Source organism: Lepus europaeus, chromosome 11 (assembly GCF_033115175.1).
Source record: "Lepus europaeus isolate LE1 chromosome 11, mLepTim1.pri, whole genome shotgun sequence".
Lineage (NCBI taxonomy): Eukaryota > Metazoa > Chordata > Mammalia > Lagomorpha > Leporidae > Lepus > Lepus europaeus.
The window spans coordinates 3,924,707-4,068,885 of record NC_084837.1 but is presented as its reverse complement, the minus strand read 5'-3'; positions in this window follow the sequence as shown (position 1 = coordinate 4,068,885).

Sequence of the window (144,179 nt, the reverse complement as noted above, 5' to 3'; positions counted from 1 at the left end):
GAACCTGGACCCACCAGTCCCCCAACACTCTCACATTCCTTCTCACTTTTTAAGCATAGAGAAGAAGAAAATAATATCTGTATAACATGTATAGATGTGAAATACACATATACACATAGAAATTTGAATTAATGCATTTAAATCCAGTGTGTTCCTTCATACTGCATGGTAACACACACAAACATTTAGATCAAAATTGCCAAGATAAAATAATGGTGTCTGGTAAAATGTCTCATAACAGCAGCAATATGTTTTGTAGAATTCTATTCAAGTTTTGTGAGACATGTGGTAGATGCCAAGTTTTCCTATTTTAAGTGCCTTCCAGGAACACACGTTTAATAAACACATTTATCTACTACGTAGCTATTGGGTGTCTGCTGTGCATCAGGTTAAAGCTACTATTTGGTAGTAAAAAATAAAGATGCACAGATGAAACTTCTATTTTCATGGTATTCTCTATACTCTCCTGTAAAAAAAACATGGAAGCGAATGCATCTTAAGTACCTAAAATTCTCCAGTGATTATTGCTAGCTAACTGTCATGTGATCCTTATTTTCCTTAGCTTTTAAATCATCAACCCTGTAAGTGACATTGACCTTGACAATTTCACCAGTACCATTCTCACATCAGAGAGGCAACTGCCTTCATCCCGTACCTATGTCATCCTACAGCTGGGTGACCAGTCTCACAAAAACTCCTGGGTTCATGGCGGGGGGGGGGGGCAATTGGAACTCAAACTCCTTGTGCCCTGGTGACACCATGGGGCCACCTTGAGATCCTACGTCAAGTTGGCAGCACTGATAACCTCCTTCTGGATCTTAGGAGTCCTGTTGGGTCCTCCCAAACACTGCTGCAGGCCTGAGTGGAGAGGAAAACGCCAGGTTGCTCTCTCTAGGATTCTTACGGCTACTTCTTTCTCCACAGCAGCTCCCCGAATTTCAGGCCCATGAAGGCCTGTGGTGGCTGCCGAAGATGAATGTCATTGCAAAGCTGGAGGTGTCTGTCAAAGAGGAGCTGGTGAAGGAACCGGATGTTTTGCTGGATTAACCGGCACCGAGGAGGTAAGAAGAGGAAAAGAAGTTTGCAAAGAGCACAGTTTGGCTTCATGTAGTCAGGATTAAGCAGATGTACCTATGACCTGTGCTGTTGACCAGGCCTGTCACTTCAAACTAAACATATTTCCCAGTGGAAGCCGGCCAACAGCACACATTCTGCCAAAAACTAAACACTGCGGAAGGTCTGCCTAGTTTCAAAGTGTCTGTGCCAACGTCACAATACACAGCACATTAAGGGTGTGATTTTGCAGAACCCCTGGGTGAGCAGGCTGCAGGCTGTGTGTGTGGGGGGGGTGGTGGTGAGGGCACCTCTTACAGCCTCCACTCCCTGGGTTTGGGGGAGAGTTTGGGGATTTTTCTTTATCTCCCTTGGTAATAAACCTGGGAAATGGCTAATGAAAAAAGTCATTGAATTGGGTAGCAGGCCTTGCGACTATCAAAGAAAACACATTTCCTAAAAGCTGCTAGGGCGGTGAGCGGGGAAGGCTGGTGAGGAGGTGCAAGGAGGCTGTGGACCATTCCTCAGGAGAGTGCAGAGCATTTGGTTGTAAGAAGGGTTGGAAGCAAGGACTGGAGTTTGTGTTAGTTGTATTATCTGTTTTAAAACTAGATGAGACTGAAAAATATCTCATGAGAGCGTCAGCCTTGTGGACTGCACATCTCAGGCTAAGAATGGTGCAGTGACATTTGGGAACCACATGGACATACCCAAAGACTTGGGAATGTGAGAAGCCATAAATAAAAGGGCTCGTGTTGCCCAAGAATAAATGCATGTGCATATTTGACGGTCTTTGTTTAGCAAACATTTTGGAGAGATTTCTATGTGCTGGGCGCTGGAAATCAAACAGTGAACTATTTTCTCCAAGCACTTGAAATTTCATGGGCTAGTTAAACAGTCAAAAAGACAGTTACAAAGGATTGGGTGACTGTTAGCAGGACAAGAACAGCCCTGCTGAGTATCTGACTCCATCCCAGGGTCAACGTGCCAGATAAGTCAGAGGACTTTCTGGAAGGATCTGGAGTACTGTGGGGTTAAGTTAATGAGAGGAGGGGAAGGAAAGCCTTCTAAATACAAGCAATAGCACTTTCAGGCAGAAATCACGAAAGGCCTGTTGGATCAGGAGACATTGGAACAACACATGGAAGAGGTGAGACTGATAGCTACTGCCTTGATTCCCGGGGCTGTGTTCTAGGAGAAGGGCCCTGAGAATGGTACACACTCATGCTCAGGGAACCGGGAGGCAGGCGACGTGGTCAAGGTACAAGTGCCCATTGACCGGAGTCCCCCGGGGCCCTGTGTTCCTCCGTTTGTTCTTTGAAGACCTGCCCACTGGAGCTTCTAATCCCTCTCCTCCGTATGGTGCATGAACTTGACAGTTGGAAATTTCTTCAATTCCAGATCAGAATTTTCATTGTTTCACCCATACTAGTGCAGAGCACTCAACTCAGGTCTTCTTCATGCACTGTTAATATGCAGCCTGGATTCGCCACGGCTCCCTTGTAAAATACCAGACCAAGTTTGCGACTTCTGGTTGCCATGGTTTCAACTCCTGCTTTAACTCCAGCGGCCTGGAGGAGTTGGTTTTAGTTCTCTGCTTATCGGAAAAGGCCCTTCTAGGTACCGATTTCTTTCTGGAAAACATTGAGATTGTCACATGTGCTGAACAAGTCCAGAGACTTCTTGCCTTGATCCACACGTTTTTCCTTTCAGTGTCTCTTGGATGCACTCAAGACATGGAGGTGCTTAACAGACTTTGTGGATAAAATTATATCAATTATAAGAGCTTAATTCAATGTTCCAGGTGATATGGGTCAGAGGAGATTGTATGAAAGAAAAAGTTTGGAAATTCTAAGTTGTGACAGTCCCCAGCTAATACCTGTGGACTTACTCTCACTCACTTCCCTGTTAAAATGTCCGGAGGAATACAAGAGGAGGTGTAGAAACGGCAGCTGGGGCTGAGACCATGAACTGTGGGTTCTTGAAGAGTCTCTCCAAAATCTCTCAAGTTGTTAGAAGGACCTAACCCTAGATGCTGTAACCCTGACATTGGAAATCGCCCCAATTTACTTTTTGAAATGAATTTTTTAAAATATACAACTTTCTCTCAAAATGTCAAATAAGTCTGCATGGAAAAAATGTAATATCTGTTTCACCCACTTAGACCCAATTCTTCCTATTTGTTATTTTGAAATATATGAGGGTACTTCAAAAAGGTTTTCCAAAAGTGGAATTAAAAGATACATTTACTTGGGTGCAAACATTTTTAAATGCATGTGCTTTTTAAAATAATACATTTTCCATGAACTTTTTGAAATATCTTTGTATAATTAATTGTCCTACTGTACTGCAGTGTTAGAAGTTCTTGGGGCCAGCACCGTGGTGCAGTAGGTTAATTCTCTGCCTGCAGTGCTGGCATCCCATATGGGTGCCGGTTCTAGCCCTGGCTGCTCCTCTTCCAATCCAGCTCTCTGCTGTGGCCTGGGAAAGCAATAGAAGATGGCCCAAGTCCTTGGGCCCCTGCACCCATGAGGAAGGCCGGGAAGAAGCTCCTGGCTTCGGATCGGCGCAGTGCCTGACGTTGTGGCCATTTGGGGAGTGAACCAAGGGAAGGAAGACCTTTCTCTCTGTCCCTCTCTCTCACTGTCTGTAACTCTACCTCTAAAATAAATAAATAAAATCTTAAAAAAAAAAAAAGTTCTTCCTCCTACCCAATTGCCTACAAGTACCTGTTAATCACCTGTCCAACCTTCCTCCAGACACCTCCTAGTCTCTGGTCACCTCTGTTCTACTCTCTGCTTCTGGGAGATTGACTTTCTAGCTTCCAAACACAGAGCAATCATCTGTCAGTGCCTTGATTTCTTTATTTAACAGGACACCTCCAGCTCTCCTGTCTGGAACAGTAGCTATGGTTACTATACTGAACAGCACTGATCTGGAGCAGGAAGGGCTGATCTCAGGGCCTTCCTTAGAGATCCATCCTGGGGGTGACCCTCTACTCCAGCTACCCCAACCCTGTCTCTTTCTTGGTCTCCTCCTCTCCTTTAGTGAGACATATTCATCCGAGTGTTCCTAAGAACACATGGATGTCAATTCTTTAAGATGCTACATGTCTAATCCCCATGTGATCAATATTTTGAGAAAATAGAATTTGGGGAGAAACGTGTTCTCCTTCATACATGGGAGTTAAGCACACTCAACCTGAGTACAGCATCGTAATGGGGAGGGGCTTGGGGAAGTAGGGGACATAGAGAGAGGTTGGATAATAGAGGGGGCAAAGAAATAACTTCTGGGCTTGAAGATCTGAAGAGGGCAAACTCTGGACATCAATCAGCTCCTCAAGAGCAACTTGCAAGGGTGCATTGGAAAAACCTGTGAGAAGCATGAAACAGGTCTGTCCAAATCAACACAAAAGGTAAAGCTGAATGGGAGTAAACCCATGAGTAAGTCACAGAAGCAGAAATGCAAATAGTAAGTATGAAAAAAAAACCCAGTGATCATCAAAGAAACACAAGTTATAACAATAGTGACAAGTCATATCCACTAACAAATCAGGAGAGACTTTAAAGCTTTGCTTTGGTAATGGTGCAATTATAAACATGCCGAACACTGCTGGTGAGAGTGAAAATTGATATGGCTTTTCTAGAAAGCATTTTAGCAGTGCTTGTAATAGTCTTCAAAAAGTTTATAATTTTTTACCTGGTATTTGAGAATGCAACCAAAGAAGATAGTCAAAAGCATAAAGACTGAGATCCGGGTAGACGTGCAGCCTGGCAGTTAATACGCCGTCATCCCACATCAGAGGCCCGGGTTTGATTCCCAGCTGTCACTCCGGACTCCAGCTTGCAGCTAAGGCTCACCCTGGGAAGCAGAGATGATGGCTCAAGTGGTTGAGTTTCTGCTACCCAGGTGGGAATTCTGGATGGTGTCCTGGTTCCTGGCTTTGGCCCTTACCCAGTCCCATTTTACAGCCATCTGGGAAGTAAACCAGTGGATCAGTGACATCTCTCTCTCTCTCTCTCTCTCTCTCTCTCTCTCTCTGTCATGATCTCAGCACTTCAAAAATGCTTTAAAATGAATTTGTACACATTAAGTATCACATTAGCATGAGATAAAAGATAAATTGAGTGAATGAAGAAGGAGTACTTTCTGCCTCCATTCTGTTCCTAGAGAGGAACGGGGGAGGCAGGCGCCTAGAGTTGTGTTTCTGACATCAGCGTGTCACTTGCACAGAAACTGAGGAATTTTTAAAAGAAAAAAACAGGGTGAATCGGAAAACTTTACAGAATAGTAAAAGGATGCAAAGCAGCTATGCAAATTATAAGCCTGTATCATATTAGTTACATGACTTTTCTGAGACAATGCCCAACACATAGAGAACACACTTTCCCATCAAGCTGGACAGGTGGTTGGAACAGTCAGCTCATGGTGGCATTCCACGGTCAGTGTCTCTGCTTGGCAAGAGGCCATCCTTTCCCCTGCCCAGCGTTGCTTCCCTGTGCCAACATTTTCTCTAATGCTGGTGCTGGTTGTGACTTCTGCTTAGCAGTGGTTTATTCCTTAAAAACAAACAAACCGAAACACTTGTTATTTGAAACCGACATAGAAGCAAATGTATGGTATTATTCATTATTGCTTAGGAAAACGCTGAAGTTTTAGGGTGAATGGAGCAATGGTGATGATTGTAGGATTGCCTCCTTCCAGAAATAAAAATGAATTTAACCACACAGTTGGGAACAATTCACCCGTTTAATTTGGAAAAAAGGAGTGGAGATACAGAGACTTTCTCGGAAGCACAGGTATTTTAAACCTCTCTAACAAGCCCGATCTTGGCTTCCTTACAGCAGCCACAGTGCAGAATAGATCTAAAATCTGAGAGATGTTGCCATAGTCTTTAGGAATAGGCTTCCTTCTTTAAGTCTCCCAGTCCTGCATTCAAATCTATTTCTTTCCAGAGATGTTCCACTGGATAGACTGTCCTTCACTGTTTTGGTGGTTCTACTTGTACGTTTCTCCCTACTCTAGTCCTAATCCTAACAGCTCATCTAGGGTACAGCAGTCTGCTCCGAGCAGGAGTTCTAGGTGGTGCACAAGACTCAGAAACCATAATTTCAGAGCCACAAAAGCAGCATTGACATCGTGGAGGATTTTTGAATTCTAGGGAGTAGGTCGGGACGCCTCGCTGTACTCGTCAGGTTTGTTAGTGGAGCTGCCAGTGAGGCAGAGAGCGCCCCTGGCAGGCATCCCCGCGACGCACAAAGGCCTCTGTCTTTTTGCTGGACCCTACCAGGAAACATTCCGTCTCCGACAAACCGAAGCTTAGAATATTGCCAAGTCTCAGGGCTCAGGAAGCCAGTGACCCTTCCGTTGTCGGCACCAACTCCCTTCTCCGTGCAGCAGCTGGGCCTCCGGTGTCCCCAGGGCAGCAAAGGAACGGCACGCCTTGGCCCTCGGTGGAGCAGGCAGCCACAGGCCGTGTCAGATCCCTGGAGCTCTGCTGCTCAGTCCCTGGTTTTACATCACCAGGCGGGAACTGGGCATCCAGGAACCTGTCTTCGTAACTGTGAAATTTCAAAGAAGACAGATGGTGTCTCCATCTCTATACTCCCAGGAGTCCTCACCACAAAACGCACGCCACACAACCTTATAAATTACAGAAGTCTAGATCCTAAGAAATTCTTTTTTTGGGGGGGGGGCAGGCAGAGTGGACAGTGAGAGAGAGATAGAGAGAAAGGTCTTCCTTTGCCGTTGGTTCACCCTCCAATGGCCACTGCGGCCGGCGCACCGCGCTGATCCAAAGCCAGGAGCCAGGTGCTTCTCCTGGTCTCCCATGGGGTGCAGGGCCCAAGCACTTGGGCCATCCTCCACTGCACTCCTGGGCCACAGCAGAGAGCTGGCCTGGAAGAGGAGCAACCGGGACAGAATCCAGCGCCCCAACCGGGACTAGAACCTGGTGTGCCGGTGCTGCTAGGCGGAGGATTAGCCTATTGAGCCGCGACACCGGCCAGAAATTCATTTTTTATAGCTGTCTGATAATAGTATTCAAAATTGTGTGGAAGTTATTCTAACATCCATGACATCCTTGCATGATAATGCCTGTAGCACAGTTGAGTAGAGTCGCATCTACGAACATTTGAACTTTAACTCATGAGCTTAACAATCTTTCCATTTCATTGGTTGATATAAATTTTTTAATCAATGTTAAGTTCCAGCACTTGGGCGAAGGTACCAGTTTCATCCACGTATGTATGTACATATGAATACATGTGTGTTTGTACATAGGTAGGTACATACATACATTGGCATGGATACAGAAAGATTTTTGTTTTTCCTACACTGTGATACCTCCCATGATTGGCTGGACTGGGACACATGCCACTTGCCTCTGGTTACTGCTCCTCTTCCCTTTTTTTTTTTTTTTAATAGAGATTTATTTATTTACTTGAAAGTCAGAGTTACAGAAAGGCAGAGAGAGAAAGATCTTCCGTCACTTGTTCACTGCAGTGGCTGCAAGGGCTAGAGCTGGGCCTATCTGCAGGCAGGACCTGAAGCTTCTTCCAGGTCTCCCACATGGGTGCAGGGGCCCAAGCACTTAGGCCATCTTCTACTGCTTTCCCAGGCCATCGCAGAGAGCTGGATCAGAAGTGGAGCAGACGGGACTCGAACCGGTGCCCATAAGGGATGCCAGCACTGCAGGCGGTGGCTTTACAACTAAGCCACAGCGTCAGTCCCATGCTCCTCTTTCTTCATCTTCTTTAATAGCCCAGGATCCAGGAAAACACTTTGCTGACGTTACAGTTTGAGTGTCTCGAAGCAGTTGACAGTGACATCAATTCTGTTCCAGTCTGTGAGCTGTGTCCTTGTCAGCCAGGATGACATCAGCGAGTGCTCATGAAGCTATAAGGGAACTTTCACCGAAGGCCTCGCTGCTCCTCTCCACGCATCGGAGGGAACCGTGCCAGCTGCCATCGCGGTCAGCATGCAGCATTCCTGGTTAATCCGTAGTTCCCGGATTTATAAGGCGCAGTCCTGCAGCGCCTGATTGTAGCCTGCAGTCTCCAGGAGAAACTTCAAGGTGTCTTAAGTCTGCGTTTTAAAATGGAAAGTCATTCCCGGTGCCAGGACACACTCTTGAGGGTCAGAGTTGACAGGACAGGAGAGTTGTGCTCTGCCCAATAGACTTTCCAGGTGAGCATGGATTCCATCCTCACAGGCCAAAGTCAGCACGCTGGGGAGTCATCAACAGCAAGCCTGGAACAGTCCCCGAACCCTAGGCAACCGAAGTCTGGCGAGCAGACTCCAGAAAGTGTGCCAGACAGTTCCCCAAACACATCTGTGCGAGTGGAAGGCTTGAGCAGGCCAATGAAACCCAGCAGGGGCCTTCGGGTAGGAGAGGCACACATGCAGAGGCCGGGCTGAACCGGGACGTGTGCAGCTGGGGAGAGGTACACAGGACCCCTGCCCGGTGCCTCCAGAAGTGGACATGTGACTGGGAGAACAAGGGGAAGTGGGTCACATGCGTCAATCGGGACTTCTCCGTCTCTCGGAGTCCCTGTCATTGTATTTCCTCATCGACATTACAAGCTTGACTTCCATTCAGAACTTATCTAATACTAATTGGAAACCCCCACACCCTCGTTGTTCAATAATTCTTGGAGGAAGCTAAGGGCAGTCTCAAAATCAAAAGGCAACAGGAAAAAACTTGGTGACAATTCGAGCTGTTTGAATGATAAGGGGGATGAATCATGGAGAAAGCCAGCGAGAGTGAAAGGGCCCTTGGGTAAAGGGGACTCTAACACCATCTCCAGGCCAGGACGTTAGGGCCAGGAAGACTTCCTTCAGGGCGTACTGGAGCTGGAGCAGATGGCTCAACTTCCAGGAATGTCGTGAGCTGGCTGCTAATCACAGCCATTATTAAACAGAAAAAGACACAAACTTAGTGGTTAAATGATCATAAAACAAAGGTAACAAGTATTCAAATCTCACTACTTCCTACACATTTTACTACACTTGGCCCTTATCCGTGCCCTTGAAGTTACCTGTGTTCTTTGATCTACACGTGTGTGATGGGAATACCAGGCAACGCTGAACTGCTCTGTCACTCCGCCGATTTGCTCTTCCGTGATGTCAGGTTGGCAATGCACGGCCAGCCATGCTGGAGCTATTCACACCATTAAAACCGGCAAAAGATAAGACTCAAACTTGGTTTATTATTTTGATGGTCGTCTACACTTAAGAAACTGATTATGGAGAAGCTATTTTTAAATGTAGATTATGCTTAAACAGTGTCAGGTCTATAGTTGCTACACTGTAAATTGTATAGAAAAAATTAAGGAAATTTTTGCTCAGCTTAGAAAATATTATCTGATTCAGCAAAAGAATGAATAATGGAATTTTGAAATATATATTGGCTATATATTTTGAAATATATATTGAAATATATATTGGCTATATATCATTTGTGTTGAAACTACACTAAGTTCATTAATTCCTATTATAACAGGAATATATAGGTTGGTTACAGACACAAGATTTCAAAAAAATTACCATGAGCATTTTACGAGGATCAATTGACAATTGGCAATATGAAATTTACAATAAAGAATATAGTATGTTTTATCACTATTGATCAGTTTTTGTTATCTATTCTTTATACCAGTATAATTCATCATACATTTATGTATGTATCTACATATACATCCTCATTTTTCCCAGAGAGGTGGTTCTTAAATACTTACCAGTACATCATTAGGAGAATCCATGCGATATTCCAACAGTTAAAATGGTACGGTACAGTAGCAGAAAATAGTGGTGAGGCTGGAAGGATGGAAACTAAAGCCACAACTGCCTTTGCCTCCAGACTGAGCAGCAGATGCAGGGCCCCCATGTGCCTGGTGGCAAAAGTGGAATAAAAGGTGGTGAATGCTGTCCTCAGTGAAATGCAGGCTTTCCATTTTCCCTTGCTGCATCTTTGTCCAAGAAGGACTGAACTGTGATTCAACTAACATGTGAAGAAACGTGTAAGCAATGTTGATGTTTGTAAGTTTGAAAGCATCCTATATGACATAATAAGGGAGTACTCTCTCTTGACCACACATGTGCACTCCCACCCTCTGATTGTCAAAGCACTGCTGCTTATGTTAACCATGGAGGGAACATCTCCAAGGTCCTGATAAGCACATACTCTTCAGGAATGAACTTCAGAATGCTGAAGATATAGGCATGATGCCCTACACTGGGTCTTCCCAATAGGGAGTTTGCTACCAACAGCCTGGATGCTTATCTCCATGGTGACTCCAGAAACACAAAGCTCTAGCACGTATCACTTCCTTCCTGGGAACGCTAGTCACAGAAATCCCATACTCCACTCTCATTCCAAGCTCGGCCTTGTTCTGAGCCAAGTCGAGCTAGAAGGCCAGCTGTCTTCCACACTAAGTTACCTGATTCTCAGGGGAAAAAGCAAGAGTTGCAGATGAAGAAGTTCCTCTTCCTTTAAGACTGTGACACAAGCAGCCTCTCTCACGCACACAGATCTTCACAGGTGTAGAAGCAAGGTTTCCTTGTTGGAGCTAATTTGAAATAAGATCCAAATCCGATACCATAACTCATGGTGCGGCCCACAGCAGATCTACACAGCGATGGGCTGCATGGCACCCTTGTCAATGACAGCACGGCATGCCCCTTCTATCCATGCTAGACCCTAGCTATTGATGAGAATCTACATTTTTAAAACCGTCTGGGAGACTTTAGAATGGCAACCAACCAACAGACTATATAGGATCAGTGCTAAGAGCTCTATCTTCCAATCTACCTACTCATCTATCTGTGGTTTTGTTCACAGAGGTAAGCCAGGGGCGAGGCAGGCACGTCTTTCCTGAGCTGGTTTACCTGGGAATGAAAGGTGCCCACAAGAAGGATGTGTGTGGACACCCAGGGCTGTGGAGAGACTAGTGTGCTGAGTAGGGGCAGTGGGGGGAGAATGAAGAGTGCCGTCCAGTCCATGCTAATTCAAATGTGCAGTTCCTGGGCTGTTCACCCACTTTCAACAGCAAAGCATTGATTATGTGTGTGCTGTATACAGGCACCTTTCTAGAAACTTGAGATATTTCTAAGATCTGCTCTTGAAAAGAGTTTGTGCTCTAGTGATAACGTGGCACTCGCTACACACACACACACACACACAAAGTGGAGCTAGAACCCTAATAAAACCTTTGCCTGAAACATGCCCAATCACTAAAGTTTTGAGTTGCACAGGGCAATAAACTTCCTTGAATATTTCAGCTAATTTCAACTTTTTTTGTTATAACCTGAAATATCTTAATAGATATGCAGCCGTATGGACATTGGGGTTTAGCAAAGTGTATCTGTAGGAAGAGTAAACACATCCTGGCCTCCTGGGCTGTGGGTCTTTCTCCTCTCGGGACCATTCTGGGTCCTGGCCAGCTCTCAGTCATTTTCCAAAAGATGTGAGTAATGTTCTCTGCTTCCTAAATTCCTCTCCTATTGTTCCTTCTTGCCTGCTCACCATGCAGTCCTTATATACAATGTTCAAATAACCATTTCTCTCTGGAGTAGGAGGGACAACACAGGCGGGCATAGGTGAGGGGGTTAGCCAGATGTATTTTTTGACAATTAACAGAAACATCTGAGCAGTTCAAGTATGGCTCTTCCTGTGAAACAACACTGGCCAATGATGAATATTAGTTCTATTTTCTGACATGTGTTTCTAATAATGATGATGATATGAACCCCCCAAAGTTGATAGGGAACAGAAAAATGCTAGTTCTGACCTGGAATTCCCCGCCTCCAGCCAGAGAGTGCATTTTTGGGATGCCCTGGGGTCAATCCCCATCATCAGAATCTTGCTGTGGTGCACATTTCTCTGATGAGATTTCCTTTAGAGAATAGAAAGTCATTCCCCTAACAAAGCCTCTCTTGCTCTCCCCTTCCTATAGGCAACTTAGTTTTTCTTATATATTATACATCCCTTAAAATCATTCCAAATGCTTCTTGGGAACAATAGAGGATAGAGATAAGACTGAAATAAACGATGCCAGCCTAAGGATTCTACCCAAGCCCCCAAAGCAAAAAACTTACCAGACTTTTACTCTGAATTGTAACTCACAATGGAAGAAATGCTTTTGTTTTTGGAACATTCTTCCCACTGTTGACTATGCATCATTCGATGGTGAGCATCCAATTCTGGGTCCCATTACTCTTCACAGGAAGCTGCCGTTACCTGTCAGATCACAAACAGGGCACTGCTAAGACAGAGGCTCCTGGGAGGCTGAAGCTCAGGCCTCAGGAAAGTGCGAATCCTGAACAGTCTTATGCTTGGCGTTGTCTTGGAAGACATGAGCTTGAACCCTTCTCCCAGCTCCTTCCAACACCTCCACCCCTGGCAACACCAGCAGCCCCACCTGAGGATGCTGGTCACTGCGTCCCAGCTTCCTGTCTCAGTTGGATATGTGACACCTGGCCCACTCTATTTCCTACTCTAACGACTTGGGCCCAGCCTGGCTCTCGTTGGAAGTCACCCTCAGTTTGCAACCTGACATGTACCTGCCAGTCACAAGCCACGCTGTGTAGCATAACAGTAACTTAGATTAGCTCAAATGTTTAGAAACTCTGGGTTCCTAAAGATTTATTTATTTATTTAAAGTCAGAGCTGCAGACAAAGAGAGAGGGAAAGACAAGAAGAGATATTCTATCCATTGGTTTGCTCCCCAGATGGCCACCATGGCCAGGGCAGGGCCAAGCCAAAGTCAGAAGCCAGGAGCTTCATTCGGGTCTCTCACATGTGGGGCAGGGGCCCAAACCCTTAGATAATATTCTACTGCATTTCCGAGGCCATCAGCAGGGAGTTGGATCAGAAGTGGAGCAGCCAAGATTCAAACTGGCACTCAGAACACCAGCCCCATCTGTGGGTTCTTTTAAGAATTACGTAATTCATGTTTATTATAGGAACTGTAGATAGTAAAAAGATCCCCAAATTCCACATTCTGAAAATAACAAATATAATATTTGATTATACATTTCCAGATTCCTTTACAAATATTTTATATCACGAAATATGTGTATCTACATCTACAGCTTTGTCATCCATAGCTACATGGATATGGAGTCATGTACAACACAGGAGTCCCCTGTTTAGATGTGAGACCCATTCTCCAGATATCTCCTTATGGGTACTAAAATAGTCCAAAATCCAAAAATAATCCAAAATACTTTTGGTAGCAAGCATTCCAGATAGGGAATAATCAACTTGATTTTTATTTTTTATATTGATTTAATATGGGTATCCAAGGAGTCTTCAAAAAGTTCATGTAAAACAGTATCATAAAACAAACACAAGGATTTCAAACAACTTAGCACCAATATAAACACTTCTTAATTCTATTTTCCACAAACTTTTTTGAAATCCCCCTGTATACTCCAACAAATATTTAAGTAATTAACTATAAATAGCTTTATGAACTACTTTTTCACTTACCCCACCTGTATTAGATTATTCTTTTCAATAAGTACACATGTACTTCATTTTGCTAATCACTGTAGGGTAACTAGTTATTAACAGACTATAACTTACCTACAATAGTGGATATTTTATATGACTCTCCATTGTTTTATTATTTTGAACATTGCTGAAATGATCATGTCATTTTTACCTAATTATGTAATAATGTTCTGGCATACAGTCTTCATTATTTGTTTATTTGAGAAACAAACAGACAAGGAAACAGGTATTGGTTCACTCCCCAGATGTTTACAGTGGCTGGAAGACCAAAGCAGGAACGCTGAGAACTTAATCGAGGTCTCCCACAGGGGTGCAAGAAACTCAATCAGTTAAGCCTCACCACTGCCTCCCAGGGCCTGCCTTGGCGAGAAGTTGCATTGGGAGTCAGAGCCCGGAATGCAGCCCAGGAACTCTGATACGGGACGTGGGCATCTTATCCACCTGGGAGATGCCAGCCTGGGAGAATATTTTCAATGTAAGAGGATGCAGGTACTTTTCAGAGCCTTTGATCAAAGGACATCCATCCATCCATCTCCATATTTCTCTCCAAAGAAATGGCACAGACATGTGCTTCTTCACGTACTGGAAGAGTCAGCTGAAGCCTCCTGTGTTCTTGAGTCGTGCGGCCGGCACACCTGTGTGTGAAGAACCACTGGGCTGTCTTCTCTGTGACCAGTGGGTTACTAGTTGGCCTGTTCGATAGTCGTAATCTTGGGTATGAAACCATGCTCTTGGGCAGAAAACCAACACTAGAATGTTAGCAAGGACTTGAAATTCTTAATAAAATGAAATAAGTTAGTACCAAATAACAGTTCATAATCTATTTGCAGAAAAAAAATCACATTAGCAAAAAGTGAAAATAATATTTCCTTTAGGTGATCTTGTAAAACAGATACATTTACAACCTACGCATTCAGAAGTACGCCTGGCCTGAGTGTCCTTGAGCCCTGGCCTCTCTCCTGGGACAGGACCTCAACCTGGCAATTGTAGGGTCCACTTCCAGCCCCACCTTTCCTAAATGTTTGTCTGGAGTAAGCATGGTCACCCCTCCTATTTTCCAGGTTCAACATCCCTGAGCTATCTTTAATCCATGAAAATAACTGCAATTCTCTCTGCTACTGCTGATTTCCGTTTCCATGAAATAATAGACCGGCTTTAGTCGCTTCCCAGCCTTTTGGCTAAGATCAAGGATAGCAATAGACTGCCTTCCTCCGCTCCTCTGTACGTGAGGCGGTCACTGGTTTCCTTGCACCTGGGCTTCTCCCGTTTCTCATTCGCTTGCTATTTTATGACTAATTGACTTCTCCACGCTATAACCCTGACTCAGCCTGTGCTCATATCAGATGCTGTAAATGACTCCTGACTGCTTACTGGAATGAACCCACATACGCTACCCTGCATCGCATGCCTGGCTACTGGCATCCAACTCAGCTGCCCAGCGATGCTGCCTCACTCCCTCTGACTTCTCCTCCTCGCATGTTCCTCTTTCTGGCTCCGTGTGTTGTTTCCGCTCTGAAGATTGGCTCCTGTTGGTCCTTGTCCAGGATACTCCTCCAGCTCTTCTAGTCCCTCATTTTCAACCCATGGACCACTCTTAGGGGTTTGTTGAGGATTCAATTCAAAAGAGGCAAGAGACCTTCCGCTGGTAATTTCCATTTCAATTCTATTTAGCCCTTTGGGTGTTGTCTCAGTCTGTTTTCCATTGCTATAATAAAGTACCTGAGACCAGGAAATATAAAAAGACGAGGCTCATTGAGCTCAGGATTCTGGTGGCTGAAAAATCCAAACAGCACGGCACCGGCCTCTCGCGAAAGTTGCTGGCTGTGTCACAACGGGGCAGAGAAGTCAACGGGGAGCAGGTGCACCCAGAGGAGGTGCTTACAGCAGGTGCCTATGCTTGCTTGTACGTCACTCCCACAGGTAATAACCCAGCCCCATGAGAGCTGGCACCCCTGTGATACAGCATCAGTCCATCTTAAACCCATTCTCACCTCTTTCACAAACCCCATCCTCTCAATACAAGTCGTTGGAGAATTAAGTACGAACATGACTTTTGATGGGGACAAACCATACTCACACCATAGCAGGCATCATGAATTTTCTTACACCACCCCTGTGGATAATTGGCTCAGTGGTTAGGGATCTTTTCCAGTTATCCAGTATTCAATAGAGAAGTTGCTTTAAAATAGCTGTTGGGTATCATGAAGATAGGAAAATTACACAGGGAATTCAGTAGGCTAGAATTGATTAGTACATGCTTTGATGTTTAAAGATTTTTAAATGACTTTTTTTCACAGTCAGTAAAATTCAAGTCACATTGGATACTCCAAATTATACCATCGAGTATTATATTCCCAGGGCCGGCATTGTGGTATAGCAGGTAAAACCACTGACTGAAGGGTTGGCATCCCATATGGGTGCCAATTCGTGTACCGGCTGCTCCACTTCTGATCTAGCTCCCTGCTAATGGCCTGGGAAAGCAGTGGAAGATGGCCCAAGTGCTTGGGCTCCTTCTACCCACGTGGGAGAACTGGAAGGAGCTCCTGGCTTCAGTCTGGCCCAGCCCCAGCTATTGTGGCCATCTGGGGAGTGAACCATCTGATGAATGATCTCTCTCTGTGTCTCTCCCTCTCTCTGTAGCTCTGACTTTCAAATAAATAAATAAGGGTATTATATACCCTTAGAAGTCCCAGAATCTGGAAAGTGACATTAATTTTTCACCAGACAACTTGACTCTATGATATACACTTATCCTTCCAAATGGCTGTTTTCCAAAGGCTAGTGCCTGTAGCAATTGAGAAGGCTGTTAAAAATGGTACCCTCCACTCCACTAATTGGCTGGCCTCACCCGTGGTGTGAACACTGGCTTTTCTGAAAGAGAGATTTAAAAAAAATCTTATTTAAAAATTTCTTTCAGTATTTTGCCCAAGTCCTCATTTCTTGAGCACTCTAGCTTTCATAAATGGCATCCTCTGAGGTGAGTGGGTCTAAGAGCAAAGTAACGCCTCCTATTGATCAAGCCATTCCTGGGCCACAAGAGGAAAGGTTGATAAGACAATTACAGGGTTTATTTATGATACAGAGTTTCTAGCTCCTGTATTTTACTCTAATTTTAAAGTACCTTAAAAATGCATCTCTTCCTGGTAATTTCAATCTCTACCATTCAGTAGAATTGGCTTCCTCTTTTTTTTAAGATGTATATATTTATTTATTTGAAATGCAGAGTCACAGAAGGAGAGAGAGAGAGAGAGAGAGAGAGAGAGAGAGAGAGAGAGAGAGAAAGCGAGCTTCCATTATCTGGTTCACATTCAAGATGGCTGCAGCAGCCGGAGCTGAGCCCATCGGAAGCCAGGAGCCAGGAGTCAGGATCTTCTGGGTTTCTCACATTGATGAAGGGGCCCAAGCACTTAGACCATCTTCCACTGCTTTCCCAGGTGCATTAGCAGGGAGCTGGATTGGAAATGTAGCAGCTGGGGCTCGAACCAGCGCCCATATGGGATGCAGACACCATAGGCAACAGCCTAACCCACTGCACCACAGCACCAGCCCCTGCTTGCTCCATTTTCAAGGCAGCGAATTGAATAAGAATCTCCAGTCTTGGAATAATTGTGTGCCTATGATGTCACTTTAAACTGAGCCCAAGGCAGACACTCAACTCCACAAAACCTCCAGCAGTTCCCCCCTTTCCCTGAGGTCCAGCCCATGCATAACTGGCCAGCCCCTCTCACAGGCCATCCCAGTAAGCCTTTCCATTCTTACATTTCAACCAAAGAATCCCAACTTGCAATGCCGGACTATGACATCTGGTTGAATCCCGTAAGCAGCTGAGAACCATTGCCAACATTTGACATGGCGAGGAGCTGAGTCAGAGTCATGACCCAGGGGTAAGGGGGTGAGCCTGAGTCTCCAGGAGGGCAGCGTCCCTTCGGGACCCCTTTGTTCCACACTTCCAGAGCACTGATTCCAGTATTCTAAGTCCCACTGGCCCTTCAAGGACCACACTTAGTGCACGAAGCAGTTCCAGGTTGGTTCACCTCAGAGGGACAAATTATTCCCTTTTCAGACATGCTATGACACAGGTTGTCTGAGCCAGCCCTGTAGCATTCAATTCGCTATTGCTTTGCTATAGATCACTGTCTTACATGATCATTTAATGGGTTTTTAGTGCATGTTATCTGTTTTCTCAATTAGATTATAAACTTCTTGAGACATGCGATTAAATTGTACATGTCTTTGGAACTAAGTGACAAATTTACATAACCTGTTTACTGTAGATAGGCTATCAATGTTTGGCAAATATTGTCAATGCATAATGAAGTTGAATTCGGGAGATGAAGGGTGCTCAGGTCCCTCTGGCTCCCTCTAGTGATGTACAAAATATAACACCTAACGGCACATTCTTGTTCTATCCCAAATGTTGAGAATTTTACAGCCTTGTAGAGGTGACACAGAGAATCCAGCTACACACAACGCATGATCTTCATAATTATTACAGCCTGAGTGCACCAATCTCTTGTATTCTAGGGACTGCTAAGGACATTGTGTGATGTCCCAAACTAACCTGCCCAGGAACCAAGGGAGAGGTACCGGCCTCCAGTTACAGGTGAGGAGGCCAAGCACAGCCACGTTGGGTACCTTCTCCCCACTTCAGACTGGCAGTTAGAGCTTGTGGATGTGTATGCTGAGACACCTGAGCATCCGGGCTGCTTGGCTGGTGCACTGTAGCAGGCAGGGAGCTAGGTGGGAAGGAGGAGCTGGCATTTGCCAGCACTGCCCGCAGCCCTGCTTGCACGGCCCCAAACCCAACCCCGTCTTCTCTGCACATGCAAACCCTGCTTCCACGCACCACCCAAGTTCCCGCTACTATGGGCAGCCCAAATGCCTTTTCTGCCCATTGCTCAACATTCCTTCCCCCATTCTTTCTTTCTTTTTTTTTTTTTTTTAAGTTTTCAACCAGAAAGGTTCTTTATAAGAAACAATGACATCAGGTAAAAATACAAAATATTGTGCAATTATGGCAAAATTTTTAAAAATATCTACACATCTCCCCCCCCCCCCCAGAACTACAGTACTTACTACATAGCTGAGCACCCCTCCATTCCTTCTCGTAGTGGAAGACTGCACCTTCTGAAGTTACACTGTTTGGGATCAGAACCACCTACACATATCCAACATGGCTGCAAGCTATGCTCCCACAGTGACTTTTATTTCATTATAATGACCATGAGCAGCACTGCCACTGCCACCCCGTACCTGGTGCCATGACACTGCCAGGATTTCCCAGTGAAGAACAAGGACATGGGTGGTGCTCAATCCCCACCCCAAACTCTGCCTCTTCTGAATATTCAGTGGAGCCCCTTCCAAGACACCACACACTGTGTGCCAGGTCGTAGAAAGGAGCAGCCTGAACCTTGCTGAGTGCAGTCCTTTCTTGAGTTTGCTTGCAGGCCTTCCTGAATGTGCGCTTTTGCTTTGCAAAGAAATGAGCCTTGCTTCTCTGCTAACCCTTATCTAGATTTTCTCCTTGAATTTCTTCTTGCATTGGAGGAAAGAGCAGGGACCAGCCACCACACCATGCTACTGTGTGTCTTAACCCAGAATGTATGGCTTTAACAAATACATAGGCATAGCATGCAGCACTTGGTTTACTTTGAAAAAAAAAGTGGGACAACTGCATATGGCAAAGGAGAAAGGCAGGAAAGAACTCATTCAAAAGGTAAAACTAGGCCCCCATTTCCACAAGAGATAGCTACGTCAGAATCTGTCTTATTTGCAATTACTTTGCATATAAATTGACTTAGTTAATAATTAAATGATTTACATAGTAACAGCATGTGTACTTTCTCATCTGTTAGGATCATAACCTAAATTGAATTCAAATTAAATGGTGCCATTTAAAGTGGGACATAGTATTTAATGATAACATTGATATTGATCCCATATAATGGGGAGAAGAAAACAAAGCATTAAACAGAATAAAGCTCATAAATAAAAATAAATTTTTAGTTCACATTCTTTCATACCTTCTTGCAGGGAAGTAACCTAGGTGGTTGGGCTTTTTGTGAATAATGGAATATTTTCTATATAAAAATGTTTTGGAATACATTGCCCCTAGCTAGACAGCACCAATATTTTTTTTTGACAGGCAGAATGGATAGTGAGAGAGAGAGACAGAGAGAAAGGTCTTCCTTTTTGCCGTTGGTTCACCCTCCAATGGCCACTGCAGCCAGCGCATCGCGCTGATCCGAAGCCAGGAGCCAGGTGCTTCTCCTGGTCTTCCATGCGGGTGCAGGGCCCAAGCACTTGGGCCATCCTCCACTGCACTCCCGGGCCATAGCAGAGAGCTGGCCTGGAAGAGGGGCAACCGGGACAGAATCCGGTGCCCCGACGGGGACTAGAACTCGGTGTGCTGGCGCCGCAAGGCGGAGGATTAGCCTGTTAAGCCACGGCGCCGGCCAGCACCAATATTTTTTAAACACTCTAAAAGACACGCATACTCTCTCTTTCCTGAGGACGCATTAGTATTAACAAGAGGCATATGGTTCCTATTAGCAGTGAGAGAAGAGAACTACCTTAGGAATTACAGGGAAAGTTGACTTGCAGGCCATGCCTCCTGCCTCACAGGCATTTATAGTCACACAAATCTCCAGCAGGTCTCTCTCTCTCTGTCTCTCTCTCTCTCTCTCTCCCTCATCCCCCTTCCTTCCTTCCTGCTCCTCCTTCTCAAGATGAAATCAATAATGTAAAATGTGCTTCACCGTATTCACCGTACTTAGGTCATGTAAGCCATATGGATTGTGAGCTTGAGCGTGGGAGTGTGTGTGTGAGAGAAAGCATGTGTGTGTGCAAATGTGCATGTATGTGAGAGTTTGTGTGCATATGTGTGCACATATGTGAGAGTTGTGCATGTGTGTGAGCATGTGTGTGCATGAGTGTAAGAGAGCATATGGGTACGTGTGTCAGAGAGCATGTGTGTGCATATGTGCATGTGTGTGAGAGTGTGTGCATATGTGTGCACGTATGTGAGGATGTGTGCATGTGTGTGAGCATGTGTATGCATGAGTGTGTGGGAGCATGTGTGTGAGAGAGCATATGGGTACATGTGTGTGTGTGAGAGAGAGCATGTGTGTGCACGTGAGTGTGTGAGAGTGTATGTGTGTGCGTGTGGGTGAGTAGTGTGTGTGTGTGTGATTGAGAGAGAGAGAGAGAGCCGTCCTTGGAAATGGACCCCGTTGCCCCCCACGGCACCATTCCATGTACTGTGAGAAGGAGATTGGTGTTCCAGCTTCTCCATGGAATTGGAAAACTACTCATAGGGATTATCCAGGCACTCAAGGAGCAGGGAAAAAGTAAATGATTTCTCGTTTTAGAAAATAACAAAGTGGAATTTGAAGGGCTGAATGAGAGGTGTGTGTGTTGGGTGTGGGGTGAGGCATGGCCAGTGGCTGCCATGAACTATAACGTGAGTGGAAAGCAGAGTGGTTCAGTGTCCCGAGCCCGGAGGGTGAGCAGAGAGCCAGACACACAGCCCGTTCCTGCCAGTCACTTCTCTGTGGCCCTCCTGAGCCTCCGCTCCCTCACCGTGAACAAGTGCTCTGTTACCCCAGGGCTGGGTGAGGACTCAACTCCCCAAGCCCTCCGGCAGGAAGGGCTCTCTGCGGGGTGTGCTCGCTGCCTGCTTGCACCCTCTTTTGGTACTTTCAGCTGCCTTGGGAAGGCTCCCAGTCTGTCACCTGCTCAAAATATCTGCGTGTAGCCGCCCGTCCTCACACAACGACAGATCCTGTAGTGAAGCCTCAGGTCTGCCTGCGCTAATGAAATAGAGGCTTTGTCAGCTACATTTTGGCACTGGAGCAGGATGGGAGTCAAATATGTCAACCTGACGCTCTCCATGGAGGTGCTGGGTTCCTTTCATTGCCAAAGGGGGAAGATCAAGCTTGGTGACAGATCTTATTTCCTCCTGGTCCTGGATGGTGAAGTGCAAACATCGCCTGCCTAACATGGTTTAGGTTAAGATTTTTAGCCTTTACGGCAATGCAAAAGTCATACCCATTTAGTGGAAACCGTACCTCAAAAAGTGAATTTTGGATATTTTCCTGGACTCGCAGATGTAGTCCAATCCTTTCCATGATGCTTGGCAGCCACAGGGAGCACAGCTCTCCAGTGAGCTCCATGGATGCAGGCGGGGAGTGGGAGCTGCAAGGGGTGTGGAGCAACGGACGCTCCACAGTGCACCGAGCTGCTGAGCGAGGGGGCTCAGGACATTAGGTACATTGCAAAAAATGTGAGATTTATGATATTTTCAACTTACAACAGGATTATTGGGAGGCTAGCCCCTCCTAATTCTGGGATTATCTCCCATTTAAAAAAGAACAAAGAAAATGTCAACGGATCTCACATGTTTGGCAAAATAAGCATATAACTTCAGAAAGGCGGAGTGTTTTGAGAAAATGCCCCGCATGAAGCACCTGTGTTTACCAAGCTGAAGTCTGGAAGAAGTTGATCGTGGCTCAAGGTTAAACAAAGCCAACGACACTAAGGCAGAGGTCTGGTCAAGAGTAAAGACCTCTCAGGGACCCCACAGGAAAGTATCGCTATGGGCCCGTGACTGTACACGGTGGGAACCAGAGGCTGCCAGCAGAGAAATCATGCTGACTGCACACTCCTGCTTCTTCAGCCTTGGGGTCCGGGCGTGGAGGGTTGTGGTAGCAGCCGGATGGGCTAGGCAAGCAGCTGCAAGAATGGAAGAGCCCTCACATCGAGGGCAAGTGTTGCAGGTTAGGGAACTTCTCACAAAGTAGGTGGATAAGCAAGCTGCCAGGGGCCTGGTAAGGAGTTGCCGCTTCTGCCATGGGAGCTGTCACACGCCGAGCTCTGCACCTCGTGCGGGGAGAAGCGCTCTGAGTGACAGTCCTCGGCACTGGTGTTCTTTGCAAGCAGCCTTCAACGCTGCAGCAACACGAAGCCAAGAGTCCAATGGAGCAGTCGGGGAAAGAGCAGTGGTGGTTGTTGGCCGAAGGCCGCCGAGCTCCGTGCGGAGTGCTTTCTGTTGTGTGTGATCCTCAACCGTGGTCCCAAACTTCTAAGACAGCGACTTCCGGTCTTCAGATGAGGCACCCATCCTGGTGCTGTCCTCAGGTGAGAAAACAGGCCTGGTGCCATTAATGACTGCATCCAAGTGAGCACAACCAGTGAGCGATAGAGCCGATTTTAACCCAAATCTGGCTGAGTCCCGAGCTTATTTCTCAGCATCATAGCCAACTTCAAAGGAAATGAGAACTCCCTTCGCAATGACTTTTCTAATGCAATGCTTCCACACCATGCTCTGTGGAATGCTAATCTAAGGATTTATTTCCCCAATTTCATTGTCATTAAGCAGATGTGTGTATCTTTATATCCTTTGGTGCCTTTTCAGAGACTCAAATATACATCACTTAAATATCTCACACTCCTTATAAAAATAAATAAATCTCTTTAATTCCACTTAACTGAGCTTCTGGATGTAATTTTTGAAATTATCTTTTAACCAAGACACCTTTAAGTTTCTGGATCGGCAATCAACCCAATATTCTTTAAGAAACACTGTTCTGAAAACCAATACAACACTTTTGGTAGTGCCCTTGTTGGGTCAATTCTTTTTTTTTTCTTTTTAAAATTTTATTTATTTGATAGGTAAGGTTATAGACAGAGAGAGGGAGAGGCAGAGAGAAAGGTCTTCCATCTGCTGGTTCACTCCTCAAATGGCTGCGACAGCTGGAGCTGGGCCAGACTGAAGCCAGGAGCCAGGAGCTTCTTCTGGGTCTCTCATGTGGGTACAGGGGCTTGAGCACTTGGGCCAACTTCTACTGCTTTCCCAGGCCATAGCAGAGAGCTGGATCAGAAGAGGAGCAGCTGGGACTAGAACTGGCACCCACAGGCATTGCTGGCACTGCAGGTGGAGGCTTAGCCCACTGCACCACAGCCCCGGCCCCTGGGCTGATTCTAACAATGGGTTACCAATACTCAGGACTGTCAACTCACGTCCAGTTGGAGAAGAACTCTTCTCAACTAAAGAAGAGGCTTTGGTTCCGAGGAGAACATTGATGTGATACACGCTTTGTTTTAGGCTTTGATAGATGGATCAGATCCCACCATGGCTTTCTCTAGCAGGCAGCTTGAGCATCACTTCACTGAGAACCGGATTCCCTTTTCTGTAGGCTGAGAATGATGAATCCTACTCAACAGAACGGGGTGACCACTGGACTACTTGATAGCAAGCCGGCTGAAATTCGGCAAACCAGAAGATCTCTGTCCGTGTTTTGACCTTGCTGATCTCAAGCTATCTTAATTTTTGTTACTGTAACTTTGCTTGTGTTTGTATAAAGCAAACTGCAGTAGGAAGACAGGAATGGACTGGGATTTCAAGATCACACTGCTTAGACGAGCAAGTCGCTGTGGTCTCTATGGACTGATACATCATAAGGACAGTAACACAGCACTTTAGTTATAGTTAGTATTTGCCTAAAACCAAGCCTTCTCATCAGGCCTAATGCTCAAACACTAGACTTGAGGAAACCTCACAGTAACAGGGAACGATAGTATTATTATCATCAATTGGTCTTCATTAGAAAATTCTAGATAAGCACTAGTTTGAATTTTGTGCAGTTATCTTTGTGGGTCAAGAATGGAGGAATATCAGCTCTTCCCATGGTTCCTCCTAAAAAACCCTGTCCGGGCCGGCGCCACGGCTCCCTTGGCTAATCCTCCACCTGCGGCGCCAGCACCCCAGGTTCTAGTCCCGGTTGGGGTGCCGGATTCTGTTCTGGTTGCTCCTCTTCCAGTCCAGCTCTCTGCTGTGGCCCTGGAGGGCAGAGGAGGATGGCCCAAGTGCTTGGGCCCTGTAACCGCATGGGAGACCAGGAGAAGCACCTGGCTCCTGCCTTCAGATCAGCGCAGTGCACCAGCCACAGTGCACCAGCCATGGCGGCCATTTGGGGGGTGAACCAATGGAAGGAAGACTTTTCTCTCTCTCTCTCTTTCTCTCTCTCTCACTGTCTAACTCTGCCTGTCAAAAAAAAAAAAAAAGAAAGAAAGAAAAGAAAGAAAGAAACCCTGTCTGAATTTCCTGTGAAGGATGGTGCCCAGGTCCTCCACTGCAACTTTTGGGGTAAGTAGACACTTACCTACTAAAAACCTACAGATTTTCTTTCTTCATGGAATTTTGATAAGGGACATGCGACTGATCGTGAGCTGGCGCTTCGTGGGGGAAATCCCCATGTTTTCTCAAGGAACACGGAAGCAGCTCGAGTTTCTGCTAACAGGGAAGGCTGAGCAGGATGCTGCGTGGATCTGGTCCTGCAGACGATAGGCGCTTAGTACATATTGTCTGGTGAGAACAGCCGGAACACCAGCAAGGGTGCAACAGGCATTCACCAAAAGTCCAAACCTCCTCACGCATTTGATGTTGTCCACACCAATCCTTGTGAGTCAAGATTCCAAGTCCCCACTGCACCTACTGTAATCGAGAGAAAATTGTTTAACCTTTCTGTGTAGGATTCTCATATTTCAAGTGGAAATACAGGCACGGTACCAAATCAAATGAGTTTTGTATGATTTCATACCTAGTACATCGTGGGAATGAAATTTATATTCCGGGCACAATGATACAATTTCAATGACTTTCTTAACCAAAGCAACCAAATTGCAACCTCGTTTTGTTCCCATATACAGTATTCTTCAAACAAAAGGCAAGCATCTTGCAGCGGCCCTATTACTCACTGGCAGTCCAGAATGTGGGAAAATGAAGGAATTGTGGCTTTCTGGTTAGTCATATGCCATGTCTTATTCCATTTTGTGGTTCTCTTACAAAACACCTGAGGCTGGCTGATTTCTGGAGCAAACGAGTGTATTTGGCTCATAGTTTTGGGGGCCAAGACTGATGGTCCTATCTGGCCCCAGGTGAGGGCCTCTTGCTGCATCACATCCTAGCAGATGGCATCACAGGGCAGCAGGGGGTGCAGGACAGAGAGGCCACCCTGCAGAGTGGAAGCAAGAGACAGGAGAGAAGCCAGGCTTGTGCTTTCCTAACAACGCACCCCTTGGGGACCAGTACACACCATCAAGACCAAACTGAATCTGGTGAGATCAGCACTAATCTCTTCATGAGAGCTTCAGTTACTTCTATGGGGCCCTGCCTTGTAAGGTCCCATTGCTTCTCAAAGCCATTACATTGGTGACCAAGCTTCCAGGACAGGAACCTTAAGGAGACAAACCATAGCATGTGGCATTATGCACAGCGTGACCAACACGGCGGTTTGTCAAGTACCTGTTCTCTGCAGATACACAGGCATGGGCGTGTAACGCAGTATGGCATGTCAGAAGAATTGCATCAAGTCCATGGGGCAGTGAGAAAAACAGAAGTGGTAAAGTGGCAGGCTGGGGAGCTGGGCATTAGTTATCACAGGAGTGGGATAGACCCCAGAGAACTCATGGAGGACCAACGTGGGAAGTCACGTGGTCTGATGTTTGCAATGTCTCTGACTAGGGAAGAGCATCCCGGAAGAGCATGGAGACTGGGATTTCTCATTTGTGTGATTGTTTTTATAACGTGAATGGAAGAAAAGAGGATAATGACTAAGACAGAAAGGGAATGTGAGGAGGGGATTCCAGGGCTGTTTAAGAAGTTGAGGCGAGAGGGGTGTTGGAAGAGTGTTATGGCAAAGAGTATTTTCCAAAGATCAAGTAGTATTCCGTAAGCACCTCTGCAATTGGTGCCTCCATCATCATCCACCCACCCCATCACCCTCGACATCCAGCCTACAAGGATGGGTCAGCTTTACCCACAGCCTCCTGGTATCTCTTAGAACCTTGCCCACCATGGTCTTAGAAGCCCAAGACACATGGGACAAACATGCAGACGCCACAGTTAAAAATCCCAGCTGAGCTCAACCTTTTGAGTCATCCTAGCCCATGTTCCCAACCTGGGAGTGAGAAAGCTTCCAGGTGACCCCAGTCTGGCTGCTCTTGTCCCCTGAGTCATTCCACCTTCTCATCAACCAAGCCCCACCCACTGCAGAGCAGGACAAGTCTGTCCTCACAACACTCTGTTTAAATTCCTGATTCACTTGCAAACGGTTATCTATCATTCCTTCCTCCAAGGGCCAGAGTAAAGAAGTCAGAAACAAATAGAAAATGGACTTAATGGGGGAGGAATCCACAGATCCCAGAGTTTATTTTGCTATGAAAATGAACACTGGTGTGGAACCGCTCATCTCAGAGTTGATGGAGTACCTCCTGGGGGTATGTGAGAGATCAGTAGCCAGGGCCAAGGCTGCCACCATCCATCATGAAAGGGAGAGCAGAGCCATCTCCTTACAGTCATCCAGCCAGTAGATGTGAACAAAGAACCAGGAGCCCGGGGCAGGGCCAAGGGTCCCAGAAAGCAAGCGACGTCTGCATTTTGAAACATAGGGAGGCATTTATCCCTCCATCTATTCATTTATAAATTATAAACATTTTGGGAACACTCAGTAGGTTGAAATATTAAGTTCCTTTATTGAGCATCCCTTAACAAAATCTTTGTGAACAGAAAATTGTTTTAGACTTTGCATTTCTTTTTTTTTTTTTAGATTTTTGGAATACTTGCATATAAATAAAAAGGTATCGTGAATATAGGACCCAAATCTAAGCCTGAAATTCACTTCTCATTCATACATACCTATCCACATGATCTGAGGGTAATTTTACACAATATTGCTAGCACACCGGTGTTTTGACAGCCAGCTTGTCTCAGGAAATCAGATGTGGGATTTTCTATTCCTAGCATCATGTAGATATCATATTGATAGTAAAAAGTTGGACTTTGGAGCAGCTTAGATTTCAAAGTTTCAGACCAGGGATGCTCAGCCTGTATATTATACAGTCAGTTCATGAGATTCCTTGACCTGGAATGGCTGGAGTGGTGGGAGGGAAAGCTGCAGGAAGGCAGCTGGCAGCAACTGCACGCTGACCATTCTAGGAGGCTCCACACCCTCCCCCAGTGCAATGGGTGATTCCCAAGCTTTCACATGGGGGCACCTGTCATTGACTAAAGACACAAGTGGGTCCCCTGAGGAAAGCACTCTGAGTGAAAGGTGTTGTCTGTGTGGCTGATATGTAAGGGAAAGACAAAGAAACCTCTGTTAAGGAGAGTGTGTTGGCCAGCGCTGCGGCTCAGTAGGCTAATCCTCCACCTGCAGCGCCAGCACACTGGGTTCTAGTCCCGGTTGGGGCGCGGATTCTGTCCCGGTTGCCCCTCTTCCAGGCCAGCTCTCTGCTATGGCCCGGGAAGGCAGTGGAGGATGGCCCAAGTCCTTGGGCCCTGCACCCGCATGGGAGACCAGGGGAAGCACCTGGCTCCTGCCTTCGGATCAGCGCGGTGCGCCGGCCGCAGCAGCCATTAGAGGATGAACCAACGGCAAAAGGAAGACCTTTCTCTCTGTCTTTCTCTCTCACTGTCCACTCTGCCTGTCCAAAAAAAAAAAGCAGAGCATGTTTAGATCTTTTGGTAAAGCAAAATCTTGTGTCTTCCTCATCCTTTCCCAGAGCCGTGTCCCTGACGTCCCTGGGTGTCCAGCTCAGCCTTAGCTCATTTGTTCCTTCTCTGGGCGTTCATCAAGCGTGAGTGGAAATGAGACATCGTACCTGGTGCTACTTATATACAGTCAGGTGGCACAGTCCCTGCCTTCCAGGAACCCCTCATTTAATGGGAGAGATAGAGGCATTCGACCAAGGCAAGGTGGGCTATTAGGTCTGTGATAAGGACACACAGGCCCAGGGGCCATTGGAAGCACAAAAGATAGTCCAGCCAGGAGAGGGATTCTGCCTGGAGAATGCAGAGGACAGAGCTGGGAAGGCAGTGATAGGAGAGGAGGGCAGTGGGCGACAAGGGATCAGTATATGTGCAGTGCCCCGGAGTGGAGAGGCAGGACAAGAGTGTTCCAGTCCCTGCAGATTCTCCCAGAGCACATCCAGGAGCCTCCATCGTCTGACTGCACTTGGCAGGAGGCCTCCTGTAGCCCCTGCCACCGTCAAGCTTTTCTGGTTCAGCAGTCTGTTTCCTCACCTCGGGGAAAGGTTGTGTCGTTTGCAGCCCCTGGGACCTAGCTCAGTGCATGTATGTTGAATCTGTGCCAGCCTGCTCAGCTCTGCTCGCAGTTACTTCCAGTGCAAAGAAACGAGATTGAGCAACACCAGTGACCCAGCTGTTCAGCACCTTGGTCCCCGAACCTGACTTCCAGCCAGAAGCCATAATTGGAATAAATGTCGATCCCCAGCACGTCAGCATCATGGATCTCTCCTGGAACAATTGTCTCCCTCACAGCAGTGAGGCAGATCTTGACTGGGGCCCTGGATTGAACGTGGCTCTCCCCCTGCCAGCTGAGTGACCTTGAACACTTCCCACCTCTTTGAAGCTTAGTGTTCACAGCTGTGAAACAGAGATGAGTGTGGATGAGATGGAAAGGAAAAACAAGAAGCAGCTGTGTCTAACTGTAATCAACATTTATTCTGGTTAATCTTCAGGCTGGAAATCAAGTTTGGAGACCCCTGCTGTTGGGCCGCTGGATCGCTCGGTGCTGCCCATACCAAACCTTTGCATTAGGGCTGGACTCACTCTTAGTGCTTAGCACAGGTTGGTTGTACCTTGTGGCACATCCCTCCACTTCTTCCCCTGGTGGATTCACCTGGAGGCATAACCGAGGGGAGACTGCTCTCTCACGGCTGAGGGCACCCCTTCCTGAGCCCAGCTCCAGGCTCGCAGTGTGCACCCTCCCTGGTCTTCTCAGAGCAGAGCAGGGCTGGTTCCACGTCCGGTTCGCAGGTGGCAGCTCCGAGACCATGTGCCCCACGCCACATAGCTGGGAAGGACTGAAGCGAGGAAGCAGTTTTGCGTGGGTCTGTGGGAACTGACCGCTTAGATTCAGAAATCCCATGAGCTATCTGGTAAAATGAGCCATTATTCAAAATTAAGTTATAAAGCTTACAATTAAGTATATTAAAGCAAAGTAGAAAATCATGAAAACTCATCACTTCATAACTACAATTCTCCCTTTTGCTGTAATCTATGCCAGGAGCCAGCACTGGTGAAGTCTGGCTCACCACCTCTTGGTGTGAAAAGTGTTTCCCGGGAGCACAGCCGTGCCCATGCATGGAAAAGCCTGTTATGTACCAGGGGCTTTACACGCAGCTAGCTCCCAAAGTTCATGGAAAATGAAATGAAACATAAGTTTATTTTGGTGCAAAGCTTTTGGAAAGCATCCTTGTGAGTGTAAGCAAGCTCCTTCAGTCAGTCTGATGGTGTCATTCATAGGACGGAGGTAGAGCACACGGAGCTGATTGCAGGCCCAGTAACTTGGCAAGTGTGATTTTGGGGAAGTGAGTTTTAACTGCTCTGTGCCTCGGTTTCCCTCTACACAATGGTACCTCATGAGTTGATTGTTGGAGGACCAAACGAGAAATGGCAGTCAGAGATTTAGAAAATTCAAGGCACCAAAACAACACGATAATCATTGGTCATTGTGGGTTGCTTTGCTGCGCAAGTAGGTCAGAGATCATCACAGGGCTGAGAACCTCGTAGAGCACGCAAAGGGCTCACTGAAGTGTTCTGAGTGTGTGGCTCAGATCCAACTCTGTGCCATCTCCCGTAGACTATGCAGGGTCTAAATGACCAAGAATCCACCGCGAGCCAGCACCATTCTCAGTCCAGGTGACTGGGGACTGGGGTTTTGATAGAAAAACAAAGGGAGATTAAAATGAAGGAAGTTATGTGAAACGTATGACGAAGCTTTTAGAGGGTTTTGTTTGTTTTTCCCTTTAACCTCAAGAAGAACTAGTACTCACTTGGGAATATACCTAGGGACTACCATGAAGCGTGGAGCAGCACAGACGTGGTTTATCCGGCCATTTTATGTAGGAATCGGCTCCCTAATCAAGTAAGCCCTGCTATGTGTCTAATCAAACAACCCATCTGTGGGACATTTCCAAATTTTCCATATAAACCCACTGGGCCCCATGGCTGGAACTTGGTTAAGCAGTGCATGCCTGTTTGTGGCAGGCATCTTGGTGTACACATCTTAACAAGCTAGATCCCCTGGTAGCCCCCCTCCCCCTCTCTAATTTTAGAGACTGGGTGAGCTCCCTCCCTCCTGCAATGGCCTGGGCTGGAGCCAGGAGCCATGACTACACCCGGATCTCCCTTGTAGAGGCAGAGGCCCAATTACTTGAGCCATCACCACTGCCCCCAAGGTCTTCGTTGGTAGGAAGCTGGAGCTGGGAGTCAGACCAGGCACTGGGATGTGGATGTGGTGTCTTAACCACCAGGCCAGACACCCCGCCCCTCTGCAGGTACTGTTTACCACCGCATTCCAACCGAGCACCTTAAAGCCAGCCTTCCTCTCAGAACCTACCTTAGTTCCCGGTCCTCACAGCCTCTCGTGGGGGCCAGCTGTTGTTGCATAGTGGTTACAGCTCCGACCTTGTCATCATTGGAATACCTGCTTCTCTGCCAGGTACTAGCTGGGACGCCTTGGACAACTCGAATTTTGTGACTCATGGTGCTGTTGAGAATTAAGAGTTAATAAACCAGTGCCTCTGTTGAAAGTAGCCTCTTGTACACAGGGGAAGCTCCGTTCACGCTGCTGCTGATGACCATGATGGTGGTGATGATAGGGAAGCAGCATGTTGGAACCCAAGCTCTGTGGACTCAGAGTACCCTCACTGTAAATTAACGTCCACAGCGATATTTCTAGAACATCAGCTTCCTCTCCACATCACCCCACACCAGCATACAAACTTTCAATGGTTATACTGATGATCTCGCCTCTAGTACATACATGAATATTGCTAAGTACACACCATAAATACTTCCCATAATATGTAACTCCAGGAGCTTCATGCCTCGCCTTCTTCCTGCTACTCTATGCCTCAACGAGGACTAAATATGGATGGTCCCTGGAACATATCCCATTGTCTGTAAATTCATGCCTCAACAGAAATGTGTGTTTCCTAGAAAGATTATTAGAGACCACCACATTCAGGTCTTCTTCTCCCAAGCTCCACTCTCTCCCCTTCCTAAGCCCTGCTTCTCTTTGCAGAACTTATATGCTATTACCTGTCTATTGGTCGTGAATTTGCATGCCCTACTTGAAAGAATACTGAGCAGACCCTTTGCTGAGCTCATCCCTGTATTCCTAGCACCAAGAATGGCACCTATTTAATAGCATGTGTTAGGCATTTGTTGAAGAAAAGAACGAAGGACAAATGTGAGAACAAATGAAGCCATCTCTCAAACCCTCATGCCTTTCCAGAATGCAGTCTGTTTGATACCTCAGCCTTTCCCACCTTTCTCCTCCTGAGGCCTCTGATGTTTGCATCAGAATCTGTCTCAATCACTGGACCACCCCCTTGATTTTCAAGTTAGGGTGAGGCTTCCAGCCGCTGTTCTCTCTGTGTCTTGGATATACAATTATCACAACATGTGCAAGTATTTAAAAAGTTGTCCCACTTGTAGACCAAAAGACCGACAGGGGAGACCCAGGACTGTGATGGGGTTGAGCTAGACTTGCGTAGGCATTTGTGGGACCCTTGGCTGGCAGTGGCCAGAATGAACCAGGTGTCTCTGGAGGCCTTTTCAGTGCCTCACTTATGACTGACATCGCAGGCACGATGACTGCAGGACTTCTTCTGAGCCTCTAGGCTCATGGCTGCTCATTGGCCTTGGCCTCAGGCACCTCCTGCTTTCTTGCAAAAGGATCACAGAGGGCAGAGGTCAATGGCAGCCAATGCTTCCCAGTAGGTGAGGAACACGTGTGTGCAAAGTCAGTCCAGGGCCCAGCTGGTGCCAGTTTCCCCTTTCCACGCATGAGCCTACCAGGTCCTCCCATTTCTGGATCTTGAAAAGTCAGAGGCTACTTGGAGATCCCAAAATAATTCCCAGGCAGAGCCACTGTGTGCCAGAACTGCTTTCTCTCCCTTCAAGGTAGGCCATGCCTCTTGCTTTTCCTTTGATGCTGTCTGCACACGGTGGGCTGGATAACCGGGGGGAGGAGTCTGGATGTCGAAAGCTGCAGCTGTTCAGGATGTCAGCGGATGAACGTTAGTTATGGAGCTGGGTAAAGAGGGCAGTTGGGGGACGCAGGGAAAGAAATTGATAAAATGCAAACTCTTCACATTCGAGGGTAATTCTCATCAGAGAAACAAACCAGGCATATTTTCTTACCTTAGCTCTTGAGGCCCAGCATGGATTGAAAGTTTCTAAGATTGTCACAGGGAAACCCAGAGCCCCACCAGCCCCCTCCCAAGTCTTCTAATCCCCAATCTCATCCTCATGGATCTCTTCCATCTTTGCTTCTTCTGAAATATAAAGATGGATAGATGGATAGATGGATAGATGTTGGATTGGCTAGATAGATACAAATAGAGATAGAGATAGAGATAGAGATTATTTTATATATTCTTATAGCAGAGACCAAAACTGGCCACATAGGTTCATTTCTTGCAAAAGATAAAACACTAGGATACAATCCCCAAAATGCCACCTCGGCACACACTGCCACTGTCCAGTTTACTGAAAGGAAAAGTACATTTGCAAGGCTCTGCTCAGGACATTATGCTGAAGTCAGTATGTGACTCTGTGGACAGAGGGCTCCGATGAAAAGGCAAGTTCTGGCTCAAGTACCAAGAGCGAAGGAAAGACATTTTCTGCAGACAGAACGGAGGGAAAGTGCCATTCTTCTCTTGCTTTCTGTCCCCTGTGAGCATCAGAGTGAGACTAGAAGCCACAGAACAATAGACACAGCTGCTGGGGCAATCAGGCAATAGATTAAGAAGATGACATTTTTAACAAGAAACACTTGCCGTGGGAGGACCGTTGGGCTTGTCTGGTCAGAAGAGGCTCTTGGATCTCTTCTGAAGAGCATGAAGAAGTAATTTCGTTTACGCGTCACGCCCGAGCGTGGAAGCTCCTCAGGTTCCAGATGTTGTCCGGTGCAGATGCTGCGCAAATGGAACGAGTGTCCTAAGAGTTTTTAGAAAAGAAACTCAAGGGAATTTTCTGAGTTCTGGGGCCAAGAAAATCATTAACAAATAATGAGCTCTAGAAAAAGAGGCTGAGGTTAGCAAAATGTAGGTGCACATATAAAACTATTCCTAATCCTCCAACAGCGAAGGAGGCCGGTTTGCAACTTTGGGGACCAGGGACCTGTGGGTGCAGCTGCTGTACCTCCCATTTCCTCACTGGCCTTCCAAAATGATTTGGTAAACATTGTTTTGGCTTGAGTCCAAAAATGATAAAAAGCGATATATTTAGTTTGGAACTGGAAAATCTAAAACACAAAGACTGTTACCTCATAGTAGGAATGCGAGCATCCCCGAGAAGTGGCAGTGTGGCTGCTTTGGCTTGAATCTCCCTCTGAGGAGCAGCTAACGGAGCTGATGCTTCAGCGACAGCTTCAGGGATGGCAAGGCGTCATCTCGGCACCCCATATGGTTAGGATATGATTTGAGTGTCTCGTTGAAGGGACCCCCACCATGGTGCGGTGTGGAAGTGATGGAACCTTTAAAAGGTGGGGCCTTGAGAAAGGTAATTAGGTCCCTGAAGGTCCACACTCACGGATGGATTAATGGTGTTCTCATGGAGTGGGCTGGGTCCTCAAGGAATGAGTTCCCAGGCAGGAAGATTTTTAATGAAAAGGGTAATCCTGTCCCCACCCCGTCCCCGAGGCTTCTTGCTTCTGTCTCACAAGACATCTGCACCTGCTTCTGCCACTGAGATGCCATCTGCCCCACCAGGGCTGAGCTGGTCCCGGCATGAGCTCTTGAGCCTCCAGAACCAAGAGCTAAGTTAAGCTCTTTTCATTTAAAGGACTCGGGGCAGGTGTTTTGCTACAGCAACACTAACGGACTAAGACAGCGCCTCTCTGACTGCTGGGATGGCAGTGCTTGGACGAGGGGCACACAGAGGTTTTCATGGGCTTTTCAGCCAGCTTTCCCCTCAGCAGCTGTCAAGGGGTCTTATACGCATGGATTCGGAAGACCATGGTGTCACTAGGGGTGTCGTGCCAGACGCCAAGGACTGACCATGTTTGAAAATTAGAACAAAGTAAGCCTCAATGCAAGTGCTAAAATCTTTTCATAGAACCCAAGTCACTCGTGGGACATGAATTAGGAGTGCTCCTGGTAGGAGAGTTAACAAAGCTACAGGCCCATAGGCCATGGGGCAGCTCTGGGCAAGAAGCAAGAGGGAAACAAAGGTTGCGACTATCACCAGCTACCTGCATGCTTTCTTTCCCCTCTAAATTGAGAGCCTAGAGATTTGTATTCTAAGATGCAGATGGTAAATTTTATATTTTTAAAACATTTTTAAGATCAAAGAAGTTGGGCAAGTATGTTGGCTCAGGGTCCACCAGCTCACCACTATCCACTTTGTCTGAAGTCTCCATCCATCTGAATTTAGACCAGTGATTCCAATGTGGAAAGCAGCAGTCACACCAGGATGAAGTCATGTTAAAGCAATATTTTGGATCATAAGTAGAAAGTCTTCAAACATGGAATTTAACAAATCATACAGAGGAAACATCAAATTAAATTTGACTTCTCTTGAATATGATTCTCTGAAATCAATTTGTCACCAATTTAGTAAAGAGAATTTAGGAACTAAACAACTACTACTAAACAACTGAAGAAACAATAACAAATTTGAGTAAAATACCATTGCACACTTTAAATAGATGACTTTTATGGTATGTAAATTATATATCAATAAAGGGATTTTAAAAAGTTGCTCTTTGTGGTCTGGAAGGACCAGGCATCCTCTAAATGTCTGTTGAAACCCTACATAACAGGGCTGCAAGCCCCTCAACATGACCAGCATCATGACCATTGTCACCGTCACAATCAGCACTTACCGTATACTGGTCACCATCGATAGCTATGCCCGGCTTTAGTCCTCACCAACCACTCACATCTACTTCCCATATGAGACACCGAAGTTGTTCCACGTCACACAGCCAGTCTGAGAGGTGGCAGAGAAGGGGATGGATGCACAAGCACCTATGACACCATCACCATCTCTCCTGGCCGTGATCTGCCCATGCATATATCCAAGGGTCTCCCTTGTGACATTGGAGCTCAGCAAGGAAAGACCTGTAAGCTGGTGGGAGCAGCCATGCAGGTCAGAGACCTGTCCAGGGTGTTGCACCGGAGAGCAGCTCTCTCCAGCTCTGGGAAGTGGTTAATAAGTCAACACCTTCAAAGCAATAAGTTAACTTCCACCTCGTGAGCAGATGGGTGACCAATGTCAATGAAGCGATGTCCATACCTGTGTAAACCTAGCACTTGGAACGTGAGCGGTGATCCTGAATCTGTCAGTGAGCCCGAGAAGAACTGCAGTCAGCCAAGGCCCAGGCTCTATTATCCTGTATCCGGACCGCTTTGCTGTTGCCTGGTTGCTGCTATTGTCTGCCGACCACTGGCTCCATAGTGCGGCAGGAGATGATGAGGATCGAGACCGATGAACACATTCCCTGAAGATGTCAATTTCTCTCTGAGTGAAGACAGCATAGAAGGCGCTCCCGGCAGCTGGCAGCCTTGGCGTTCACAAGCAAAAGGCAGCTCTTCCCGGTGCAGAAATCAGGTTGGCTTTGGGCCAACAAGGGTGATAGTGCTTTCAAGAACAGAAGATAATCAGTGCTTTTTATCCTAAAATGACTGAGTGCTGATAAGTGTTTTTGACTATAGGAAATGATCCAAGAAATAAAATTTCATTGGTCTCCGTGGACCCACTGCTTGTGAATGGGTACCGGCACTGATTTTGCAGGACCAAAATCCAGAAAGATCTTTTCAAACCAGAAAAATGAGCTACGGTGTTAATGACTGTTGAGGGCCTTCTGTGCATCAAAGGCAGCACTCTCTGGCCACGTGTGATTCCTTTTATTCTTGTGAACAGCCCTGCTGCTAGGGCTTGAACGTGATTTGACTTCAGAACTCGTGCCAGACTTTAAACCTCAAAGCTGTAAGCTAATGGTACTAAAAGGGTGGAAACTTAACCCGGTTATGGTGTTGAGGAAGTGGGACTAGTGCACTGTGCTGAGGTCTTTGGAGGTGTGCCCTCAGAAGGGGGTTCTCGCAGAAGGGTTGGTTATAAAAGCTGGGATGAGCTGGCCACTCTCTGCTTCCTGGTTCACCAAGTGATCCTTCCTCTGCACATGCTCTGCCCCCGTCATCAGAGGCCAACTGACGGGGTCAGCCTGAACTTGGACTGCAAACTTCCAGACCAATAGCCGCCTTCCTTCTTAAGTCACTGTCTCAGGTATTCTGTTGTAGTGATAAAAAACCAATACGCTCACCAAAGTTAGTTTTGATTGTTTTTTTTCCTTTGAACACATTAGGAAATTCAGGGTCAGAATGGACAATTTGTTCAAGGTTACACTGCTGATAAGAAACTGGAGTCAAATAAAGATCTGTCTGATCTATGGCTAGTACATGCCACCACTTCAGGCACTTTGTTTCTATAATCAAAGTGCCCAAGGTTTTTGGGTGGTGAAAATAAAGATGTTTAGAGAATGCGATATTAAGTTTTGGAAAAGTAACTCAAAATAGCCCAAGGAAAGTACAGGGGGAAACGTTAGGGCTATAGAACATAGTATCCATAAAGGAGCATTATGGAGGCACAAGGGTCAACGCATTCTCAAGTTCAGTGCTCTGCTAAGCTAGGACTTAGCCTGCTGTGGCTGCACTGAAGCTCCTGGGAGATGCTCTGAGTCTCCCAGACACCTGGTTGGACAGCAGTTGCCTGCAAGATTGGAAGCTCTTTATAGACAAATGATTTGTGTTGGCTAATGAAATGGCTAGAGTACTATGCATCAGGTATGAACAAATTTTTTGTTATATATTTGACATTTTATTTACTTATTTATTTGAGAGGCAGAGAAACAGAGAGAGAAATTCCCATCCAAAGCATCACTCCACAAATGCCTACAATAGTGGGAACAGCCAAGGCTGAAGCCAAGAGCCAGGAATCTGATCTAGGTGTGAAGTTTTATTTCTTGGATCATCTAGTGGATGGTACAAGCCCAATCACTTGAGCCATCACCACTACCCCTAAGGTCTACACTAGCACAGAGGAGCTATAGCTGGGAAACAAACCTACACACTCTGATGTGGAGTGCAAGCATCTTAATGGCTAGGCCAGATGCTCATCCCTGAACAAAACTTTCAACATCAAAATTCCCTTCCAGCTGCTGTGGAGATAGTGCAGGACATGTTATAGTGACAGAGGGATTGCAGCCAGCACAGCCCCTATGGGTGATGGTTAACTTCATGTATCATCTTGACTGAGTTAAGTGACACCCATAGAGTGGTAAGATATCACTTCTTTGTGCATCTATGAGTATGTTTCCAGAAGACATCAGCCTTTGAGTCTGTAGACTGAGTAAAGGGGGTCGTCTGCTCCAATGTGGGTGAGCCCCTCCAATCCACTGATGGCAGAAATAGAACAGAGAAGTGGAGGGAGGGCGTGTTTGCTCTCTTTCTCGTTGAGCTGGGCCATCATATCTTTGCCTGCCTTTGGATGTTAGAGGTTCTATCCTTCAGTGATAGAACTTACACCAGCTCCTCTGCTGCCCTCTGACCTCTGGCCTTTGTCCTCAGAGTGGGAGTCACCTCACCAGTGCTGGCACAGAATTACACTTCCCACTTTTCTAACTCTGTCTTACAGACAGCACATCACCAGGCTTCTCAGAATCCACAGCACCCATGAACAGGTGAGTCAGTTCCCAGGCTAAATATCCTCATGTCTGTCTGTCTGTCTGCCTGTCTCTCTCTCCCTCCCTACCTACTAACCCACCATCTATTCTACTGGTTTACTTTCTCTAAAGGACCTTGACTAGTACATGTAGCAAGCAAATTTAAAGGTTCAATTTTGTTGAGTAATCTACTGAGATTTGAGAATTGTATGTTTTTGTAGCATAACTTGAGCTGTCCTAACTGATGCTCTTACAGCTTCTAGTGTGTCTGGAAGTATTTGTGAGACCCTAAGATTCCAAAGCAGGACATGACAAGTGACAATGGGCTCAGTAGCAGATTCAGTACAGGGGTGACCTAGTTTGACAATCACTTCTCTATTCCTGGACTAAGCCTCTCTTTGCCACCCAGTCTTCGTCTCTAGGAAAACTGGACTGTGATTTCAGACTGGCTTTCTTCCATAGAGCCCTTCTCAAGATGGAATCCTACATGGAGATTCCCCACAAATAAAGCTGGGACAGGCTTGTGAACTTCCAACAGATGACCTCAGAGAGCCACAAGAGGGCAGATCTCCCTTGAGACGGATCTGATGTCTGGTTGTGGCATTGGACTTGAAGTTAAAATGTTGGTTCAAGCTCAACCGTTGATTTCTTTAAAGACAGCATGGAAGAGCACGGGACTTGGAATCGGGAAATATATATAATATAGTTCCAATGCAGAGAATACTTTAATGACACAGATGAGAACAGGGATTTGAAGTTATTTTCTGAGGATCTTTAACGGCTATAAATCCTTTAAAGAGGAAATAAATGAGAGTGACACGGGGGAGCCCGAGCAGGTAGAGCGCTGGTCTACCTCTTCACTTCCCCAAAGCAGCTCTGCTCCTGCTATGGCCTTGGTCCCCTGTGCTTCAGAGGAAGATGTTAGGCAAGACAAGTTTACAGAGCTTAATAGATTATGATTAAGTTATTTTACCTTTAAGAATGAGAAATTTTAGCTCACCCTGAGTCACCATCTTTTCCACTCATTTTTCACAGCAGGTGGAAACATGACTTAGTATTATTCAACCTAATGATTTTGTGATTCAAACGTTACACAATGTAATTAGCACTTACCTGATGCTTAATGCTCTTAAACTAGTCACCACACAACTGAAACTCTGCTACAAAAGGTATTGCTTTTTGGGAAAGAGCAGTTGTAGGAGGCCTTTGAAAAGAGATGCCAAGAGGAATATATTATTTTTTCCCCTGAGACGGTTAGGGGTGGATAGTTTAAAAGACAAAGATCTGAGACACTGAAATAGATCCAGACCAGCAAATGGGTAAATATTCTCTCTAGCTCACCCATCCGGATTATCTCTGTCTTTCATTGGCACTGAACGATTTCACAGCTCTGTGAATTATAGCAAAGTGATGAGACTGCAAATAATTTGTGGGCATGGAAATGCAAATTGTGACTCGTGGAATGCAACTAATTATCACCCTATGGATAGATCCATTTCCCATCATTCCGTAAATTCATGTCAGAATTCCTAGGGACTAGATTTGCCTCAGTTCTTTTGAATCTCCTTTAACACAATTGTAGCATTTCACCTGCTCCCGTATAAAGAAGTCCTTGCCCTTGGTCATTTTAGACCGCGTAAGACTCATGGGAACTCTACGTTAGTAACATGAAAGGCAGCTTACTCCTCTGGCTTTGGGGAAATGGAGAAAAAGTGCATTGTGTTTCTCCAGGGCTGTTGGCAGAGACACATCACGGACGGCCGTCTTCACTTCACCACCTCTAGGGGAATGGAAAATAGAAACCTTGGGAAACTCTCAAGATGAATTTTTTGGTTTATAACAAAGATGTTTAAGATTCAGAATAAAGTCTGGGGAGAAATCACGAGTTTAAACATATTTTGCATGCATGTGTCTTTAAAACCTAAATTTAGAGGATTTATGTTGTTAATTGAGTTTTCGTCCCTTTTGGTGGCCCAGGCTCTGGGTTATTTTCCTAGAGGATCCCTCTGGATGGGGCATCAGTTTCATCCCCTTCGTGGTGGAGGTCTGGTGAGGCAGAGCAGGGCTGTCCGGGTCGGCCTCGCCCCGGCAGTCAGACAGCCTGGCCATCCGTCCCTTATCCAGGAGAGCGAGTGTCTCCCATGCTGGATGGCGTGCAGCCGAAGGAGTCAAGAGAAATGAGGCCCAGGAGAGAGCAAAAGGAAATTCAACGCTGTAAATTAGAGACGCTCACGGCCTTTCCCACCAATCAGAGAGAGATAAACAGGGTCATGAGGAGAACGCCAAAATCTGTCTGGAAAACCCAGCACATTCCCAGAGATCTCATTCTCTCCCAGAAGATTGATAGAGGAAGACTTCATCCTTCCCTAATATAGCCACTGACACATCCATATAGAATTTAGCAGGGCTAAATTTATTTCTTCAGTCTGAAAGGGGAAAGAAATTCAAAAACAATCAAATGCCTGTAACTGGAAAAGGATGAGATCATATTGAAAAAGAAAAAAAGAAGTGGGGCGAAACACTTTGGAGAAAGAAATTGTCAGCAAAGAAAATAGGTTGCTCACTTGCCAATGCTGTCCGATGTTAGCACAGAGGAGGGTGGCTCTGTTCTGGTGGGGATGCCAGTACCAGGAAGTCTGTGCCTGCCACCCAACTTCCATGAAATCCTGGCTGTTCAGCTCTCCATCAAACAGCTGGTCACTCCCAGGCTCTGAAAACACAGGGACAGCTAAGGACTTCCTGTCTGGGGGGCTGAAGCTTCCGGGATAGAAAACGCCACTCACAACCATACATTACAGTAAAAGCACAGAGTTAAAATACAGCTCTCAGACTTCAATAGCAATGAGATTGCCTATTGATCCAGCGCTGAAAAGAAATTTCTTTATCGAGGCCTTCAACCATGCACACAAGCATGGGAAGAAAAAATCAAGAAGTAATCAATTAAGAAGCATGACACGGATATCCAATGTCGGAAAGTGGACCGAGAGTTTGGAAATACTTCTGGAGGGTAACTTGAGAAAATATATGAAAGACGTAAAGGTTTACATAGTTTTTGACTCACCAATTTTCACTGAATGGAATTTACCCTAAGGAAATAATTATGGCTGTGCCTAAGGATTTGTTTAATGCGGTTTAGATTAAAATAGAAACTAATAAAGAAGAGCAGCCCCACAGGATTAGAGAGTACATGAGCATACATCTGTCGGATCCATCGAAACATCCATTCAAAGTAAGGTTTCCCCAAATCGTAATAACATATAAGGCAAACCAAATGCAAAAGGGCTCAAGGTGCATTTTACGTGGAAGAAGCAGATCCACTCTATGCATGCGGCTGTGTGCTCACTGGAACACGCCCTGGTCTGTGCTGGCGCCTTTGATTACTGACGCGGGGCTAGACACACCAGGGTGTCATCACGATGCATTTTCAGGGACATCAGTGTGGGGTTTTTCAAGTTGCTTTATTTTGATTATTTAACTTTGAAAATTCTCCATAACAAATAGGTACCATGGCAATTATAAGAACGGTGTATTTCCTAATTTTGATAATTTTCCATTGGAGAAATCTTTACGAATGTGTTTAGAGATGCCTGGTGTTTACCATTAATTATTTAATTGGGATTTTGGCCCAAGCATATAAGTAAGATACTCTCGTTCCTGTCTCACAATGCACACTGGGCGCTGACAGAGGTAAAGCTTTCTGTGAGTCAGTGCTGGATCTGAAGTGGACACCTCGTCTGGCCTTTGGAGCCTTTACTCTCTGCTTAAGCCGGGAGCCTCTGAATGTCTTGGGCCAAGCAAACCCAAATCTGTGGTTACGTTGCTTTAAAAACCATAAGCCCGTGTGACTGTACTGACAGGTGTGTGGGTATTGTGACGGTCGCATAATAGGAGAGTTCAGAGCACTAGGGCTGAAATGAGGATACAGAGACGCTCAGTAGATGGCCCCCTGCCTCATGAAACCTTGTGTACTCCCCCGGTGCGCAGCCCAGGCGAGGACAAGTGTGTGCACGCCCCCCAAGCAGTCACTGCGCTCCTGTGTGCGGGGTGCACTGCCGCCCTGCAGTTTAGCTGAGCTAAAGAAAGCGCTGAGAGAACAGTGCCTGATGGTGACATTTCCCACCCTTCGCCATCACCTGCAAGTAGACCAGTGGCGATGCCTGCAGCTCATTCATGCCCCACCCTGCCCCTCTCCCACCAGCTCATACCCCAGGGAACGCCCCAGGCCTTCTTCCCTCGCCTCACACCTGGACAGCTCCCCTGCCTCTGAATCTCAGCAGTGCCCTCACTTCCTATTCTCTGAGCAGTGGAGCAGCCGCGGGAGCTCCTGCACTTGTCTCTCTACCCCCTTTTCCGATCTGAGCCCTCAGCCCTGACACAGCCTGACACCCTAATACTACAGGAGGAAATCTTCTTGTGCCTGGTTGAAGACAAATTGTCCCAGGAATGAGGATATTGCCCGCACATTGCTCCTCTCCATCACTGTCAGAGACATCTCCTGTCCCCTTCATTCAAAAAATAAATTTGATGCAGAGTGCCTTTTCCTCTCCATGACCGTCTGTCCTGCTCTCCTCTAAACAACAATTAAAACTTGTCTCCATTGGACATTTCTGATGTCTTCATCCACCCTCTTAAACTCATTCCAATCAGGATTTCGCCCACAGCACTCTCCTGGTGTGTCTTGTCAAGGTCATGGCCATATGAGTTGACTGACCTAGGCTTTGTCTTACAGCACACGCCACAGATTGCCTTGATCTCCACTCTACATCCACTTCTCTCTGGCTTCCTCCCGACTCCCAGCTGGCTCCTCCCCTGTCTCCTGCCTCCCTTGCTGTCTGACCTTTGACCTCTAGATGATCCTCCCATGTCACCTTTGACCTCACTCCTTATCTACCTACAGTGATTCCCTGAGTCATGATTTCCTGACTTATTTCATTTGTAATCTTATAAACCCAAAGCTACATCTGTGAGAGTTCCTTTCCCTGGCCAAGACTTCCTTCCTGACCTGCTCACTCAGTTGTTCACCGTCCCCAAGCTCAGCGTGTCCTCAGGGGAGCCCCCTCGCATCCCCCCAACCTGCTCCTCTGGGGATCTTTCTCAGCCAAGATTGTGCTGCCTCTAGTCTTCCTGTCACACCAGCTGGGCTTTCCTCCTCTCACTCCCATGTGAAAATCGTGTCTGCTCCACTCTCAGGATAGTTAGTTCCCTAAGTCAAACACACCCAACCCACGCACAGCGACCATCTGCCCCAGCCCATCCACACCAGCTGCCCTCACTCACTCCTCTCACCTGTGACTGGCCCACTGGATTCTGCTCTCTGCACACGCACTGGCTTTGGAATGCTCCGCCCCAGACCCTGTGGGACTTGCTCCCTCACCTTCACTGAGTCTTCCCTCGAATATCACTCCTGTTTTTAATGGAAACGGTCTCTCCTCTTGGAACCCTCTCCTCCTTGTTGGGCTCCATGGTGTGTTTTTCCGTAGAGCTTGTGCCTTGGAACTCACCATCCTTGACCTACTTTTTATCATCTGTCCACCTGCTGGGACAAACAGTCAGCAGAAGTGGGAACATGTGTTTGTTTTGTTCACCACCTTGGTTCTTCTGATGGGAACACTGCCTGGCATAGACCATACACGCAATAAGTATTTGTCAGATAAACAAATCAGGGCATAGGGAAATAAAAATGCAGGCATCTGTTCATGCAATTGCTCATTGTATAAACTCGAAAACATAGCAGCGGCTAGGAACAGAGTGATAGGAGTCTGGAGAAGCTCCTGCCCTGCCTGTTCTATACTGTCTGGAGTTTGAATCACGTGAATGCATGAGCCGCCTGAAACATGTGTTGAAATTAGCACGGGGTCTGTCAGGTTTCTGGGCAGCAAGATCACTGGAGATTTCCTGGAAAGGCTCCGTGTCTTCCCACAGCCTGTGGGTTACTTTCCTTGTCCCCAGCCGGTATGGTTTTCTACTTTTCCCTCACTGTGTTTTTGCCAAAGTCCTCAGCCTCACTCGGCCCTGTTCTGCTCCCGGAGTGCACTCCCTGCGCCTGCCTCCCAGTGGACTTCGAGGACTCCACCGGGCTGTCTGGCTGCGTAGACGTTTCTACTCTACTCACAGAGATGCTGCTGCGGCAGATCAAAACCTCCAAAGTCCTCCGTGGACTCCGCTGGAGCGTTGATTTTGACAAAACACCAGATGGTTTAGATAATTAAAACAATTCCACAAAGATCATGTTAGAATAACTAACAGAAACAAAGAAAAACATTTATCCGGGCCCTACTGTGTGCTGGGGCTGATCCAGAAACTTCGGTGGGCGCCATCTCACTTGCTGTGTGGCCATAAGTGCTGGAACCCCTGGAGTGGCCCCTGCACACTCGCTGTGGATGCTTCAGAACTTTTCCTACTGTCGTCTGCTTTATCCTGCCGCGTAAATCCCCATAGGAACCGGTAGTTCACTGTAACTGCACTCCTAGGACGCCTTATTTACATCGGAGGCACTATTTGTAGCTACCATATGAGCCTTGGAGGCGAGAATTTCCGTTTGTCACTTGGTGCTTTCTCTCCAATGTCTGTCATAGAGACTTTGCCATAACCAGTGGCCCCTGAAACTTTTTGTAAAATTTGCCTTTGTAAAGACCGAAACTTAGAGACAGCACTCTGGTTCATCCGAGATCGAAGCTCCATCTGTACAATGGAATGTGACTTCAAAATACAAAGATGAGATGCTGATACACACAACAATATAAACGGATTTCAACAACTGCTTCTGCATGACCAATCACATGAAGAGGTAGGTCCTGCAACTCCAGTTCTGGTAAGTCTGAATCAATAAGTGAATGAATTCATGCATTTCAGGTTGTTGCTGTTATTTGCCACCTCTTGGTCTTAAAGGAAGACACAGTGTCACCCAGAATCACCAGGGAGTGGACAATTTTGTCTTGCAATGGACCATCACAACAGTATTTCTTCAAAAATTGAAACAAACACTAAGGAAAAGTAAAACTATGCTAAGGTAAACACAACACCGTTTTCTATCTGATGGGTACCTGAGATAGATGTCAAAATGAATCCACAACAGAACACAAAATAAATGTCCCTTTGTGGAAATGTTATGTTGACAGAGTTTCTCATTCATAATGTAAAATACCTTTACATCTGAGAGAGTAGAGCCAAAATACAAGTATCAAGTTAAGCTGCTAATGAAAATGTAAAATTGAATTTACAGCATCCCACAGAGTACAAGCATCTGTCTGACCAACCTCCAGCAGTAGAATTAGGTTGTGGTCAGGATCCCATGGAGAAGCTGGAACCGTGTGGGACACGCTGCCAGAATATTTCAAGTGTTTCATAGGTACCGTTCTAAGGAGATAAGCATAGCTACCTCCCACTCCTCCTCCCTCCTTCAACCACCTCCCTCCCTCCCTCCCTTCCTCCCTTCCTTCCTTCCTTCCTTCCTTCCTCTCTTTTCTTTAATTTTTGCAAAAATATGATTTCAATCCACCCTGTAATCACAGGCTTAATGCACCACCAACCCTAATATTCAACAAGTTGAAAGTAGACACACCACAGGTGCACAGGAGTAGGAACAAGGGCTGAAAACAACTTTCAAATCACAAGATGTCCATTTCACTCCTGTATATTTTTTGATTTTTATATTAACTACCACAGATCAGAGAAAGCATATGACATTTGTCTTGTTGGGACTGGCTTATTTCACTAAGCATGATAGTTTCCAGTTGTATCTATTTTGCTGCAAACGACAGGACGTCATTATTTTCTATGGCTGAGTAGTATTCCATAGTGTTTAATGAAAATGTGATATATCTACATGATTGGAATAATAGTCATAAAAAGGAATGACAACCTGTCTTTTGCAAGAAAATATTTCCATCTCTCTCTCTCTCCCCATGCCTGAGCATGGCTGTCTCACACACGTGCTGCACACTAGGCCATGCTCGTGGTATTCTGGGTGATCTGGGTGACAGGAAGAGAAGACAGAGGAGTTGGGGAAGTAGAATGAGAAGGGCACGCACAGTGTTTCTTCTGTTTCCTCACTCTCCCGGGCTGGAAGGAGAGATTACTTTGATCACGGTAGGATTCCCCAGGGATTGGTGCCACATGTTGGCACCAATTGGAGCTCAGTGTTCAGCTCCATGGACCAGCACACCTTGACTCCAGCAGCTGCAATCAACCCAGCCTTGTGAGCACAAGTCCATGCTGCCCATCCCATGTATGATCATGGACCTGTCCACTCTAGCCACCCTGGCAGAGGGAACTGGGGACAGAATTCCACTGCTACCCACAGAATGGGTCATCCTGTCCACTCCTCTGTTGAGGTTGCCCTTTGGTGAGCAGTCACAGGGGATGGAAATAGCTTCACGTTTTTCACCCAGAGGGATCTATCCACCTCTAAAACCTGTCTCCAATACTCTAATCATGTGTATTCCAAGTCCCCCATGGCCCAGTCAAAATACTGGCCACAGCCCATGGAGCAGTGTGGCATCACACATTTGGCCATGTTTCCATGCAGAGAGAAGAGACAGGTTCAAACCCCTCATATACAAAATCTATGGGATTCTTTGAGCTGCTGTAATAAAATATATCAGACGGGGTGGCTTGAACCACAGGAAACTACTGTCTCACAGCCAGGAAGCTTGAAGGCCAAGGCTGAGGTGCCACCAGGGTCAGGTTTTGGGTTTAGGGTGCCCTCCTGGCTTGATGACGGCCACTATCCTGCTGTGTCTCCACAGGGCCTTTGTCTCTCTCTTCCTGCTTTACATGACCACCTGTCCTGTTGGGTTAGGGATCTGTTCTTCGGAACTTACTTGAATTCATTTACTTCCTAAAAGTCCTGTTTCCCAAAACATTCATTTCAGGGAGTTAGAGCTTCAACATATGAAAATAGGAGCTTACAGTTCAGTCCATGGCAAGGGCGCCCAGTCGCAGACTTTCTCTGGTACCTGAAATCCAGCCAAGAGCTGACTCCACAGTCCAGGGATTGGAGGAGCATAGAACCAGATGCTAGAACCCAGCAATGGAAACAGGCCAACCTTCCCGAGCTGTAGGACTAAGAGGGAACTGGGTGGAGCTGCCATGCTGAGGGCTTCTGGATGTAGCTGTCCCTGGATCATCAGAGCTCGGCCGCTGCTTTCTCTCTCCCGCTGGACGTTGGAGGTCATATGCTGGATTCTGACCTCTGAAGATCCATAAGAGGAGACCGTCGCCCGTGGAGGCTTCTGGTCCCCAGCCAGGCCTGCTCTCCTTCCAGGGAACACACACATTCCTGCTCTAGCAAGTGCTTTTCAGCTAAAGTAGGAAATCTCCGTTGTCCAAGGAACAGTCCTTGGGGATTCTTGCCTTTGCTTTGAGAAAACACATATGAGGACAATTGAACCCACATGGCGAGGAGGGAAGGCCAGAGATACCCTTGCAGGAGAGTGGGGGAGGCATTGAAGACCCAGGGCTGGTCCACTTCCCATTTCCTTTTCCCTTCTCAGTCCTCCCCAGAGGCACCAGTTCTGTGTGGAATTATCCCAGGGCCCCAGTCTCAGGGAGCAGGCCCGCATGTCCAGTGCTGATAAACTCAAGGCTGTTGATAAACTCATACGCTTCTGTGAGCATATGCTGTATTCTTTCCCTGCCTCAACTTGTTCTTGATCAAACAATTTAAGTTTGTTTTTAAAGATTTATTTATTTATTTGACAGAGAGACAGAGGCAGAGAGAAAGAGAGAGAGAAAGAAAGGAAGAGAGAGAGAGAGAGGTCTTCCATCTGCTGGCTCACTCCCCAAATGGCTGCTATGGCTGGAGCTGGGCAAATCCGAAGCCAGGAGCCGGGAGCTTCTTCCAAGGTTTCTCACATGGGTGCAGGGACCCAAGCACCTGGGCCATCTTCCACTGCTTTCCCAGGCTATAGCAGAGAGCTGGATAGGAAGTGGAGCAGCCAGGGCTCAAATCAGCACCCATATGGGATGCCGGCACTGCAGGCAGCAGCTTTACCCGCCACACCACAGGGCTGACCCCACAATCTTAGTTTTAGCATATGCTGTTACAGTTACAAAGGGGAAATATTTCTCATGGTTAAAGGACTACTCAGTTTTCTTTTCCCAGACGTCTCCAAGGTGGTGAATAAACCTAAGCGTTACCACTTATTGTTAGGGATTAAAGAGAGTATTTCTTGCTCTCTGCATAAGTTGGGGGAGTGCCCAGGCCCTAGCCCTCCTTGCTCCCCCAAATGCTTGCACTGGGCACCGCCCTTCTGAGATAAAGAGGACGTACTGGAATTCAACAATTCTTCACTTTTACACCAAGTGAACACGGAGTGATGATTTTACAAACTGTTAAGCGTATGAAAAGAGTTATATAATGTCTCTAGAATTATGTAATCTTTGCAATTTAAATGGCTTTGTATTACTAATTCCTGGACTGTGTGACCAATTGGTTTCAGATTCACAAAGCTAAGGCAGGCAAACTGGCGACTGTTTCTACAGCAAGACAAACATGACAGAATTGATGCTATGTGGCAGACAGATTCTATTACATTTAGGACGCTAAGTGAATCTGACTAGTTCCAATACAGAATCTTAATAGTTGAATTATAAATGATGTTTTCATCAAAGATGGATGAAAAGGAACTTGGGATCTAAACTGTTTGAGAGAATCATTATCTCAAGAGACATGAGCTGGGCATTCAAATACCCGCTCTAGACACACTTCTCAGATACAAACTACTGTATTTCAATCTCCTTGATTTTGCACAGTTTCCTTCAGGTCCACGTCTTCAGTGGGAGAGCCAGAGGGTGGTCGCCCATCTGTTGGATGCCTCGGCAAGCCGTGGCCAGAGCCATGACTCGCCTATGACAATAAGCAGTTCTTCACAGACCCTGAAAAGTGAGTCAGGTGGAAAGCAGAGGTCAGTAAATCAGGGGGAAAATTGCGTGGATCACCGGACCAAAGAGAAAAGTTGGGTAAAGCATCAATGTTGAAGCCTAAAACACAGAACCGAGGCACACGGATGTGGGAGCTAATAAAGCAAAGGGCAGCCTCTCAGGCAGGCGTCGGAGTTGGATGAAATATGCAGCGTGCCATTTCCAACATCCAGTGTGGCTGTCAGAGACTCCGAGAGCAGCTTATGATGTCACCAGCAGGGAGGACACACTGTCACACTGTGTTTGTGTTCTACCCAGGAACTGAGCTGGCCACATCCTCCTCTCCAAGTCAGGGTCAGGTCTATTAAGACACCAAGACTTGGCCATAAGCTAAAAAGAAGGGTGTGTGTGTGTGTGAGAAATTATACATATTGCTAATAACCTAGCCACAGAAACCACATTTTTCACAATATTCTCCTAGGTAGTTGCCACATCCCTAACAGAATCTACATTATATTAACTAAATGAATGAATAAAAGTTGTAGATGGGGGGTATGAGTTACTAACGCCAATGGACAAGCCATAATTTTTGCTGTTAAATATTTTTTTGTTGATGTGGGTATGGAATATAAACTTGTAAAAATAGAGCATGTGCAAAATTCAATGTGTACAAAATATATACAAGTCAGATTCTTTTAAGAAAGATTTTGAAAATATTTTTATGATTATCTACAGCTCTGCTTCTGCTTTCCATTATAGTCAATAAATTTCTATGTGGGGGGCCAATAGGGAGTAATAAACATTTGTGTGGTCTTTGTTATCTTGGCCGAGAGAAGGATGTTCCAAGACATAGGCACGTTTCCATGAAAATGACAATGATATTGCAAGTCTGTGGCTGAGTGAGTCTCTCCTCTGTAAGAGATGAGAAGCTAGGGTGATTCATTAAATTCACATGGAACAGGGTAAGAATTAAGTTAATTTTGAAAATTCAAAATTTAATGACAGCTGAGACAAAACATTGATCTTTCTGTTGTGATTTTTAAAAGCCCCCTCTTCATTATTTGATGCTGCTTCTTATGCTAAAGCCAGTTCCTGTTGTTATTAACCTGGATCCTCCCGGGCTGTGAGAGCAGAACTTTCCTGATGAAACGAAGCAGAGAGGGGATACTTTTTACTCTGCAGTCCCATTTCCAGACGACTGAATGCCGGCTCTTTCTTTTTCCCAGCACTGAGTCTTAGCGCAACCACCTCTAAGTTACTGATCGCCTTTGGTAGCAACACAGATATACAACATAAGCTTATGTTAGCAATATTACACCACGTGCTTCCAGGTATATAACATGCATGCGTGCATATCACACTGAAAACAATAGCACAAAGAGAATAAATGGAAGAATATAGTCCAGCAAAGTTTCTGTATTTGCACTGGCCTCTCTTCCTTTCATTAGTGAAACTGGAATTTTGTTTTATGATTGTCACTTTGAGCCTATGTTCATTTTCATATATACAGCTCAAGAGCATAATGATACTCATCACCCTACCCTCCCTCCATCCCTCACTCCCACTCTCCTCCCTCCTTCCTTTCTTACTGTTCTTTTGATTTTTACAATGACATACTTTCAGTTTACTTTATGATCACAAGCTTTACCCTCCACTAAATAAATAATTCAACAAGTAATAAGTAAAAGAAAAAGCAAAAAACAACAACAACAAAAAAAAAACTGTTCATAAATCTTCAAGAGTATAGATAAAGGCTTTAAACAATAATCAAATTTCAAAATGTCAATTTCATTCATATACATTACATCTTTTTGTATCCATATATTAGTTACCACAAATCAGGGAAAATGATATTTGCCTTTCTCAGACTGGCTTATATCACTAAGCATAATAGTCCCCAGTTGTGTCCATTTTGATGTGAAAAATGGAAATTTCATTCTTTTTTACAGATGAGTAGTATTCCATCATGTATGTATATATCACAATTTCTTTTTCCACTCATCAGTTGGTGAACATCTGGGTTGATTCATATTTTAGCTTAATTTCAAAGTTTTCTACAATTCTACAATACTCGAAATGGTGGCATATTAGCATAATGATAGGTAGGAGATCAAGTGAACATAGTTAAGTAATAAGTCTTTGATTTATGGATAATTTCTTTTTCATGAAGATAGACACCAAAACAATTCAATGAGAAAAGGATATCAAATGGTACTAACATGACTGGATAGCCATAAGGGAAACAAAAATAAGCCTTTACCTGATTCTACCTAAAAAATGATTCAGAATGGATTATCTTCCTAAATATAGGAGCTAAACCTGTAAGTTTAAATTTCTAGGAAAAATGCAGAGAAAAACCTTTGGATTTTGGACAAAAGTTCCTTTGGCATGACAAAAAATATAAGCCATAAAAATGACAAATTAGAGCTTATTGGAATTAAAAATCATTATGTATGTAAAAAGGATACAATTAAGAAATTTAAAATAAAGGCTACAGCCTGAGGGAAAATATTTGCAAAACATGCATCTGATAAATTGTCTTTATCCAGACTATATAAAGAACTCTTACAACTCAAAAACTAGACGATAAAAAACAAACAAAAAAAGAACAAAAGGTCTGAATAGACACTTCTCCAGGGAATACACACATGACCAATAAGTATGTACGAAGCTGCTCGGTGGTGTTAATCATTAGAGAAATGAAGACCAAAGCCATGAGATACGACTACACATTTACTAAGGAGACCGTAAACTAAAAAGAAAGAACGAAGTTCAGTGAGGAAGCAGACAGTGGATCCCCGGAACCTCGTTAGTGGGAACGTGAAATGCACAGCCAGTATGGAAAATAGTTTCTCAAAACATTCAACAGAAACCTATCTGCCTGCCTCTGCAGTTCTGCTCCCCGTGTTCTGTACAATGAAACACTAGCACACTGCATAATGTGTGCAATTATTATCTTCAGTAAAAGAAGCCAGGCTCAAAAGACTTTCTAGTAAGTCAGTCCCAAAAGACTGCCTTGCAAGTTCTCTTTGCATGAAAATGAAAATCTGTAGAGAGAGGAAGAAGCAGATCAGTGGTTACCTGTGGCTGCTAAGAGGAGCCAGGACTGACTTCAAACAGGCTGTAGGAAATATCTGGGAAACAAGGCAAGTTTCTAAGAATGGATTATGCTGACAATTGTATAACACTATATGAATTTCCTAAAATTTCCTGAATTATACACTCCAGTTGAATGGCTTTTGTTTTATGTCAATTATTGTTCCATGAAGCCATAAACAATATGCAACATAGATGTTGCATTTTTCCCAGTGCACCCAATTAGGATGCACTTAAAGCCAATGGTCTCATTATTCTCTTTGCCCATATGGTTCAGGTGGTGTGTGCTTGATTTCTCTACTGTAAAGATGCTTGTTGTGTCTCCCTAAGATTCAGTTGTTGAAATCCTAATCTCCAAGGTGATGGTGTTGAGAGTTGGGGGTTTGGGCAGCTGATTAGGTCGCCAGGGTGAACTGTGATTAGCACCCCTCTAAAGAGGCCCCAAAGACTTTGTTTGCTCCTTTCCCACATGAGGACATGGGGAGGGGCACCTTCTATGAAGCAGCATGCAACCGTTGCCAGACATCACACCGGCAGCTGCCTTCATCGTGAACTTCACAGCTCCTAGAACTGTGAGAAATAAATACCTGTTGCTTATAAGCCACCTGGTCTGTGGAATTTGTTATCATAGACTGAAGAGGCTAAGACAGGGCCATTCCCTGCATAGCTAAGAAGTGCTCTATGGAGGGGCGTTTTCATCCCATGTGATGACTACTGCTCAACAAATGCTTTCTGCCTGATTCCATCATCTTCTCACCTTTCTTGGCTGTCATCCTCATCAAGAAGAGCTCTACTTCATCTTCTTTGCATATCACTGTGAACAACTTCACTCTTTCCTGTCCATCATGTCATCCATCTGATCACTATTCTGCCGGGTGCTCAAAGTTTCCTAAACTTGATCAGTCGGAATGCTTTCCAGTCCTTTCCCTTTGGGCTTTCCAGGCTCACCATGTACTTTTCCTGACCTAGCCACTTCTCCATGTGTTTCTGGTTGCTCCAAGAGTCTTGTCCTCAGAAACCGTATCTTCATCCACTCTTCCTTTCCATGTAGTTGGAACTTTGAAGAGTGGCTGAGTCCCTAATAAATATTCCCTACAAGTGCTGGTGACACTAAATTTCAACAGAGTATCTTGGGATATGTTAGAGTCCTATGATGGACACATTGGTGAACAAGAAGAGACAGGGGCTTGGACTTGTAAGCTGGCTGGCATCACTTCATTGGGTAACATTTGTAGGTCAAAAGCCAGCCAGATTCACTCTCTCCAACTGTAAAAATAATTACCTGCTCCTTAAGGGTTCTGGAAAAAATTTACTTGTGAATGTCATTAAAGAGATTTCAAAGATCCAAAGTTCTATGCACATGACAATAGGATTGTCTCCAGTGAATCTCTTGCTCCTGACTGAGGTTGAGGTGACTAAATCCCTGTGTCATTTTGAGGCCACATCTGATTCACCTTCGTGTCAAAGCCCGACAGCACAAGTCCGTGCACATTTAGTTAACACAGTGACCCTCCACCATCCCACCAATCGCATGTAGAGTGTTGGATGTGGTTCGTTTTCTATCTTTCTCTCTTCCTCTCTCTTATTACTCTGCACTTGCCAAAAAAGCAAAATGTTCCTGAGAGGGCAGATAAGGGATGCAAAAGAGTTAACTACGCCATGTTGAGGAGAAGCTGCTGATAATGAGGCTTGGTGCCTGGTGAAGCTGAGCACTTCTGTCCCTCCTGGCCTTGGTCACTCTGAAGCAATGCTAGGACGCTGGCAGCACAAGTTGTTGATGATGCGTGAAGAACTGCAGACGCCATGTCAAGGGCCACGACTTAACGAACAGTGAGAGAGAGGGAGGCTGGGATGGGTGAAGGATAGAGGGTGACATTGCAGCCCTCTACTGAGTGTTTTGTTGTCCACGCCCTCTATACTCATGGGCACAGACAGAGAGTAGAGACTTGGGGCTTCAGAGGTTTTGGTAGATTAGGTAGATAGGTAGGTAGGTAGGTAGATGGATGGATAGATAGATAGATAGATAGATAGATAGATAGATAGATAGATAGCTGTGGTGATGGCAATTCTACCATTTCTTGTGTGTGTGGCCCATTTGCCCACAAGATCTTTCCAGTCTTCGCATAGAAGTATGGGATATATCCCTTTCCCCAACCTGGGCTCATCCTGGAATTTGCTTTAAACCAAGAGAACACATGTTGGGGGTGATGTGTAACTCCCACACTTTGAGCTTAAGGGGCCTTGAGCTTCTATTGGCACCTGTTGGGCATTGGACAGCAGTGCTGTAATAGCGTCCAGAATGAAGGACCACATGGGCATAGAGCCTCGTCATGGCTGCCATCCTGGGGGGCTATTCGCACCTGTTGGGCATTGGACAGCAGTGCTGTAATAGTGTCCAGAATGAAGGACCACATGGGCATAGAAGCCCCGTCATGGCTGCCATCCTGGGGGGCTATTCGCACCTGTTGGGCATTGGACAGCAGTGCTGTAATAGCGTCCAGAATGAAGGGCCACATGGGCATAGAAGCCCCATCATGGCTGCCATCCTGGGGGGCTGAGTCCCCCCATTGCACAAGCAGGCACTGGCAAGGCCGTAAGAGCAGCCCCCAGACCAACTCACAAACTCATCAGAGGAGCCAACTCATTGTTCTTAAGTGCTGGGAGTACTGCAAATGAGAACTCAGACCCGTGATAGAAGTTCATTGAGTCTTACTATGGGTTGGTGCCTGTTCAAGCCCTTTCATTGTAACAGTTGCTGGCATCCCTTTAGCAACCCATGGGTTAAGTAGAATTCTGTCTTTTATCTGCCACTTGGGAGGAGCTGAGTGACACAGGGCTTAACCAGCTTGCACTGGTTCCCTGGATTTCTGCACTACGTGGTGCAGCCAGAATTCACTCCCAGGCGGGTTTGGATAGGAGGCCTATATATTAATCACTGTACAATGCATTTCCTTAGGGGACTGTGGAGCACCCCAGTGGCCGCTGAATTTCTACAGGTGTGGTTGGTCGTGCTCCGTAGTAGCATTTCAACCACTGAAGCCTCCAGCCACTCAGGTTCAGACGGTCGTTAGCCTGTGTTGTCATTAAGTCTGAAAAATCAGCTGGCAGCTCGGGTGCTCATTCTTGCTACACTCTTCAGCTGCGACGCCTTGCAGAGTCACGTTCTGGGACAGACAGTGGGGCAGAAATCTGCGACTTAGTGTGCTAGTCTGGAATCTCTGAACAGGCCACCCAAAAGCAGCGACCTGGGTGGGCAGGGTCCAGTTACATTTTCCTAATGTGCAGAGCAAAGAGGGAGGCCAGGTTGTGATGTGATCAGAACTGACAATAGTGCAAATGAAGAGCCCAAACAGTTACCTGTTCTACAGAGGCAGATAAACGACCATCTGCCCTCAGAACCGGCTGTAGGCAGTGGGGAAAGGATGATGCTAGAGGAGATATGGTGCCCAAGCATCAGGTCTGGCCGTGGTAGCCAATAGCTCCTGGTAAAAACTGAAATAGGCATTTCACGGGGCTAAGCACAATGACTGCCATCATATTCTTCATTGGAGTACCTGTAAGCATCTCCTTGAACAATGTGGAAAATCTAATTACAGAATCGACTTGGGTTACAAATGTAACGAAGCTGAAATAGAAGGCTGGCTCATCCGGGCAGAATTCCACCATTTGCTGAGTGCAGGTAGTTCCGCTGGGCTGATTTCCTATCCTCTGCAATACCTGTTGTTCTAGAATAACAGTGGAACATCCACTGAATGCAATCTGCATTTCTCAAGGAATTACCCAGTTGTATAATTTTAAACTCTCACCATTGCGGGGGTCAAAGGCTGAAAGCACTTCCCATTGTGGAAACTGAGGGATAGAGGCAAAAAGGTGGATACTTTAGTGAGAGTAGTTCAAGGGTGCCATATGCGTCGATACTCTACGGCAGCAAAGATGATATTCTAGCGTCTCAGTGTGAGTATGACTGGGCCAGCTCAACTGTGATTCCATGTGCCAGGAAGTCTTGCAGTTGTTGAAATTCTTCAACAATAAGGGTGGCAGGGTGAACCCTGCAAAGTAAATCAAAGTAATAGACGGTATTAATGGGAATAATACTGTGAGCTCTCAGAACAACTTAACAAGATACGTGTACTTTACATTTTAGGAGGAAAATGACTCGGAGAATAAGACATTCTACAAGTTCAGAGCATTAAAACCTTGGCTCCAAAGCTCTTGCAGTCCTGGGATACGAGTATGAAGTTGGACTCTTTGACCTCACCCCAAGTCAGTACTCCGGGTCTGGCTCCAAATATCCCCAAGGCTGCCAGGTCCTCACTTCTGCACGCCTCCGCTCCAGGTCACCTATCAGTCCAGCCCCATTTTTGCTTTGAGCCATGGTGTAAAATGGCAGGACATTCAGTAGCAAACTTAGTCTCCTGCCTTCAGGGATGTGACACCACGCTTCTTCCCCTCTACTGAGGCACTAGCAGGTGCTTACGTCTCCTACTTTTCCATCAGTACTGTTCTCAGTGGAGCACCTGTCACGTGCAGGGGTTGTGCTTTGCCAGTGCCAGGGCATAAATAGTGCCTGCCTTCTACAAAGTCCTAAATTAGAGAAGTCTTGGATGCTGTGAAGCCACAGTGATTCCCATAGCAACCACAAGCCAACTGGGGCTATTACATTGGAATTAGTTAAAGTTAAACAAAATGAATATTTCTTCTGTCACACCAGCCACATCTTATGCGCCCCCATAGTGCTTTGTGGCTGTTGGCCACTGCATTGGGAGGCGCAGGAAGAGCATTACCCTTCATAACATTGTAACCACCCTTCAGCTTAGCTGTGTATATTTGTCTGTTAGGTTCATGCCTGTCTCTTCACCAGAACAGAATGTATCCCAGGAAGGCAGCTCTGTTGTATTTCACGCTGCCCTCCATGTCTAGCAGGGTAGACGCTCGGCAAATTTATTGCATAAATGAATTAAAGAACTGTGAATCAACCTGGGCAGGCTGCTATGATCTCAGTGCCTAAGGAAGAAGATTTAGGGGGAGGGAGGGGAGAGCGTGGAGGAGAGGAGAGGCTAAACGCAGGACCTCTGTCCCAAGGAAGAGAGGAAGAGGGTTGTCTGTGTGTCGAGAGCTCGTCGGCAAGTCAGGAAAGGAGAGAAGGCAGGCACGTCTGAGAGGAGCCAGCAGGGCAGGGGGACCCAGTGTTGGGGGCTTGGGTGGGAAGAGTATTTCTCCCCACATGCAGGGCTGTGTTCTTTCTTCATGTCTGCTGGAAGAGTCTTCAAGAAGAAACTGGACCAGAGAGTGCCCAGGACTGCAACTGTGCCGGATGAACCCTAAGCAGTGAATGACAAAGAAGAAACTGTGAGATTCAGCTCCGGGTGCTCACACAGGCATCACAGGTGCCTGATCACCTTGAACTTTCGGAATAATACAAGATGATTATCACAAACAAATGCGCTAAGCCTGGCAGTCAAATAAATGCCTGTGCAAAAGCCTATGCCCGTTGCTTGCATTTCTTCCATATCCTTCATTTTACAGATGCGAACATACTTTCTCCTTTCTCCCTTTTAGAAAAGTGTCACGTTCTTCTTCCTCGACAGAATCTTCAGAGATGTAATTACATCTGCATAGAAACATATGGTTGTGTCTCGTCGCACAATTAGCGGGAACCGATAGCATGTAATCACCCCCTAACTGGAATGACAAGCACGCGGTGACACAATTATAACAGGTAAGGGTGGACACATCACGTGGATGCCGAGTGAAGTGACTGAGGTTTGAATTGGATGAGCCTTAAGTTACGATCTTCCCATTACGTTGAGAGTCCTTCAGGGACAAGGACGGGCTGAAGTGTGCTATTGTGAAGAAAAAAGATTAAAACGATTTAAAAACAAGAAAATAAGGGCAGGTGAAATGTGATGTTTCCTGCTTTAATCAGAGAGAAAGAGCTTAGCCAAGGGTTATTTTTAGATTATTTGTTAAATCAAAATTGCTTCCAAGTTGTAGTAAAAATCTATGACTCCAGGCTGCCACTGCAGGTTCACCTCGTCGGCCTCAGAGGGTATCCGTTAATCTCTGGGTCTCAGACAAAGCCACAGCAATCCTGGCGGCCCCTCCCCCCAAAGTCACCCCTCCCCTGTCCCCACCGCTGGTTATCTGCACCAGGCTTTGTTACAAACGTCTTGTCCTTCGCAGAAAGTTCTATTCTGCAAAGGGCACAAGATGACATTCTCGCCTCCCAGCAGGAACTGAAGGGAGGGCCATGAACTCGCCTTTGCTCTGGAGACTGTGAGGAAGGCTCCTGGGGCGCTGGCTAATGTCGGGGACCACCTACGGGGACAGGATCTGGTATCAAGAAATGAGCTAGCAGCAATAAAACTAATTAGCGAACGGGACATGTAAGCGGAACGTGTGTCCCCTTGAGCTGTCCCGTGTGAGGTGTGACAGCTGCCGAGGACAGCTTGGCCGCCCTCGGGTGCGCACTGAGCGCCCCAGGGACTCACAGCTGGGGCGGAGAGGCAGAGAACCAGCCCCCAGCTGTGGAGCTTTGAGTCCTTAAATCTTCAAGCTTGGCCTCTGCACTGCAGCCTCCGGCGTGGATGCTCTTTGTCTCGAAGCTGGTTTTGCTGTGATGTTCTCTAGGAAGCCCTTTGGGAATGTGTGATTCTGGGAGAGCCTTTGGCTTCTGCTACAGGCGCCATTCCCAGGGTCAGAGTGGTCACATGGGCCCAGTGCTTGCTGCCAGGGGTGGCCGAGGCAGCACTGAATCCCCAGCCTTCTCTGTCACCCTGGACATGTGGCTCCGTCCCTCTGGGTTTGCTCCTCCTGTGTTGGAGGTGGCCGTGAACTAGCCCAGCTGTAAGTGAACTTAGAGTAAAAATAGACCTCTGCTATGACGTCTCTGTCCTAGTCCATCTCCTGGGGCTGGCACTGCAAGGCACAGGCTGCACAATTTATCCAGAAATCTATGGCTCCTAGTTCTGCAGGCTGGGGAGGCCAGGGTCGAGGGCCCCTGTGGCGAGGGCCTTCCCGCTAGGGACCTCTGCACACCTCCTGGGCGGTGCAGGGCATCCCTCGCGGAGACAGCGCCATCGTACCCAACACAGCTGGTGTGGGTAACAGAGCCACTCCCTCCACAACCTCCCTCCCTTCCTTACGGGTTGGAAGAGCCATCGTGGGGCCAGAGTTTTCTGTGTGTGGCCAGGGAAGGCAGAGGGAATCTGCCCTCCAGCTCCCTTGGTTGAACTGGGGAAGCAGCAGATTCAGGCATTCCTGGTGGGCTTCTGTCCCCTGCCGTTCCTACTAGGAAGGCAGGCTCTCTAGAGACAGGGGAGAATGAGGCCTGATGGCATTAGGTGGCGTTTGGGCCACCCCTTGTTTGCCTGGGCCACCAGCTCCTGCTGGCCCCAGGGTAGTGACAACCCAGTGAGAATCCCGGACTAGGATTCACCTGCAGATTAGCATGACCCCTCCAATTCCTCCCACACCATCCAGGGAGGTACCACTAGGCCTCTCCCCATTCTACTAATATCTTCCTTCCTTCTAGTCACCTCTTCTTGTTTTATGAGCATCTTGAAAGACTTTCAGGTTGCGACCCAAGTGCAAATGTGTCTGCTCATGGGTAAGGGATTCCTGCCGCTGCTCCAACCACTCAGAAGTATGAGGATCTGACGCTTCATGGTCTCTGCTCCTCGACCCTCTATCTGTTTGCTATCATGCAACAGACCTGGCAAAGCCTCTAACAGACACCAAGCACCAGGGCATGCACACTCAGTTCTTGAAGGAGAGGGTGCAAATGCTCATCACTGTGCACTTGACAGCTTTCATTACAAGCCTTCCCATCCACCTGACAATTTAGCTCAATCTGGGGACCCAGTCTGGAATTCAAAGGCTCACATATTTTCCTAAATCCCAAAGCATCTCTACTCTCGCATCTAAACATGTGGTCTTCAGAACATGCTATATGCATGTTCCCTCACGCGTGAAGATACCTGCTAGGTTGCCATAGTGGCTCCTCCACACACTATGAAGAAAACCAGAACTTTCCAATAAGAGCTAGACTCAGGGAAGAATCAGGACCTCCAAGTGCAAAGGTCAAAGGCAATGACAAAACTCCCTGTGTGCTGTGCATTTGATGTGATGCAAAATGTCGTAATCAGGCATTGAAAGCCACAGAGTAGAATTGAAACTTCCAGGAGAAGTGAGCTAGAACTCATTTGGGGCCTCTCGGGTCCCTCAAAGAGTTTCCTAAACCAGTGTAAGGCTACAAAAGTATTGAGGAATGTAGAGAAATGGAATGTCAAAAAGAGGATTTCTGGGGAAAGTCATGGTGCCTCCCTGAGCCCATGGAAGAGGGGCTTGGGAGAGCAATGGTCCCCTGACTGAAACCCTAGTGACCAGTCGTTCAAGCCAGCTGGAAAGTGACCAGGGTCCCGACTGTGAGTGGATGAGACAATGGGGAAGGAGAGGAGGATAATTGGTAAGCAGAGAACAGAAGCCCATTACATCAAGTATGGACATCGGGCCTCTTCATGGAACCCCGTTTGATCCCCCGTGTCTCTGACCTAAGAAGGAGCAGATGAGCTAGAGCACCTGCCGAGGCAGCAGTGATGTTGCTGGACACGGAGCTCGTCCTGCGCTGCTGGGAAGAGCTTTAGAAGGTGTACTGGGCCGTGTGCAAGAGAAACTACTGGCTCTCGTGTAACATGAACAAAAACTTTCAGAGAGAACAGAATAAGGCTTGAATTCTGCCCTGTCCTAGACCCTGAGGAGTGTCTAACAAGACTCAGTTAAAAAGAAATTGCAGAATCTGCTTTGAGAGGTTTTCATGGCTGCCAAACGGCTCAAATTAGCAAAGTACAATCACCTAAACCAACACCTGACCAACAACACTGGTTTTATGTATCTTCCTTTTTTTTTAAAAAAAGATGCATTTCATTGAATGGCAGAGTTATAGAAAGAGAGACAGGGAGAAGTAGAGAGAGAGAGAGAGAGAGAGAGAGATCTTCTATCCACTGGTTCACTTCCCAAATGGCTGAAACGGCCAGGGCTGGGCCAGGCCAAAGCCATGAGCAGGAGCTTCATCTGGGTCTCCTTCATGAGTGGCAGGGGCTGAACCACTTGGGCCTTTGCTGCTTTCCCAGGTGCATTAGCAGGGATATAAATCAGAAGTGGAGCAGCCAGGACACAAACCGGTGCCCAAATAAGATGCTGGCGTTTGAAGTGGCGGTTTAACCTGCTACGCCACAATGCTGGCCCCTTATTTATCATTTTATTGTAAGGATGGGGGCAGTGCACCTTAGCACAAAAGGTGAACTACAGAAAAGATTTAGGAATAAATATTTTTTTGGAATGTGGTGTAGCATCAGATTTCTTGGAGTAACCACAGCTGAGGAGATTCCTTAAGAATCAGTGACACTTAATCCTATCATTATGACCAATAATGAACTTAAACTGATCACTTTGACTCGTGAGATGGCATTGGTACATACCACCCCGATGGGATTGAATTGGAATCCCCTGGCACATTTCTAGATCTACCATTAAGGATAAGTCCAAGTGAGCATGTGCCGAACTATACATCTCTTCCCTCTCTTATTCCAACTCTGATATTTAACAGGGATCACATAAATAAGAGTGCCTGCAAATAATAATTGAAATAATTAAAAAGGAGAGAATGATCCTACATGGGAAGCAGGATACACAGCAGACTCATAGAATGGCAAATGCCCTGAACAGCACTCTGGCCTCAGAATCAGCCCTTAAGGCTTTCAGATCTGGCTAAAAAGCCCATGAGAGTTTTGCAAGCATGGAAAGCAAAGACACTGTGGCAAAAAAAAAAAAAAAAAAAAAAAAAAAAACTTAAATGAAAGATCTCTGTGAGTGAGATCCCAGCGGGAAGAATGGGCCATCAAAGAAGGCAGTACCTTCCTCTGAAGGAAGGAGAGAACTTCCACTTTGAATATGGCCTTGTCTAAACAAGATCGGAGTTGGTGAACTCAGGAGGCTTCCATAGCCTTGGCAGCTCATGACAAGAGCCTCAGGTGATTACTGATGTCATAAATAAGAGTGTCAATTGTTAAATCAACAACAGGAGTCACTGTGCACCTACTCCCCATGTAGGATCTCTGTCCTTAATGTGCTGTACTATGTGAGTCAACGGTATAACTAGTACTCAAACAGTACTTTATACTTTGTGTATCTTTGTGGGTGTAGTCTGTTAAAATCTTTACTTAGTATATGCGAAGTTGATCTTCTGTATACAAAAATAATTGTAAATGAATCATGATGAAGAATGGGATGGGAGAGGGAGTGGGAGATGGGATGGTTGCGGGTGGGAGGGAGGTTATGGGGGAAAAGCCACTATAATTCAAAAGTTGTACTTTGCAAATTTATATTTATTAAATAAAAGTTAAAAAAAAGAATCACTGAATTGTGTTGAACAATTGGATTAAACATTTGAAGAAGATGAATATTTCCAAACATCATTGGAAAGCCCAGCCTTGTGGGAAAAAGTATGCATCCTCATAAGCTCCCAGTTAAGGAAAAGCAGAATGAAAAGACAAGTTTATTTTTGGCGCAAAAGCAAAACCGCTTGAAATCCATGCAGTTTTATTTTTTCTCCAGGATCTGCATTGTCTGTGAACTTCTGAAGACCTTGGCTAGCATCAGAACTTCTGCTCCAATCCGATACCCACAGCTGAGTTTACTGAGAGCTTACTGCATGCCCAGGGTTGCTCGTTTTCTTGACAGGTGGCGTTCTTCCCTACCCTTTCTCAGGTGAAGAAGCTGAGGTAGACGATCTGGTCCAATCCCCAGGCAGGCAGGCAGAAGCAGGGGTGGCACGGTCATGAGTCTGTGTGCTAACCTGCTGCCTGCTGACACAGCGCGAGCCGGGACTGGCTCCCTCTGATGTGTCCCATGAAGGCGGCCTTGAGATCTTGGTTAGCAGTGGCAATCACATCTCAGGAGCAGCCACTGAATAGAACAGGGCCTGCCAGACAGCTGGCTCTTCATCTAACAGCCCCTCCATCTCCCACATCTGTTAATGTGGATCACATTTGAAAGCAGGACCATGCTTTTCCTGGATAGGAGCTGCTGCCTCAAATACAGAAAATGCTCATCTTTTTGTCACCGCCATAAATTACGATGGCACTGGGAGAGACCAAGCATGGCTCCGAGTTCCCAGCCCCCAGCCCTGCACTGAGTATTGCTCCACAAAGCCAGTAAAATAACAAAACTGTAGCCAAAGGTTAAAAACGAAGCACAGTGCTGCCCCCTAAATGTGTCCCTGTGTGTATTCCACGCCCTAACTTACAGTTAAAACCAGAGCTTGTGTCTGTAAACCTGCAATTCATACAGTAAGTTTTTTGTCCATACAAGAAACACCCGTGCCTTCCCACAGAGGAGAAAAATTTGCAAAGTGATTCTTTTATGTGTGCTTCTATGCACCATGGGTGTAACTAACAAAATCAAACAGGAGCAACTTGCGTTGTGTAATAGAATGAAGACATCACACCTGCACAGTACCCACCTTGTTTATAAAGGCCAAGTTAGCTGGCAAGGCGTGGACGGCACCAACAGCGCTGACTTCTTAAAGCCCCTTAACCAGGAACTGCCTTTGGCGGCTTCTGGAAGTTCCCTGCCTGTTCTCCAGCTCGCCACCTGAGCACACAGAGTGAGGCTGCCGATGTCTGCAGAGCCTTGCAAGCCCCTGGGCGTGAGCTCACTGAGCCCAGTCCCTGCTGCATGCTGCGCTCCTGCCCCCCAGCTCTGCCCTCAGGTCCCTGCAGCTGGGCTTCAAATGCACGAGGCTCCCCTCTCTTGGGAAGGGGATGGGACTGGACGATCAGGACAAGAGCATCTTCTGTTTGGATTCCCACAAGCAATGTTATCCAATGTCTGCCTGTGGAGTGATCATACATTTATTTATTCAGTACACCCCACAGCCCTCAATAAGGGCTACCAAAAAAACCATTATCTGATTTAGTTTTAATTATTTGTGTGATGTTCAGTTTTAATCTGAGACTAATTACAAATATTAAAGGGAATAAAAAACCCCATCTGCAGACAAGAGAAAAAGTCACAAGGAGAGTTGTAGTCTGGATGATTTTTTTAATTGGAAAGGTAGAGTAATAGAGAGAGAGAGGGAGAGGGAGAAAGAAAAAGAGATCTTTCATCTGCTGGTTCACTCCCCAAATGACTGCCAACAGCCAGGTTTAGGCCAGGTCAAAGCCCGGAGCCTGAATCTCCTTCTGCATATCCCACATGGGCATCTTCCACTGCTTCCCCAGGCAAATTAGGAACCTGAGGAGCTGGGACTCAAATCAGGACTCCTTTTGTGCTGTAATACTAACTCCAGAAGAACTTTTAAAAAAATTTATTTGCCGGCACCGCAGCTCAATAGGCTAATCCTCCGCCTTGCGGCGCCGGCACACCGGGTTCTAGTCCCGGTCGGGGCACCGATCCTGTCCCGGTTGCCCCTCTTCCAGGCCAGCTCTCTGCTGTGGCCAGGGAGTGCAGTGGAGGATGGCCCAAGTGCTTGGGCCCTGCACCCCATGGGAGACCAGGAGAAGCACCTGGCTCCTGCCATCGGATCAGCGCGGTGCGCCGGCCGCAGCGCGCCTACCGCGGCGGCCATTGGAGGGTGAACCAACGGCAAAAAGGAAGACCTTTCTCTCTGTCTCTCTCTCTACTGTCCACTCTGCCTGTCAAAAATTAAAGAAAAAATTATTTAAGTTAAACAATTTTCATATATTTCATATATACAGATTTAAGAACAAAGTGAGTCTCCCCTCCCCATACCCTCTCTCCAGCACACACTCCAACCCTTCCTCTCCCTCCCTCTCAGATTCCCACTCTTAATTTTTACAATGACATATTTTCAGTATACTTAATGATTGTATAGTTAACCCTACTCTAATAAAGGAGTTCAACAAACAGTATGAAGAGAAAGAAAAGAAAACAAAACAAAACACTATTCCTCAATGGAAAAGACAAGGGCTATAAACAATCATCAAATCTCAAAATGTCTATTTAAATCCAATACATTACATTTCAGGTATTCTGTTAGTTACATTGGATCAGGGAACATTTATGATATCTGTATTTTTGAGACTGGCTTATTTCATTAAGTATAATAGTTTCCACTTGCGACCATTGTATTGCAAAAGAGAGGATTTCATTTTTTTTTAGCTGAATGGTACTCAATTATATATATATTTATATATGTATAAATATACTATATATATGTGTATATATATATATATATATATATACCATACTTTATCCAGTTAACAGTTAATGGACATCTGGGTTTATTCCATATCTATTAGCTATTATGAATTGTGCTGAAATGAACATGGGGTACAGATAACAATTTCATATACTGATTTCTTTTAGTTTGGGTAAACTCCCAGGAGTGGGATGGCTGGAGCATATGTTAGGTCTATATTCAGATTTCTGAGGTATCGCCATACTGTCTTCCACACTGGTTGTACCATTCCCACCAACAGTGGATCAGGGTATCTTTTCCCCTACATCCTCACCAGCATTTGTCATTTGTTGATTTCTGTATGAAAGCCATTCTAACTGGAGTGAGAATCCTCCTATGGCTTTGATTTGCATTTCCCTGATGGCTAGTGATCCTGAGCATTTTCTCAAGTATCTGTTAGCTATTTGAATTTCCTCTCTTGAAAAAAAAATTTCTTTAAGTCCTTTGCCCATGTCTTCACTGGGTTGTTTGTTCTGTTGTTGAATTTCTTGAGCTCTTGAAATATTCTGGATGTTAACCCTTTATCAGTTGCGTAGTCTGCAAGTATTTTCTCCCATTCTGTTGGTTGACTCTTCACATTGCTGAATGTTTCTTTGGTAGAGCAGAAATCTTCTCAGCTTGATGTAATCCCATTTGTCAATTTTGGCTTTGAATGCCTGTGCTTCTGGGGTCTTTTCCAAGAAGTCTTCACTTCTTTTGTAGAGTTTCCCCATGTTTTCTAATGATTTGATGCTATCAGGTTGTAAATTTATGTCTTTGATCCATTTTGAGTGGGTTTTTGTGTAAGGTGTAAGGTAGGGGCCTAGTTTCATACTTCCACACGTGGAGATCCAGTTTCCCCAGCACCATTTGTTAAACAGACTCTCCTAGCTCCAGGTATTGATATTAGTTCCTTTATTAAAAATAAGTTGGCTGTTGATGCATGGGTTGATCTCTGGAGTTTCTATTCTGTTCTCTTGTTCTACAAGTCTGTTTTTCTGTCAGTACCAGGCTCTTTTGATTATAACTGCCATGTTGTATTTCCTGAAATTAGTTATTGTGATGCCTCTGAATTTGATTTCATTATATAAGATTGCTTTAGCAGGTCAGGGTCTCTTGTGTTTCCATAGAATTTCAGTATAGTTTCTTCAGATCTGTGAAGAATACCTTTGGTATTTTGATTGGGATTGCAATGAATCTATAAATTGCTTTTGGCAGTATGGATATTTTGATGGTGCTTATTCTTCCAATCCATGAAAATAGAAGATTTTTCCACTTTTAATGTCTTCTTCTATTTCTTTATTTAGTGTTTTTTTAATATTCATCATAGAGATGATTGACACCCATGGTTAAATATATTCCAGGGGCTGGCACTGTGGTGCAGCAGGTTAAAGCCCTGGCCTGAAGCACCAGCATCCCATATGGGAGCCGGTTCTAGTCCCAGCTGCTCTTCTTCTGATCCAGCTCTCTGCTATGGCCTGGGATAGCAGTAGAAGATGACCCACATCCTTGGGCCCCTGCACTCACATGGGAGACCTGGAAGAAGCTTCTGGCTCCTGGCTTCGGATCGGCACAGCTCCGGTCATTGTAGCCATCTGGGGAATGAACCAGCAAATAGAAGACCTCTCTCTGTCTCTGCCTCTCTGTGTAACTCTGTCTTTCAAATAAATAAAATAAATCTTTAAAAAATGTATTCCAAGTTATTTGACTCCTTTTGTAGCTATTGTGAATGGGACTGGTCTTAAAAGTTCTTTCTTAGCTGTGGCATTATCTGTGTATACAAAGGCTATTGGTTTTTCTGTGTTGATTTTATCTCCTGCCACTTTACCAAACTCTTTTGTGAGTTCCAGTAGTCGCTCAGTGGAGTCCTTTGGATCCCTATATATAAGGTTATGTCCTGTGCAAATAGGGATAGTTTAAATTCCTCATTTCCAATTTGTATACTTTTGATTTTTTTTCTTGCCTAATGGCTCTGACTATAACTTCCAGGACTATATTAACTAGCAATGGTGAGAGTGGGCATCTTTGTCTGGTTCCGTATCTTAGGGGGAATGCTTCCAGCTTTTCACCATTCAGTAGGATGCTGGCCATGGGTTTGTCATATATTTCCTTGATTGTGTTGTGGAATGTTCCTTCTATGCCCATTTTTGCCTAAGATTTTCATCATGAAAGGATGTTGTATTTTATCAAATGATTTCCTGCGTCTATTGAGATAATCATATGGCTTTTGCTATTCAGTTTGTTTATGTGATATATCACATTGATTGATTTGCGAATGTTGAACCATCCTTGCATATCAGGGATAAATCCCACTTGATTCAGGTGAATGATCATTCTGATGTGTTGTTGGATTCGATTAGCTAAAACTTTGTTGAGGATTTTTGTGTCTATCTTCCTAAGGGATATTGGTCTACAGTTCTCTTTCTCTGTTGCATCCTTTTCATGTTTAGGTACTGGGGTGACACAGGCTTTACAGAAGGAGTTTGGCAGAATTCCCTCCCTTTCATTTGTTCTGAGTAGCCTGAGAAGAATTGGATTGGTTCTTCTTTAAATATCAAGTAGAATTCAGCAGTGAAGCTGTCCAGTCCTGGGCTTTTCTTTTTGGGAGGGTCATTATTATTGAGTCAATTTCAATCTTGGTTATTGGTCTGCTTAGGTTTTAAGTATCTTCATGACTCAATTTTTTTTGACAGGTAGAGTTAGACAGTGAGAGAGAGAGAGACAGAGAGAAAGGTCTTCCTTCCATTGGTTAACCCCCAAAATGGCTGCTACAGCCGGTGCAGGACACCAAGCTGAAGCCAGGAGCCAGGTGCTTCCCCCGGTCTCCCATGTGGGTGCAGGGCCCAAGCACTTGGGCCATCCTCCACTGCCCTCCTGGGCCACAGCAAAGAGCTGGACTGGAAGAGGAGCAACTGGGACAGAATCCAGTGCCCCAATCAGGACTAGAACCTGTGGTACCGGCAGCACAGGTGTAGGATTATCCTAGTGAGCTGCAGCGCTGGCCTTCATGACTCAATTTTTATAGGTTGTATGTTTATAGGAATCTATCCATTTCTTCTAGATTTCCTATTTTCTTGGGGGGGGGCATACAACTCTTTGTAGTAATTTCTGATGATTGTTTTTATTTCTGTGGTATCTGTTGTTCCATTTCATTTTTCATCGTATTTTATTGATTTGGGTCTTTTCCTTCTTTTTTTTTTTTTTTTTTTTTTTTTTTTTTTTTTTTTTTTTTGGTTACTTGCAACCATGGAGTATCAGTTTTGTTTATTTTGTTCAAAAAAACAAGCTCTTGATTTCACTTTGTATGGTTTCTTCAATTTCAATTTTGTTTAGTTCTTCTCTAATTTTAATAATGTTTTTCCTCCTACTAAATTTGGGTTTGGTTTGTTGTTTTCTTTCTAGATCCTTGAAATGCATTGGCAGCTCATTTATTTGATACCTTTCCAGTTTCTTCATGTAGGCATCAATTGCTATAAACTTCCCTCTTTACACTGCTTTTTCTGTATCCATAAGTTTTGGTATGTTGTATTCTCACCTTCATTTGTTTCCAGAAATTTTGTGATTTCTCTTGGTTTCTTCTATAACCCACTGTTCATTCAGGAGCATGTTGTTCAGTCTCCATGTGCTTGCATATGATCTAGAGGTTCTTGTGTTGTTCATTTCCAGCTTTATTCCATTGTGGTCAGAGAAGGTGCATGGAAAGATTTTTTGAAATAAATGCATGTACATTTTTATGTGCTTAAAAATGTTGCTACTGTGAACTGAGTGAGGCTCAGAGACTACTGTACCCACAGCACACAGTGAGTGCCATAGACTTAAGGGTGGGGATATCCACCTTCAAGAGGATGGACAGCATTCTGGGTTCTAGGGGCTTCTGGTCCTCTTCTCATTGGCTCTCTCATTTGTTTGATACCACACCTTTCTTTTCCGTGCATCTCCTCTTGATTGTTTCTGATAGCCACTGAAAGTGTTGGTCTCACAAAAGCAAATGCTCACCTCCATGCTGTCCCTTCTTCTTGAGATTCTATAACTATGCACGCTCAGGTTTAGGGTGGGCGTCATGTCACAGCGGGTTTGGGAGGCCCACATCCCAGCTCAGAGCACCTGAGCTTGCGCCCGGCCTCGGCCGCTCATCCAACTTTCTGCTCATGTGCACCCTGGCAGCCAGCAGGTGATGGCTCAGGTCCTAGGATGCTGCTCCTACCTGAGACTTGGATACTGTTCCTGGGACCTGGCTTCAGACTGGTCCAGCTCTGGCTGTAGTGGCCTTTTGGGAAATGAACAAGAAGGTGGAATCTCTCTCTCTCCCCTCCCCCCCTTTGAAATAAATAAAGTGTAATACAAAGTAAACCTGCTAATCCTTAAATAAGTCACATGCATGTGAGTCTTTCATCATTTACATCTCAAGACCCACCATGATCAGCTCTCCTCCTATTTCCCCTTTCTGTCAAATTAAAAAAAAAAAAAAACCCAGATACAAATTCCAAAGAAATCATTCTGTTACCACCCACCTGTGGTTCTTGGGGCAATGTCACCTTTTCAATATATAAAAAGTAAGTTCAATACAAAATAGAAATCTGAAGTATGGGACAAAACCAAAAGAATGGGGGAAGAATAGCAAAGGAAGAGATGAGATGCTGCAAAGACAGAGGGCGTCCTGCCCTCCCCCCCCTCTGGGGAGTGACTCAATGCTTTGGGTGGCAGAGCAAACCTGTCGATGCCTGTCAGGGATGGATGGGGGGGACGAGAGTGCGCAACGCAGGGAAGGCATCTCCGGAGCCTTAGGGACCATGTTGGACTTTCTCCTTTTCAGTCCCCTTTCTTTGATCAGGGGAAAGGAAGAAATGGAATGGAAACTAAAGAAAACCAAGAGCTCAGGACAGAGCCTGGAGGGAGGCTGGGAATGGAGACAACACTGTTAATGCCCCTCTCCCTGAAGCAGAGATGGATCACAACATTTGCTGAGCTCCTACTATGTGCAGAGCACTGTTTTAGATCACTCCTCTTCTTAAAGGAAGGTCTCAATCAGACAAAATGTGTGCCCCAGTAACACTCTACCATAGGAGCTAGGACTCAGTGCAGGGGCACAATCATTTTTACCTGCAGATTCTTTCTTACTGTGTAATCGCAGTAAAATAAAGAGCTGATATTTTTTATAGAACCATAAGCTTTATAATGTACTTTACTGCCATTGTACCTTTTAATCGTAACGAGAGTGGTGATACAATTAACCTAAGAGGAAATCAGAGCCCAGAGGAGTAAAGCAGTCTGCACAGTTAGTGCCCTAACTCATTGTAACTCAAGTCTTGTTTTCATTGCCACAGCCTGTGAAGGAACTATGAACAAATGCCGAATGGTTTATTGGGCAAAGCAAGGCAACGAAGGAAGATTATGGCATCCAAATAAATTCAGCACCAGTGATCCTAAGTTTCCCACTGCAGAGGCACAAGCACTGGACAGGGGAGCAAAGGCATTGGAGATAGAAGTTTGTTCCTCCTGAGTGATTTTTCTCCAAGAAATAAAGGTTTCAGCTACCTGTGGGCAGTCCCACCAATCCTTGATGTAAATTCAGAGCACAAACGAGTTGAGGCTGTCATGGCAGAACAAAGAGAACAGGAAGTCCTTGAAAAGGCAGAGTTGAGCATCCCTGATCCTGCAATGCTCTGAAATGTGAAATTTTTGAGAAGCAATGCGGTGCCCGTGAAGCGTTCGGATTTGGGGTTTTCAGAGATACTCAGCCAGTCAAGCCTCTGGATCGTCTCCAAGTTCTGAAAAACTCCAGAATCTGAAACACTTCTGGTCCTGAGCATTTTGGACCAGGGGCATTCAGTCTGCAAGTCACATCAGCAGGTATCTGCGAGCAGTTACTACATGCCAGACATGTTCCCAAGAGTTTTAGGTCCAGCACTCATTAACTCCTCAAAATATCCTTGTAAGGTGGGTCTTGGGATCATCCTAGTTTATGTGTGGAGAAATCTGTGGCTTAAAAACCGTGCCTGGGATCCTCGTGTTGCGCCTTCTGAAGCTGAGTGGACACCAGGTGGGTTGAGCTTCAGAAGCTGTAGCCTGAACCCCTCTGCTCATCTGGAGACAAAGTGAATGCTCACTGCTCATCCGTCCTGGGGCATTTGCAGCTTCTTCTAATCAAAAGTTGGCTCTTATCGATGTCTAATTAAGTAACTCCAGGGCATCAGCAGCTTTGGCTCTGCACTGAGACATCAATGCAGAGCCTGGACAGACTAACAGAGCAGTCTCAGCTCTGCTGAGGACCAGCTCCATCCCCCGGGCAAATTGTACCATCTGCAGCCTGTTTCTTCGTGACCATACTGCATGCCCTTGTGAGAGGATCCCCTGAGCCACCACTGGTAAGTGGCCTGATACTGGAATGTCTGTGCTGCTTGGCCAATGCTACCTGGTGCCTGCACATCCCTGTCTTGTGTCAGAGGGGGACTCACATCAGGAAGATCCTGGTGAAGCAGCCTGGCGGAGAGCTCAACTCTGCAGGGCGCACCCCAAACTCTATGGAGAGCTCCCCAGGAAGGGCGGGGCAGAGTGCTCCGGTTTTCATCTTCCACAGCTGACAGGCGTGCAAGCTGCCTGGCAGAGGCAACCTGGTGCACCTGTCCCTGTTTCTCCCCAAGACCTCGGTGGTCTGGTGCTCACAAGGTGATGGAAACTCAGCATCCCGCAGTGTCATTTCTTCTTTCCAAAGGGAATTTTCGTATTTTCTTCTAGTTCATTATCTCAAAAATCACTCTTGCTTCTCGGCTTTCAGCTAAGGAACTAAATTAATCCACCCTCACGAGGAGTGGAAATCAATGTGAGTATGAATCAACAGACTGGACGACTGGCCACTGCTGCGTCTGTGCTGGGTTTATAGGCTCTGACTGAGTTTTCAGGCCTCTGCCTCAACCCCACTCCAGTTCGTCTGTCGTCTTGCCCCTCCACAGCCGGCATTGCTGCAATGGCCCTCCCTGGCTTCAAGGCAAAGTGGAAACCTCTTAGAGATACCCCTCCCCTGTCCTTGGAGCCCCAGCACCTGATCCGTTCCCCAGACTCTTCTCTTGCCGTTTTAATCACATCTGTGATTGAATCCTTACCCTGCATTAGCTGCAGGTCTGTGCACCTGACACTATGCTGTGCCTTCTTCATTCTGCAAAGCCCACTGCCTGGATAGTCTGCAGGGTGAGGCTGCCTCGGATGTCCTTTGCCCCCTCCCTCACAGCTCTTACCTGGTCAGGGTGTAACAGCTGCTTCCTCATCTTCCCTCCCTCACCTGTTCTGGAGTTTCCAAACAGTAGAGGCTGAGTCTCATATCCTCAGCATCTCCTCCAGGGCTTTGCACCTAGGAGGTGCTTTGCAAATGCTTATGAAAGGATTGCATCTTACATATTGAAGTTTAATGCACCCAGAGTTAACAACACATACAGTGTAACTGTATCTCCACCCACCTCTGAAACTTAAAAACACTGATCTACAAAGAGAAACTGAAAATCAGAAAATATGTTTTAGACCCTGCTCCTTAGAAGTTATGAGAATTTGGAGAAATCAGTGAACTTTTCTGATTCTTCCTCATGCTTTTCCTGGAGATTCTGATGATTCAGTGATTGTGTGGTGGGTTTGGTCATACTGCAGTCTGTCTTCCTGTGGGAGTGAAGGACTCGCTTCTCCAGGTGATGGGGATGGTGATAATCCCTCAGCTCTTGCCCCTACGGGGAGCACCTAGCTCAAGATCACACCCTCTCTCCAGGAGGCTGTCATCCAATGACTGCAATGTGAGAATAGAGAGGTCTGGTCTCCTTCACCAGATGTGGGCTCTCCCTGATCCCTACCGTCCTCAGAACTTCTCTTCGAGTCTGGGGTCTCTACTGAGACTGTCTCACACCTCCCCTTTCCCCAGCCCCTGCCCCCTGCATCCTCTCCTACAAGTAATCTGCCCCAGGAACTGTCTCTGATGTACCACTTACATTCTAATCTTCTAATCCCCAGAATGCTTTCTATAAAAAAAATGCTGTCTTGACAAGGAGTCCTGGGCACATAGTATTAGTGCCATTTTGTACAGGTGGTAAAAGTAAGGTTTCACGTGGAAGAATGCACAAGTAAAGAAACACTGGGGCCTGCGTATCCCCTGAGAAAGGTAAACCCAGGTTAGGCAAAGGTGGAATAGATGCATCTTGGCCAATGTTCTGGTAGAAACATCACTCCCCACCTCAAAATTCTCTGTGTAGTGCAGGAATTCTCTATGTGACTAAGGAAAGCTACCATCTTGGACCCAGTAGTTTTTATTAAACAAGACTTTTCTTTCGTTCAGCTATTGCAGGCCCGCTGAGCAAGTCTCTGCTAAACTTCGACCCGAAGGAGGAGGCATTGAGGACCACCTCTCCTGGAAGTCGAACAATGTCCAGGATGCTCATGGAGTCTCTGCGAGTCCTGCAGCGCACGGCCAACATGAAGTCTCCTGTTGGTGTGGCACTCAATGTCTACAGTCTGTAAGTTAAAGATGCCCACTGCCTTCAACCTCTTCGATAATCCTGGGGAGCAGAAATGGCCAGCCAGGTGGGAGATGAATTGAATGAGAGGTTAAGGATCTTCCTCAGCATCTCCCAGTGCAAAGGTAGTGGGGCTGCCTTGGCACCAAGAAGAAACCAAGGCATTTACTGCTCTTGAATATGATTTCCAATGAGTTTCACCAAAAATAAATTGCAATTATAACAGTATAATTTGTATCAGTGGAGTATGTCGTGGTGTTCAGTCAGGTATAAGTGGATCATCTCCCCAATAATGTTGCCCTAATGAGCTGACTTAAAATATATTTTGAAGGCTACATCATCAAATCAGTGATTATTAATTTATAATGTACATGGAAATTACATGAAAATGCATATTCTGGGTCCCTGCCCCCAAGGAAGTCTTAGATTGGCTCAGAAATCTGCATTTTAGCAAGATTCTCCAGTGACTCTTATGTCGGTGGGTCTCAACCCACACTTCGAGAGATCCTGATCCATCTGCTTGGTGTAACAGTTAACAGACAAGATCACTTGAGCATACGCTGCCTTCATCCTATTAAAAATAAAACTGAGCACTGAGCACTTAACCACGGTGTTTCCTCGTCTCTATGAACATTCAGATTTGATTTTAGTTCTTTATAGTTACCAGAGAGGGTTATGCATTCTCAACTTAGGTAAGAACATGATATATAGGCTGTTGTGGCCATTTAGGGAGTGAACCATTGAATGGAAGGCCTCTCTCTCTGCCTCTCTATAACTGCCTTTCAAATAAAATAAATAAGTCTTTTAAAAGTGATATGTATTGGCCAGCGCCGCAGCTCAATAGGCTAATCCTCCGCCTGCAGCACCAGCACACCAGGTTCTAATCCCGGTCCAGGCACTGGATTCTCTCCCGGTTGCCCCTCTTCCAGGCCACCTCTCTGCTGTGGCCTGGGAGTGCAGTGGAGGATGGCCCAAGTCCTTGGGCCCTGCACCCACATGGGAGACCAGGAGAAGCACCTGGCTCCTGGCTTTGGATCAGTGCGGTGTGCCGGCCGCAGCGCGCCGGCCACAGCGGCCATTGGAGGGCCAACCAACGGTAAAGGAAGACCTTTCTCTCTCTGTCTCTCTCTCTCTCTCACTGTCCACTCTGCCTGTCAAAAAAAAAGTGATATGTATTATGTTCACAGCACTTCCTTTCATTCTAACTTTCAGATAAAGCCTATGGTTGTGTTTAAATAGAATATTGAGGTTCAATGAGATTAAGAAGTTGCTCTGTGTCACACAGATAATAAATGGGCAAAGCTACGGTACAGATACCGATCCAGGAAATTGAGTAGGCAGGAAATTGTCCCTGTCACAGTCCTCATATCCCATAGCTGCTTCATGACATCTAAGAGGTAATTCGAGTCCAAGTTCTCAGGGCCAGCACTGTGGCACAGTAGGCTAAGCCTCTGCCTGCAGTGACAGCCTCCCATATGAGCATCAGTTTGAGGCTTGGCTGCTCCACTTCTGATCCAACTCCCTGCTAATGGCCTGGGAAAGCAGTGGAAGATGGTTCAAGTGCTTGGGTCCCTGCACCTGTGTGGGAGACCCAGAAGACACTCCTGGCTCCCGGCTTCATGTTGGCCCAGCTCTGGCAGTTGCAATCATCTGGGGAGTGATCCAGCAGATGGAAGCGTTCTCTCTCTGTTGCAACTCTGCCTCTCCAATAAATACGTCTTTTTAAAAAGTCTCTTAAATATGGAATCTTTGGGTAAAATTATTACTCGTGCTGCAGTAAGTCCACTTTGGGACACATACTCATTTACCCGTTTTCTGTCTGGGAGCAGGGAATAACCCACTTTCTTGATGTACAAGAGGGAGGCTGGATAACTGTGTGACTGTCTCAGACACACACCTCTCCACTGCCACCACCCCAACAATACAGGGAGAGGAGCAAGCAAGAAAAGGCAAAGGAGGAACACTGAGGTGCACATTTAGATTGGTGAACAAAGGGGTGCCTTCAGGATCCAGTGCCGAAGTGCTGGCTTAGGTGGGTGGGAGTGTGGCTGCTCCAGACTGGTCTACACAGTCATTGGGCAGGCACAATCTCCCGGCGTGACTCGGTCTCTGGGTCCACCCTTCCCACGGGGCGGCTTTCTGAGAACAGGTGATGGATGGCAGATGCTGAGGAAGACAGGCCACGCGCTGAGCACCCATCTCTAACAAGTCCCGGGTGGCAGGTGGCGAGAGGACAGCCAGGGGCTCAGGTACACAGTCCTGGTCAGAGGGCTGGGAGCGGCACCAGAGAAGCCGTTTCAGCCCAGTCTACGCTCATGCTTCCTGCCATGTTGGAGGCAGGTGTTGCCAAGACAGCTGTGGAAAAAAAGAAAAAAAATCCAACTTCTCAAAAGTAATCTTCTATTTAAATGGAACTTAACCAGTGGAGTTTGGGCAAAGATTCAGCTTTCTGAGTAGGAAAAGCAACATGATTGCCCAACGCCTCCAGTAAGCCAGTTCCAGTGCCAGAGACCCCTGTGGCCAAGGCTCCCAGCCCAGGCGAGAGGTGGAGGTGCGCCGGGCGGCTGTCACTGTCCACACTTTGCATGTTCTTTCAGGGGCTCACCTGGGTGACATCAGTAAGACAGCCAGTCTGAGGCACAGCGGAACCTGAGACATTTCATTTTCTCTTCCTATTTGTACAAAGCAGGATGTGGTCTAGTTTTACAATATTATTTGTGCTGAGTAGAGAGGCATTGCAAGATTAGAGTAGAAATGTGGAAAATTAAATAAAGCATTAATACAAAAACATCCAAAAATTACTACTTTTTTTTTTTTTGACAGGCAGGGTGGACAGTGAGAGAGAGAGAGAGAGAGAGAGAAAGGTCTTCCTTTACCATTGGTTCACCCTCCAATGGCCACTGTGGCTGGCACGCTGGGGCCGGCGCACCACGCTGATCCAAAGCCAGGAGCCAGGTGCTTCTCCTGGTCTCCCATGCGGATGCAGGGCCCAAGCACTTGGGCCATCCTCCACTGCACTCCTGGGCCACAGCAGAGAGCTGGCCTGGAAGAGGGGCAACCGGGACAGAATCTGGTGCCCCAACTGGGACTAGAACCTGGTGTGCCAGTGCCGCAGGTGGAGGATTAGCCTAGTGAGCCATGGCGCTGGCCCAGAAATTACTACTTTTAAAATTAATGCACTCTAATCTAGATGAAGAAATTTATACTTATTCTCTATTATGTACATATGTATATACATAATATAAATTATTTCATATAGTATGTCAATGTAAATTTTCCACATCATTTTAGCTTATTAAAATTATTTATAAAAATGACCTTTACAAGTTTAATTTTCTCTTCAATATTTTTTCCAAAAAAAACCCATATCTAACATTACTGAGTTATCACAATGTGGTACCTCATAGAGTTCTGAGTGCTAATATGTATGTGTTAATTTAAAAGTCAAAGGAAAGCTTAATTTACATTTGGGGAAACTGAGACAGAGAGAGGTCTCGTGTCGCTCAGCTCTAAAGAGGTAGAGCTAGGGCTCACCCAAGGGTCTGACTGAGGAATGGCAGCTCCTCATCTATGCTTATAACACACTATGCCTTTTCAAATCATATATTTAATCCAGAATAATTGTCCTCCTACTCTGATACTTTGGAGATTTATCAGCCATTCAACAAACGATCACTGAGCTCCTGCACGATGCTAGAGCCTATGCTGAGGATCGGGAAGACACAGTTACATGAGACACGGCTCTGATGCACTCATTGACTTGTGAAAAAAACAGTCGACGGAGCACCAAATGGAGGCATTCTTTTTCAGACTAGAGCTACAAAAGGAAAAAAAATGGAAGAGGGCCCTGTTTATTGGAGCTTACACTGTCATTGAAGAGACAGAAAATAAAAAATTGACAAATGAAGAGCTGGTGTGATGTTAAGTATTGAGTAGCCACGTGGAGAAGCAGCAGGGAGAGTGCCGGGCACAGAGCCAGAGACAAGGCATCTATGGGCATCCGTGGCTTTGCTCCCTCACCCACCCACGTCTCTGGTCTCTGCTGGAAAAGAGCATGCCTCAGTCTGCAAAGGATACCACAGGGATGGAAACACAAGGAAGACCAAGGCCAAGGAGACGAAACCCAGTAGAGTGGGCACCCAATGTGGCTGAAGAGAGGGCTGCGTGCGCAGATGTGTGAGGCCCACAAGGCTGCGAATCAGGTGGAAACCACACCATGGAGAACTGGATTGCCCACTGTCAGCCTCATGTGATGAGGAGCTGGCATATCCTGAGATCACTGCACACCTGTTAGGAAGGCTGTTATTTAAAATGGTAAAAAGAGTAGAAGAGAAAAGAAATTAGAACCCTGTACACTGTCGGCAGGAGTTTGAAATGGTGCATCCACTATGGAAAACAGTCTGGAAGATCTTTTAAAATTAAAAATGGATGATACCCTGGACCCAAACTTCTGGATGTATGTCCAAATTAAGTGGAATCGGGGCCCAGAAGAGATGTCTGCGCCTGATGTTCACAGCAACATTGTTCACAAGCTGCAGAAACAATCCAAATGTCCATTGGCCGATGAATGGATAAAAAATAATGTGATAAATACACCCAAGGGAATATTATCCAGCCCTTAAATAATGGAATCCTGCAATTTGTAGCAACAAAGATTATCCTTGGGTACATTGTGCTAAATGAAATAAGTCATTTACAGAAGGACAGTTATTGCACAATTTAATACTATTTGTTGAACTCTTTACTTAGTGTAGGGTTAATCTTATGAGTATAAAGTTTACTGAAAATAGACCTTTGTAAAAAATAAGAATGGGAATGAGAGATGGAGGAGAAAGAAGGGTGGGAGGGGAGGCAGTGTGGGAAGAATCACGTGTTCTTAAATTTGTATATTCGAAATTCATGAAGTTTGTATTCCTTAAATAAAAATTTAAAAAGAAGTTTAAAAAAAAGCAGAGAACAGCATGAAGCCCAGGTTGAGGGTACAGTGGGACCATTCAATGAGTTCAAGGCTTCAGTAATGCCAGCTGGGTAGTTCTGGAAGTCTGCTGTTCCCTACAGAGTCTATAGTTAGCAAGACTGTTTTGTGATCTTTAAAATTTCTCAAGAGGGTAGATCTCATGTTAAATGCTTTTACCATACACAAAACAAAACAAAAGAGACATAAAGAAACTTCAGGTGATAGACACGTCTGTTACCCCAGCTGGGAGGATGGCACCTTGAGTGTTATGTTTGTCCAAATTCATCAAAGTGTACCTTTCAGTACCTACGTTTCAGTACCTACGTTCCGTACTATTCAGTACCTTATAAATGTTGCACCTCAATAAGGATTAAAAAATAAAAGAAGGTGGTATATTATTTCTTGCATCTCCAGAATTCTGTGATCAACTTATTCTGTTTCTATTGATCCCAATTAAAAACTTCCTAAGTCTTAATAGTCAGGAAATCGTTTTGAAAAAGGTTGTGCGTCTACGGCCATACCACCCTGAACGCGCCCGATCTCGTCTGAAAAAGGTTGTGCAAGGTCAGCAGCGGGGTGCACCAGGTTTAAGTACCACTTGCGTTGCTTAATCCCATATCAGAGTGCGTGGTTCAAGTTCAGGCTACTCTGCGCTTCTGATGCAGCTTCCTGCTTATGTATAAGGAGACAGAGTGTGATGGCACAAGTACCTGGATTCCAGCCACCCACACTGAAGTCTCCCGCGGGGTTCCTGGCTTCTGGCCTCATCCATTGGCCACTGTTAACAGTGCTGCAACAAACATGGGAGTGCAGGTATCTCTTTGATATAACAGTTTCAGTTCCTTAGACTATACTCAGTAGTGGGACAGCAGGATCATATAGTAATGTTATTTTCAAGATTTTTTTTTGAAAAATGAGCAATATAATTTTAGGGGTATGTGATAGATACACTTGTTATCATAATCATCTTTCCATGTTAATAACATATGTCTCTGTTATAATATTTAGTTGTATTTGCTTTTTAAAATCTTCTATGTTAGAATTTTTTGAGGCTGTCAAAGTACTGCACATTCCTTGTAATAAGTGAGACAATTCAAAGATGTAAAGCAATTAGTCGTCTCTGCTCCATATTTCTTGTACGCTGAGCTAACTGAACCCTCTGTCTCCTTGTGAAGAGGCTAAGTGAGTTGACCAGGCTCACTCGATTATTCAGCAGCTAGAGAATTTAAGGCTTCGTCCATCATGTTCCAAGCATAATTATTTTTCCCTTTGTTATTACTTTTAGAGAAAAAAAATAACAAATGTGAAATGTTGAAAAGATCCTGAGACCCAGTTTACAAAATAAGTGCTATGGTTACCAAATAATCTTCAAAAACGAGGGAAAATGCTTCCAAGTCTTTGTTCTGAAGGTCTCAATACCCTTTGCGCAGTTTCCTGATGCTGGGACTGTGAATTAAGGAACTTCTGGGAGGCAGGCTGCACCTGTTAAGTCGGGGCTGTGCCACTGTCTGCCCAGCAGAACAAAAGCGCGCCTGCCTCCACAGCCGGAACACACCTCCCTGGGGAGGACAGACCCTCCTACAGAACAGCCTTCTTCAAACACCATCTCACCTGCACACTGACTGCTCATCCTTCCCAGGATCTCAAGGTCAAGGTAACGCCATGTGTTTCTTGATCCTCCAGAGGCTGGAGCTGTCTCCAGCACCCAGCTGCAGCCTTCCCAAGGGTCGCCTCTTCCTCTACTCCCCCGAGCTCCTCCGCTTGCTCTAATTCTCTAGACATTCCACAAGGTCTGACTTAAATCTCCCTTATTCCATGAGAATTTCCCTCGATCTTTCCACCTATATCAGACTTTGACGAGTGAATAAGTCATGTAGTATTGTGTGTCCCTTTGGTCTCAAATAGAGCGCAATCTTCAAGAATGGAAGTTGCCATATGCATTTCATCACCCATAGTTAGCAAAGCTCTGAACACGAAGTAGTTACCAAAATGGAATATTCTAGGCTAAAAAAATGATATCTAAATTTATTCTATTGATTTGAGTAGGTATATTATTGCAAGAACAATTTTTGATTTCTATACTATAGTCTATAACTAGAGAACACAGCAAAAGGAACAAAATCCTATTTTATGTTCAAATGTCACTCAGTGTCAAACTAGAGCTTTGTTTCCTCACAAATCAAAGGAAAAAGAATTGAAACAATTTTCCTTAATTACACAACATTTTCAACCTGCCTTCCTACTAGCTTTTCATCACTTAAAAATATGACATTATAAAATAAATTAAGAACATTATGAATTTTATTAGTAATTACTCTAAGATCAAGATATAAAGATATTTTAATAAAAAAAATCACTTCAAGTATCTTCAAAGAATTGTCCAATTTTTCAATTTTCTTTCCTAAATTGTGACAGGCTTATGGTTTCAAAACGACCTTAGTCAATTGGTTTATTCTTTTTTTTTTTTTTTTTGACAGGCAGAGTGGATAGTGAGAAAGACAGAGAGAAAGGTCTTCCTTTTGCCGTTGGTTCACCCTCCAATGGCCGCTGCGGCCGGCGCATCTCGCTGATCTGAAGCCAGGAGCCAGGTGCTTCTCCTGGTCTCCCATGCGGGTGCAGGGCCCAAGGACTTGGACCATCCTCCACTGCACTCCCGGGCCATAGCAGAGAGCTGGACTGGAAGAGGGGCAACCGGGACAGAATGCGGCGCCCCAACCGGGACTAGAACCCGGTGTGCTGGCTCCGCAGGTAGAGGATTAGCCTATTGAGCCGCAGCGCCAGACAGTCAATTGGTTTATGGTCCTAAATCTTTCCTAGGAGAACACAAAATTGAACTCCAAATCCAGTTCCTTAGGGAAGCATGAATTAAAAATCCCACATACACTGGTAGGATCACTATAGACTATTGTATTTCTTATAAAAATGAATCTTTATCACTTTGCTTTAAATTGATATAAAAATGCCCTATTTCTGGTAGCACACCTGTTTCTTTTCTTTTGCATTTCGCAGTGTAAGAACAATGTCTACCATTGGCTCCCTCTCATCGTCTCTCTTCCCACCCGCATTCCCTACGTGTTTGCCCACTTTGTACAACCACCTGTTATTAAGCTGCAGGGGTCTTCTCTAATTGAATAAGACTTAATGCTTAACTTTCTAAGCATTAAAATAAAAGCCTTTATGCAAAACTATAAAATCATTTTATGTTCACAAATTCTACCACCCTAGTGTTCTAAAACATTTGGGAAAACACTTGGTCCAGCCATGTCTCCAGCTCCCTCAGTTAATCTCCCTCACGATGAGTTGTTGAACGCCTGCTCTGTGACAGTTACTGGGAAGAGACCATCTGTTTCACACAGACAGGCTTCCACAGAAGTGCTTGGCATGTGCTGTACTATTCTTGATGTTTCCAACGCCTTTGTCATTGTGAAAATACCATTTGTTCAAAGTCCAAAAAGTACTATGAAAAACCAAAATACAAAATGCAAAGGTGTTTTTACCCCTAAAAACACTCTAGTCTGTAGAATCATGAAGGAGTTAGTTTCCACATGATGACGCTGTTGATGCTGCTGGGCGGTTTTAGGGAACCCGGTCATCCTTGTCTGTCTACACAGAACCGTTGTGTGCTAGCCTCCTAAGACTCAGCTTTGCTATATGCTTTGTCCGTTGAACTAGTGGCTAGGGGTCACTCTGAATGACAGCATACCAGTCCACAGCAATTGCTAAATCTGACCTAAAAGAAGAAATGATCAGGTTTCAGCCCTCAGAGATCTATCTGGGTGGGGGGTGGCAGGCATTGTGGTGCAATAGTGAAGACACCATTTGGTGCACCTGCACCCCACCCTGGAGTCCTTGGGTTTGAGTCACAGGTGCACCTATGATCCAGATTCCCACTAATGCACACACCGGGAGGAATTGGATGATGGCTGATGGCTCAGGTATGGCAGGAAACGGAGATGCAGTTCGTGGCTCCTGGCTTTGGCCTGGCCCAGCCCCGCTGCTGCAGTCATTTGAGAATTGAAGCGGTGGATGGAAGAGGTCTCCCTCTCTCTCTTGCGCTTGCTCTCATTCTCATTCTCTCACTCTCTTTTTGTCTTTCAAATGAGTTTTCCAAAAGGAAAATAATCAAAACAAAAAAGAAATCTGTATGGAACGTCCCATCAAAAACTGGTTCTTGAATTCATTTTTGGAAACATCTGCAGATCAGAATCACTACGTAGCAGTGACTAAACAGCAGGTGGCACTGACACGGGTCGAGCAGCAACCTCTTACTCTACAGCTATTCATACTCCTTTGGTGAAGGTGAGGACTGCTCCCGTTGTGAAAATGAGAACTAGTTTGGGGTTATCAATTTGTAAGTAACATTCGCCCTCCCCAGAATACTCATAAGAGAGAAAGCAACTCCAGTCTCATGGGGTCTGACAAGGAGAGAGTTGGGCAAACACTAACATGGAGACCTAAGGTCTCAGCAATGGACCAAAGATCATGCTGGAAAGTTGGGTGATGATTCCTGAGATTATAAAGGGATTAAATGCCTGTTATGAATTTAAATGCAAGACCTACCAATAGATCCCAAAGTGTGAGATAATACGATTTATCAGGAGAAATGCTCATTTAGTCTGTTTTAAATTCTACAGAGGTTATGAATTAAGTCATATTTAGGACTCGGGTCATCAACTGACTTTCCAATAATTAATATGACTCATCATTATTACTCATGGATGTAGAGTGAAGAATGTCAGGGGCCGTGGAAATGGTGCATTCCAACTAGGAGATCCCAACATTCTTAATGCCTATCCCTGTGGCCACCCATTGAAAACATTTCCAAAAAATGTCTTTTATCATATATGCTTCCAGTGGAGATGTCTGGTTTTAAATCTCCCCAGGCATTTTGAGGGGGTTTAGCTACAGTCTTGCTTGAGAGTGTGCTGTAAGGAGCTTTCTGTCTAAGGGAGCCAGATTACCTTGGTGGGAAAACACTTAGGCCTCAGACAGATGACCTTCCCTGTCCTTATGAGTTGGTCTGTCTGGGATTTCTTCTTCTCCTTCCTCTCCTCCTCCTCCCTCTGCCTCCTCCTCCTCTTCCTTCTCTTTCTCCTTCTTCTTCTCCCTCCGCCTCCTCTTCCTCTTTTCTCTTTTTTTAAACTTATTATATTTGTACTTATTCATAAGAAACAATATGATCATTCATCACATGTGTTCAGTGTGTGATGATGAACCAAATTAGTATTTTCATCACTTTAAACATTAAAACATTCTCTGACGAACAATAGCTGCATATATTCATGGGGCACAGGGAATATTTCCATCCATGTATGCAGTGTGTACTGGTCAGGTCAGCATGAGTGGCACCTCCTGCCCAGTCACTAGTTTATGATTAGAGATTTTGGGCTCTCTTTTTAACTTGTTCAGGAACAAATAACAGCTTATTATGAACTATAACCACCACTGCATAATACTTCTCCCATCTAGCCATGTTTTGGCCTACATATGGAGTGAATATTTTAATGGGATGCAAAACCTTTCAACAATAAAAACTCATCTTGCCAACTGTTTGCAGGTCCGTGTGTACTTCCACTTCAGTAAGTAGCTTTTATTTGTACGAAAAATAACACAATGCAAAGGGGCAGGGAGGACGAAGGACAAGGAGAGTAACAGGTATTTGTAGGGAGGAAATGCATGAATTTTTATAAAATAAAAATACTCCAAATATTATTTCAAGTTATCTTGTGTTTGTGTTAGAAAAATTTAATATTTACAGGTAACTTTCTGTTGTAGTATCTGTGACAGTCTTATGCATCTGGAGACAAACAGATAAAAGCCAAGATCCTGGGAAATTCTATGCTATGATTGAATTTTATTCTCCATACAATCTTCCATTGCATAGAAAAAAACTCTTAAATAGTCAAAATGGGACAAGACTTGGTTTGGTTAGCTAATTTTAAAATTGTATTAAAGTGAATAACCATTAAAATAATAAGTGCCTGTTTTAGACAGTATGTTCTAACTATATTCTACTGTCCACTGGTTCACTCTCCAAATGGTCATGATTGAAGCTGAGTCAGGCTGAGGCCCAGATGCAAATTCAATAACGAATTGTTTGGTTTGAGTTTTGTGTGTGTGTGTGTGCGTGTGCTCTACACATGGGGTCTGCCAAGTGAACATCTCTGTCATCACTTCTGTATGAGCTGTATCCACACTTCATTATATAAGATCTCTAACTTTTGTTTTTCAAATGATACCTGAAATTTTAAGACAGATACAAAGTTTCTAATTTTTCTAAGTGAAAAATTATTCTAGATTGTTAATGTTTTCCTCAAACATTCTCATTTAATAACATTTTCCTATGAACTGCCTTAATCCAGTTTTTTTCCAACACATTTAATAGTGTCATGAACCTAAATTTCTTTCTGAACTTGTACTCTGGGTACTTCCTATATAAACCACATAATTAAATAACAAGACACAAGAGCTACCTCTGGATGTGGCAAACTGTGTCATAAAAGGAACTAAGTGTTCCTTGCTGCAGGCCTCCATGAGGGAGCAGAGAGGTTCATTCTTGGGGTTCACAATTGAATGGCATTTCAAGAGCTCTCCATCATATTTAGCATGACATATGAAGTGCGAGACTGTTTAAAATGTAGTTGGTGGAGCCAACACAAACACAATATTGTATATCCCTCAGTGCAAGAAAATAAAAATCATTCCCTTCCAAGACTTCATCATTGCCTTGAAAACAGGGTTGTCTTTGGGCAAAGTTGAACACTGTTGGAAAAAAAGATAGGAAAGATAGGACAAAGTGACTGAGCATGCTAATCGAGATCATTCTTCAGAGTTAATCAGGAATGAGTAGCACATAACTTATTACTAAGTGTCAATTGTATTGTCTTTACAGTATAAAATACTCATTTGTTTAACAATGCCCACTTCGCATCAAGCTACAAATTCTTATTAATGGAAAAGACTGACTCAAAATAAAATTGACAAAGTTATTTGAAAAATACTTTAAAAAGTGCTTTTACTGCAGTTGAACAAAAATGAAGGAAAATTAGTAGAGTCACAGCGTGATGATGAAGCATGTTGGTGAATCTTCCTCAAGGAAAATCTGAGAATTGTCACTCAAAACCTGTAAAATAAATATATCTGTTTGTTCAGCACTTCTATTTATAAAAATTTCTCTTGAGGAAACTGTCAGGCACATGCAAAAGATATGTGTGCTACAAAATTCCCAATAGGATTGCATAAGAAGGAAGGAAGGAGTGGAGGGAAGAAGAAAGGAAACATATGTTCAGAATAAGGGATTGGTTAAAAAAAACCCTGGTGTATCCTTCTGATAGAATAATGTGCTAATCTAATTGAAGAATAGCTAATGATATGTGTCACTTAGAGTTTTTGTTGTGAGAAAGAGAAATAAATTTGACTACAATAAGAAACAAAAGGATATTGACAATTCAAAAATTGTGGAAAAACCCAGGTGGGACCAGAAGGCAGGCGGTTGAAATAGTCTGGTTAGGTGCTGCTCGTGGAAATGAATGAATTCTAACCATTTTCACTGCCGTTGTCATTTGAACCAAGGTTCAGCTTTGGAAGAGAGCAAACGTAACCATCTGGGCCAGAGGGCACGCCATACTTTTATGCAAAGACAGCTGTGGATTCTGTTAATACAGCCATCAGAATGACTGAATGAGGAGGCGCTCATTTTCCCTGGTCCACCATAACACTCACAGGAGGAGGAAATGAACTCTGAGAGGACAAAAAACTATGAACACCATGACTAAGACAGGACACCCTTCATCTGCAACTCGGATTCCAGATGTTCACCTGCTTAGATAATCCAACGAGTCTTTTATAATCATGAATTAACCTGACCCTTTCACAAGTCACTAGGGCTTTCCAGGTTACTGGTAGTAAGCTTTTAGATTCTGCTTATACAGTTTTGTTTGGTTTGCATACTGATACATTTTAATCTCTATATAGATTATCCTTGAAAATAAACCCTGCTCATAAAACTAGAGATAATCTAATATCTGACAAATGGCTAAGTCTGGCAAAATGTCTAAACGCTCTAGATTGACCCTCCCTCTTCCTATTTCTTTATTGGTATTTCATTTGAATATTGCAGAAATTTGAAGTAAAGTCAACTTTAACCACTGTAAATGCCACCAATATAAAACTGTAGTGGAAATACAAAGGAAAGAAAAGAAAAAAGTAATTAAAACATTTATCACAATATAAAAAAAAATCAAGAAGGGAAGTCAGTGTAGAGACTGTCCTTAGGTTGGAATCGGTCCCTCCTATGACTCACTCTGTGTTCACCTGATACCCAGCCAGGTCCTCAACTGGGCAACACCCTTTGCCAAGTAGAGAAATGTAAACCTTAATTCATAAAGGAGTTTAGTTCTTGGTGACTCTCCCCACATAGAATTGAGGTTGCAGTGACTTTATCACTGTTCATAGCAATTCAAGGATACTCTCGAAATGGTTGGATCAGATAACAATGAGTTCATTATTAACAGCTTGGATCATACTCAAGAATTTAGAATCCAGCAGAGCCCAGAAGTAAGCAAAGAGGTGTGTCACACAGAAGAGTTACCTACCCAGGGACAACAGGCTTGTGCTCCCAATTCTTAGACATTTCGTCTGTGATTTCTTTTTTTAAGATAATATATTTTTAATTTATGGTATAGTCAAAGGCTTAATGGTTGTACTAAACAAAGAATTCAACAAATGAAAACTAAAATCAGCAAGGGCTTTAAATAATAATCAAATGAAAAGGTGTTCAAGTCCACACATAGAAATTTTAAAAGTCACAAAAGCATTATAGGCTTCAGAGAGCATCCTGAACCACTACCGAAATTCCAGCCATGGCCATGTTTCTCAGCCCAAATTACCGATTAGCATAACCACTTGCACTAGAGCCCTGAACCACCAGACTGTCTATCTTAGGTTCCACCCCAAACTGGCAGCTTTTCAAACCACTTAGCAAATTACTCCAGGCAGCACAACACATTCTCAAGGCTTGCCAAGGAAACGCAGAGAGCAATGGAGGGGCATGCCTTCTAAGTGGAAGGGGGGCCAAGTGAACCAACCGATCCTTCACTACACAAAGGACATTTGTGCCACTGCACTTGAAATATCAGGACTCAGACTTGATGGAGGTAGCACGTTAGCATCTTCACCATCTTTTCCAGCTGCTTTCAAGGGAAAACACGCATCTCCACAGGGCACCTGGTGCCCCTGCTATTTCCAATCTCCTGCGTACGGCCAGCATGATTTCCTGTCCATGTGAAAGTTCGATGCTCCATGAGATGATGAATGTAGCATTGTTCGTCCTCTAGGGCAACCCGTCCATGAAATGAGGAAGTAAAGAATACTGCTGTTCCCATCAGATGGAAGGAAACTTCTGGTGCTTTCTGATGATAACAACAAAGGGGGAAAAGCATTTTCTGGAGCAAGAAACGCACAGCAGGGTCAAGGGGTGTGTGGGCTGTATTATTATTATTAATGGTGTTTGATGTCTGAGGCCCACACTGTGGAAGGGTCATTCCTTCTTTACACCTGTTGAGCCCAAGCAGCGCCATGGCAGATGGAGTGTGGGAAGTTTGCTTTTTCTGAGCAGAAGCTACAAGGAGCAGCCTGTGGGATGTCACGTTCTCTTCTCACCGGCTGTGTGCTTGTGGAAGCAGGGGTAAGGAAGCTTCATCAGCCTGGGTTTCCTGATAGGGTGCTTTTCCACGGATCGGGGAGGAGGAGAAAATGGGGACAGGAGCACTTCTATAGCAAGTGCAAAGGAATCGTTTCCTTGGCTAAGGGAGACTCAACGTGTGTGTGTGTGTGTGTGTTGGGGGGTGGAGGGTGGGATTGTTTCTGAGGGTCTTGGACACTTCCGGTGCCTCTAACACTCTGAAAAGCTCTAGGTTTGCCCCATTGGATTGTTCAGGTCCATTCGCTCTTCCTCAGCCAGTAACCCGCCTTTCACAAGACAGATCAGACCGGACTTCGATTCAGCTGTGGCCGCTCAGCAACACACAGGATCAGTCTCGGGATGTTTTTCAGTGATCTCAAGCCTGGAGCTGGGCAGTTACAGGAACCTTGATGCATGGTTCCAGAAGCCAGTGAGGTTGGGCTACACCGTGCAGTCAGAGTTTCGGCGGGGAGTTTCTCCGTCTTCAGTTACCCAAGGCTACCAGCAGCAGCTCACATAGCAGGGCACCATTGAATCCCTTCTAAATTATTGTCCTCTGTCACAGCAGTGCTCAACCTGTTTACCAGCAGGCAGCCAGAGTTTGAAACCTTTCCAGTGAGCACAGGAAGAGTCGAGCTAGCTTTTTTTTAGAAGTTTTCTCAGGCTGCTAAAAATATATTCCAGCATATGAAGAAATATTTCATATCTGTCAGTGGCCCTCCCTTCTCTGGTATTAATTTCTAGTTGAGGGGGTTCTGTGGTGTCATGTAACAGAAGCTGTAGATAATTTACACAAAGGAGAATTCACTGGGAAGATGCGAGTGTCTTTGGTAGAAAGCTGGGAAGGCCAGACGGTCCTAGGGGACCTGCTACCAGAGCTCTGGCAATGATGCCCCAGGAGGAGCACCTGGACCTCAACATGACCAGTGGGAAGCTCGACCGTGTGTCACCTTGTGTGTCTGCTAACGCTCCATGCACTAAGGATCCAATGGCGCCGTTTGGATCCTGGCCTCGTCCCTGACACGCAAACAAGGCTGCTAATGGACAGTTTCACCAGAACCCCTCCAAGGAAAAAGGCACTTCCTCAGAAGGAATTATGGATGCTCTTGGGAGTGGAAGCTGGGAAGCTAAAAATAGAAGACCCATATTAATAACATGGCCTAACCTCCATGGCATGGCATTAAATACTGAGTGCACATTTTATACAATCGGTAATATGTATACACTAGTATATTAACAACAGTAATCATATGTGATGGGGTTGCTAGTGCTTTCATAGTTTTCTTTGTACATTTTTCATTTCACAATTTTTTCTATTAGCCTGAAGAAGAGGGAGGGGACACACACCAAATGTAAAAACAAAAGAACCTGAAGTAGGATTGATAAGTAGCTCTGGACTCCTCGAAGGCTGATCATGTCATAGGCGTGCATATTTCAGACATGTTCCTTCCCCTCCTCTCCTTTTCTTAAACACTGATATTCCTGTTGAGTTCTAACTCAAATCTGAGACTGTCGCATGGAAGAAAAATAACTGACAATGAGAAGCATGTTAGTCAATTTCATCATGTGCTCATTATGTGGCCAGCGTCTCACTGGATGTGCCGCATGATGGAGGTATTTTAATTATTCCCATCTTATAGATGAAACCATGTCAGCCTGGGGATGGTGAGGAACTTAGCCCAGGTCACCTGAACAAATATGTGCAGTGAAACTCAAATATGTGCTTCTTTCCAGACGTTGTGGAGGGGGGGTCGCATCTGAGAAGTATCTGTGCCCATGATTTGACCCAGGATGCTGTCCAAGAGATAACAATGGTTACTGAGCCGCTGGGGGCTTTTAGGCCCATGCTTCAAGTAGGCAGTGTTTACTTTGTGCCAAGACACCTGAGGTCTGTGGCCCCGAAGGCAGCGAGGTGCCACCTCTCTAGGTCAATCCGTAGAGAAAAAGCAATCCGGAGCCGCCCTGCTGCTGCTTTGAATACGGCACGTTTCTGTTTCAGAAGTGGGTGTGTCCTAAGAGAGATTGTAATTCACTATTTGCATTCTATCTCCTCTGACAACTGAAGACTTTATGCACCTGAAGTAAAGCAAATAAGTTAGCTACTGTACAAAATAGACTTAGAACATAGCGGGGGTACTTCTAGAGAGCAGTATCAGGTACTGACTGCCCGCACCTGTGCGGAGTCCAAAAGTCAGCGTCAGGCTGTAGCCAAGCTGCTACCGCCTCAGCTGTGATTTTACTGGAGTTTTTCTGCACCCTTAGCAATTTACCAGGATGAACTGTGAACCTGATTTCTGTGTGTCAGATTGTCATTTCCCAAACCCTTCAGCACATCTCTGCGTTTTACAAGATTCATCCAATTTCCATCGGAATAAAAATTTCAAAGAATTGGCAAGTTGACATTTCCATCCATATCTTGGGACTTCACTTACCTCTGACATTTAGATGTTCTTTTAGTAAGGATATATAAACAAGGTGACGGCTTACGGACTTAATCCAGGAAGGAAGAAGAAACACTTCACTGCCGAAATGTCATTACCTTTAAGCCAACATGTGCTATACTGAGCTTAATTTTGCAAAATCCTGTGGTTTTCAAAATGCCTTCCTATACTTTGGATAATCCAACAAGCAAGCACTGAGAACCTTCAAGTGCCAGGCACTGTGGGAGGTGCAGAGTCTGGACAGCCTGCTTCCTCAGAACCAACTCCAGCCCAACACTCTGTCATGCTCATCTCCCAGGACTCCTAGGAGAAAATACCCACGGCCCCTGGAAGGAGGGTGGAGGAGGAGACTGGGGAAAGGCTGAAGAAGGGGGAGCCAGTTAGGAGCCTCCTGCAGTGTAGCCGGGGACAGAGTATGACTGCTTGTCCAACGTGGTAGGAGTGAAAAGAAAGACAAGGGGACGGGCAGCACTTGGAGATTCTCTGGAGTTCTTGCTGAGGTTTGGAGAGGAGACAGAAAATCCAGGACACAACTCAAGGGTTTTGTTCGCTTGTTTGTTTTTAGCAGTTGGATTATAAGCCACAGGACAAGTTGTGTTGGGAAGGCGAGTTTGCTGTGGGAGTGAAGGGATCACCTCGGGGGAGCTTATCTAGGGACAACGAGGTGAACCCCAGAAAAAGCCCAGCACGTACAAAAGTACGTGACACACTCGAGATGTCTTCAGAAAGTTCATGGAAAGCACGTATTATGAAAAACTATCCATGCATTTAAAGCAAGTCTCCTTCAAATAAACGTAGCTTTGAATTCCATGTTCCATGGACATTTTGAAGTCTCCATGTGCACAGTTGTTTATTAACAGACACAAGAAATAATTAGCTAATGAAAGGATGAATACGCATGGAAAATAGCCCTCTTCTCAATGAATTAATGGGTGTAGGAATAGTAGCAGTCACTCCATGTGCTATAAAGTACTATGAAAATAAGGTTAGATACCTCCCATGATAACTAATTAAATTTTATAATAAATACAGTGGATTAGACGTGGAAGTTGTCCTTATTTTAATGATATATTTGATTCTAGGAAAAGTGCTTGCATTCAAGGCTACACGGATGCAATTCATGTTAGAAGGAGGTCCAAAATGAGGCTTTTTTATAAACATATTTATTGAATGAGGAGTTATTGATACACAGGTTTTATGTATTACTTCAAAATTTAGAAATAGAAAAAAAACAGGATGAGGGTAGAGGAGGGAGAGTTTGCTCCTTGGAATATGATGCAAAATAGCAAGCATCTGAAGGCAGCTGTGCAAATTGAAACCATCTGAAGGAAGTGGAAGAAGATGAGAGAAGAGTGGTTCTTTTGGCCTTTCTCAGAGCCAGCAGCACCCCCACCCCAAGCTCCCAGAGCGGAATCCTTTCCTGCCAGAGGCACACAGCCCCGGGTCTGTCTCCCATCAGTGCTAACTCAGCAAGATTTGTATTAATAATCCTGCTCCCCAAATGCATGACCTGAAATTCCTTTCAGATATTCAGGTTCTTGATGAAAATTTTGTTTGGAATTTAAAATGCATAACGAATTGAGGCCTCCTTGCCCTCTTAAACCAGAGAGCCCCTCTGGAGTGGTTTGAGTTCTCTGAGTTCCAGGGATGGGTGTTTGCAATACGTCAGAAAGGCACATATTCTTCATGCACGTCATTCTCCTTTCTTCCTCCATCAACACACAGCCCACCCCCACCTGCTGGTGCATGTGTGTGCCTCTCTCCACTTACTTGAAGAATGTGGCATTAGGCAGAGGCGAAGGGGCAGCATATTTCTTAGTCCCATCGATCGATCTGCCCAGGGACTTCTGCAGCGTTAGGTGACATGGGACTTCAGAGAATACTCCTCTTCTGATCCTAGTGGACACTTCATTTCCACAGAGTGAGAGGGACCAGCGTTGCCCCTGTAGTGACCCTTCATGGCTCCAGGACAGAGCACGGGATTGCCCTTAGGAAAGCCTAAGAAAGCTCAGGTGGAAAACCAAACACAGTAATGGAAACGTCACAAGGAAATACTTCCAGGGGAACAGACTTTGAGATGGAGTGCAGTCATCTACATGTTCCAGTGGCCCTGGGCTCTGGCCCAGGGAGAAGGGGCTCAGATTAGGGGGAACCACTCTACTCAGAACTCAATATCACAAAATGGTATTCGAAATCTTCGCTATGCAGATATTTCTAAAGAACACCCATCCCCTCTTGTACTAGTCCTCGTTGCACAAGTCTCTGATTTGTTCTTTCCCTGTGCTGACCTCTCTAGAAGAAGGGTTTTCTTGACCAGTTGTCTTAGTAGATGCATCCTCCAGAGTAACTCAGTGTAGACTCTTGGGTTTCTCCATGACTGTGTGATTTGATTCCTAGCTACAAGTTATGAACGTGCTAGGCACAGGACAAAGTCGTCATCAGTAAACTAGACTTAATAAACTTAGACTTCATCTAAGGGCCACAGAATTTCTTGTTGCAGAGACAGGGGGAACTGGTTTGTGCTCTCTGCTCTCTTCTTGGTAGAAAGTTTAGTCTCACTGATTCTGAATTTCTTCATTTTACCAATGGGGATTATAATATTAGCATCTAACCTTTCACAAAAAGATTAGAGATAATGAACTATCTGGCACGTAGGAAGTGCTATCGATATCTTCATTGTAATATTATTTATCCTCTCAAAGATTGGATGATGTGCTACCACTGCTATGACTATTATGTCATAATACAAGTACTACAGGGACTACTGCTATTGTTAGGTAGGAAGATAGAGCTTAGCCTGTTTATGTGAGAGGGGCCTAAAGAAAACAAAGAACCTGCAGAGTGGACTGTAGCAGTCTTGGAAGCATGCCTTGGAAGCAGGCCAGTAACTCACACTACAAAGTCCTGTCCTACACCAAAAATCTGCTGGTGATCTCAGCTTTCCCCGCAAGGAAAACATCCCAGGAGAATCTTCTCTGCCCAGCCCCAGGTGGGCTACCCAGTCTGATGGCACTGAACCATGAAGGGATTTTACCTATTTCATACCCAGCAAACCCTTTGTCCAGGAGAAGATGGTGGGGGGAAAGAGAAACAATATGGAGAACTGGATTCCATTCCCTTATGAGCCCCAGTCTAATCACAAACAGGGCTCAGTTCTTTGCTTGCGTGCCCACCTGGCCTGTCAGGTATATTCTCACCATTAAACTTTGCCACTTTGCTTACCCCAGTGTGAATGTAGACCAGGCACGCCCTCTCAGATCCATCTGCAGAGATGTGCATCACTTCTGGAAGATGCACTTCCTCATTAAACCTTGCTGCCTTGCTTATTGCTACTCTCTGTCTCACCTCGGAAATTGTTTTCTTATGGGGAGAAAAGACCTCTTTTCCAGTCATTCTGCTACCTATAATCTATTTGATAGGGTGTCTGCTGGTGACTGTATGTGAAGTTCACATACGGGTGCCTGGGACACTGTACACATTCCATAACCATTCCTCCTCCTCTGAGTAGTTAGCATACACATGGGTTGATGAGGTTGGAGGAGCTCAAATTTCAGTTTTAAATATGGAAAATGTTCATAGATTTCCCTTGAAATTAGCTGTGCAGCGTCATGGTGGAGAAAAGCATAGATGTCTGTGATGCAATGAACAGTCTGAAACACCTACAAGCATTATTTCATTCAATAATCACAAAAAAAATCCTGGAAGATATGTGGCATATGTATATGTATATGTATATGCATATGTATATGTATATGTATATGTATATGGCATGTTCAGGGGTTGATTGCTTGAGCCTAAATATTTTTTGTAACTTTTAAAATCTATTAGAGAGACAGAGAGCAAGAGAGCATTTCTGTCCACTGGATCACTCCCCAGAATGCCCACAATGACTGGGGCTGAGCTAAAGCCAGGAGCTGGGAATTAAGTTCAGGTCTCACATAAGTGTCAGCAACCAAATCTCTCGAGCCATTGCTGCTGTGTTTCACGGCAGGAAGCTGGAATCAGGAGCCACAGCTGTGAATTAAACCAGGTGCTCTGATGTAGGATGTGAGCATCTTAGCCCCCCATGTGAACACTTGCCCCCATTTTAACAAGCATTGGATATGGAGAAATGCTGACAGCAAATGGCTTCATGGTCTTGAGTGCCAGGGAGTTGGGCTTTTACTTTGAATCATCCATCAGTGTTAATGGATGGTTAGTTAGAGACTGCTAGGTTAGGAGGACTGAATCTGGGAGTAGTGTGGCACATAGCCTGAAGACAGAGAAGATGGGGTGAGAAAATTTGGTGCACAGCCATTGTGTTACAGAGGTGGAAATAGAACAGCAACTGTGGGAATCAGAGGAGTAACATGAATATCAGCAACAGCACCATGTACTCGTCTCTGCTGCAAGAGGAGAATTCTAGAAACCAGGAGACTTGTGGCGGAATGAGAAGGCCACGCCAAGATGGCGGCTGGCAAGAAAGTGTGGGTTACTCAGGAATGACTTTGAATCCCACCTGGCAACGGAGCCTGCCTGGCAACAGGCTGTGATTGGTTAGGGCATAGACTACCCCTTGACCAGATTGGCTGCCTCGGCTATATAAGCTGCTGCACCAACTGAAATAAATGAGTCTGTGGGCTGCTCACCTCTGGTCTGCTTTCACCCGACTCCCGGGCTCTGTGTAGTGACTCCGCACCTCTTGCCCCCACCACGCTCCTCCTCTCAGAATGAATCCACAGCAACAGAGACTTAGGAAGCATAGGCATGTATTTCAGCTGGCGCCCCGCTCTGGAGGCTGCAGGGTCCCAGAATGTGCTACAAAGCCCAAGGTACAGCCTCACCCTGTCACAACCCACTCCGGAGATAATGACCCCAGTGCCGCCTGACGGAGGTGCCCACTGTGGGAAAGGCCTCCGTCACGCCTAGCAACCTAATTAATTCAGCCCTGGCAGCCGAATCCCAACATGAGTTTCAGAGGCGGTCAACTACAGCCAAACCAGAGTGGCTACCCAGATCCCGATCCACTGCCCCTGCTTTGGAGGCTTAGAGCATCACGTGGACTGTGCACTTACTGCAGACAGAGGATCAGGCTGAGGGTCAGCATTAGGTTAGGGTTCCAACTTACCACTCCCAGTTTGCGCTAGCGTTAGTAATGAGTGCTTCTCTGAGTGTCACCCCAGGGTCCTAAAGCTTTGTATGGTGAAGGAGAGCCGACCCTGTGTCCCTTCGCGGGGTGTGCTCCCGTCAGGTATCTGGGAAGGCTCCATGGCCCCTTAGCCCCTTCCCGTGGATCTGCTCCAGGGATGATATTTATGTGCTAGGAACTTAATCCCCCAGCCCCTGGAGGCAGCTGTCACACTTTGGTTCCCTCCTCTCCTCCTCCTCTCACTCCCAGCCTCAGAGGACCAGAGAGCATGCTGGTTTCACATCCATTCAGAACGCAGCAGGAGGCCTTGTGTGCAGCTAGCCTGGAAGCTGCCTGCACCTGAGGCCATTTCACTCCCATGCTGAGAAGGACAACCCCTCCCAGACGCGGCCCCACAGCTTCCTGACTTCTGGCGCAGGTCTGTCCTTTCCCGGCCAGAAGAGCATTGGCCAAGGCACAAGGACCCTGCCACTTCCTCCTGAGCCTCCTGGGAGCCATGTAACTGTCCTTTGGAGCTGTTCTCAGAGGAGAGTCCTAGTTGACTTTTCAAAGTACACTATCTAAATTCTAGACATTGCCCTCTCGTCCCCAGCTCCCAGGAACCTGTGTGCACCAGATAACTCTTCCTGTTCTGAATGTGAGCAGCTGGAAGACTGAAGAGCCCATGGGAGTATTGTAGGCATGGAAAGCCAAGATACCATGGAAAAGAAAAAAAAAAAAGAAGAAGACCTAAATGAAAGATCTCTGTGAGTAAGATCCCAGCGGAAAGAACAGGGCCATCAAAGAAGGAGGTACCTTTCTCTGAATGGAGGAGAGAACTTCCACTTTGACTATGAAGGTGGTTCTTCTGCCAGGACGTCTGCTCACCTTGAAAGCCTGCCTTGAGAGTTCTCACACAGCTTTAAATGTGTCCACCCAATGCTGTCGTGCAGATAAATTCTAAATAGAAAGTTCCAAGATCCCTCAAGTGGAGATCACCAGAAAAAATTCACGATGTGCAATTATATTCAAGTTTCAGAGACACAAAAGTGTTTAACATAAGCCCTGTGCCCTATTCAGCACAAGGCACTTCAGAAAGTTTGTGGAATATGGAGTTAAAAGATAAATTTGTGTTTAGTACTATTTTTTAATCCACACATGCTTTTTTCATAATATAGAGTTTTCATTAAGTTTTTGAAGTCAGCTTATATAAGAAAATTATGTGTTATTTATCTGTATTTTTTATTTGCTAACTCTGGCAAACCTGTCTGAGTGTTTGTGATTAGCTGCAAAGATAGAAATGCTAAACAAGGAATGCGCCCTACTATTTTATTAATATAATAATATACTGTTCATATTTTGTTATTAATCATTAATATATTATTGATATGTTATTAATATATTGTGTTAGTTATTGATATACAATATTATCTGTTCATATACTTTTATTTAATCCTTATAATAACACAGTATAATCATCTCGTTTAACAGAAATAAGAAGGGAGTCTCAGGAGTGTGAGGAACCTTGGCCGAGCTATGAGCCACAGAAGCACCTGACTAGACAATGCCTCATCTCTGCAGTCCACCCCAAGGTTTTCGGTTTATTCGGAACACACAGGGGCCCGCTCATCCCCACGAAGCAGCAAATACCTAGAAAGCTGACCTCCAGTGCCTGGGGCGGGCATCTGGCGGTCACCATGCAGTGAGAGTACGCGCAGACACAAGCATCACGCCAAGTGAGCAGCTGTCTGCATCATCAGGTTCTGCTGGGAGGCTGCTCTGCCAAGGCCGGCATTTCCCAAGCAGATCTGAGAGCAGGCGTTGGAGAGCTTGATGAGGTAAGGACAGGAAGGGGCAGTGAGATGGCGCCACGCTGAGAACGCACCTGCTGCCGTGGCCCAGGCAGACGTGAGCTGAGCCTGACCCTGGGTCTTGGGAGCAATGAAAGGCAGGCTCCCAGAGCAGGACACAGCAGCTATGCTGGACTGTATCTGAGCCCCTGCCTGTCATCAATGGGCCATTAGAAGTGAGTTTGCAATAGATGCTGGAGAGGATGTGGGGGGAAAGGGACACTAACCCACTGTTGGTGGGAATGCAAACTGGTTAAGCCACTATGGAAGTCAGTCTGGAGATTCCTCAGAAACCTGAACATAACCCTACCATACAACCCAGCCATCCCACTCCTTGGAATTTACCCAAAGGAAATTAATTTGGCAAACAAAAAAGTCATCTGCACATTAATGTTTATTGTAGCTCAATTCACAATAGCTAAGACCTGGAACCAACCCAAATGCCCATCAACAGTAGACTGGATAAAGAAATTATGGGACATGTACTCTATAGAATACTATACAGCAGTCAAACACAATGAAACCTGGTCATTTGCAACAAGATGGAGGAATCTGGAAAACATCATGCTGAGTGAATTAAGCCAGTCCCAAGGAGACAAATATCATTTGTTTTTCCTGATCGGCGACAACTAACTGAGCACCAAAGGGAAAACCTGTTGAAGTGAATGGACACTATAAGAAACAATGATCTGATCAGCTCTTGTCCTGACTGTTGATGTACAATGTAATACTTGATCCTTTTTAGTATTTTGTTGTTGTTGTTCTAGTACTAGTGGTTGAACTCTGTATTTAACACACAATTATTCTTAGGTGTTTAAATTTTAACTGAAAAGTGATCCCTGTTAAATATAAGAGTGGGAATAAGAGAGGGAAGAGATATACAATTTGGGACATGCTCAATCGGACTTGCCCCAAATGGTGGAGTTAGAAACGTGCCAGGGGATTCCAATACAATCCCATCAAGGTAGCATGTACCAATGCCATCTCACTAGTCCAAGTGATCAGTTTCAGTTCACAATTGATCATTCTGATAGGTCTAAGAGTCAAAGGGATCACACAAACAAGACTAGTGTCTGCTAATACTAACTGATAGAATCATAAAGGAAAAAAATGATCCAACATGGGAAGCGGGATACACAGCAGACTCATAGAATGGCAGATGTCCTAAATAGCACTCTGGCCTCAGAATCAGCCCTTAAGGCATTCAGATCTGGCTGAAGAGCCCATGAGAGTATTTCAGGCATGGAAAGCCAAGACACTCTGGAAAAGAAAAAAAAAAAAAAGAAGAAGACCTAAATGAAAGATATCTGCGAGTGAGATCCCAGTAGAAAGAATGGGGCCATCAAAGATGGAGGTACCTTTCTCTGAAGGGAGGAGAGAACTTCCACTTTGACTATGACTCTATTGGAATAAGATCAAAGTCGGCAAACCCTAAAGGCTTCCATAACCTTGGCAACTCATGACTAGAGCCTAGGGAGATTACTGACGCCATAAACAAGAATGTTAAATTGTTAAATCAACATCAAGAGTCACTGTGTACTTATGTCCCATGTGGGATCTGTCCTTAATGTGTTGTCTAATGTGAAGTGATGCTATAACTAGTACTAAAACAGTATTTTTACACTTTGTGGTTAGGTGTGGGTGCAAACTGATGAAATCTTTACTTAGCATATACTGAATTGATTTTCTGTATAAAAAGATAATTGAAAATGAAAAAAAAACCTAGTGTTAAATTGGAAATTGCATACAAAATTAATCAATTTTTAAAAGATACCATGTAGGATCTCTGTCATTAATGTGCTGTACACTGTTTTTTAATGCTATAACTAGTACTCCAACAGTATTTTTTCACTTTGTGTTGCTATGTGGGGGCAAACTGTTGAAATCTTCACTTAATATATACTAAACTGATCTTCTGTATATAAAGAGAATTGAAAATGAATCTTGATGTGGATGGAAGGGGAGAAGGAGTGGGAAAGGGGAGGGTTGCGGGTGGGAGGGAAGTTATGGGGGGAAGCCATTGTAATCCATAAGCTGTACTTTGGAAATTTATATTCATTAAATAAAAGTTAAAAAAAAAAGAAGTGAGTTTGCCACCTTCCACCCAAGTGGTGCAAGCGGCTCTGACTGACTCAGATCTGTGCTCTGCTTCCGAAGAGAGGAACATCATCCTTGTTAGCACAGCAGCCCAAACGGATCTTTTTTTTTTTTGACAGGCGGAGTTAGACAGAGAGACAGAGAGAAAGGTCTTCCTTTTCCGTTGGTTCACCTCCCAAGTGGCCGCTACGGCCAGCGCTGCGCCCATCCGAAGCCAGGAGCCAGGTGCTTCTCCTGGTCTCCCATGGGGTGCAGGGCCCAAGCACTCGGGCCATCCTCCACTGCCTTCCCGGGCCACAGCAGAGAGCTGGCCTGGAAGAGGAGCAACCAGGACTAGAACCCAGTGTGCTGGCTCTGCAGGCGGAGGATTAGCCTAGTGAGCCACGGCGCTGGCCAACCACAGGGATCTTTAAGAAAGTAACTTAAACCTCCGGCCTCACTTAGAAACGCCAAGCGGTCGTGTGACCGAAGCAGCCCCAAGCTGTGCATCCTCCATTCTCTAGGAACCCACAGCCTCACCCAGGGCAAATGCACCCCGTGACGGGCACACCGTTCTCCCTCCTCTTCGTCTTCACCTGAACGTCCCGGGTGCTGGAGGCTGACGCGGAAACCTTAAGTGAGAAGCAGCTGGGCAATTTGCCACAGAGCAGCACCGCCTGGAACCTTCGGCCAGCTGCGGGCGGGCACCGCGCAGCCTGCGGATTACCCAGCAGCCAGGGAGCCGTGTTTGGCGCTGTCCCCATCTCGCCTGCTCAGCAGCGGGCTGGGCCCAGGTGCCCCGCCGAGGACCGGGGCCTTCTCCGCCTTCGCCAGCTGCGTGCGGGAGAGGAGTGTGGCTTCCAGCTAGCAGATCTACAGGTAAGAACTGAAGCTACACCTTCACTTCTTAACTTTCACTATTAATCGGACGTTGAAGGCACACCCCCAGCCCAGCGTTTGTCCCCGCACACGGAGTACTTAGGACACACTGGGGCCCTTGTCCTCCCGGCCCCACAATATTTGTGAGGGGAGAATGAGTTGATAGATGCCAAGCGCCTATAAATTACCCAACAGCCACATGTTGAATCCAAGTGCCTGGGATGGGGGCCCAGCTCTTCTTGGGATCCAGCTTCCAGCAGGTGCACACCCTAGGAGGTGATGGCTCAAGTATTTGGGCCCCTGCCACCCATGTGGGAGACCAGTGTGGAGTTCCTGGCTCCTGGCTTTGGCCTGGCCCAGCTGCAGCTATTACTGGCATTTGGGACATGAACCAGTGGATGGAAGATTGATCTCTGTCTCCCTCTCCGTGTGTGTACCACTCAGCCTTTTAAATAATTAACACTTTTAAAAAAAGTTTTAGGAGAGAACACTACAGACCAGAGGCGAACTCTTGACTTTCTATCTTATACTCTCCAGGCATTTGATCATTAAGTATTATTTTTCACATGTACTGCATGTGCTACTACAATCCATTACTATCGATGTTAACTATAAAATATAACATTGCATACTTTACGCTATTCCATGAAATGAAATTTTATTATATGTGTGATAGCCACGAGAGAGATTGGAGAGCTTGGGTCTGCAGCTTTCTCCCCGTGTGCAACCTTTATCAGGCTTTGGGGAAGGTGCAATTTCCACTTCGTAAGAAGTATTTGGGGCCGGCGCCGCAGCTCACTAGGCTAACTTCCGCCTTGTGGCGCCGGCACACCGGGTTCTAGTCCCGGTCGGGGCACCGGATTCTGTCCCAGTTGCCCCTCTTCCAGGCCAGCTCTCTGCTGTGGCCAGGGAGTGCAGTGTAGGATGGCCCAAGTGCTTGGGCCCTGCACCCCATGGGAGACCAGGAGAAGCGCCTGGCTCCTGCCATCAGATCAGCACAGTGCGCCGGCTGCAGCGGCCATTGGAGGGTGAACCAACAGCAAAGGAAGACCTTTCTCTCTCTCTCTCTCTCTCTCACTGTCCACTCTGCCTGTCAAAAAATAAAAAAATAAAAAAATAAAAATAAAAAAAAGAAGTATTTGGGAACTTCTCCTCATCTGTGCTGCAGCTGATGGCGTAATGTGATGATTATTTACTCTTCAAAGGTTGGCACAATTCCTCTGACGATTGTCTTTCACAGGACAGCTCTTTACCAGCTTTCACCCGCATTTTCTGTGGATCTTGAACTTTGTTTTCTAGTCCTCCTGGGGTAAATTTTAGTAAGTTCATTAAAACTTCCCGTGTCACATCCGTTTGCACACAGCTGAGTGGATCACCCTGGTGCTGGTTGAATGCCTCTTGATTGCGCTGTCTTCTCCCCCCTTTTATTTTGCGTCCTTGCTTTCCTTGTGGTTTATCTTCATCAGTTAGTAGATACCCTGGTAAAATTAGCCTACGGGTTACCAACTTCACTTCTTTTTAAGACTGATTTCTAACATCGTAACTTCTTCTTTGTCTTTATTGGGCTGTCCTGCCCTCCTGAGGTCATATTGCTGTCATTTTTATCTAATTTCTCACATTAGATATTAAATCTCAGTGTTTATGAGAACAATGGCAAAGCAAATGAGTTTTCTCTGAGCCCTGGTGCTAGCCCACATGCTGTTTTGATTTTTACAATTTTCTGCGACATTATTCATGATACATTTTCTAGGCACCAAGAATCTATTAAGAAATAATTTATAAATTTCCAAGTTGGCTGAGTATTTCTTTTCTGTTTCTATTTAATGGTTTGTTGAATTGCTATCACATCATACTGTCTGCCTACTTATTATTCAGAACTTATCGTGACCTATTTCGTAGGTTAATATATAACCAATGCTTTTACATGATCTGTCAGCAGGGCATAATCTCTCTTATCATAATAAGTGTGGTAAATACCAATCAGGTCTACTTTTTAAATTAGGATATTTAGATATGCTAAACTTTCAGATGATTTTTATCTTTTTTAACAATCATGGAATACAGATAAATTATATTACTAATATTTTTGCTTCTTTGGATGGTAACTATTAGTTCCTGTTCAGAGCAATAATAATTTCTGTGTTCTCTATCCCCAGAATTTAGTCACCAATATTGTCTTTGTGGTTAGTCTATATACCTAAATATCCTGATTTTTCTCTCACATGATCAAGCTGTCATCTCTAAGTGAAATGACTTCTCGCCCGGCAATGACTGATGAAGCCGACGGTGACCTGCCTGCCTCGCTCTCACCTTCCTTCTCCTCGCAGTCCGTGCGTGCTGGATCGGGTCTGCGGTGCCAGGAGTACAGCGTGCGTGTGCTCTGCGGTGCCAGGAGTACAGCGTGCGCGTGCTGTCCCTTCCCTCGCACAGGTGCGTCGCCTTTGCTCTAAGGTCCACCCGAGCGTGTGCCCTGCACTGACCCCTTCCTGCTCCCGTGCTCTCATCTGCCCGGCCACGTCTGGGTTCTTTGAAGTTCGTTCTCTGAGCATCTTCAAGAAGGCTCAGGGCGGCACCGTTTTCCAGAGTGACCGTGTTCAAAGCTGTCCGTGAACTGAACACACAGGAAAACTGAGCTGGGTTGCAGCCTCTGCCTGTCCTTCCTCGCAGCACCGGGTAGGAGTCGCACCTGTTCCCTCTCTGTGCAGGCTGCTTCGGGTTCCTCTGAGCAGTGGCTTGTTCCTTTGCTTCTCCTGCCAAAGGAGCCCGTCTGTTTAGTGAGCGGACAGATGTCACTGGTGTGGGTCACAGCATTTCATGGTTCTGCTGCCGTCTGTGCCCTGTCACCCTGTGGGCCCCTAGCCTTTATGTGGAAGTCATATTTTAAAATTGCATTTTGAAGAAATCACTTCATAGTTTGATTCTGCTTCAAGGGCTTAAATGATGCACATGCTATCTCTTGTATATATTGTGTAGTCGCTTCTTTCTAGACATTTTCACCCATTTATTTCATTTTATGAGCTTGCCTTCTCATTCCCATGCTCTGTGTAGTGCTGTGCCTTCCTTTCTGCTTATGCTATCTTGTATGCTCTCAACTCACTCTTACTGTCTGGAATGGGTTTTTTCCCTGAAATTCGATGGTTCATATTTCATATTCTCCTACTAAGCTGTTTATTTCTTGCATTTCAGCCCCATGGTATTCACCACAGAAGTAATTAATTATTCTTTAGGATTTTAAAGTTCCCATCAAACATGTTTGGTCATGATTCTTATTTATATCCTATCACACACACACGTGTGAGTTCGGGTTGTCACTAACATTTCTCTTTTCCGTTTTTCTGATTTCTTCTCAGTCTTTGCATCGATGCTGTGTTTGCCAGTTTTGATTACTTGCCAGTGAATAAACTGCATTTCGTGAAGAGACTGTTTTGAGGAGGTGTGGGAGAGAGCCAGGGTCAGCTCTGGCGAGGCTGGTTTCCATCTTTCGCAGGCGTTCCTCGTGAACGATGCACTTCCGGCAAGCCTGGCTGATCCACTTCTCTGAGTCGTTCTGTGTCTTTGACTTCTTGGAGCCAAACTGAACCAAGGACGGCTCTTCAGCGTGTGCACCAGTTCTCACTAATCTGTGCAAATAGTGATGCAGGCTGAGCACCTCAGAGGTGCTCCTTTGGGAGGACGTTCCTGTCGACTGCTTTCTGCTCATCCTAATGGTTTTCACTTTTTAACGTTTGTATAAGGCGAACAGACTGTGTGGCTGCTTTCTGAGACCCGTCATTGAGCTCCGGCTCTGCATCGCTCTGCAGCTCTTCGGTGGCTTCTGTTGCGCTCGGCACCAGCTGCTTTTCACAACCCTTAGACACTTCGAGATCTGGGGTTGTATTTGCACTGAACACGGTGTGCAGGTCCGTGTTTGTCTTCTTTTTTCAATCCTTCCTCCCTTCCTCCCTTCTTTCTTTCCTTTCTTCCCCGGTGACGCTCAGAGGATTTCCAGGATGAGAAAGGAACACTCTTGTTAGATAAAAGTTGTGTTCGTGCTGGACATCTATTCTCTGAGCTCTTGCACCCTGAGATTCTGTTGACCAGTTCACAGTTAAAATTCTAGCTGTGTTTGTGAGTATACTGGAAATGCTCAGTGCAAATGGAAATATTACTTACTTAACATATGTTTGTTATATTTCTAATCTTGGCATTTTCCTAATTATTCTAAATGCAAGTATTTCATGGAAATATTTTTCAAGGCAAAAATCATGGAGTCAACAACCCTATGCTTTAAAGTCCCCTTCTGAATTCCTTACAGCCCATGTAAACAGGACTTTTCTGGATAATATATTATTTTCTCTCATCTTCCAATTTTGTTGAGACAACACAAAGGCTCTTAGGTTCAACCAAAATAATCAGAAATGTTATCATTCAGTAATGAGGATGGAAATAAAAAGCTAGCAGATCAAGTGTCCTCTGTAGTTTACTGTTTATTTCTTTGGCATCACGTTCTTTCTAAAGGGGAACGTGTTGGAAGATTAAGTATAAACAGTTTACTGCTTGATCTGCTATACTTCATCACACTGCTAATTAGCACAAAAACCCACTCCAAGAGGTGAGATCATTACTTTCAGTAATAACTGAGAGGTTCTTTGTAGCCAAGGAAAAGCCCAGGTGTTTGACTACGAACAGGAGTTACCACCCAGGTGTTTATCCAAATGCCAACAAAACACTTCAGCCAGAAATGCAAGAAGAAGGGACCTTCAGCCCTGCTACTTTGAATGCTTAAAATGTTCAAAAAATTAATTAGTAACTACATTAGTTATCTCTCTCGTGTAAAAAAATACTCAAAATCCAACCACTTAAAACAACATGCATTCAGTCACCTCCCATGACCTCTCAGGGTCAGGACTCTGGGAACAGCTTAGCCCTCCTGTGAGGTTTCATGCAGACTGTCACCTGACTGCTTGACTGGGGCTGGGGTCCTGGTTTTAAGTTTCTCACTTCCCAGGCTACCCGGCGAGGGGTCCATACGGCATGGTTCCTGATTCCCCGGGTAACTTAAGAGGAAGCTGTCGCAATGTCCAGAGCCTTCGTTGTCCTGCAGATGAAGGAGGAGGACGTCCGCAGGTTCCTGGCAGCAGGAACCCACCCAGGTGGCACCGACCTCGACTTCCGGATGGAACAGTGCAGCTGCAGACGGAAAAGTGGTGGCATCTGCATCGTCAGTCTGAAGCTTCTGTTGGCGGCTCGTGCCGTGGTGGACATTGAAAACCCGCTGATGTCGGTGTTTGTCCTCCAGGAGCACGGGCCAGAGGGCTGTGCTGAAGTTTGCTGCTGCTGCCGCTGGAGCTACTCCCATTGCTGCCGCTGGAACCCTCACGACCCAGATCCAGGCAGCCTTCCGGGAACCGCGGCTTCTGGTGGTTCCTGATCCCAGGGCTGACCACCAGCCTCTCACAGAGGCATCGTCCGTGAACCTGCCCGCCATTGCTCTGTGAAACACAGACTCTCCTCTGCGCTACATGGACATTGCCATCCATGCAACAACCAGGGAGCCCACTCATGGGTCTGATGAGGATGCTGGCCCGGGAGGTCCTGCGCATGCGTGGTACCATCTCTCATGAACACCCCTGGAGGTCGTTCCCGATCTCTACTTCTACAGAGATCCTGAAGAGATTGAAAAAGAAGAGCAGGCCGCCGCTGCACAAGCTGTGACCGAGGAGGCGTGTCAGGGTGAACGGTCAGCCCCAGTGCCCGAGTTCACTGCTACGCAGCCTGAGGTTGCAGCCTGGTCGGAAGGCGTGCAGGTGCCCCCTGTGCCCACGCACCAGATCCCCACTGAAGACCGAGGTGCTCAGCCCACCACTGAAGACCGGTCTGCAGCGCCCACCGCCCAGGCCACTGCGTGGTCTCTGAAGTTGATGGAAAATAAACTCCAAATTTCTACAAAAATAAATAAAAATTCTCACATGGCTGTCGGCAGGGAGCCCCAGTACCGCAGCCTGTGGGCCTCTCCACAGCACTGTTCCCAACACAGCAGCCGAAGCATGGGACACAGAAACAGAACGAGAGGGGTGGAAACTACGTTTTACATGGCCTGATACCAGAAGACTAATACCATCGCTACTGCCATACTCTACACGTCACATAGGCCAACTCTGGTGCAGTGTGGTAAGGGACAACCCAAGAGTACGGATACCAGGGGAGAAGTGACTTGGAATCATCCTCTGTTAACCACGGCTACTACACTTGTTTCAGGCAAAGGTAACACGTGTCTGAACAGAACCACATCCAGCCCTTCGGTTACTCTCACTGTACATGGACGGTTACTTCACACGGCTACGTGCCAGGCTCTGCTAGACACGAGGGGTTCTAAAATAAGAGGACATGGCCTCTTTTCGTTCCTGAAGGAGAGATCCATTTGTCAGTGAATAGACAGCGGGGTTCCTCTCTGAGATGAAATACTTGAACCAGGTTCTACAAAGGTGTTGTGGTGAGAGAATGCTTTTGCTTAGAGAATGCCAACTTGAGCAATGGCTCCTAAACTGGCCATCTTACTAGCCCAAGGAGAGTTGTTCAGAATAGAAAGAAGGGCCGACTTTCAGGAGGAAGGAGCCCTGTGAGCACAGAAAGCTCGATTTTCCAAATATGGGAAAATTCTGCCGTATCCCTTAACTCACTGGGAAGCCCCTGCTGCCTGCCTCTCAGAAGCCAGCCCCCATGCAGAAGTTAGGCTTCCTTTGACAACCATGCTTCAACAAGCTAAGTCAAGTGGAGACACCCCTGGAGTAGGGTGAGCCATGATGAGAGAGAGAGAGAGAGACAGAGAGAGAGAAACTCCAAGGCACCGGGTGTGTGCGTGAAGGAGTCATCTGGTAAGTGTTCTGGGCCATCGCTGTAGCATAGCAGGCTGAGCCTCCACCTGCAGTGCTGGCCTTCTCTATGGGCGCCGGTTCATGTCCAGCAGCTGCTCTTCCAATCCAGCTCCCTGCTAATGCACCTGGGAAAGCAGCAGAAGATGGCCCAAGTGCTTGGGCCCCTGCAGTCATATGGGAGACCTGGAAGAATCTCCTGGGTCCTGGCTTTGGAATAACCCAGCTCCAACCATTGTGGGCATTTGGAGAATGAAACAGTGGATGGAAGATTCTCTCTCTCTCTCTCTCTCTCTCTCTCTCTCTCCCCCAACATAACTCTTCCTCTCAAATAAAAAAAATGAGATCATTCAAAAAAAAAGGTTGTTCTACCTCACTTGACACAATGTTGAGCTCAGTCCAGCCATCCCTGCTCTCCTGACCCACCAAATCATGAGCAAAACAAAAACAGTTGCTGGGTTGGTTGTGCTGTAGCAGATAACTGACATAACGAGAACATTGATTACGTACTCAGCAAGCCGCTTAATGGAACTAATGACTCATCTGCAGAGTAGGGCAAGAAAGCGAGCACGGAATTAACACAGAGTCCACAGCGTAACAGACCTGCTGCGCCTGCTAACTGCTGTCGACGAAGAGGTGGGTGCCTTCCATTCTCTAAATGGCGGAGAGACACGGACACATTTGTGGTAGGAGAGGATCGTCCTGGGAAGGAGGCAGAGGAGGAGCGACAGGGGCGAGAGGCCGGAAGAAGGCAGGACTGCTGTATCCTCTCTTGAAACTGACCACGCAGTTACCGTGGCGGGGCAGAACAAGAGAACTGCCCCGGCATGCAGACAGCTACAGGCATGGAAGCTCCCAGTGCGTCGGGGGAGTAGAGAGGAGTAGCAATGATTACAGATGACTCTAGGACAATTGCCGTTACGTGTGACAGCAAACACAAGAGGAGAGTCGGGTAGCGCAGCCCAGGGAATAATAGTTAATGAGGATGCCAATGGGGTTTTTAATGATTGCAGTCAAGTCCTAGAGAAGCAACTGTAGTGTGTTTTACCATAATCACTGTACCATAGTTTTCACCTTTCTTTCACACTTTCTAATTACTTTTAATAGAGGGCAGCAATCCCAGGGATAGTGGTTGCCGCTGAGTTCCTGCTAACAACGCCATACATAGTCTCACCCTATCACAGCCCTAATGTCCCATCAACTCACTTTCCTATTTGGTGGTTTTTTTTTTTTTTCTAATTTCTAATTACAGGCATGAGATCAGGTAATGACGGGGTTACAATATCTGCTAGACAAATTAGGTGCATAATTATAGCCACATGTTCAGTGCGATACTGAAGCCTCCGATGCTTCTATAGAGAAGATAATTGTCCACCTTTGCACTGTGATCGTGTCTCAATGGGAATCCTCCTCATTTTCCAAATGAGCAAACAGTAAGCCGCTCTGGATTGGTTCTTTCATGGCAGCAGTGGAAACAGATTTGCTGTGCAGGTTAATTAGTCCTGTACAGATGTCACAACCCTCAGACAGTCCGTGTGAGAGCCGAGCAGTGGAGCTCATTAGCAGTGCCTTGTGGAAATGCTCTATGGTTTCTACCTGACTTGGCTTTTGAGTTCTAGCTTCTCCCAGCTCTGTTGTTCTCCCAAATGTTTCTTCACAGAGGGATTCATAGCAAATCATCTGGGTTTTCTACCCACTAACTCCCATACATGCCCAAGACAGTGGAGGAACAAGGAACTAGGGTGAGACAGACCCAGGTTCAAATTCCACCTGATTGCATTCCTACCGTGAAAATTCAGACTATTTGTTAACTTTTCTCAATTTCAGTAGTTTATACACAAACTTCATGGGAGTCCTCTTATTTTGGATGTATTTTCATACAGATTTAGACATTAATAATTATTCTTAAGTTTTTAGCATATATTTGAATAACTACTGTCCATATCTATTTGTAATTTTTTTTCATTGTGAAGTTTGTGTGGAAGGACTTGCACAAACCTTAATCTTGTGTTTTTTGACTTTCGCCAGTGCCTACACAGGTGGAGTCCAACCCAGCAAGATCGGCACATGAACCTCACTCTGGACAGATCCTCTAGGCTTTTCCCAGTCAAGCCCCACTGCAGCCCTCCTGAGGCAACACATTTTCTAACGTTTTTCCATTAGTTTTGCCTCCCCTGGAACCTCATGTGAATATAGTAATGTGTTCTTTAACTTTTGCATGTAAGGCTCCTTTTCACAAAGCACCAAGCTCTGGGGTCCACCGGCATGGCCCTATAAGTACATCCTTTCTTTTTTTTTTTAAGATTTATTTATTTATTTGAAAATCAGAGTTACACAGAGAGAAGGAGAGGCAGAGGGAGAGAAAGGTCTTCCATCCAATGGCTCACTCCCCAGATGGCTGCAACGGCCAGAGCTGCGCCAGGAGCCAGGAGGTTCTTTCAGGTCTCCCACGTGGGTGCAGGGGCACAAGGACCTGGGCCATCTTCTACTGCTATCCCAGGCCATAGCAGAGAGCTGGATTGGAAGAGGAGCAGGCGGGGCTAGAACCAGCGCCCATATGGGATGCCAGAACTTCAGGCCAGGGCGTTAACTCGCTGCGCCACAGAGCCAGCCCCCAGGACATCCTTTCTTCAGGAAGAACTAATGCAGGACCTTCAACAAGTTCACAGAAAATATGTTTTATGAAAAAAAAAAGTATGCATAGATTTCAGAAATTTTGCATCAAGATAACTCATGTTTTATCAAGGTACCCTCACATATCTCCAAATTCCTGTCACTTAATGGAACAGAAATGTATTTCTCATCCTTGTCAGGGCACAGAATGGGCGCTTCTGCTCCAGGACAGCTTTCCTGGACAGGTGAGCCGGGGTCCTGTCGTCTGGGATTTCCCCTTTTCCTGAGGCCTCAACACATCTGTGTTCAACAGAGGATGCTGAGCAGAGAAGGAAGGCAGAGGGTGGCCTCTCGGCTCCCACCCAGCCTACGGGTACCACAAATGTGTATGTTGATGTCCGTGAGGCCTGGTCACAGAGCCACCCAGGAATACAGAGGACGGAAGGTCGGGCAGCCTCGGGTTTGCACCCACTCCACATTGTGGAAGGAGGGTGCATGTTTGGTGGGGAACTGGCCTGCAACAGCCAGAACTCAGTGGAGTGCAGAACTCAAGGCAGGTGTTCTGCATGGCTGGCAGGGACCCCAGTACTTGAGCCATCACCTGCTGCCTCCCAGGATGGGCAGTCACGGGAAGCTGGAGCCAGAGACAAGAATCAAACCAGGGACTGGTGCTGTGGTGAAGCGGGTTAACGCCCTGGCCTGGAGTGCTGGCATCCCATATGGGCGCTGGTTCTAGTCCCAGCTGCTCCACTTCCGATCCAGCTCTCTGCTGTGGCCTGGGATGGCAGTAGAGGATGGCCCAAGTCCTCAGGCCCCTGCACCCATGTGGGAGACCTGGAGGAGGCTCCTGGCTCCTGGCTTCAGATTGGTGCAGTTCCGGCCATTGCAGCCAATTGGGGAGTGAACCAATTGGGGAGGACCTCTCTCTCTCTCTCGTGCGCGCGCGCTCTCTGTCTCTCTCTCTCTCTCTCTGCCTCTCCTCTCTTTGTGTAACTCTGACTCTCAAGTAAAAAACAAATAAATCTTTTTAAAAAAATCAAACCAAGGTACCCAGAAACCATTGCCAACCACAGTAACTGCAAATACAGGAAGCTTTGACTGGAAAGTCCTCTCTCTATCACTTTCCCTTTTGTAAAGCCATTGTCAGCAAGGTTCTTGCACATGTCTTGAGACATTTACGACCTGTCTGGCCCTTGCTAGGGGTTGTCACATGTATTATCTTCATCTTTCAACACCATGGGAAGATGTGCTGTTGCTGTTCCACAAAGACGTAGTGGGTGGAGGCCTGCTATGGACTCACTGCTTGGGTATTATGGGAAGCTTTTCTTACTCACTTTGCTGTTATTGCCTTGGTAAAAGTCACTGGGCCCAGCACTGGGAACTGTCACACCCACCTGACTGCTATCAGTATGTTTTCTCCATTACTGTGTAGCCTTTTGTTTATTATAACCAAGGTGATAAGCAAGGATTCGCCTGTGCACTAAAAATGAAATGCAAATATATTAATGCCGAGAAAATGATCAACACATTAAAGGTGGCATGTAAAATTACTTCCCCACATCCCTAGTTGGGGACCTAGTCACACACAGCTAGAGCCCCCAGGGGTACACAGGTGGGATGACAGGTGTCTATGTGGGTGGGTATCAAAGAGGAAGAGAAATGTATTCGTCCACTGAAGAACAGTGAAGTGCAATCCCCGACTCAGTCAACGAAGCACTTAGGTCCTCTCGCTTGTCAGAGTGATTGTGCAATTTGTGGGAAGCCACAAACGGCAACTTCTATAACCCGGCTTTAAATCTCTCTAGAGAACCACCCTGCTTGTTCCAAATGAGGCATTTAAAAGCTGCGTGCAAGGCTGCCCAAAACTCTTGCTGGAGCAGACTGGCACTCTCTTATCCTTTCGGTCTACCTGTTTCTGATGGCAATTGGACCTAAGGGGCCCTGCGGCTAGTGAGGATATTGACCAATAATGAAATGTAAAACACTGAGAAGGGAAAGCTGCACTTTGCCCAGGGACCCTTGGACGTCAGGCCAGAAATCTACCGTTATGGGTTGCATCCACAGGGGGAAGGATCTGCTACCTGTGTTGCTGAAATGAAGTCTAGACTACTGGTTAACCAGAGCACTGCCTACTGGAAGTTAGATTGTATATGGCTTTTGAATGATACAGTTACGATTGATAGGTAGCACACCATGCACCTGACACTCAAAAGGTGCTGCTCATTCAAGCCAAGGCCAACTTCTGCTATTCTCTGGGCTTCTTTGAACTTTTCAGGATTTTGCTCATGCTGTGTGCTCTGCCTTCTCTGTGTCTCCCAAAAGCCTCTTAGGCTAGACTTTACCCCTCGCTGTTTCAGCGCTCACACAACATGCCTGTTGACAGGTGAAGATCTATGAATCGGGGATCGCCTGCCCAGGCAGCTGGACCTTCCTGAGTCTGGGCAGTTTAGCTCCATGGCTCGTGGACCCCCCAGCTCTCAGGCCATGCAACCCCTCGATGTGCCCCGTTTTTCTTCCCTAACACTTAGAACAATTGTGATTGCTTGTAGGAGCCCCTTGGTGGGGCTTTTGACACTCGCGTCTAGATCTCCTTTCTTTGCTCCAAACCCTGTAGATGTTTACAAGTATTTGGAGAATGAATGAGTCTTCAGTGAGTTTTCACACCAGTCATTGGAGGTAGGCGTTACCCTGCTCTGTTTACACATGAGGATACTGAGGGAGGTTAGGGAAGAAGCTTTTCTGAAGATCCTGAATGCACGCGTACTGTACGATCAATCTGGCTTCCAACCAGGATCTACCTTCTTCCAAAAAGAGTGCCTTTCGTTCCTAGGCTACCTCTCTTTATGCCTTAAAAGGAGCTCTTACTACATGAACACACGATAGGAAAATGAAAACAGTACAAAGGTAAATTAACCTAAGTAAATGTACATATGTCCCATATGGTTAGTGGATAGTCACAGTTTGTGACTTGCACTTTATTTTTTTAAAGATTTATTTATTTATTTATTTATTTAAAAGTCAGAGGTACAGAGAGAGAGAAAGAGAGAGAGAGATCTTCCATCCACTACTTCACTCCCCCAATGCCTGCAACAGCCTGGGCTGGGCCAGGCCAAAGCCAGGAGCCAGGAACTTATTCCAGGTCTCACACATGAGTGCAGAGGACCAAGGACTGGGGTCATCTTCTACTCTTTCCCAGGCACATTATCAGGGAGCTGGATCAGAAGAGGAGCGGCTGGGACTTGAACCGGCACCCATATGGGATTTGGGCACTGCAATTGGAGGTTGAACCTACTATGCCACAGTGCCAGCTCCCACCATGCATTTTCTACCATGGTGCCTCATGGATGTTGGCTGAGACAGCAATTCCTAAGGACCCCTCTTGGTTGCTTTAAAGGAAGTTTGGGGATCAAGAATGAAGTGAGGCCAAGCTGTGTCCCCCTGCCCAGGCCCAGAGTTTGAAAACTGTAGGAGTGGTCTCACCCATCACGTCAGCACTGACATAGACCCCAAGGGAGAGGGGTCTTGGACTCTGGTCAGGACACACCATCTCCACAGCCAACCTCTATCCACCACTTCACCTAGAAGGAATAAAATCATGGTCATATGGAACCAATGCAAAAGAGAAAACCATTGAAAGACATGTGACTGGTGATCTTATCAGAATACCATGTCAGTCTGATTTTAATGAATACACAGAATTCCTGAGACTTGCTGAAATCCCATTGAATATGGCAACCTGCAGACATCATGATTTTCCATACCATGGTGCTGTGAGCAGAATATATTGGGGCAGGCGCTCAGACCTGCAGCAAGGGCTACATGGACCTTGTGGGAGAGAATCGATGCTCTGGACGCCTGTGGATTCCCTCGGGAGCTGAAAGTGGCAGAAGTCATTGAAATGCTGTTGCTGGGCATTCCACCACTGTGTCAACTGCATTGAAATATTTGCTTGAAGTTCCAGGATTAACAAGTTTGCAAAAGAGAAAGTGTGCATCTGCTTAACACATCCATTTCTCAGATTTGTAGGTGAGAGCTTAACTGAGAGCGAGACTCGCCATGCACTTGGCACCCTGAAACGTGAACTCCACAGCATGGTTTCTTCCCACCATGTGAAGGGCACCACTTGAGCAAGGGGAAGGACTCCAGGTGGATTTGAGGAGCTAAAGAGGAAAGGACAGAGAGCAAATGTGAAGAGCAGGGATGGGGATAAAGTTACAGGAGCAGCACAGACTTCATCTCCAGGAACCTACTGCATTCGCTTCTTAAATAAACATACCTGGCACGTTTTTATAAGTCAGCTTTGTGAGCAGTGTTCAATCTCAGAAACATGAAACAGAACCATGCACAGTCATTGAGCCATTGTTTTTCTCTGAGCGCATCTCATAGTTTAGTGAAAGAATTTAGCATGTGAGAAGATATTTACCTTAGGATAGAGACATTCGTGAGCTGCAATGGGTACACATAGCAAAAAGAGCTGCCAATTCACAAACTGGAGAATTTCTAAGAGAAGTAATGTGAGAAAAGCGGTCCTGGTGAATGTTAGTTATGCAATGCCTTGGAATGGCCTATGCGAAAAGGAGGAACATATCCAGGAAGCTCTTGTAGTAATCCAGGCTACAGCTCTGTGAGGTATGGAGAAAGCACGTTCGGCGCTGCAAACTGATTTCGTGAATATTCGAGAGGACATTTGCGTTCCCATCCATCCCCTTGCAGGGATCAATCCAGCGAATCTCGTGCAATCGTCTCATAACCATAGCTCTAGCTGTAGCCTTTTTAGTAAGTGCCCAGGAAATACTGATACAGATCATGATCACAGAAACAGGTATTAATTGTGAGGGCAGTTGATGTTTAAGGCTTCCATTCACCTCAGTTCTTGAGAAGAAGGTAGAATTGCCAACAACTTTAGAATAATCACTAATGAACTACAATAGATGGTCTTCAACAGGACGCTTGTCATCCAGCCTGAAGATTCGTTTAATTAAGGAGACGACAAGGAGAGGCCCCCTGCACTGGCTTGCACACATTGGCATATTGGGGTCAAAACTCCATATATAAACCCAACAATTTAATAAATAAAGTATGTCATTCCAAAATACATTAATAAATTAATAAAATGCATTATTATTGAAAAAGTTTCTGCAGTATTATTTGGCTTAGACAAATGGCAGTTTAGGCTAATTTTAAGTATCTATGGGTATTCTTTCTCAACACCTGGATACATGCAGTAAACTTTACTTGCCTCATACTTGGAAGAAGTCAGTCACTGTTTCAACGTTGACCTAAGGACCACGTCGCTGAATGCTCACAGATCCCAAGCCACTGCGGGGAGCAGGCATGTTGCAGTTGGCCAAGCTCTAGAAAAGCAGAGAAAAAGCTGAGAGGACTTTGCATAAGTCAAGTTTCCACTTTAGAAGAATGAGAATACACATATTTCCACCTGAGTTCTCCATCTCCAGCCCAGCGCTTGGCATGTGAGGAGTTATCTGTAAATACTTTTGAGAGTGAGATTTAATAGAGAAAAAAAAAAAAAAGCCAAGATTTGTTGGGTTTTACTCTTGAGCTTGCCGTTCATTTGGGTCTCAGAACATTCCCCAGGGGATGAAAAGCTACAGTCTTGGCCATCCATCTACATTTCTCTTAATTTTCCATGATAGGCCCTTGGCAAGAAGAGTGCTATAGAAAGGTGAACGCTGTGGCATCCTGTGGAGGAAATAGCTTAAATCAGAGGTCACTTTTGAAGAGGCCCGGTGACTCGGGACAGCAGCAGTCCTCACTGTAAAGTCTTGCTTTTCCAGATGGTGAAGGGATGTGAAAAGTTTTACAAGCACTTCTTTTCCAAGTGTTGGAGAATTTTAATTTTTTTTCTTGCTGTAAAATGTTGATGTTCCAGCCATTAAAAATAGCACAGTATGAAAACTTGCTGATTTGCTTTTTGTCAGGAGAGAGAAAACAATTTGTTTGGCACAAGTCATTGCTTTTTCTGCAATATAAGCAATAGAGGGACTAAATTCTTAGAAAAGTACCAAAGCCATCTCCACCTGCATGATGTTTCCAGAAGATACTGCACACTCAGCTCGGAGCCAAGAAGCTTTTATGATTTGCAGTTCTTAATGAACAAATAGAAAAGTTAGAATATTAATAACTTCCACATTTCACTAGATAAAGGAATAGCCACCAGCTCCTAGCTAATTATAGACAAAGTATGCAAACATTTGGTCACAATATTCAACATGGTGCAACAGAGTGGAACTTCCGAATACCAAGTCAAAGACAAAATTTGAAAAGCAGCAGAGATAATCGTAAGACATTGCTTTTATTACAACAACTGAATCCCGGCTATTTCATGAGCAATAGGAACAGGTAGGAAACAAGGAAATGACATTTTCAAGGGAGCAAAAGAAAATGCTTGGTCTGTTAGATACTATGGCCAGGGACAGACACTGAAGTTTAAATGCATACATTCTCGACAAGCAAAAACGTAGAAGTGTAGTAGATATAAAAGTAAAATTATCTCCTAACATTTTATAGAAATTAATTTTGTTCAAAGAGATCATAGAAGAGATGAAGAGCAAAAGGAGATTAAAACTGGGGATAAATCTAAATGCATATTGTTAGAATAAGATGATAATATTTTCAGTATATGTGATTTTATTTCACATTTCCCAAATTGCTAATAAATATTAACCATTTTCTTATTTTATCACCATTCATGATGTTCTCTTGAGAAATAGAAGCCTATTACTTTTGTCAAAATTTTGTAGTCATTTACCATTTTGTGTGTTTGCCCTTCATTTATTTCATTTAAATAATATTATTTTACATATTTTCTGCTGTTTTAATTTTAAAAGTTCTTATTTTTTATGAATTCATCCCTTTACAGTTAAATTTTTTGATTTAATGGAAAGAGCACACTACAAAATTATCAAGTTTTTTTTCTTTTTTTTTATTTAATGAATATAAATTTCCAAAGTACAGCTTATGGATTACAATGGCTTCCCCCCAATAACTTCCCTCCCACCTGCAACCCTCCCCTTTCCCACTCACTCTCCCCTTCCATTCACATCAAGATTCATTTTCAATTCTCTTTATATACAGAAAATCAGTTTAGTATATATAAAGATTTCAACAGTTTGCCCTCACATAGCAACACAAAGTGAAAAAATACTGTTGGAGTACTAGTTATAGCATTAAATAACAGTGTACAGCACATTAATGACAGAGATCCTGCATGATATTTTTTAAAAAAGATTGATTAATTTTCTATGTAATTTCCAATTTAACACCAAGGTTCTTTTTTTCATTTTCAATTATCTTTATATACAGAAGATCGTTTCAGTATATACTAAGTAAAGATTTCATCAGTTTGCACCCACACCTAACCACAAAGTGTAAAAATACTGTTTCAGTACTAGCTGTATCATTACTTCACATTGGACAACCCATTAAGGACAGATCCCACATGGGACATAAGTACACAGTGACTCTTGATGTTGATTTAACAATTTGACACTCTTGTTTATGGCGTCAGTAATCTCCCTAGGCTCTAGTCATGAGTTGCTGAGGCTATGGAAGCCTTTAGGGTACGCCAACTTCGATCTTACTCTGATAGGGTCATAATCAAAGTGGAAGTTCTCTCCTCCCTTCAGAGAAAGGTACCTCCTACCTTGATGGCCCCGTTATTTCACTGGGATCACACTCGCTGAGATCCTTCATTTAGGTCTTCTTCTTCTTCTTCTTTTTTTTTTCCAGAGTGTCTTGGCTTTCCATGCCTAAAATACTCTCATAGGCTCTTCAGCCAGATCCAAATGCGTTAAGGGCTGATTCTGAGGCCAGAGTGCTAAAATTATCAAGTTTTAGGGAAGGAAAGGAGAATTATAAATTTAATCTTGGCTATATTCTTATCGAAATTCCATTGAAGTTTTTTTTAGTTTATTTATATAAAGGAAACAAATTTAATATACTTCATATACAAAGTTTTAAGAGCATAGTGATATTTCCCACCCTAACCTCCCTCTCTCCCTTGCTCCCACTATTTCTACTCCTTTCTTTCTTGTTTTTTTTTAATTTTACAATAACATACTTTCAATTTACTTTATGATCACAAGCTTAACCCTCCAGTAAGTAAACAATTCAACGGAGTAAGTAGAAAAAACACACTGATCCACAATAGTAGAAGCAAGAGCTATGGACAATAATCAAATCTCAAAATGTCAATTTCACTCATACACATTACATTTTTTGTACTTTGTATATTAGTTACCAATCAGGTAAAACATGATATTTATCCTTTTAGGACTGGCTTATTTCACTGAGCCTAGTATCCGATTTCATCCATTTTGTTGCTAAAGACAGGATATCATTCTTCGCAGCTGAATAGTAGTCCACAGTGTGTATACCACAATTTCATTATCCAGTCGTCAGCTGATGCACATTAGGGTCGATTCCATGTCACGGCTATGGTGAGCGGAGCTGCCATAAATACAGGGATACAGACAACTCTTGTATGCTGATCTAATTTGCTTGGGGTAAACTCCAGGAGTGGAATGGCTGGGTCATGTGTGAGATGTGTTCAGATTTCTGAGGAATCTCCACACTGTCTCCTGTAATTGTTGCGTTAGTCTATGCTCCCACCAGAAGTGTATTAGGATACCTTTTCTCCACATCCTCGCCAGAATTTGTTATTTGTTGGATTTTGGATGGTAGCCGTTGTGACTGGGGTGAGGTGAAATCCCATTATGGTTTTTGCATTTCCCATGGCTAGTGATCCTGAGCATCTTTTCATGAGTCTGTATGTCATTGTATTTCTTCCCTTGGGAAAAAAATGCCTGTGCATAACCTTAGTTCATGTCTTGACTGGCTCATTTGTTTTGTTGTTGTTGAGTTTCTCAAGCTTCTCATACATTCTGATTTTAATCTTTTTATCAGATGCATAGCTTGCAAATATCCCATCTGTCAGCTGCTTCTTCACCTTGTTATGTGTTTCCTTTGCTGTGCAAAAATTTCTTAGCTTGATGTAAACCCATTTGTCTATTTTGGCTTTTATTGCCTGTGTTTCTAGGGTCTTATCCAAGAAGTCCTTGCCTATGCCAATGTCTTGCAGTGTTTCCTCTATTTTCCTCTAGCAATTTGATGGTTTAAGGTCTTAAGATTAGAGCCTTGATACGTTGTAAGTTGGTTTTTATATAGAGTGAAGGTATAAGTCTTGTTTCCTACCTCTACATGGATTTGGTATAGAAGGAACATAATTCAACACAATCAAGGCAAAATATGAAAAACATCATATTGAATGGAGAAAATCCACTAAGATCTGGAATCAGAAAGGGATGCCCACTCGCACCACTCCCACCATTGCTAATTCAATGTAGTTCCGGAAGTGTTAGCCAGAGACATTGGACAAGAAAAAGAAATCAGAGGATGCAGATGGGAAAGCAGGATGGCACGTTATCCCTGTTTGCAGACGAGAAGATCCTACATGCAGGGGAATTGAAAGATTTCACTAACGCATTATTGGAGTCCATGTTACATCGTGCAAAGTTGCAGGATATAAAATCAACACACAAAAGCCAACAGCATTTGTATGCATAAATGATGCCATGGCTGAGGAAGAACTAGTGAAGGCAGTCTCTTTCACGATAGCTATAAAAATTTTAAATTACAAAACATTAAGGAAAGAAATAGAAGAACACACACACACAAAAACGGAAAATATCCCATGTTTGTACACTGGAAGAATTAATACCATCAAAACCTCCACACTGCGCAAAGCAATTAACAGATTCAAGCCAATCCCAATCAAGATGCCAAATACATTCTTCTCAGATCTGGGGAGAAAATCCTAAAATTCATATGGAATCACAAGAGACCCCAAAGAGTTGAAACAATTCTAAACAACAAAAATAAAACTGGAAATCTGAAATACTAGATTTCAAGACATATGTGGAGCAACCTGTTATTGGCACAAGAATAGATATATGAAACAATGGAACAGATTAGAGACCCCAGAAATCCATCCATGCATCTACAAGAAACTAATCTTTGACAGACGAGCTAAAGTCACTCCCTGGAGAAAGGACAGTCTCTTCAACATCTGGTGATGAGGTTTGTATGATTGCTATATCAGGAGGGAAGATCATTACATGGATCTAGTGCCCCTAGGAAATGCCAAAAACAAGAGATGTTATTTACGGATAATTTTTATGACAATGGAGAATAGAATCATGCGTGTGAACAGGCTCATCAGACAGATTAGAACAGTGAACTTTTTAAAAATTAAGTTGTTTTTTGAATGGCTGAGTTGCAAAGAGAGGGGCAGACAGAGAGATCTTCCATCCACTGACTCACTCCCCAAATGGCCACAATGGCCAAAACTGGGGAGCCAGCAGCATCGGCACCACTTGGGAACTTGTCAGAGGGCAGTTCTAGGACCCTACCTCAAACTCCGACACAAATTCTTTAGGGGTAGGGCCAGAGCCTTAAGGTAAGTATAATGCATGCTGAAGTTTGAGCACTGCTTTGCATAGATCCAGAGCTGAGAACGTCCTCCAGGTATCTCTAGCCAACAGCTCACCTGGTTTCCCAGATCACACCAAGTTATTCTCATTCAGGGAACTGTGTCTCCCAGTTAGCAAGCAGTGATATCCCTTCTTCTTAAAGAGGACTATCAGATGTCTATGTCTCTCACCCACATCCATAATTCTACCTCCTGTCATATTTAGATTCACATTTGATTATGAGACCTGTGTCGTAACAATCAAGACGTTGCAGGCCAGCGCCGTGGCTCAACAGGCTAATCCTCCGCCTTGCGGCGCCGGCACACCGGGTTCTAGTCCCGGTCGGGGCGCCGGATTCTGTCCCGGTTGCCCCTCTTCCAGGCCAGCTCTCTGCTGTGGCCCGGGAGTGCAGTGGAGGATGGCCTAAGTGCTTGGGCCCTGCACCCCATGGGAGACCAGGAGAAGCGCCTGGCTCCTGCCTTCGGATCAGCGCAGTGCGCCGGCAGCAGCGCACCAGCTGCAGCGGCCATTGGAGGGTGAACCAACAGCAAAAGGAAGACTTTTCTGTCTGTCTCTCTCTCACACTGTCCACTCTGCCTGTCAAAAAAAAAAAAAAAAGACGTTGCTGAAAGCTTGTTTGAAGGTGCAGATCTGGACTACCAGTGTAGCTTTGCAAACGTGCTGATAAAGAGAGTAAATTCTTCTTGATAATACTTTCTATGGGACTGAAAATGGACCTGGCCCATATAAACACTGTAGGAAAGAACAAGATCAAGAAAGTGGCCGTTTGCAATTATCAAAGCCTGAGTTTTTAATGCAATCCAATCCTCTCCACAGTCTTTGGAGTAGGTTTATCATTCCACCGCAGAGCTGAAGAGGCTGAGGTCACACACAGAGTGACCTGGAAGCACCGGGATGGACATGCAAGACTGCTCTCCATCAGTGGCAAACCTTGATTTCCTGTTGCCTCAGTTAAGGTAACAAATAAGGCTTTGGAAGGAGAAGTGATTCCAGCTATGGAAACATTAACTGCAGAGCTCGAAAGCTGACTGTGTATTCATTCTTCCGTTGCTTTTCCTTCACCATGGTGAACTCCGCAGGGGACAAAGAGATTTCCAGTAGTTTCCATTCTCGGGAACAATGTTGGTTTAAAAGAAACCAGGGGACAACATAAGATCATCCAAACACGCTTGGAAATGTGCGGTACAGATGCAGAGGAGCTCGGACGTTTGGAGAGGAGAAAGAGGTCAGCGAGGCCTAAAGGCCCTGGGCTGGGATTTGTTGAGGAGCAGGAATAAGGCAGGTTTGGGAGCTGAGTAATATTTAAACAGCTGGAGGAAGGCAGGCCAACAGCTTCGTGATACAACGGATCACGTTCAGGCTGGAGACTATGGGATTAGGTTCTGATTTCCTTCCTGCCAGAGAGGGTTTATTGAAAGATGGCCTCGTACAAGTCGCTGCACAGGCCCGCTCAGACCACTGGCAATCCAGGAGCTGATAACCAGAGGAGGGAGTCACGCCAAGCCATCGACGCCCATTCCATGAGAGGTGTTAGAGTCGCATTCCTCTTGCTCCAGGCTTCTTGACCAGATAAAGGTGACGGTAGTCAGGCCAACACCTGCTGTGGTACAGTGTAAGACGATTTTTTATAGCTGGGTGTGTGATTTGAGCTATTTTCTTCTGCAAATCTGTGTTACGTTAAGTGCGACAAGACCTAGTACGTGAGCAAGGGCTCTGAAGGCAGACAGAAGAGCAGTCTTTGCTTCGAGCTTGAGCTAACAGCCTGCTGGACAGCTGTGCTGAGTGGGAGGTGAGGTTCCCAATGGCTAAGTCACTTATCCAACATCAGGCAGGGTAGACTTAGGACCCAAAGAGCCAGACTCCAAAGCTGTTCCCTTAACAGCTACTCAGCCTTCTAAGCTTGATCCCAAGCAATGCATTGGGTGAACAGAGATGAGGAGGTCTCTTGGGCTTTGTTTTGTTGTTGTTATTGTTATTTTATCAGCAGGATAGAGACAGTGCAACCTCCAGGTGGGCTCCGAGGAACATAGGACCAAGGACTGCAACACCACTGTGTGGTCCAGTGCTACTCACAAATACCGACTACATGGCTCACATGGCACAGCGGGTTAAGTCCCTGCCTCCAACACCAGCATCCCATACGAGCACTGGTTCAAGACCCAGCTGCTCCACTTCCAAACCAGCTCCCTGCTAATGCTCCTGGGAAAGCAGTGACAGATGGCCCAAATACTCGGGCCCATGCACGCGTGTGAGACACCCGGAAGAAGCACTGGGCTCCTGGCTTCTGCCTGGCCCAGCCCTAGCTGTTGTGTCACTTGGGGAGTGAACCAGCGGATGGAGATCTCTCTCTCTCTCTCTCTCCCTCTCTCTCCCTCCTCTCTTTATAGCTTTACCTTTCAAATAAATATAAAATAAATCTAAAAATACTGACTAAGCCAAATTTTCACTCTACCATCCTCCTCTCATAAGCCGAGCAGACACCTGCTTGCCTGGCTGGTGCCACTGAAGAGTGGAGTCTGCTTTTGTTCCAGATCTGAGGCTGTGAAAATGGAAGTTCTGCTCCCATGTGTTGTGTCTTTGATTCTATTCTACTTCCGAGAGTACAAATAATAGCAACCAACGACAGCAACACTGTGAGCTTCTGTTTCCGTCAGTCTCGTGTCTGTAGGATGTGAACCTGAGCAGTGAGCTGGAAGCACCATCAACCCTACAGACCCTTCTTCATCAAGGGCCTCAAGAAAATTCCACACCAGGAGTCAAGAATTTATCTCAAAACGTCATGGCTCGTTTGTCACTGAGATACAGAAAAGAAAAGGTCTACTTTTTTTTTTTTCATTTTGAAACAGCTGGGTTCCTAAACCTCCAGCAGCTGCTTTACAAATTGCCCAGCCATTAAGCAATTATTTCCTCATCATAGGAGCAGCTGGGAGAGATAGCCTTGCTCCCGCCCCAGCGCCACCCGCACTGCCTCTGGCCTCCCTGCCCCCTCCAGCCTGCCCTGTAACGTGTCCCCCTTCTAGGAGAGAAGTCTTGGTTTTCTTCCTGTAACTGAAGGTTGCAATGGAGCACTCTGATGGTGGATTATTTTTCAACAGCCCTTAGGGCAACAAAGGAATGACTTCGGGATGTGAGACGGCAGGTCTCTTAGTGACATGAAACACTAGCTAGGACGCTTGCCTTATTTTGTTGGCAAGGAGCTTAAGCACAGAAAAGTGGTTTATTCAAGTCCTTAGCAAGCGGTACAGCTGAGCCTTGGATTCAGGTCTTAACCACTTCTGGCCCGGTGGAGTGTTTCAATCCACTAGGCCCCAGAAACGGCCTTGACTGTGGACTCCTCTGGTTGTTTTAACTGATATCTATTGTCTAATGGCAGAAGAAATGGATGCACATAGATGACATTGCTTCTTTTTTATAGACAGGACATTGAAATTTTAACACTTTACCTATACTTTCCCAAAGCTTATGAACAATACAAAAATGCTTCATAAACCCCCAACTACTCACTCAAAAATATCAATCCATCAATGTATCTCATGGCCAGTGAAGGTTAAAGGAAGGTCACAGTTTACATGCAAACAGCAAACTCTAGGGAAGATTAAATATTTTTTTAAAGATTTATTTATTTATTTGAAAGACAGAGTTACATAGAGAGAGAGGAGAGGCAGAGAGAGGGAGAGAGGTCTTCCATCTGCTGGTTTACTCCCTAGATGGCCGCAACGGCCGGAGTTGCACCGATCTGAAGCCAGGAGCCAGGAGCCTCCTCCAGGTCCCCCATGCAGGTGCAGGGGCCCAAGGAGTTGGGCCATCTTCTACTGCTTTCTCAAGCCATAGCAGAGAGCTGATTGGAAGTGGAGCAGCTGGGTCTCAAACTGGCACCCACATGGGATGCTGGCACTGCAAGAGGCAGCTTTACACACTATGCCACAGCGCTGGCCCCGAGCTGATTTTCCAAAAGATTTAGTTACTTATTTGAAAGTCGGAGCTACAGAGAAGGAGAGGCAGAGGCAGAGAGGAAGAGAGAAAGAAACAGCAAGAGAGAGAGAGAATTTTCCAATCCCAAATGGCCACAAAGGCCAGGGCTGGACCAGGCACAAAGCCAGAGCCAGGAGCTTTTATCTGGGTCTCCCACGTGGGTGCAGGGGCCCAAGCACTTCGGCCATCTTCCACTGCTTGCCCAAGCCATAAGTAGAGAGCTGGATCAGGAGTGGAGCAGCCGGGACTCAAACTAGCCCTCACATGGGATGCTGGCGCTGCAGGCAGCAGCTTCACTCGCTATGGACCAAATGCTGAACTTTTAAAGCCTCAAATGTCCATTGAGGACTGATTTTAAAATTACAAGGCCAGGCAGTTAGGCAGGAGGTAGAGAAGGAGGGGCACCTGCACCCACTCCCAGTTTCATTGTCTTCCAGTCACCTGGGGGATACGCCTGGGGCAGAGAGGGTCAGATACTGCACCTCTTCCCTCTCCAGCCATGGGAGGAGCTAACATAGTTTTCCATCCCCTGTTGATAACCTATGGCAGAGACCAGGATACTGACATGCCAGGAAAAAAAGATCAACTGAAGAAAATGCAAGTGCCACAGGAGGCATGCTTCAATTAGAGAAACCACAATAAAAGCGCAGAGTAAAACTCGTTAAGCCTTAGGTGCAGCGTCAGCTGGCATACTCCCCCCATTCTCAAACCTGGGTCTTTAAATGCAAGATGCGCCCAGTGCAGACCTGATAATGAAACTCTATACCCCATAATGTGCAACCTGCTAACCGTTACACCAATCACGAGCTAAACACGGCATTATTCAACCTAATGGCAGGTGGTTTCTCTCAGTACTGATTGCGCAGAGAGCATACCTCTTTCTCTCTCACTCCCACACACCCAGATTACTTTGCAGGCATCAGGAAAACAAATCAAAACTGATGATTTTTTTTTCTTCCACTATTCACCCAGGAATCCCGAAAGTGACATTTCTATCCTACCCTCAGAGCAGGTGTTGGCATATCGCAACCTGGCACACAGAGACATCATCCATGATGAGATATGTAACCAAGGAGACCCCACCTGCCCTCTCCATCCCCAGGGGACGTTTGTGTCTGGTGATGTGTTTGATGTCTTGATGGGGAGAAGGGTAGTGGCATACAGAGAAGAGAGGCCAGAAATGCCACTGAATGACATTCAACTCTCAACACAACTGCTCTACCAAAACAATGAATTTTCCACCCAAAATGTTAATATTGTCCAGGTGTAGAAGCCTGGGCTTCAGGTGGTACTGAAGGCCAAGGGTCTAAGTTCAGGCACCATGCCACCTGGTCTGTACCCTCACGCAAGGAAGGCCAGGTCACATTTGAGAAGACCTCTGGTTCATGTGGACACTGTGTGCTTTTGTCTACAGGAACCACTCCTGCTCTCTATAAGTGCCCTTGCCTGTCAGCTGTCAAAGCAGAGGTCATAATTAGCCCTCACTCTTGGATGGGCCCAACTGATCCATGCCCAGTCAGGAGTCTGGAGCCCAGCACAGGGTGAGGGTAGCGTACTCCATTGCACCACCCAAGGGAAGAGCCACCGAGGTGGTGGCAGCAAAGTCCACGGAGAGCCTCTAGGAGGACAGGTTGGCAACTCTCATATCAAGGAGAGGGGAAGCCCAAAGATGAGGGCGGGGCCAAGGATCCTGAGCATGATGGAGGCAATGGGACATGAGGGGAGGCTGCAGCACTAAGTCAGCCTGGGGCGTCCAGGCTATGCTGTGTGTGTGTGTGTGCGCGCACACACCATCATGGTCTGCACAGCATTGCAGTCAACCACAGACTGTGGCATGATGATGGTCCCGTGAGATGGTCACTTAGTGTCACCATAGCCATCTTTGTGTAAGTGTATTTATAAGTACACAACCACAGAATGGCTGCAAGTATACACTGTAAGTACACAACTACAGCAGGCATTCCTCAGAACGCGTCCCTACAACTAAGGGCCACATGACTGCAAAACTATGTACCTATATGGAAGTATTACATGTGTGCTACTACATATATCCATTGCTCTTTGTCTCTGCGCTAATTCAAGACACCATTACCACACTACAGGGACTTCCAGTGATGGTGATTCCTGTATTTAACAAACAAAAACAAGCTTTTCAGGAATGCTTTTTCTCATCACCATTGTTTCAATGAACCTTGAACCTCTGTCGGCCAGACACCGGCACTGGCACTGACAGCTGCGTGGCCTCACTGTTCTGGAGCAGTCTGATGCAAACTTCAGGACTGGCAGCAATCACCCGAGGGTGTTGTTAACCGAAAAGGACGAGAGAGTTGGTCCTGCTCAAGTCTGCGGTTCTGCATTTCTAGAAAGTTCTCCACACGTGTGGGGCTGTTCCTCAGCAGGCCACTCTTCCAGTTTAAAATCCATGTAAAAGTCAACATTCCTATAGTTCTCTAAGTCCGTGTAAGTCACATGACATCTGGTTAACATTGAACTCAGGAGGCAGAGGCCGTTTGTGAAGTCTGTGGCTATACCGCAGGAGCCTTCCCAAAGCACACGATCTGATGACTGGGTCTCCCATAGAATAGTCCGTACAGCTGCGTGGCAGTCATGTCTTCCCTCAGCTTAGCACGTGTGCTCTTCCTCGTGCTCCCTGCTTTGGAGAGTGGAACCTCGGCCCTGCACCAGGCGCCACCCTCTCCTGCTGGCCTCCTGTCCTCCACTCTCATGCCTCACCAAGGGTGCTCTGCACTCTCTCACCCCTCCAGGGCGCTTCTCTACAACTGAGCCCTTCTCTGCCATCAGCTCGGCTGTTTCCTGTGTATTAATGAGATGTATGGAGTGTGTACTCTGTTCACCTGTTCTCTAAGATGCTTGGACTCTACTGAACAAACACACCTGCTCCTGGAGGCTGCATCTTACCAGGGAGAACGGGCCAATATGCTTGAGGGTTAGTGAACTCTCGACACATTAGAGAGCAGTAAACGCTGTGGGGGGAAATAAAAGGTAGAGCTGGATAAGGAGCGATGGCAGTGCTGGGCTAGGCTGTGGTTTAGATGTGGTAGTCAAGGTGACACGTGAAGGAGGACTAGATAAGGTAACAGGTTCACTGTGCAGACGGTGAAACATTCCAGGACGGAGTAACAACCAGTTCGAAGGCCATAGCAAGAACTTCCTCGCATGTCATTGGAACAGCAAAGATGTCACCATAATTGGAGCCAAGTAACCCATGGAGAGGTTCCTGGGAGATAAAATAGGAAGGTTGGCACAGACCATATAGGCATTTGGGCCATTGGATGGATTGTGCCTCTTACCATAAGTCAAATGGGGCACTGGACAGGTCACAAGACCAAAGTCTGGTTGAGATTCCAAGCCTACAGGAGATGGAAGCTAGAACACAAGTTATGCAGCTGGCCACAAGGTTGAGATGAAAATCCAGCTCTTCAGCCCAGCATGGGCAGTCCTGTGATTGTGGTCCCAGCTGCACCTCCGTGCAGCTGTGAGTGTGTGTGTGTGCGCGTGCCCACAGCTGCCATGGTCCTGGGCTCTGCTGGCACATTCCTAAGTAGTCAGCACCTCGGGCTCCATGGTGTTCTTGCGGCTGTCCTTTGTGTGCTATTACACACTTCCTGCCCCTCCATCAAGAGCATCCCTGCTCTCTACCATATACAACTCAAAAGGCGTCAGCTCTTACCCTGCTCATCCAAGCGCAGTGGGGACCACCTGCCTTTGTTCACGGAGTAATCAATGCAGATGTAGCAATTTCTAAATTTGTATGTATGCATCTTTATTCTATCTTATTTTCAGCCCACTGTAAATACTATTCAAATCACTAGCTTCAGTTTTTCTAGACCAAAATACTTATTGATCTGAGTCATTTCTGGCTCTGCTTTATATTAGACCCAGAGTCACTTCAGATTAGCAGTCCCTGTCTCCTTGCAGTGTGATCTCTGGGGCACGGAGCCCGATGACAGGCAATCCTGCCGGTGACGGCTCTTGCCCTTTTACTGAAAGGTGAGCCCGGAGCTGCGGTCTGGAGAGCTCACCCTGACAGCGTCAACAGGGGATTTGGAAAGAGGCTGGCGAGAAGAATGTGCTGGAGGACATTTTGCAAGAATACAAAAATGGAGGCTTAAACCTGATAAAATCCTAACGCTTCTCACTAACTCCGGGTCTCGGATAAGACACCTTGACTGACTCCTGTCCTCATCTTGGAGGCCTCAGGAGCCAGGTATGGGGCTTCCCGTGTGATCAGATCAGCGTGCAGGTAAACTAGAACACAAACGATAGAAGACAAGCTACTGCGAAACACGTGTCGACTCCAAGGGGTAACACAGATTCAGGCACCACCTAAATTCTCATGACTCCAAAGGCCTGTGTCTCTTTCCTCCAGAGCTTCTCAGAACCACAGACCCACGTCCCCAGCCAGCTACTCAACCTCTCCAGTTGCAGGCCCGTGTGTGGCTCTGACCCAGCTGAGTCTCCCCACTCTGGCCTGTTTCTGTGAACGACCATTGAATCGATTCACTTCCAGAGGCCAGAGCTGCAACTGTTCACTGAAGCCGCCCCAAGCCATTGTTGGGAGACTTTTTTAGCCATTTCCCATTGCTTGGAGAACAGCGCTGAAATCTGAGTGGGCCCATGTGGCCAGCACCTCGCCTATTTCTCCCCTCTCTTGATTCATTCTCAAAGTTGCTCTCTGCCTCAGGCACCCTGGCCCTGATTCAAGTCTCAAAAGACGCCATAATCCAGCCAGCCAGGAGGCCTTGACATGCACTGGACCATCTGCCTGGGATGCTGTTCTCCTGCTCACCCACCTCAACCTGGCTGACGGTGACCATCCGCACGTCTCACGTCCACCATCGCTTCCTCAGAGCCCCAAGGGTTGGAGTTGCGTTCCTACGGGACGTACTCCCCCAGGCCAGCCATCCTTTCTCTCACAGGGTCTAGCTCAGTCAGTTAAGACCCTATTACTATGTGGTTATCTATGTATTTTGTATATACCACCCTTCTCCAGTAGGGTATGAATTCCACGAGAGGGAGAGGCACGCTTGGGTTGCTAACAAATATACCCCAGGCATATACCCCAGAGTGAAGCATAAAGTGAGCCCCCAGTCAAAGACGAGACGGGCACATTAGTGAGTGAGTGTGGGTGCTGGGTGCCTCCACGTTTCCTTCATCCATGAAGGCACCTCAAAGCCCCGTGGACGATGGCATTAAGATACGCTTATTTTGGTGCCAAAATGATTGAAGTCTGTGCATAGTTTTTCATAACATGCATTTTCCATGAGCTTCTTGGACAGCCTGCATGTGCACAGAACGACTGAGAAGGTGGGACCGGGAAGCACGTGTCAGAGCTCGTGACGACCCCACTGAACTTCAGTAGTTCCCTCTGCAGGAAGGACCCTTGCTGGAGCTCCAAGCAGCCCCGGATGGTTCCCCGCTGCATGCCACAGCCCCCACGGGATGGCCTCCACTGCCCAAGCTTGGGCAATGTTCGCTTTTTAGGCTGAAGGGTCATGCGAGGCTGACAGTGACGCATACCTGGTGGATTTGACTGTTCCTAATTTTTTTTTTCAACGCTTAGGGTACGCAGAGTTCACAAGCTTAAAATCCTCTTCAACCGAGAGTCTAGGGAATACAATCTCGTTCCAAAAGACAGTTTGTTTTAATGTCAGGGTGTGGTGCAGACACAGCTGAACACTTAAGAGCAGGGCCATGTGTGCATGTCAGCGTCCAGCACATGTGTTCCCACACTCTCACCCTTCCATGCAGCACCACAATGCGGGGAAAATAACTCTGGGTGGCCCCAGTGTCTGGGGAACTTGCGAGGGCCCAGCCCAGGGCCCCCGGGCCACCCTGCCCTTGTGAAGGCTCTGGCACGTAGTGAGGGAAAGTAATTAATATTTTATTTTTAAAATTGCTGTTTCCTTGATCGTCATTCGATCCTCATTCTTTATCTTCGAGCCACACCCAGAGCAGTTCCTGGATCTTGCAATGGTCCAGGAGGTCTCAGGACCATACGAAACACATCAGACGACTATGCAGAGGCCAAGAAAAATGAGGACAGCGGTGGGAAGGGTGGAGGGTTTTCACAAATAGCTGCGTTATGGCAGCGACAGAGGCCCCAGCCTCCCGAGGAAGGGGCTTGCGCCCCACCCTTTGCGCAGGGCTGTCAGCTGACCCACTGTGGCTCGCATGGTGAGCAAGCAGCCTTCAGCCAGAGCACGATTCTGCATCTGCAGTTGATGGAAATGGTCAATTTCCCCACATCCCATCTCCACAGCCAGCACACTTAATTAGCAGGGAGGGTTACAAGGAGCCTGAGCGAGTCTCTGCTGTGTTTGCTGGTGTGTATCAGTTCCCTCCAGTTGTAAAGTGATGGGATTTTGTGACTATGGAGTAGGTTTGGGAGTGTAATGAGATTCTCTTAAATTTTCAACAGTTTTTTTTGTCACATTTTTAAAAAGCAAATACATATAAAAACAAAAGCAAAATCTTGAGAAGCCAGTCATCTGGGAACCCAAATAGCACCTGCTGTTATTTTACAAGAAAAGAAACAATTGGTGTGATCATGCAATGCAGGGAGTCACTGTCACCAGTTTCTTGTGTTTCCTTTAATTAAAAACGTTACAGTAACATACGAGCAACACTGGCCCAATCATCCATCTGTTATACACATTCTTCCTTCTCTATCTTCTTTCTTAGAAAAGGTATGGGACCAACGTTAAGAAATGTTTCAGTGTAGGAATTTTCAATCAAATGCGAATCCTATGTACCCATCGTACAAATTCATCAATGGTCAATATTTGCCAGTCTGTTTCATCCATCCTGTGAACTTCCTAGAGCATTTTTATTATCATAAGTGTTAGTTAAATGGTGCCATCTTATCTGGGAAACCATCTCAAGCCCTGGACACCGTCTTAGGCTCTGGCCCCATCACGATCTTGCACAATAAGCTTTGATCCTAAGTCAGGCTGGGCTAGAAGTCAGGTGACCAAATGGCCCAACCACAAGCACCAATCCACCCCCACCCTAACGGGGACTCGCTGCTCCCACTTGCCTACCTCTGCAAAGCTGTATAAGCCCTGTTCTCCCAGTGCAGGCTGCTGTTCCCTCGTACATGGGGAGGCAGCCTGTCGGGTTTCCACCACCTGACAATAAACCTTTTCCCTTACTCCGGTGTTTGGTGTGTTTTGTGGTGGCCTTCAGTAAGCACAATCATAAACAACAAAATTAGCTCCCTGGTATCTAATATCTAATTCAAATCCATCTTCAGATTATCCGAACTAACCTGAAACCTAATATTCCCATTTAGCTTGTTCAGATCAAGACTGCGAGGGCGTTTGATTGTTCTGCATCTCTTACACAGGAGTGTCATGACTTTGGAAATTTATTATTCTAAACTCTTAAATTTTGTTATTTATTTACTTATTTATTGAATTTATTTGAAAGGCAGAAAGAGAGAGAGAGAAGTCTTCCAATTGCTGGTCAACTACCCAAATATCCACAACACCTAAGGCTGAGCCAAAGTCAGAACCAGGAGCCAGGACCACAGTTGTCCTCCAAGCAGGTGTCAGGAATCCAACCGCATCATACACCATCGCTACCTCCCACCGTCCACACTAGCAGGAAGCTGGAGTCAGGAGCTAGAGGCGGCTCTTGAACCCAAGCGCACACGCTCTGAATGTCGGATGGTGTTACAACTTTTGTTTCAGCCATGAAATCCGGCCTATAGAACTGTGAGGAGAAATGACTGCCGTCGTGCGCATTCCTGTTCCTGCTCTTGTCCCGCTTTCCTTTCTGGTGCCCCAAGACTCTGCCTCCGGTCATTGCCTTTCTGTTTGAAGAACTTCCACTGGCCAATCTCTGCAGGTAGATTTGCTAGCAAAAATATTCTTCAGGTTTTCTTTTCTCTGAGAACGCATTCCCGACCTCCTTCTTCCTGCAGGGTGGTTTCACTGGGTCTAAAACAGCCGTGGCAGGGCTCTTCTTTCAGTTCTCGAGCAACACTGTGCCCCTCCCTCCAGGCCTCCAGGACTCAGTGGAGAAATCCAGCATCATTTGAACTGTTTCCCTGACAGACAAGGGGCCATGTCCCCTCACTGCCATCAATTTTTTTCCTTTGTCTTCAGTTTTCAGAAGTTTGACTATGGTGTCTCTTGGTGTGGATGTCTTTTTGCTGTGTCTTGTGATTTGCTCTCCTTCTTGAATCTCTATGTGATGTTTTTTGTCAAATGTGGGAGATTTCCAGCCACTGGTCTGCATTGCATTGTTTCAGCCCCGCCCTCTTTTCTCCCCCTTTCTGGGTCTCTAATGGCACAAATGTTAGTGTGTAGGACCACAGCCCCCTGAGACTCTATTTGTGTTTACTTTTCCAGCCTATTTTCTATCTTCTCCAAATTGGTTAAATACAATGAAAAATTCTCAAGATGACTGATGCCATCTGTAACAACTATTGAGTTATTAGGCAAGTTTTTAAATGCATTTTTGTTTGCAATTTTCCAATTTAATATTTCTTTCTTTTATCAAAGATTTGTTTATTTATTTGAACGGTAGAGTTAAAGAGAGAGAAAGACAGAGAGACAGAGAAAGACAGGGAGAGACAGAGAGAAATCTTCCATCTGCTGGCTTACTCCCCAAATCACCACAATGGCCAGGCCAATGCCAGGAACCTGGGACACCATCCAGGTCTCCCATGTGGGTAGCAGAGGCCAAGGTATTAGGGCTGCCTCCCCAGGCCCTAGAGCAAGGATCTGGGTCAAAAGTGGAACAAGTGGGAATCGAACCCACACTGATATGTGATGCCAGTGTTGCAGGCCATGGTTTAACCCACCAACACAATGCTGGACCCTTTAATCTTTCTTTTCTAATATATATTTTTAAATTTTATTTAAGGTAAACAAATTTCATTTGTAGAGATTAGGAACGTAGTGATACTTCCTGCTTTACCTTCCCTCCTGGCCATGCTCCCACTCTTCCTCCTCCTTCTTATCTTATTCTTTCTCTTAATTTTTACAATGATCTACTTTCAATTTACTTTATACTCATAAGGTTAACCCTACATTAAGTAAAGAGTTCAACAAATGGTAAGAAGAAAAAAAAACTGTTCCTCAACAATAGAGACAGGACTGTAAATGATCATTGAATCTCAAAATGTCAATTTCATTCCTATACACCACATTTTTGGTATTCTATTAGTTACTATGGACAAGAAAAAGCATATGGCATTTGTCTCTCTAGGACTGGCTTATTTCACTAAGCATAAAGGATTCCTATCCAGAATCTATAAAATGCTCAAGAAACTCAACAACAACAAAACAAGTGAGTTAAGAAATGGGTGAAAGATTTGAACAGGCTTTTTTCAAAAAAGGAAATACAAATGACCAACAGACACATGAAAAAGTGCTCAGGATCACTAGTCATCAAGGAAATGCAAATCAAAACCACAATGAGGTTTCACCTCACCCCAGTTAGAATGGTTCTCATATGGAAATCAACAAATAATAAGTGCTGGCAAGGATGTGGGGAAAAGGGTACCCTAATCCACAGTTGGTGGGAATGTAAACTAGTGCAACATAGATACATCTCAGAAAGCTGAAAATAGTTCTACCATATGTCCCAGCAATCCCACTACTGGGAGTTTACCCCCATGTTTATTGCAGCTCAATTCACAACAGCTAAGATTTGGAATCAATCAGATGTCTGTCAACTGATGACTGGATAAAGAAATTATGTATATATATATATATGTATATATATTACTCAGAAAATTATATAAAGAAATTATATATGTTTATTACTCAGCTATAAAAAAGAATGAACTATCTTTTGCAACAAAATGCAACTGCAATCTTTCACGTAATGGCTATTTCTCTGAGGTAGATTTCTATCTTTTAGTTTGTGTCAAGATAATTTGTAATTAAGTGTAAAAGCATTTTTATGATGACTTCTCTGAAATCCTTGTCAGAAGATGATTCCCACACCTGATTTGGCTCAGTGTGGTTTCAGTTAATTAGCTTTTCCCATTCCAGTTATGATCTGACTTCCTTGCTATACTGGACAATTTTCTATTACTGAACATTTTTTAAACTTGTACTTTTTGTTACATAAAATTCTTGGCTCCTATTAATAGAATTATGTATTGGCTTCAACTTATAGTATTACTATAATACTTGCAATATAATAATACAACTATTATAAATACTAGTAATATTTTGGAAGTTTAACAGTTATTTTCAGTTTGTTTCCTTTATAACTATCCTAATACAGATGTGCAGATGAAATATTGTGTTCAAAGTCACTTGCGATCAGTATTTTCTCCTTATGGTTAGGCCATCAGTTAAAATAGGTTTTTTTTATTATTATTGTTCATTTAAGCTTGCTTTCAAGTTTAGATATTTATTTTCTTGTCATTGACTTAAAATTTTATATCATGTGAGCTATCCAGTTACAAGCTATATAATAAGGTGTATTTACAATAGCTCCCTTCAACCCTGCCTCTTCTGCCTTGAGCTCTGCTTCTGCAGTAAGGAGACCATTTGGTTTATGTTTAGGGTGACCTTTTAATTAATTTATTCTGAAAATTGATAATTGTGTTTATAAAGATGTACCTGTATTTCTGAAACAATAGTTGACATGTACTTTGCTTTCATGCTGCTTTATTCCATCATTAATTTCATTTTATGTTGAGTTGTGGTGACTTGGAGATCTCTTCCCATTAAAATAGGGAGATTTGATAGTATGATTATAAACTTTTTCCCTTCCTCACCATCTTGCTATTGGAGCCACAGAGTCCCAGTATTGAGAACAGTATATATATATATATATATATATATACACACACACACATATATATAATAGTGTGTATATATATATACACACACACTGTATTATAATACACACACAAACACTGTGTTATAATATATACACACACATACACACACAAACACTGTGTTATAATATATATACACACACACAATAGTAGGTAAAACCAGACAGCGTCTCTGAGTGGAAGTCCTGAGGGACACCACAGTATCCAAGGAGACAAGACCACAGACACAAGGACTTGGAAGCCTCTGGTCTCTGTAGCCCTGGGAGCTTCAAACATAGCCCAACTCCTTGCCAAGCTGATGCAAAGCTACATAGCAAATGCTACTTAGCTCAGTTTCCATTACCCAGTATACGCTGACTTTTAGCAAAAAGGGTAAGCAAATCCAATCCGCCAAAGGGACAAGACGGTTGTCAGAGCCATGCTCAACATTACTCAAACACTGGCATTATCAAAAAGGGGATTTTGCAAGCTGTGGTGCACATGTTTGCTAACAGAAAAAGCAACAACATAAGAAATGTGTGAGCCGTGGAAGCAGAGGTAGCATCTCTAAGAAAAAAATCAAAAGGAAACAGTAGAATTTTTAGATGTATAATAAAAAGGAATAATTTCTTGATAAGCTTAGCAGTAGACTGGACACAGTTGGAGACTCAGTGAGCTGTACATAATCAATAAAGGCTTCCCAAACAGATAAGCAGGGAGAAAATGAACAGTCAATAAGCAAAACATCCAAGAACTGTGGGCATAACATACGTATAACTGGGGCACCAGAGCAGAAGACATAGAATTTAGAAGGAATAGCAGGTGAAGTAAAAGCAGCTGGATATTTTCCAAAACTGAAAACAAATACCAAACCACAGATGCAAGAAGCTAAAGCACATATAGGGTAAATCAGTGTTAAAAGGTGACCTTTAGGAAGAGCAAAACAAAACCAAGCAAAACAAAATCATATCATATTCAAACTGCAGAAACCAAAGACAAAGAAAATATGTTGAAAAAAGTCAGGGGGAAAAATCTTAGGTGTACAGGAAGAAGGACAAGAATTGCAGCAGAATTTGCGCCAGAAACCACATAAACAGAAAGAGAGCAGAGGAAACAGATTGTGTAGCAAAACCTCCACCAACGTAGAATTTTAGATCAAGCAAAATTACCTTTGTGAAGTGAAAGAGAAACAAATAGTTTCTCAAGAAAACATAAACAGAGCTAATTTATTGCCAACAAACCTGAAAGTTCAAACATTTTCTTAGAGAAATAGGAAAAAGGTATGGATAAGACACCTGGATCCATATAAATAAAGGAACCATTGGAGGAGGAATAAACGGAAGCAAAATAAAATATTTTGTTTGTCTTACTCTTGAAAGCTATCTTAATACCTTAATCTTATATTTTAATAGATATAAAACATAATTCACTGTTCTGAGTAATAGAAGCTAAGGTTTCTTAGTAATAGTAACATTAGCTAAACGTGTTCCACATTCTCAAAACTGTGGGTACTCTATGTCATCATTTTATTTAAACGTCCCACAAATCTGTTTGGTAAAAGTCTGACTGCCAGTTTAGAAACAGGAAGATGGAAGCTGGAAGAAAGCCAGGTGGATCTCCAGCAGCCACGGGGCAGTGAACAAAGCACCAAAGCCAGCGCCGCAGGATTCTGTACCCCCAGCTGCCCCCCCGCCAGAATCCCGCGGATGACATAGATGCTCCAGCATTTGACTAAAATGACGAAGGGAAATCAGGTTATAACTCTGCCAACATTGCAGTTCTGACCACAAAGGACACTCTGTTGCTTCCAGTCACTAGACATCATTTAAGGATCATTCCACGTTTTCAAAATAAAGCTTTCTGGGAACATGACCCAAAGGGGATAAAGGGAGAAAGGCACTCTTAATAATAATGTAGATGAGAAAGGGATAAGAAATGAGGGGAAACCCTGCAGGGGGTCCTAGCGAGAGAGCTGACTCCCCTTAACCTCCGCCTACACATCCACAACAGTAGTGGCAGAGAGATGCCTGCAGAGCCAAGGAAAAGGGCACCGGTTCCCTCCAGGGGCAGGAATGGCAAAAATAAGAGGGCCAGGGAGCAGAGCTCGAAATCTAAGGCAGTACCACTCCTTTGGCGCAAATGGGGCACGTTTTCAGCTTGGCACTGCAAGAATGTCACCCCAGAGCTCACAGGTCCTAGAGCTTTGGCTTTTAAACAGCCTCAGGCTTTGCCATGCGGGTGCTGTTAGCCCAGAGAAGGGGACTCACTGACGTAAGGGTTTCCATCAACCCTGCTCTGTCAGGGGCAGAACTCCATGCAGTCACACCCCTCACTGTCTCCAGGTTTCAGGAGAAATGGCTCAGGTTAGTCATCAGGGTGAGTCAGAGCCTGGGTTAAGAGCTCAGGATTGACATAACATCCGCAGGGTGGGGATGATGGGTCCTGTGGAACTCAATGCTGACTCAACAAATAAGTATCAACACGTTCCTCCAAATATGTGGGGTGGAGGAGAGAGGGGAAAATTTGAATACAGCATTGATAAAATGCTTTGAAGCCTTCCTCTATTTCTACAAGAATATTTAGAAAACCAATATAAATTGAGCATAATTCCCCCCAAAAGTGTTTCTATGTTGCCTGCAGCACAATTCGCAAAGGCTAAGATAAAGAACCAACCACTTCCCATCAGCAGATAAATGGATAAAGAAAATGTGATATACACCTACATACACAATGGAATAGTATGCAAACATAAAAAGAATGAGATCCTATCATTTGCAGAAAACTAAAGGAACTGGACGACATTATAGAAAGTGAAATGAGTCAGACACACAAATACCAAATTTCCCCCTCATATTCAGAAGCTAAGCAAGTCAGGCTGAGTGCTGGTGTTTGGTCTAGTAGTTAAGATGCCATTTGTGGTGCCTGTCTCCCATATCAAAGTGACTGGGTTCAATTCCAAGTTCCAGTGCTCAACTCCAGCTTTCTGTGAATGTAGACCATGAATTCCAGAAGACAATGGTCCACTTTCTAGCTACTACACTTGGTTTTTTAAAAATTCATTTATTTATTTGAAAGGCAGAGTTACAGATAGGCAAAGGCAGAGAGAGAGAGAGACAGAGACAGAGAGAGAGCCAGGAGCTTCTTCCAGGTCTCCCATAAGGGTGCAGGGCCCAAGCACTTGGGCCATCTTCTACTGTTTTCCTAGGCCATAGCAGAGAGCTGGATCAGAAGCAGAGCACCTGGGACTTGAACCTGCACCTATATGGGATGCCAGCACTGAAGGCAGCAGCATTATCTGCTATGCCACAACGCCGGCCCCTACTCCGCTTCTGATGTAGCTTCCTGTTCATGTGCAGGTAACAACTCAAGCACCTGGGTCTCTTCCAATCACTTGAGAGACCTGGACTGAATTCTAGACTCCTGGCTTTTGCATGACCCAGCCCTGGCAGTTACAGGCTTTGGTGGACTGAACCAGTGGATGGAAGATCTCACTGTCTGTCTCTCTAGTTCTCTGTCTTTAAAATACAATGAAAATAAATACAGGACAAAGAAAGAGAAACTACACACACACACATATTTATATTTATATGTCTTTAATCCAATTTTGATCCTTGAGGCTGGAGTATCCAAGCTGAGGGTGAGGACAAGTCCCGGGCTGGCAGAGCAAACATCCACAAAGAGCTTGAAGGTATCAGGTGAGCCCTGACCAACCCCTCCCCCATCTTTTTCAACTCTCTACATGACTTCGCATTACCTACGTCTCCTTCTTGTTAGGTAACTATTCACAAGGTTTGTCATCATCATCTGAGCCCATGTGAGATGTGTTTCCCCTCACTTGCTGCCCAAGGTGCCTTCCTTGTCTGTCTGAAGGTCAAAGCCAACTTGCCCTCTCCCAAGTCTGCCAGAGGTGTGGACTTCACAATCCTGTCACGCTAGTACTTTTTTCTTTTGTGAAAACGTGGGTTTTGTTACCAAGTCTTGGTGATTTGCCCCTCGATTGTCTTTCTTTCTTGTTGCTGTTCTTCAATTTTGTGCATGCTGATTATAAAATACTACTTCCTGATTTTCCTATGGTTGTGCATTAGATGTTGTAAAAACATAACAATGCAATATATTACCAATGGCTGAAGAACTATATACATGAACCACACACTAGCACATTAACATTTTTGACTAATTAAGTCAACTGAGATACAAGTTTTCTTTATTGAAGGACCATGTGCCAATCTTGCTCTGGAAAAATTAAGCATCATCATGAAATCTAGCAATAAATAAACTCTCTCTCTCTCTCTCTCTCTCACACACACACACACACACACATAAAGAATCATTTGGCTCATATATTTTCAGTTTCCTTGATAAATTAACAAATACTAGCATTTTCCCATTTTGATTGAAAATAATTTCCATTATACAGGCAGGGGATTAATTATAAAGTTGAAGTTTATTCCTCCCATGAACTGCTTTTTCATTTTCCTTCCCCAAAGTAACATCTATGGGGCATTTTTATAACATTTTAATAGACCCACAAGCAGCTTACAAACAAATTGGGGTATCACCTTGTTTCCCTCTTCTAATTGATGCCAAAAGCTCTATTATATAGACTGGATGTTAATAATTAATCTGTTGTATGTAAATATATTTGTAATATATTCTCCCAATTGGTAACTGTCTTTTTTTTTCTTTAACTGCTGGTTCACTCCCCAAATGGCTGTAATGGCTGGAACTGGTCCTGTCTGAAGCCAGGAGCCAGGAGCTCCTTCCAGGTCTCCCACACAGGTGCAGGAGTCAAAGCACTTGGCCATCCTCTGCTGCTTTCCCAACACCATTAGCAGGGAGCTGGATCAGAAGTGGCACAGCCAGGACTTGAATGGGCACTCATATGGGAGGCCAGCACTGCAGATGGCGGCTTGGTAACTGTCTCTTAACTTTTATTACCGCACCTTTCATTTTTTAAGGCTTATTTATTTATTTGAAAGTCGGAGTTACACATAGAGAGGAGAGGCAGAGAGAGAGAGAGAGAGAGGTCTTCCATCCAATGGTTCACTCCCCAGATGGCCCCCAGCTGGAGCTGTGCCATCCAAAGCCAGGAGCCAAGAGCTTCTTCCCGGTCTCCCATGTGGGTGCAGAGGCCCAAGGACTTGGACCCTCTATTTATTACAGCATCTTTCTCCTCTCATTCTTCCTTTTTTAACATTTTTTTAACATTTCTGTATCCCTAACATTTTTGTTGTTAGGGATACAGATTCTTTCATTTGATTTGTTCAACGTATCTGTCTTTTAATTGTGACTTGAGTCTTTTTGTCTTATCTAAGAAATCCTTTCCTCTCAAAATCATGTAGATCTTTCATCCATTCTTATAAATTTGTGATTTTCATGTGTGTATGCATGTTTATTCCTAATCTCTTCTAAAAAGCTTCTTTACTATGATCTCATTTTTTATTTCTAATTCAACAGAACTGTGGACTAAAGCATGTAATATGAATTATATTGATACTTTTCCTTTATCAAAATTTCCTTTACAGATTAATATGCTGTCAATATTTATTTTAAAGGTTAATATGGACTTGAATAGAATGTAGTTGCTTTGTTGGTTAAGATATACATCTATGTATATGTTATATATATGACATTTATGTATATATATGTACATTCATGCTTTTATATGTTAATATAGTATTATACATTATCTATATAATAGAAAACATTAGAAGCACACGTGTGTATATAAATACAAGTTTATGGCTAATGGATATGCATACGCAACTGTTGAAACGGTTGATCAAATTTGTTACCAACTACTAATTTTTTGTCTACTTCCTCTGTTTCTGAGAGGTATTAAGTCAGCAAGTTCTTTGGGACCTGTGAGCCTGTCAGTTTGGTCTTGTACTTCTGTGAGCCTTTTTCTTTTCACTATTTCCAAGCTATATTTTTAGATTTGTGCAGCTACACTATTCTATTTCTGGGGTGCACTTAGTACCATGGTTTAAAGTGCACGTCTGTGCCTCTTTATCCCACACCCATTCTCTCCAACGTCACTGCTGCAGCAGCCTCTCTTCATGCGTGTTTAATGCTCGCTTTCCTGCGGCGTGATTTCCAGCTCTCTGCATGACTTCACCTTACCAATGTCTCTGGTCAGCCACACGTAGCTTTGACTCAGGGTTTATCCATTTTCTGTGCTATTGTTCTCACGAATTTAGCCCCACCTTCTCTCACCTCTCTTAGAACTCATTCTTCGTCCTTGAAGTCCACAGTGCTAGTGAATCCTGAGCAGCCTGTTCTCATTGTTGGTATCCTCACCCCTCCGTGCTGAACGCCTTGCTTCAGAGACTTCGTTCCCTTATCTAACAATGCAGCATTGTTCTCATTTGCAGCAGGTTTCCTGACCCCAGGTTGATGCTTACTGATTTCCACTCTTGCTGGTCCTATTAGTCCACTGAACCCACGCTGTGTCAGTATCTCCAGCAAGCAGTTTGGAATTTGCTTCAGCCAGAGGCCATATGGGTTTCATTAACCACGAGATTTTAATTTTGTTGGCTTAGGGTCACTGTATCACATTAGTAGCCTGAATTCAGAACTCACACCTACTTACGGTGTTGGCCGGGCTGACGCTTTTTCCATCCTAGCCCTTGAGAGGCAAACAGGTTCCTTGGCCAAGGACATGAGTCCTCCCCTGCAAAGCGAGGAGAGCTCACCCCACAGCCCCTGAGGGCTGTACCATGCCACGATTCACCTCCGGAGCCGGAGCCGACTGGATTCACTGTGCACTGTGGGCTCTGGGTTGTTTCTCCCTTTTTCGTTCCTGGGGATCGCCTTCTTTGGGAGGAAGGAAACATAGTTATACCCTGAGCGTTTTACTTTTGGGTGTTTTTGTTTTTGTTCTTTTAAATTTTCACCATGTTTGAAATGGGAAGGGGGCTTCCCTGGAATCTCAGCCTATATGACTGACCACCAGTCCGCTGACATCCTCTTCATCAGTACACACTTCTCCTAGAACGTCCCCATACAGGGGTGATTCTGAAGAGCTGAAGAATGGGACAGAACCCTAACACCTGTACAGGTGCAAAAGTGAATCTGACTTTCCCATTGGCAGAGGGATGGGTCAATGAAAGGCCAGCTCCTGAGAGGGCTTCCAGCCTCGCCTAGGGTGCCCATGCCCATACTGGGACGCCAGATGACACAGGCATGTGACTTTACCATGTAACGATGCTTCACCTACATGAGTAAGTTAAGGAGGCCGGGTCAGGCTCCTGGCATTGACCTAGCATCCCTGGACCAGCCTCCCTATAGACAGCTTTGTCCCTACTGGAGAGCCAAGCCCACCCCTGGGTGACGTTCTCCTGAGAGGCCTCATTGCAGGGAAGTGACCTGGGCCTTGAATCCATTCTATCAGAAGGCCAGGTGTGCCATGGATGCTTGCCTCACCTTGCCCCGTAAGCCCTGACTCTGCGGTATCACTGGGTGTGAGCACTGGCGTGGGAGCAATCCACTGGTCAGCACACCCTTGACTCCAGCACAAATGGTGGCTACTTGCCTCAGTGTGTGGAAAAGTTGAATTAAATGACAAGTTTCATTTGAGCACATTTAAATTGATGCATTTTTAACGATGCAAAACTTCCACAAACTTTTTGAAGACTCCCCACATGCATGGATGTTAGCTTTTTTTATATCAAAATAAACTTATCTTTTCATTCCATTTTTCGTGACCTTTTAATAATAACTTGGCATTTAGGAACTGAAAGAACCTGTTCTGCTGCTTTTCCTAAAAAAAGAAAATTTGATAGAGATGACGTCCCCGCCTCTGCAGAGCTGTCAGATTTAGACGGCGCGCCCTGGAGCACGCCCGCCAGAGCCAGCGAGCAGGAGCAGCGCCGCAGGAAAACGTGCTTCCAGGCACACGCCGCGTGGTTTTCCCGAGCTTCGGCTTCTGCGACACTGATACCAGCTGGTCCAGACCACGTCCCCACTGGCTGGTCCAGACCACGTCCCCACTGGCTCACATCCCCCGTTGCTTCTACGGGCTTCCTGACACATGGCCAACCTTCCCAGATTGCCCAGGACGTTCCAGGACATGGGAATTTCAGAGCAAATGCCAAGGACAGCCTTGGACGATCCGGGAGAGTGAGTCACTTTGCTCAGGACCAAGGCCATGTCCTTTTGAACTTCAGCAGGTGCAGCAAGTTGGCAGCCATGAATCCTTCCCTGGGTGCCCTGCCCTCCCTAACTCTTGCCCTGTGGCTGCGTAGAGCACATCTCAGCCTCAACTGTGGATGACAGTCACCTGGAAAACTTTTAATACTGTTGCTTAGGCCACGCCCTAAACCTATCAAATCAGCATCCCTCGGAGGCGTTCCTACTTTTACAGCTTCCAGACGACTCCCCTCGAGAGCCTATGCGCAAACCACGGGCTTAGA